The 122,238-nt window shown below is 43.1% G+C and overlaps 5 protein-coding genes across 8 annotated transcripts in view; 3 read left to right on the forward strand and 2 right to left on the reverse strand.

Annotated features, from left to right (window-relative positions):
- SYN3 (synapsin III) overlaps window positions 1-20,003 on the forward strand; it is a 199,213-nt gene extending 179,210 nt beyond the window's left edge. For both annotated transcript variants that reach the window (XM_054813139.1, XM_054813140.1), the window contains 6 exons: window positions 1,764-1,838; window positions 5,244-5,346; window positions 10,927-11,061; window positions 16,072-16,156; window positions 17,647-17,944; window positions 19,435-20,003. In XM_054813139.1, the coding sequence (XP_054669114.1) occupies window positions 1,764-1,838; window positions 5,244-5,346; window positions 10,927-11,061; window positions 16,072-16,156; window positions 17,647-17,944; window positions 19,435-19,567 (829 nt within the window). In that variant the 3' untranslated portion in view covers window positions 19,568-20,003. The remainder of the gene's footprint in view (window positions 1-1,763; window positions 1,839-5,243; window positions 5,347-10,926; window positions 11,062-16,071; window positions 16,157-17,646; window positions 17,945-19,434) is intronic.
- A 2,231-nt stretch (window positions 20,004-22,234) lies between these two features.
- Window positions 22,235-36,568, reverse strand: FBXO7 (F-box protein 7). 3 transcript variants are annotated; one of them, XM_054813141.1, is made up of 10 exons: window positions 36,294-36,558; window positions 34,498-34,801; window positions 32,315-32,542; window positions 30,359-30,500; window positions 29,090-29,173; window positions 27,882-27,974; window positions 26,786-26,962; window positions 26,043-26,080; window positions 25,244-25,666; window positions 22,235-23,419 (listed from the first exon to the last, which is right to left on the reverse strand). In XM_054813141.1, exons 1-9 carry the CDS (start codon window positions 36,413-36,415, stop codon window positions 25,262-25,264), a joined length of 1,593 nt encoding a protein of 530 aa, XP_054669116.1. In that variant the 5' UTR covers window positions 36,416-36,558; the 3' UTR covers window positions 22,235-23,419; window positions 25,244-25,261. The 3 variants fall into 3 exon arrangements, with proteins under 3 accessions (XP_054669116.1, XP_054669117.1, XP_054669119.1); XM_054813142.1 differs by having other exon boundaries at window positions 22,235-25,666; window positions 36,294-36,568; XM_054813144.1 differs by lacking the exons at window positions 22,235-23,419; window positions 26,043-26,080 and having other exon boundaries at window positions 25,409-25,666; window positions 36,294-36,559.
- Window positions 36,569-56,245: 19,677 nt separating this feature from the next.
- BPIFC (BPI fold containing family C) lies at window positions 56,246-85,822 on the forward strand. Its single transcript, XM_054800985.1, has 17 exons — window positions 56,246-56,290; window positions 60,600-60,642; window positions 70,662-70,788; window positions 71,174-71,285; window positions 71,412-71,540; window positions 72,964-73,119; window positions 73,924-73,987; window positions 74,801-74,861; window positions 75,775-75,866; window positions 77,762-77,935; window positions 78,619-78,672; window positions 79,905-80,075; window positions 80,625-80,692; window positions 82,016-82,058; window positions 82,904-82,967; window positions 83,757-83,833; window positions 85,424-85,822. The coding sequence occupies exons 3-17, from the start codon at window positions 70,683-70,685 to the stop codon at window positions 85,463-85,465; spliced, it is 1,413 nt and encodes a 470-aa protein (XP_054656960.1). The 5' UTR covers window positions 56,246-56,290; window positions 60,600-60,642; window positions 70,662-70,682; the 3' UTR covers window positions 85,466-85,822.
- Window positions 85,823-87,346: 1,524 nt separating this feature from the next.
- Window positions 87,347-98,939, forward strand: RTCB (RNA 2',3'-cyclic phosphate and 5'-OH ligase). Its single transcript, XM_054805582.1, has 12 exons — window positions 87,347-87,590; window positions 87,710-87,788; window positions 88,489-88,556; window positions 90,282-90,381; window positions 91,625-91,781; window positions 92,396-92,552; window positions 93,799-93,958; window positions 94,274-94,449; window positions 95,051-95,239; window positions 95,859-95,969; window positions 96,663-96,782; window positions 97,859-98,939. Exons 1-12 carry the CDS (start codon window positions 87,498-87,500, stop codon window positions 97,964-97,966), a joined length of 1,518 nt encoding a protein of 505 aa, XP_054661557.1. The 5' UTR covers window positions 87,347-87,497; the 3' UTR covers window positions 97,967-98,939.
- Window positions 98,940-118,990: 20,051 nt separating this feature from the next.
- Window positions 118,991-119,896, reverse strand: ASCL4 (achaete-scute family bHLH transcription factor 4). Its single transcript, XM_054810041.1, has one exon. The coding sequence runs from the start codon at window positions 119,730-119,732 to the stop codon at window positions 119,166-119,168; it is 567 nt and encodes a 188-aa protein (XP_054666016.1). The 5' UTR covers window positions 119,733-119,896; the 3' UTR covers window positions 118,991-119,165.
- Between the last annotated feature and the right edge of the window lie 2,342 nt (window positions 119,897-122,238).

Raw genomic sequence — 122,238 nt, forward strand, 5'->3', positions numbered from 1 at the left:
ATTTAAAAACAAGAAAGTTCCCTAACAGGAAAGTTAGGGATACAGCTGAGAGAAATATTTTGTATCATGCCTAATATTTGCTGGAGATGGGTAGGCATAAACAAGTCAAACCAATCAGCCCAATGGTCAGAGCAGAGTTCCTGTTTTTGGCACTTTCCCGCATCAAATTTCCTTGTAAAACTGTGTAGCTGTGATTTGGTCTTCTTAGGGATGACACAGCTGCTTACATTTGGTATGCCAGGTACATTTTCTAAACACTGATATCCAGTCATCTTGTCAATAATCAGACTCTGGGAGTTCTCATCAGTACTAATGGGATTCTGGATGCCATCTGCCACTGCAGGGCAATTTTCTGAACTGAATGTTAATATAAGAGTGGTTCTTCTCATTGCAGAACTTAAAAACATAATCCTAAGAATCCCATGTCAAAAGAAAAAGAGAGGCTGAAGGTTGAACGCTGACCTTACAGGCCATCAAAGGGTTCATAACAATCAAAGTTTGAGGAGGAATCCATTCTTTTGCTTAGAAAGTAGGGCAGGAAGATGGATGTTGGGTGAAGGGGACAAGGGACAAGAGTCAACTATATGGAAATACAGTTATTCAACACAGTAATCATGTTCCTTTGGCTGCCCTCCCACTCCTTTAAATATGGGATACAAAGACCATTTAAATTTCACAGCAACTATACATACCACTTCAGAAGAGAAATGGAAAAAGGACATCAGGCTGTCCCTCACCAGAGTAAAGGGGTACCTTAGGCAGTCAGCTATAATGATCCAGGTTTACACTCTAGCAGGACATCAGTATTACCACTGCTTCACATAGTTTTGCAAGTTCAGAGTCTCTTTTCCACATCATGTTGAAAAGGTGAGAGAACTGGCAAGGAGGTTTCCCACAACCTCATGTTGAAGTGCTGGATCACACCTCATACTCCCCTCCTAAATCTCTACCTAAATCTCCTTCAACATGGAGGTGATCCCTGTATGTATCCTGTCAGCTTGCTGACTTGTCCTAGCTTGTACACTATGCCAGAGTTATCTGCACAGTGTTGTCACAGCAGGCTATCCGAGGTCTGCCTTGTGCCTAAGGTTAAGAAAAGGAAAATTTTCACCCTTTGATGGATGATGGTGAAACCAAGGATTTGCTAGCAACAGTAGCTTTTTTGGAAATTAACCATCAGTTGCAGCTAACAAGACTCCAACAATTTTGCAATTATAAATTCTCCAAGTCCAGAAACAGTGAGCCACAGACAGGTCAATGAAAAGTCAGTGAAAAGGGAGTATAATGATATATTCTATGACACAATACAATTGCAATCAAAATTAGGGAGACCCAGAATGTCAGAGTGACATTTATAAAGCTGCTCAGGGAGATGTTTGCCTGGAGAGTTGCTCTTCCATGGATGGAGGATGCTACCCATTGCAGAACACAAGGGTGATTATCCCAGAGATCTTCTACAGACATTTCAGCTCTCCTAGGCCTGATGTATAAAGAAAGAAAGTACTCACAGAGCTTGATGTGTGCTCAAGATTCCTTGGAGGTTTCCCTGTCTAACTCCTCATTCAGTTTTTCATGAGTCTGAACAACATGTCCTGTATGGAGTGTTGTTGAGGCAGGATTTGGAAAGGCTTCTGTGAGGAAGAACCTCGCCTCATCCTCTCCTGTACAAGCACTGAGTCAAGAATGAGGACTACAGTATGAGGGAGGATGGGGCAGGAGTGTATTTTCATGTTCAGGTTATGTTTTTTGGTTTGTTTTCCTAGGAGGACGTCCATCTCTGGCAACTGGAAGGCAAACACAGGTTCTGCGATGCTAGAACAGATTGCAATGACAGAGAGGTAAGGAAGAGGGTTTCAAGACAGTATTAGCTGTTCTTGGGTTAGAAGGGAGGAATTGTATTTCAGTCTTTGGTTAATTGAGAGAACTGGTAAGTGAGGTCTCCCGGGAGGCTGGATAAAGGAGTTTAAAAGACTGAGTGTTTCCTTAAAAAAATGCTAAGGGCACAAAGGCAAACTGTCCTATTTTGGAGAACAGACTGGAAGTACAGCTAGAGACCAACATTGCTAAATCATTAGATCTTTAGTGAATGTAGCCACAGGAAACAAGACCAGCATGCTAAGGTCAAGCACATGAGCACAAACATGTAGGGATAAAATCAGAAAGGTCACAGCACAAAACAAGAAGTAACAAGAAGTTATTCTAAGTACATTACTAATGAGAGGCAGACACAGAAAAGTGTTTTTCTTCTGCTCAACACAGGGAAAAATCTGTCAGCTGAAGTGCTGAAAGCACTATTTTGCATTGGTCTCCCAAAAGTGGACACTGTTTTAGCTAAGGTCTTCTCGCTGCTGAACAGAGAAGAAGGAATTGCCTCACGCATCTTACAGATTAAAATTTGCAGATGGTACTACCGTATATTCAAATCACTGAGTTATTTGCTAATGTTGCAACTGCATGATATTGTTGACTCATGGTAACTTATGCTTTGCTGTAATTCTCAAACCCTATTCCGCAGAACTGCTACCAAGTCACTTGTTCTCCATCCTATTAAGTAGGTTATTCGTAGATTTACAGAATCTATAGGTTATGTGTAGGCATTCATCCCTAGTAAATCTAAGATTTTTTTTTCAGTTTATACCTCCAATTTGTCAGGATCATGATTAATTCTGACTCTGTCCAGGTTCGGGCACCACATTTGAAGAGAAATAGCAAGAAGCTGGAGAGAGCCCAAAGAACAATAAAGAGAACACTCAGAGAAAACATAACCAACCTATGAGAAAAGCATTCAACAATTGCTTATGTAGTTTTCCACCTTTTTCAGTCAGCAGTCCAATATTTTTCCAGTAGAGCTGTAGACTCATGCATAATGAATCTATGCCTGTAGTGTAGAGGTTCACTTTCTTTCATTAGCCGTCACAGAGTTGGAAGAAGTCAACCACAAACTGAACACCACTTCATCCTAAAGATGGAAAAACTTAAAGGGCACAATCTCTTCAAATATGTAAAAGGCTGCTAATAGGGCATTAGTCACTCTTTATATTACTAATATAATACTGTAAGAAATAACAGGCTTAAATTGTAGCAGAAAAGGTTCATTTGAACATTTCCTGTATTTCCTAACAGTAAGGATAGCATAGCACAGAAATGGATTGCGTGGAGGACATGGGGAATCTCCGTACTCTTTCAGATCAGATCAAAGAAACATCTCCTCTTTGGGGTACAAGAGTTGTGCAGGTGATCATCTACAGTCCTTTCTGCACTTTTAGTTCTGTGAAACAGGGAAGCCAAGCCAAGCCCCAAATCAGATGCTGAAGGTGACTCTGCAAGACCCTAATAGGACTGTGGGAACTGGACATTATTATGCATCCTGGTTGGTTGTAACACAGCTGAAGCTAGAGAGATGAAGGGTAGACATTCCGTCATTGCAGTGTTGTAGGACTAAAACCCAGATTCCTGCTAGCATGCTGCATATTGAAGGTTCATTTTATAGATGTAGTATAACAATTCACCACTCTAGCCTTATCCAGTCATAAATGCAACAAATCCCGTCAAAATCTGTGAGTCATCAGTGCATGCAACAGGGCAGGAATGTGCTGAAATGCTCTGATGAGTAGGAGCAACCTGAAGTATCTACTGTATTGAACAGTAGCCCAAAGGATTGACAGGTTCAGGTAATACTAGGCAAAATGGCAGTAAATCCTCTGCAAATGCTACCCCTGATGCATATGCATAAATACACTCTCCTGTCCCATAGCACTGCTATTCCACCCCAGCAGCCGTGATGCCTCCCAGTGCTCGCTCAGGGCTAGCAATGTTGAAGACATGTAGCTATCAGGGTCTCTGGCATGAGCAACAATTCCCTGAGCCTGGCTGCTGAACCCAGACACCTAGAGATGTCCCTCAGGAAGAGCGGTGGTTCCCACGATGGTGCCCCTGGGTGTGGGGCCACAGCAGTGCACAAGGAGGGCTTGCTGTGCCTCCTGCCCGGCTCATGGGGCCCATAGTTCTCCTCGTCCTTATGCTACTGACTCCTCCTCAGGTGCTGTCTTCCTCGGGGGGTTGAGGTGAATGTGCTTGGCCTCCTCATTAGGGATAAGAGAGCACCGATAATCATATAAGCCATATTCTTGCTTCTTCCCACAGACATTGTGTTCACACAAGCTGATCATTATATTGTCGAGCTATGGGGACTCTGGATGCCCTCAAGGACATAAATTTGTTCTTTGGCCAGAACAGCTCTTTTCCCAGTCCCTGTAGGGTCTGTAAAATGTCAGTGTTTTCATGAGACTGTGGCCTTCCCTCCCCTTCCCTCATCTTGTCGTAGTCCTGCTTACAGATCTGCTGTTCTGAGATTATTCTTTTTATTGAAATAGTCAGGACTGCAGCGCAGCTGCACAGGAAATAAAACCAGGCCGCCTCATTCCCTCCTTATTTCCACAGCGTGGGGATGCAGTCCCACCATAATATGCCTATTGTCATTCTCTCTTCTCATCTGACACCAGGACAGCTAAGGGGGCACCCGCCAGGCCTGGCCCCTGTTCATACCAGCTCACGTTCCCATTCTGGGATGGCTAGAGAAAAGGGATACAGCCTGTAGGTCTCCCTCTGATAAAGCAGTGCCTGGTCCGTGTGACAGGAGCGCCTGGCTAGGAGCAACGCCCAGGGGATAGAAGGGAGGCAGGACACTGTAAAAGGATGAAATTGAAAGAGTAAATTGTGAAAAGCAGGAGCCACAGGGTTACAGACCAGGAAGGGGATGGCTACTCCCTGCTAAACTCTGCACTCACTTTCCAATCCTATTCCAGCCCCATTGTGCAGGACATCTTATCAGGAGAAAGCTGCCTGCATAATGGAGGGCTTTCAGGCAAAGCCAATACAAACGCTAAGGGGCCAACACTACTGGGAGATTAAATGAGCTAAATATTTATAGCTTGGCTAAAGGACAACCAACTGGAGATTTGATGTAAATACCAAGGAAGGAAAGAAACATTTTAAGGTGGCTTTGAGGGCGGGATTGAAACAATCTGAAATGAAAGGAAACTTTAGGCAAGATTCTTCTTTTTTGCTCCATCTCCTGTGCAAGAGAGGCTGGCAATGACTCAGCAGAACATATGAAGTCTGCCTTATGATAAAAAGGGTTCCCGAATCTCTTTGCGCTCTTATGGGCAGAGGGACGGGTGGCTGTATTTGGTGAACTACCCAATGGCAGCTAATCCTTGGCCATGTCTCTGTGGTTTCTGCAGGTACAGACTCTGGGCGGACGCCTGTGCGGAAATGTTTGGAGGTCTTGACATCTGCGCTGTCAAAGCAGTCCACGGCAAAGATGGAAAAGACTATATCATTGAGGTGAGAGCATGGGGAACATGAATGCAAGTCTCGTTTGGGATGTGTATCTGCAAACACGCTCCCTCGGAGTTCATGTGCGCCAATGTGCTCGTTTACCCCTGTGTGCACGGTCCAGCAGTCACTGCTCCCTGGTGCCCACCTGTTTCCTCCAAGCTGTGGCCCACTGACACGCAAGAATGATTTAGAGTCCCAGCTAAACTGACAGATATGCACCAAGGTCTCAGGGTTGAAATACCTTTGCTTCTCAATGTGGACTGCGAAAGGAAATGGAGAGTCACAGACTGCTTGGCCACCCCAGCTTTCCAGCTGATAAATCCCCACAGTGTGGAAACTTACCAGCAAGGGACAGATGTGAAAGCTGCCTTCTTGTTGAGCACATAACAGCCTGCAAGTGCTGCTGGAAGCATCTAAAGTTTGGCATACCTCTGCACCAGTGCCCCAGTACCATCCTTTCTACTCTGAGCACTTGCAAAGCCAGTGTATCTCTCCTAGCTGCTAGTAGGGCTCGACAGCATCATGGACAAACATGCCTATATTCAGCCCAACCTGAATTCAGGTGCTAGATGATGTTAGCATATTAGTCATGTTAACCTCCCCACATTGCCCATGCAGAGGTCCAGCAGGTGATTGGGACCATTAAAAAAAAATCTCAGTTTCTATCTGAATGAACCTATCTTTCTCCAATCACTTTAAAGAGAACCTCAATAATAAAAATCCTAGTTGCACCTTATTTAAAACAGCAGAATAAATGATGAGAGGGTAGCAAAAAGGTCCGTAAGTAGCAGGAACAATTTAATTAAAAAAACAGGTGTATTTGCTAAAATCTTTTGCCTGGACCAGCAAGACAAAGTACCACAGAGTTACTATGGGCAGTGCGGACTACAAACTTTTGTGTTCAGAGCCCCATTAGCTGGACAGATTGTGGCTCTGAGAGCTAAAGTTTGACATGTTCCTTGCCAGGTCAGGAGGCAGACATGGGAGTGGGATGGATAGCACACTCAGGTCATCCTAACAGGGCAGAGAAGGAAAAGCTGGCCAGAAAATCAAAGTGGAAACTTAAGAAACACTCTGGGGGAGAGAAAATCTGGCAAGTAAGCAAGTGCCTCTGTCACTATGTGACTCAAGGAGGCACAGCATCTGACCTGCTGTAAACTCCACCACCCCAGGCCAGCTGAGGAAGATGAGCAGAGCCAGCCTATGGCTTCATGCAGGGGTGCTGACACACTGGAAAGCTATGTGTGGGAGAGCAGTCCCACCCGCTGAGGGTTGGGATGCTGATGAGAACCACATGAGCCCTCCAGCGACTATGCATTCCTGCATTATGTATCTGCTCTCCGGGGAGCAGTGACCTGTCAAAGGCCATGTGATATAAGCGCGCTGCCAGCAACGAAACACTGGCGAGCCTCTGTCTTTCCTGAAGTGATGGGGCCGCGGCTGATGGGTCTGCTCCTGTATGCAATACATCAGCACCTAGAGGAGCATCCCCCAGAGCAGGCTGTCTCCTTGCTACACACTTTTATACCTCTATGCACATGTAGCTGAGAAAGGAAGAGCAAGAAAGCAGTCTTGCTAGAGACGACTGTAAGGGCATTTGGACTGTGTCCATACATGGTCAGATGTGAGATGTGAATTTCAAATCCCTGCATCTATTTTTGCATATAGGCCTATGTACGTGCACACATGGCTAATTCTGTGCTTAAGGATTATATGCCTCTGTCTGGGTATACCTCTGGGTTTTCACATCTGCTCCTGTGTGTGACTGACTGGATGAAAAGCACATCCATACACCAACAGCCATCATCAGCTTGCACACAGAGAGAGAAATGCATGCTGATACTCCTCTCTCCCAAGGTAAACAGCAATGGATCTGATATGATACAAATCAGAAGAAACACATCAGCCTCAGATGGGTCATGCTGAATTATCCCAGCAGAGAACCTGATTGAGCAGGCCTGATGTACCAACATCTAGCAGGCATTCAGATGCCAGGCTGATGGACATTGTCGGGAAGGGAGTAGAGTAGTGCAATACAAAGGGCAGAACAAAGCCAAACAGGCACCTTTTCTACATTATGCAGATCTGAGGGAAATGCTGACAAGTAATTAATTGCCTCCAGCCTACTTCCTGGGGTACTTTTCTTGGTTTGAAACTGATCCTTTATTTTGCTTATTTCTTTTGATAGTGGGAGAAAAAAGTTATTTGACAGTGCGACAGTTGTATTTTTCTTGGTGAGAAGGAACAGTGTGCTGTGACATTTTACAAGAAAGCGCGCCTAAATGGGCTGAACAAATAAGGAATTTGCACAATGCAATTGCAGGCAGTAATTAATTTTCACAGTGCAAAGCAGTTGTCTAGGAAAGATTCGCAGAGGTAGTGATGGCCAGTTCTATAAACTAAGATTTATCACAGTGGTTTGTTGCAAACAGAATCAGATTAAGACAGACGAGTTATCAGCACAGCACAAGAGTAATCTTGCACCCATGGTACCTGCTGTTACTTGAACTTCACCTTCTTTTCTTTTCCCATGGCAAACAGCAGAATCTAGTACACTTCTGCCTTTCAAAGCACTAGCACACTTAAGCACCATTTTCATGACTCATATTGAAAACTTTGAAGAAATCGTTAGATTTCTTCAAAGGTTCATTCTATTAAAACAGCTGTGAATTTAACGGTAAATTCTGGTATTTCTTTTTCCTCTGCTTTAAAGAACTTTGTCACCCTAAGGGAATATTCAGCATAAATAGTCAACACTTGATCAGATAGGCCAGATCCTCTAAATAGCACAAGTTCAGTACCACTGTTAACAGCCAGATTCTCAAAAGAGCTCATCAGTATGTATGGTTTAATAATCCCCTCTCCCTCTATTTGGCAATCTAACCCTTTTCCACATCTCTGCTATGCTGACATATATGGAGCAAATGGAGGATGATCCATGGGATTTATTCTTCCCCCTGGATCATCTAGGCGCTACCTGCCATACAGCTAACCTGTGTTACTAGACATGCTCCTTGCTGCCCTGCAAGAAGCCCTGCCCATCCCTTCAGCACTGCTATATCATTTCTTTTGATATGTCTGATCATGTTTCCTTCCTTCCTTCCTTAAAAATCACCTAACACCCCGCTCTTCCACATCAGAGCATGGAATAACAAGTCCAGCCTTCAGGCCTCAGCATCAGATAAGCGCGGGGGGGAGGAGCGGGATGGGGTTTTCCTGATTCTCTTCTCTGCCCAGCTGCTCTCCACTCCCCCCTCATACACCTTATCAGGCAACAGCAGCTGTGTCAGGAGCAGCCACTGACCTTGGCCAGCTACAAAAGCCGGGTCCATATGTGCCGACCCTTCTTGTCTTGCCCAGCTGTTCTGTGATCTCCCCAGGATGAGATGAGTGCAATCAGTCTGTGATTCACGTATTCTTTCCAGCTGTTTGATTTATTTCAGCATTAGCATTCGTATCTGCCCAGTTCCAGAGCAATTCACCTGTCCCAGAGGACAGACAAGGTGACATTTCATGTTCCTTTTCAGTTCAGTGGCAATCAGCTATGTCATTTTGCCCACAGAAATCACTGCCATTTTCAAAGACCTTCCCTTATTCATGTGACTGTTCATTCCCGTGTTTGCAATCTCCCACAGCTCACGTTCCCCTGCCAGACACTACACAGCAGGACAGCAGATACCCTCATCCCTGGTGCACCTTCACTGGTTCAGGTGGAACCTGCTCCAGGGTTCATTCCCTCTGGTGCCTCAAAAAGCATCTCCCCCTTCCTCTCCACCCACTGCTGCCACAGAAATAGTGAAAAGCCGTTCTTAAGGTGGGGATATGAAGGATTTGGGGTGTTTTGCCCAGAGCTTGATCCCAGTTACTCACGGGAGGGTTAGGGAGTGAGGAGCTAGGCGTCGCTGGCCGGGCTGTTAGCAAGGTAATGGCATCATCTAGTGGTCACACAGGTCCCTCGCACCGTGCGTTGCAGAGAGCTGGGGCCTCTTTCCTCACGCGTGAACTGGAATTGCCAAATGAAATGGGAATTCTTTTAAGGTGGGAGAGGAGGGGAGGGAAACCCGCGCAGGAACCTGCTGGGGAGCCCCCAGGACCCCTGGGTGGCGACACACAGACGGGAACTGGCCGTTCCCCAACACTGCTAGGAAACATCTCCTTTCCCCACATCAGATTTTAAACAGAGAAACTGCAAAATGGACAGTGGAATGAAAAGCTGCTTTGTGTATTTAGCTGAGCACTGCCATCTAATTTTCTAACCTCCTTTCGCCCCCTGGGTCAAGTAGGCCATGGATATAAACACCAACTTGCTCTACAGGCGAACCTCAGTTAAAACTTCCTAGGCAGCTTCTCTAGTGTTTGTATGAGACACCTATAGAAATTAATCCAAATTAATAGTTATTCTGCAAGAAAAGACTAGAATACAAACTTGATGATCCCACCTCACTGATTTCCCCTACTTTAAATCTTAAAAAAAAGGGCACAAAACTGTCCATTTCACTCCAAGAAGGGACTCTTGCAGCCTTGCCAGGGTGGAGCGCGCTTCCGATTTTTATCTGAGCCTGCGTCAGTGCCTTTCTTGAGCAATGCAACCTTTAACTCTGCATTTCCAGGGGTTTTAATGTTTGGTTTAAAAATAAAAGCAAAATAAAAAAAGCTCTTCCAACCCTGATATTTTGGTACAATTATATTTACTCCAGCTGAATCTTAACTTCATCATAGCGCAGTTCTTCCTGTGGGATTTAGCCAATGTTTGCAAAGCACTTGATTTATGATGAACTGTTGAAAATTATGTTTAGGGCTGCTATACAGCTGAGGGTCTGCTGTGCCTTCATTATTATTGTTGTTGTCAGACCATTTCTTACCTCAAAGACCCTTTGACAGTTCTCCTTCCCCACAGTCTTGCTTCCCAGCTTTCCCCAGTACAGTCATAGTACTTGCTTGGGAAGCAGTCATATCGTGACAATAGCAAGAAGACAAGCAGAGAATAAGTTTACTTTCCTGCATTGGGTGCTGTTGGTTTGGTGACATCCTATTCATTACACAATTGTGGTGTTTATTTCCCCTCTCAGGGTGCAGTGCTTTGCATTGATTAATTCCAAATGTTTCCTGGTTTCCTCCAGTCCCTGTTGCTCTCATCTCCTCAGGCTTCAGTACATGTTGTTTCCCTTCTCCTGTGGCCCTTTCTGCTGCAATGTCACCCCCAAATGCTGTGGGACAATGCCAGAAAGACCTCATCCATCACAGGCATCTCCTCAGGACATATGAAGAAGGAAGTTTGCATTTAATTGATTTAGAAAGCCTCCAGCAACCAGAAAGCGTGGCTTGGCTTCCAAGTTGTGAAGGGAAGGAAGATGGGGAGTGGGGGGGAAGTACATGCCATTTCCACAGAAAAAAAAAAAACACACCACCTAAGTGAAATCCCACACCTAGAAAGTCAAGCGCATTTCAGCATGGAGGGCAATGGTGACTGGAGGTGTTGGCAAGGATGTGGAGACACAAATCAGGTTAGTGTGAAAGGTGAGTTGAAAGAGGCATCTGCCACCAGGAAACCTCCTTACTAACTGTTGGTTTTCCCTCCTGTGGCAGGTGATGGACAGCTCAATGCCCCTGATTGGGGAGCATGTGGAAGAGGATAGACAGCTTATAGCCGATCTAGTTGTTTCCAAAATGACTCAGCTTGTCATCACTGCTGGATCTACGCCGTCACCGCTGAGGCCTTGGGTATGAGCAAATAGAGAACTTATGGCTAAGTTGTTTTCCTGAACTTCTTTTCTCTCTCTCCTCCCTGTGGGTGTCAGGCAGTCAGACATCTCAGAGAGCTGAACAGTCTCATATGGGGGTGTATTGGATAGATTGACTCCTGGTCTTCCAGAGAAGTCTCTCGTAGACTTTTTGCAGTGGGTGCCCCTAAGAACCACCTCTCTCTCCCTTCCTCTCCTTCCATATAACTGTGGCGTCACACCAGTAGTGTGGTCCATGCATCTAGACATTCTGGCTTGCTAAATTCATAGATTCATATTGAAGACAGCCATTTTTAGAAGTGCTTGTAACGCCCGACTTCATCTCCATCTAACACCATCCCTCAGGATAGGTTTCATTCCAGTTTTTGCATCCCTGATGAAAATCTGTGTTTCCCAGAACAGAAAGTGGGAATCTCCACCAAGAGTTGTTCCATTCCTTACTGCAGCCTTTCTTCTTTGGAGATGCCCTTTACCCCCTTCATCAGGAGGAGGCTTGACTAATGCTGAATTTATGTAAGAATCTGTCATTTTTGCCCTTAGTGCTTCTCATGTACATTCATTTTGAGTATCAAATCCTTCTAATCTTAGTGCCACATTTCCCAGTAGCAGTTCTGTATAAATTAAACACACCAGAACATAATCTGTGTCTCCAGGTATATGTGCTACACCTCTTCCAGGATCTAGCAGGGAGCCAAGCATGAAGGTTTAAGGACAACAAATTTGTACAAAAGAAAGGACAGCAGAGTAAAAAGGCTGAAGGATAATACCGACTGCAATGCACTGGAACACTTTCCACTTGAGACAAAAAAATGGGAGAAAAGACTTTATGGCTCTCTGCCTTTGTCGTAGGACAACCCACTCCTGCTAAACCAGGTCCCGAGCATGAAGGGTATTCAGGGTAACTCCAAACCAAGTTTTAGCTACAGCGAGGGGGTAAACATGTAATAGACACTAAAATTGCTTTGAGGCAGGGAAAGCGATACAGAAGGGATAGGATTTACTCTGGCCAAAGTGAAATCAACAACTGCCATATGAAATAACCAAGATATAGAGTTTATAAACTAAGACCAAAGGGGAAGCCAACAGAAACTGAGAACATGGACAGATCCATCTGTTGTCTATGTAATACACTGGTAGAGGATTGAATTACAACAGACCTAAAATAGAACCAAAATAAGAACAAAATAAATTGTCTTGGAGCAATAGGTTGTCAAATAGAAGAGTTAAATAAGAAAAGGGTCTTCGTCACGAATACAACCTAGAAATATCTGTATACAAAATCAAGAAAATTAAAATCACAAACATGTTAACTGAAGTGTTTTGCTATAGAGAAAGATCTTGGTACAACAAGCACTGCAGAAACCACACAAGCTACAATTAACATAATGCTGTAACACCTAGTTCCAAATGGGCAGAGAGAAGTAATTACATGAGGCTAGCGAGATGCAGAACTAGAGCTACAGGTGAAAACTTCACAGAACAAAGAAAAATATCAATTCTGAATAGAAGGACAGCAGTATTGAATACATAGAAATATGAATCCTTGGATATTCTATGGGTATGCATAGAATATCTATACATATTTTTGGAGCTCTCTATACTAGTCTCTGGATCAAGAAAAACTGAGAAGTTATGAAACTGAGTGCACAGCATTGACCGAGGTGGAAGAAGCAACAAGTCATAATAATGTGAAACTACAGCTATGAAGAAGCAAGTCAAACAGCACAGTGGGACAGCAATTCAGAGAGAGTTCCCCATCTCTGTCAATGTCTGCTTCCTGGAACTGCAATATCCAAGTGCAATAGGAAAAAACACCTTGACCTAGCCTTAAGAAACACCAGGTACAAATTCAGAAAGTTAATATATGCTATTAGGTTTGATGTCCAAGGGACAGATGTGATATCAAAAAGTAACAGTATGACACAAGCAGTTAGAAAGGATGATTTTAATAAAATGAGAAAATTAATTAACTCCCTAGCATTAGAAGTAAAGCTGTATGGACGTTATTTGAGAGACCAGTGTTTTCCAGAATGCATACATACATTTCTGATCTGCTCCTGAACCAGGAATGCAAGAAATAAACTTCTGGAGTTAAGTGGTAAAGTGATAGAGGACATTCAAGACATATTAAAAAAAAAAAAAAAATCTTCCAAATTTGGAAATCGAACATTTAAGAAGACCTTTATGCATCACCATGCAAGTAATAAAAGGAAACATAAAAAGAATAGGAATTGATTTTGAAGAACAGAGAGAGGGAAGAATTAAACAAATTCTTTGAGTTCATCAAAAGATGGAACCCTACCAAACAATTGGTGGGCTCTATGGATCAGCCAAAGTTAAGGGAGAAAAGGAAGACAACAGGGACAATGTTGTGACTCTATTAAATTTAATTGCTGAAAGTGGGAAAGTTTTTAAACTAGATATAGTTTTTCCTGGTAAGAGACAGAAGTGAGAGCAAAAACAGTGATTAAATCAGTGATGACTGTTATTTTAAAAAATTACTAAGCCCCCAGACCCAGGTGGCTACATCCAATGAACTGAATTTAGGAAGTGACAAAGCTGCCAAGAAAAAAATGTGCAATTTCATTAGAAACAGTTTTGCTCTAGAGGATTGGTGTACAACAAATACAAAATATGTTTTTAAAAAGTTGTAAGAGTCATGGACCTTATGAATTATCTCAGACAATAATTTAAAAAATAATACGGAAGACCAACAGAACCATGGCTTAAGATCATCTACCACGTTTTTCTTTTTAAGAGAAATGTCCCATTAATTTCCTTTTGATTCTTCTCCCATCATTGCTTTGAGAATTCTTTCATAAAGTGGTAGATAACAGGCAATCAGTCAAAATAATGAAATAATGTAGCTAGACTGTCAAAAAGCCTTAGGCAAGGTAACAGACAAGTACTATTAAAGAAATCAAACAGGGAGGAGCTAAAAGGCAAAGTTTCATTGTGGAGCCGAAGCTGGCCTCAGATAAAGACATAGATATGAGAGATTTTAATTCTTGCAAACAGTTAGCAGAGGGGATACGTAAAGGATGCTAGGCCTGGTCACGTTGATAATTGGGTTAGTTGAGCCCAGGACAGGTTAAGATGTTAATGACAACCTTTTTTTCATGGCTACAACATGAAACCTGGTTTTATGGTTACAGCTGTGGTTCTCTCCTTATCTCTCTGCCCTGCCTCCATCTCTTCCCATCACTGTTTCCCTTCAAAAAGCAGAAGACCTTGGGCTGGCCCTCACCCCTTCATCTCTGAGCCTCAAAATCCTGTTTTGCCTTCATCTCTGAGAAGCCTTGGGTTGGCTGTATACAAAGCCCGTAAAGGCGAACATGAAGATCTGATCCCCTTTCTTTGGTTGGTCTAATCAGGATGTCTCACAGCATTAGGACAGTAAATTTCCACCAGCACAAAGGAAAGGTTTAGTGTCCCACGCTATGTAGGACTGGAAGCCATGAATGGAAAATTCCCATGTTTTCCTCCCTGTCCATTTAGCAAGTCCCAGGAAAAAAAGTGTAAAAGATGGTCTGGCAACCTCATCATGTATATGGTAGTCAGTTGAAACTTGTTTCAATATTTCCAACATTTTTTCCCATTTCCAGAATCACTGAGTTCATTCTCCTGACCTTTCAGGAGCCTTGAAGACCCTTTTATCACTGTGTTCTCCATGTAAATAATCCAGCACATACCAGCCTATCTGTCTCCAGCTTCCTCTGCTTTCATAAACAATTTTGTACAATAGGCTTACTCAGACTTTTGTTAACCTTGGAGCAGCCCTTTGTGCAACAGTTCTGCATTGCTTAATCTGTTTATTAAAATATCTGTCAAAAAGAGTAAACAGTGAGAGAGAAGAAAGTGCAGATGGCACCAACTCATTTGTGTTAGTCAGGACCAGGGATGGCAGTGAAGAACATCTGGCAGAGCTATGTATGTTAAGTCACCACAACAGCAAATGAAATTCCATATGGAAGACTGGAAGGTAAGCTAAGCTGAGGGTAGAGAGATGGAGAACATAAACAATCTGTAGACCTTGCAAGTGGCACTAGCCATGCCCCTTGAGAAAGACATCGTCGCATACAGGTTAATGAAAACCATTGCTCAGCCTATGGTTGTGTTGACAAGGGAGAAGCAGGAAATTAGGATGCAGGAGAAATGAGCTGGTGATGTATACAGAGAACCCAGATACTGCTGCATCTGGAATAACACAAGCAGACCTGCCTCTGGCATCTGCAGAAGGAATCACAAAGCTGGGAAAGAGAAGTGGGTGATGAAAATAATTAAGGGCCTGGAAACATTCCCATGGAAGGACCAAAGGGATTCAGTCTCTTGGCTTTAGAAAGGAGGTGAATGAGAGAGAGGGCAGTAAAGGTTTGCAAAATAATGAACGGTCTAGCAAGGGCAGGTTGTGAGAACTATTCTCAAAACTCAGAACAAAGCAATGGAGCTAAGAAATAGGAAAAGCAGTGAGGCTGAGAGCTGAGCAAGACTCAAAGGGTCTGGGTGTAAATATCAACCCAAAATATCTGAACTGTTGCAAAGATTTTGTGGAGCAGATAGTAAGCTTCAAGTTTCAGGGTTTAAGCTGGCCCTTGTCTATTAACAATTAAGAGGAAACCCCTTAGGGTAAAGAGACAATTACTCCATAGATGTTTCCATGGTTCATCCCTCCTTCCTTTGAAACATCTGGTGCTGGCAACTGTCCAAAATGGGAGATCAGACTAAGAGATCCCCTTAGGCCTGATACATTTGGTAATTCCTGATTGCCTAAAAAACATTCTAAGTTGTAACTTCATTGTTATTCCCTGTGAGCAAACAACTTCTGTGCTCTTTATTACTCAGCTCTCCATTTTAGTCTCATGAGATTTAACCAGCCAGATGCTGCGTGTGTGTATATTTAAGGAACACTTCATGACTCCGCAGTTCCTATATTACCTCAAGGCTTCTCTTTGGGGACTCTGTATTAACTGGAATGCCTTTTTTCCTCTAGCCTCTACAAGTTCAGCCTGCATCAATGAAATCTCAGACTGGACCTCAGCTTGGACAACTGTCCCAACCACGGCCTCCTCCCCAAGGTACAGTTCTTGTGGCCCCATGACAGTTTGGACTGAGACATATCAGTTTTCCTTCTAAATGAAAGCTATCAGGATAAAGGTTTCACTCATTGTTCCAATTCGCTGACAAGCAGGCAGCAAATCCAGTGTGCTGTTAAAGCAGCTGTTACCATATTCCACAGCAGCTCAGAAAGTGGGGTGAAACTTTGGTACAGACCCAGTTGACACAGCTGGTAGGACTTGGCTCAGCAAAGTGAGGCCACTTGAATTAACACTAGAGCAGAGTTCTGGGCACAGAGTGTATTTGCGTTTGCACAAAGCTGTAGTGGCCACAAGCGTTAAGTGATGGGAAGATGCTGGTGCTGTCAGGCTTGGAACAGACACCAACATGGTGATGCTAGGATCCTTGATCCATCCGTCCAGGTGTTCCCCTGTCAGCAAGAGCACACCCCTACCTCCTCCTGACAGCAGAAGCAGGTTTGACTTATGTGCCTGGTCAAAACAACAGATTTGATTTATTGTCTTGACTTATGCTGAGGTAATGAAGCACAGGACTGCTCTATGGGTTCCTAGACCACACCAACCACTCAATTCACATAACCAATTAGACCCTCCTTTTTGCCACCTTTGTCCTTTCATTTCTCCACCCCAATCTCCTACCAAATTAACACCCACCTCTAATTACCTTTTCCTCATTGGTCACAGCTTTGCTGTATCCAAAATCTGGTATTTCTGATACCAAAGACATCTAATGTAATCTTGGCATTATACGCTACAACTGATATGTTGACCTAGGAATTGCTGGCCTTGCAGGATACCACTTCCCCATCTGTCTCCAGTACTTCCCTTAAATTCTCTGTGAAGTTTTTTCTCACATAACTCCCCCTTGATCACCTGTGAAATCCAGCCAGCCCTCACAACGCTGTCAGCTGTTTTTGTCAGCTTCTCACACTGTTACCTGTCACGTCCAGCAATTTCTCATGTCACATCCAATTATTTTCCACATCCTCTTCAGTTTTGAGAATCTTCTACCAATATGGCTGAAGCCACCTGCTGATAATGCTGGAACAGATGTATGGATAGCGATAGGATGCACAGTCTCACATCAAACTGCTGGGCCCACAAAGGGACTGCTGGCCCAAACCAGCAGATTCAGCTTGCATTTCCTGCAGCGTTGGTTCTCCAGTGACTCTTCCTTCCCAACACAGGAAGTGCTTGCCAAGGATAAGAAATATTAGTTCCCTGAAAGAGTACAGCACACTGAAGTGACTCTCTTTGGGGAGAGTGGCAGACTTCAGTGCTGAAGGAGGTAGAGAAATGGACCACAACTCTAGAGATGTGGGCACGACACCAGTGTTAGGCTGATAGAAGAAGTTTTCCCTTATCCTTCTGCATGAAGCTACTCTGAGAATAGTCTCCTCCCCTAGCAAAACCCATTCTTCCATATAGATGGCTCCTTGCTTGTTGTCTACCACATGCACTTCCTCATGTTTATGCCTACACATCTACAGGTGGACCACGCCAGCCCCAGGGATCTCAGCCTCCACGGACAAATGCACCTCCGCAGCAGCGGCTCTCCCCTCAAGGACAGCAGCCCCAGAGTCCCCAGTCCACTTCACCTCAGCAGCAAAGGTCACCTGGATCTCCACAGCAAGTCCGATCAGCAACTGGGTCCTCTCCAGTCCAGGCCTCCAAGGCAGGCGTGTTCCCTCCACAGCAGCCTAGACCTCCCGCTCAAGGCCGGGCTCCTAGCCAGCCAAGCCCCACTGAAACGTCCAAGCAGCAAACCACCCCACACCCGCATCTGAAGTAGGTGCTCTGTTAAACTGCTAATAGCTGTAGATAATAGAATAAGGCTGTTAAAAAAGTACCCTGAGCGGGTATGAAGAACCTATCAGTTGTTGTCAGGCAGTAGTCCCCAGGGACAAAGGCCTGGGCAACTGTGTGTGACAGCAGAGGTACATACGCCTGGACGTAACAGGCCACCATTGAACCACTGTCAGGAAGAACAAATTCTACTTGACATCTCTAAGATTTCACATTTTTCCTCTTGCTCACGTGCTCATAGTTAATCACGTGCTCTACCCCAGCCATATCAACACAGCTACTACCTTCCCAGCAGGGTGTATACTTACAGGCTGTATCTGCGCATTATTGGCCAGAAAGCCTAACAAGAGCCATTCCTTCACTATTTCCTGAATGCGGGGGCCACACAAGGTTCTTCATCAGGCATTTTTCTGCAACTGGTAGCAAAAAAAAAGAAAAAAAAAAAAAAAAAAGGAGGGGGGAAGTGGCGATACTCATATATATATAAGACTCCAGATGGTGACTGTACGTTTAAGTGGTCTTCTGGAGCAGAGCGCAGCACTGAATTTGTGTGGCTCTTTGGTAGCAGCCTTTGCTGCCACCATTCATGGAGCATATCTGGCCAGCACCATATTTGGTGTTGACAAAAAGTTGACACAAGAGCAAACTGGTATGAAGAGACCAGACCAAACTATAGGCTAAGCAATGAGAAGACAGTTTCTAGACAGCAGAGGAGTGATGTTCTGGAGCAGGCTTTCAGTGATGATGTCTACATTAGCAAGGCAAACCAAGACCAGCGGACTTAAGGATCAAAATATTGGTGCTAAGGATGCAGTCTCCACACTACACATATTTCAGGTACTCTGGTCTTGTGCTGAATGCTTTACTGACCAGGAGAAACCACTCAGTGACAAAGCATGGTAAGTGGGGAAAACTGGGAGATTTACTTCAAAAGCACGGTCCTGATCTGAACATCACACTAGCACATACACACCCAGCAGGAGCAGAGTGGCCAACCAGAAGGCCTGCATACCGCAGCTGACAGTCACAGCAGACACAACAGGGAGGGCAGGCAACAGCACGCATTGCACAGGACACGGCTACCAACTTGCCCAACCCCTCGTGCTCTCACATTTGAAAGGACAGGACCACCATTAATGGTGTGGCCGATGAGGTGACCCTCAGTATGAATCCATTCTTCGGTATTAGTAGTGAACTTAGTTAACTGTTCCTCACAACGGTTGCAATTGCATGGTTTTAGTCAGATGTTTTCATAAACATTTACTAGTCTGGACTGTGATATTGGAGCCACCTGCTCGTGCCCCAGCCTCTCCCCTCCCCTCATTCCTGGCTGTCTTAGCATGTGGAGTTTCTCCTTGCTTACCTCTCCTTTTATCCTTGAATTTGCCTGTGTGATGGAACACAAAGCATCAGTAGCCAGCTTTGAACTACCACCTTCTCCTGCTGAGTCTGAACACTGTTTTCCATTTCAGCAAATCGCAGTCCCTGACAAACACCTTCAGCATATCTGAATCATCTCAGCGGGGAAATGCCAATGAAGACGAAGCAAAAGCTGAGACCATCCGCAACCTGAGGAAGTCATTTGCTAGCCTGTTTTCCGACTAACAGCCCTGCAGCTGGATCTGTGCTTTTGTCAGCCCTCACTCTTCATATCAGCATACCTGATGTCATCCTGCAATACACTCAGTGGTACCCAGCAATTTACAACTAACATCTGGGTAAAAGGAATTTAGAAAACTATAATTGTTTTAATACAAAGAAAATATTATAATAACAGTCTGAAAAGTGTCTGTATAGAAGTGGCACTATTTCATTGTTTTTTGTGCATAATCAGAATCACATCTGTTCAAATGACTGAATTGTAAAGCAAATTTTACTCTTGCTAACCCATGTGGAGTCAACAGTTATGACAGTGCAAACTAGATTTTATTTTTATTTGTATATAGTCAATACAATTGCTAACTTCCAATTACTGAATCCTTGCTGAGGTTGAGCTAAAAAAAAAAAAAACTTATTTCAGAAACAGATGTGCAAAAACAAAGTCAAGAGTAAGTATTCATTGACTGATAAAGCGAGCATGCTTGCGCATGGAAACACAGTGAACTGTGGAACTTCATGATACCAACTTTATAAAAAGTCACTTTTCAGAGCAAAACTACATTCAAGTTAAATATGGTACCAGACATCAGTAAGCACCAAAGATCACATGAGCAGGTCATCCAGATGGACTGCTGGTTTGTTCCAGATCAGTCTGCTCATAGCAGATAAAACATCTCTGTTCCATACTTTGCATTTATGTCCCCTGCATGTGATTCCTGAGTTCTGAGAGAAAAATGTCATGTTCTAACCCTGTAGCCTTAGCTCAAAAATAACCTGAGAAATGGGCCTTCTACACAAAAAACAACTTCTTCCCCTGCCCCTGGAAACACCAGAGTTCATGTTCAGAGTTCACATAAATTCCAGACAAAACCCAGCTAAACTCCAAGCACTTTGGTGACTTGGTCACATCTGGCTAAGTATGTCCCCCAGGAACATGCTTAATTAATAGCAGAGCTGATGAAGTGCACATACTTGTGTGCTGAGTGTTCCATAATACCGAATGGATGGTGAGATGGAGTGAAATCCTGTCTCCCTCCTTGAACTCCCATTGACTTCACTAGGGTGAGTGCAAAATGAATGCAAGGTGACAAACCTGCATTAGAACAGGAAAACTATCCTTTACAAATAAGATGAGCTGGGGTCCGTGCAGACACCAAGCCGTGAGAGGGCACATATGGGATTGCCCCAAGCAGGGAATGATCAGTATTAGTCCTTCCCGACCACTCCCCAGGAATTATTCTTCCAGAGAAGACAAGAGATGGATCTTTGCCAGGCATGCTTTTCCTCTAAGCTGGCAACACAGAATGAAGCCATCTATGAGCACATACACTAGAACTGGGACGTGGCAAAAACCAGGAGTGACACATGCTACATTCACAGTTGAAAAAAACCCCACCCTGGGTAAACCAATGTCTCTATGGCTATTTCTACCAGCTGAGAACTGACCCCCTGCACCATGCTAGTTCTACTTTAACACACCTAATGCAGGCGCCAGTCCCCATCCCACACCCTCGACTTTTCTTCAAGTTTTGTCAAGTACTTTAGTCACAAACTGTGCATACAGCTTCAAAGCCAGACCTTAGGCTTGTGCATCCCTCAGCAACTTGACCTTGATGACACATAGGAACGTCCAGGGAGGCAGAGAGGTCAGTAAGTTAAAAACATTTGAGCCAATGGCACAGATCTTTGCTGTCACTTAAACAGGGAGATCCGCAAAGCATCAAAAGCAACAGCAGCATTTGCCATCTGGATCTTAGGATACACTGGCGGGAATAAAGCCAAACAAGCAATTCCCTCCTGCGTAGCACCTGTAATGAACATCTAAATCCAATGCAGTCATCTGGATCTTGTACGACCTACCCCTGAGCAGGCCTTTACACATATAATGGCTTTTGTGACCTCTGCACTTTCAGGCAAGTAACAGCATAGCTTTTCCAGGTTGGAAGGCTCTCGAGAGACTCATCTGGATTAATGATTTATACCTCAAGTTCAGTATTATAGAATCACCCTACTCCCTGATGATTTATCTTCTCCCTCCCACCCCCCTCAGTTCTGTGTTGTCCTTCCAGGTTTGCTAAGCAGTTTACAATGTAGCATCATAAATACATGTCATTGTCTGAGGGAAAAAAAAAAACCAGACCCTGCTGTTTTGCGGTCTCCAGGAGCAATAAACGAGTGACAAATGGCCTTGAGCGATCACTGTCCCACTGGCAAGAACAATAGCAGATTAACAGGCTCCACTATATGGAGAGCAGGTAATACAACACTGGTGGGAGAGGATTTCCTTCTGTAACACTTCCCTCAGCATGGTTTATGCCTTTTCCTACTAAATGGTCACCAGAGATGAAAAGGCAGAAGTTTATTGCCAGAATCCTCAATTGCTCTATCCCCTGAATCTTTATATGTCTTACTGGCACGACCTATACAAAAAATAACTAACTAGTGACTAGTATGGCATGACCCCATAAATCGACCTCAGTTCATCACTGAAACCACAACGGTTGGATCATTTGCTGATGCTGCATTTGAACACAGCAGGGCTGTCCTCCAACAGAGCACAGTAACAGAACAGCACTGGTGACTTGATACCCAGCAGTGACTCAGATCTCATTTGCCCACAGCTATATATAATGGCTGGGGTTAGGGGCAGTAAGAAGGCAACAGAAGAGTTGGTCAACAGAAGTTACATTTAAGTCACAGGGCAGACATGCCCTGCAGCATGCCTTGGGATCTTTCTCACACAGCTGTGAAAACCGAGCACCCGTCAGAGCTTCCCTTTCATCCTGCATACTTTAACTTTCTTCACAAGGAAGCCAGGAAACATGAATAGATTTGCACGTTTGGATCCAGCCCAAGGAGGAGCTGGGATGCAGCTATGACACCCACTCACATCCACCACCTGGAAAACTGGTTTACATTTTGCTGTTTAGATATAGACCAAGAAACATCTTGACTTTCTTGTAAAGGTGTGGTATTTCAAGAGGAATGTCACTTATGTTCCCATGCAACTCAAAGTCTTGTATAAAGCTAAGGTTCAGAAGAAAAGCAGTCCTGCTTGTAACTGCAGTGGTATTTTCTTCTCTTTCACTAATCACAGGCAGGTACAGAAGACCTTACACCCTGCATATGACCCAGTTACTTCATCTGGTTGATTTAATTTTCACAAATAAGATAAAACAGTAAGTAGAAAAGCCAAGGACAACAGTTCCTCATTTCCAAGTGACTGTTAGTAGCAACCCTCACAGTGCTGGGTACAGATAAGAAATGCCCATCTTCAGGCATTTCATCCTCTGTGATGTCTCTTCTATGAGTTCGCAAACGACGATACACATACCTGACTTAGGAGCTGATGAGTAAACAAAACAAACAGCTAGTTTTCAAGTATTTCCTCTGGTTTATCTTGTAATTTTACACTGTTTGTCCCAAGACATGCACTTTATATTTCATATCCTGTTTTATGAATAAAGGGAACTCCTCTTTAGGAACTTGACAGTTGAAGGTAAGTCAGGTTCCTTTATCTTTGGCTCAAAATACCTTTACTACGTTGTGAAGGAACAGTGAAGAAAGGGAAGGAATCTCTTCAGGTCACTTAGTGATGTATATGTAAAAAGGCTGAGTTCATTTCTTCAAAACCAAACATTCCAATGACAAAATCCAGGACAAACAACCTGTGGAACCAGCCTGGCAGGAGCATGAGGAGGTTGTCTTCATGTCAGAGAGGGCCCAACTCCAGAGCAGCATGGGGCACATCAGCAGAGCAAGCAACAGGGCTGTCATCAAGGCACGGGTAACGCAAGTATCATTGGCACCACAAAATTAACATCTCACACACATAGAAATCATTGTTCCCAGAAATAGCTTTAAAAAAAAAAAAAAGTGGAAAGTTACAAATTATTTTATCAGTTAAAGCTGCATAACCTTATCTGAGTATTATGCATGCATTTCTGAAGCACTCATCACAAGGGCAAAATGGTGCAAGACCAACACAGTGTAGATTTCCCTTCTCCTTTTCATAGCCAGTGGATTCGAAAGAATCACTGCAAGCTTTAAGAGGCCAGACTATACACTTCAGTGAGAATTCTGTTGGAACGAGGCAATTCAACCACTGGAGGCGAATGTTAAAAATTAAGGCTACTCTTGGTATTGAAGGGAAGCCAACGTTCCCAGACTCTACGAAGACACGCTCTTAGGTGTTTAATTATGGCAGGATTTGCACTGGTATGCCATTGCTGTGAAGTAGAAAAGGGAAGAAAGAAGCCATACAACTTCTGACAGCAAAATAAAGTATTATATTTTACTTCCACTGGAGTTAATGGCAAAGCTTCGTGACCCTACTTGAAGTCAGCTGATTTTATACAAAACAAGAAGATGAATCACTGAAATATCACCTGAAAAAGCACATAAGTATTACTGATTAACTAGCTTGTATTTAACAGGAAATGTCATTCCATTTCCACAGTTGGAATTTCAGAAAGATTTTAGAAAATAGTATCAGCTGTCACAACAGTCATCAGTACCATGTACATTTATAGAAACACTAAGATCAATCCATCTTAAAAAAATACGTAAGAAACAAAATGTTCTAGCAAAGTGTAGTCATTCCAGTCTTCCTTTAATTGAGCTCCAGCATCAGCCTGCAGATCTCATCAGGAGACTTTAACAGTGGTCTTGTGAGTTGCTCATTAGTTAGTAAGACAAGACTTGAAAGGTGCTCATAACATGCTACAACACATTTCCTCTTGGCAAGATATATTTTGATACTGAAGTAATGGAATTAAATGGAGCTTACTGCAGTAAAGGGAGAACTCATTCTGCTTCTCCTACTGTGATCCCATTTCCACTGCAATCAGGTTAACCTATTTAATTCCTTAAGTAAGTTAGGCAAGAGGAAATGTTTATTTTTGCACCAGCTTTAGTTCACACACAGTAAACGCAGCCATGTACTACAGCTCCTTATTTCTAAAGTCAAGGAGAAAGACAAAAGTTTTGCTGCTGGTTCTTTGTAAAATTGCTCTGCTTCTGTTCAGACTTGCACTGTAGCATGACTTTACTCAGTTGTTTGTAAAACAAAATTGTGTTCTAATATTTCCATTGTAAAGAAAATCCCTTCCCTGTATTCTTTGTGTATTAAGTAACAATACAAAAATGCTTTTTACCTAATAAAACATTAAAGGGAAAAGGAAATGTCATCTTTGAAAATTTCCATGAACGCACGTCTACCATAACAGCGGTAGTACCCTGTTCTATGTGGAACACGGTAGATTTTTTTGTTAATAAAGATTAGTAGCCAGGTAGATTTTAAACAACATCATTTTTCCTGGCAATTCAATAAAATCTTCAAATAAGACAGACAAGTATATGGTTTGTATTTAAAGTGCTCTTTATCTGATGCAGCAAATATTTGGCCTGTATCCTTCTGGTCTCTAAGTAGCACTTCACAGATGATTAAGAGCAAAGCGGGGGAAGAAGAACAAACTGTCCTAAGTTGTAGCTCTTCATGAAGTAGACCTTAGTGTCAGGTGGTACAGTACTACCAGAGCATAAACTAAACCCAACCTTTGTGGTTGAAGCATTACCATGCACACACGTTCTTGCCACAATCTGAAGAGAAGGCAGATGTTAGTGCCTGGGATTTGCAATCTCCTGCAGTTAGAAAGCAAGCTCGGGGACTAGAAAACTCACTGAAGGAAAAAGCAGCAATCAAATGAACGCACGGCGAATGTCCATGGGGCGGCCCCGGCTGGGTCTAGGTGGAAACCTGTCATTGGGACCAGCTCGTCCTGGAAGCGTTGGGTTTGCTCCAGGCAAGGAACCAATTGGGTCAAAGTGTGGTCTGAATGGAGGAAACTGGCCTGGTGCTTCTCCTGGGCCAGGAATGAGTGAGTTAATTGGGTCTCCAACATATGGAAGTGCTGGTCTCTCATCATATTCTCCACCAATAATCATTGGGGGATAGATTGGGTTTGATGGGAATGGGTTGGGAGGAAAGGGATTAGGATAGAATGGGTTGGGATGAAAGGGGATTGGATGAGGTGTAGGGGGCAGAAACATCATGTGTCTCCATCGTAGGGCCTCCTTCTTCTGTTTCAACTTTTTCTTGTATAGCTGCAAACAGAAACAAAGGCATTTTAAAGCTCTAAGTGCTTTGTGTTCCACCTTCAGTAACTGCATTCAGTTCTGCAGTACTTCGCAGAAAAGCACTCCTCACCAGCCTCAAAACCCAGAACAGCAACTCCGCTGCCTACCAAAGACCAAACGCAGCACCCCTCAAAGACCTCTAACCCATGATTTGGGCATGTACCGTGTAACTTGTTGATGCTGTTTTCTCTTAATCTGACCAAACTCAACATGTGTACACGGAACACCACACTTCTAAACTAAAGTGTAACTCAGAAGTTACCGCTTCCCAAAGTCTATGTTTTATTCTCAAATTAGCATGTGGAGAATAATCTCAGAGAGATTACATAAAAAAGCCACCTACTTCTTTCCAGTCCGTGTCACGAGGCCTTGCAATAGGATCTACAAAGAGAAGCAAAAAAACCTAAGAGCAGCAATCTATTTTAAGTAGCATTCATGCCACAGATGTCCACAGTTTTGTCAGAACTGCAGAACAATCAAGAGATGCAAAAAACACTTTTCATCAGTACATTTTTAATAAAGATAATGCATCTTAAAAAATATAAAGCTCCAGGGCCATTCAATAGGTAATCTACCTGCAGACCCATTCTACATAAAGCATCATCTCCAAAAGTTACTGTAATAAGTATAGTGGGGATATAAGGATAAGTAGGGAAATCCCACAAATAGTCCCCATCTGACTCCTGACAGCACTTCCCTTGATCACCTTATTTCTTCAATCTCTTGTGAGAAATTAATAGCAGGAATATCTCTTCCCTCCGCTTCCTAATATCTGCAATAGCTAGTACACCGAGGTAGCCAGAAAAACAGACGAAAACAAGGGAAGTCTGCACCACACAATGGGAAGAACTATGTGGTCCATCAGTAATGGCTCCACAGATTGTCATCAGTTTTCCTGGCAGAAAACTGCACATCCACCTGAATTACACCTGACCAACTGCACTGGTTAGCATCACAAATGACTGCATTTACTCAGTGTTTAAAAATTGAAAGTGATTGCCTGAGGAGCCTCTTATCAAAATCTGTCAGACTAATCGCTCTGTTCACATGAGAATGTAATTAGAAAAACATGTGCCTCGACATTACCTCGGAAATCTCGCAGATACATAAACCTCCACAGAAGCTGGTCATTGGAAGCCGTGTAAAGATCACGGCAAACAGCAGAAAGAGAGATGAGTGAACGGACATCCAGAAGTCTGAAAATCCGAAGCTTGAGCTCAAGAGGAAGGACCACTAACCCAAACACGTCTGGCAAGTTCAGAGCTACAAAGTGGAGAAAATAGAAGCATTACTTAAGTGGTGCAGAGTTTAGTCTATCTCTAAAGACCCTAAAAGAAAGAAAGGACATTATAATCTTTCCCTTAAATCATTTCCCTTTGATGCCTGAGTTACACCACTTTTCTCGGAAAGTACTGTGACGTGACTTCTTATAAAACAGATCTCTTGCAACTCCAAGTACACTTACAGAGTGCACAAAATAGGGCAAATGGCACTTTATACTGACCACTATTGACCACTAAGCCTAAAAAACATTCCACACACCTATGTCTATAGGCTACAGAACAAAGGAATAGGTAAAGAAAAAAGACCTGCCCAATTTAAAAAATAAAAACCACATTAAATACAGAGCACATGCCTCACATAAAACCTTCCCACACTGAAGTCTAGAGGGAATTCCATTGAATAGTCTTCAGAATACAAAGCTGAGACCTTTTACGGCAATACCTATACAGAGAAAGCCTGGCTTCCTACTGCTCCACAAACACCAGCTTGGGTTACTTCCTACCATCCTTTCCAAGCCCTGAGAAGATCATTCCTGGGGTAAGACTTCCAAATATGATGCTATATAAATTTTTCTGCTTTGACAAAGAAATGGACTAAAACTACTGTGGTATGATTTTCTCATTGCTAAATGTGGAAAACACCCACTCCAGTCTCTTAAGTGAGACTAGAACAATCAAAAATTAAACCCAGGAAACTATCATTATATTAACATTTTCTGAGATACAAAGATTAATATAATAATTTCTTTAGAATGTATAAATTACTTTGTGCTTACTCTTTATATACCCATCACTGAACAGCTGTTTCTAACACTTTTTCTTCAAGGCTTTAGATAAACCCCCTTCCTTCCATCCTCAAAAATGAAGTATCATCTCTAATTGTAAATGTTTTCTCTCACCTTGTCGGGCAGCAGCCAGAAGAGAGTAAACCAGCTGGTCTTTAAAGAGACGGGATAATTTCTGAAGGTCTTTGTAAACACCTGCAACCTTTTCTATCAAAGAAGAGAGGTAAAAAGCTTAACTTCAGGAGGTTATAATGCAAAAGTTATTTAAGAGTGGAAGAATTATGGTTTTCTTATAAGCAGAACTGTAATCTGCTTGTAATTTTGATGGGAGCAGTTAGAGTGTAACAGTCATGCAAAAAGTAATTCATTGACAAACTACAGACCAGTTCCATGGTCAGGCTAGGCCCTCCTTTGGCCTTACAAAGCACCATTAAGAGAAATACTAGAGTTCTTCAGAAACGAACTGACTCTCATGCTGTCAAGAGTTTCTTTTGTCAGATTTCAAAGCTCACGTCTAACATGCACCTATGTTGTAAATGCCTGCAATATTCTTTTTTTTTTTTTTTTTTTTTTTTACAAGAATGTTTTTCCATTCCATTCTCTGAATAAAGAGGAGCCAGAAGACTCTACAGTTATACCGGACACATTTCGGTGCTCAGTTTCTCTTCTAAAGCCTTTTGACTAGACTTGTACATCAGCAGCTGGAGCTACCCAGTACACAGCGTAGGACACGGCCAGCCTCAACTGCCAACAAAGCAGTTCATATGCTTCAGAGAACAAAAGGCTAGTCAGGTCTGTGCTCACAAGGATCCACATCTATCTGCCCTTCTCTCCTCCCCCATCTTTGTTTTCCCTCGAATTTTGGCATTCTGGAGAGAGCTATGTGGTCAGCACATGTTTTCTGACAAAAAAGAATGTAACAGTTACAGTGCCACAACAAGAGTGTAGGTACCATCAGCCTCTGAAGTCCCGAACTGCCAGGCAGAAAGGGGGTATAATCCAGCATCACTGCCCCAGAGATTCACACATATGCTTAGGATCCCAGGCATATGGGCCAGAAGATGACTCAGGCTTTACAAGGTTCTTTCCTTACACAGTTAATCCAATAAATTCAAATTGTTTCAACAACAAAACGTGTGTAAATGGCTATACTCTGAATTCCTTTTACCACAAAGCTATGACTTGCCTAAATGGTAACCACATTTTTATTCTTTTTTTGCTATTCTTTACCTATTTGGTCCTCTACTGAAGTATATCCTTCCTCAACGTGTGACTTCCTTACTTTTCAGTTTACTACTATGAATATCATAGTTCAGTAGTACCTGGCTCCTGAAAGCAAATGAAGGATGCTGGCAATAGTTGTATTCTCTTCACACCTTTAATCTCTTTGTTGATTTTTAATGTTGCTGCAAATATAAGAAAAAAAAAAATCAAAATTTAAAACACATTGAGAGATGACAAAGATAACTTAATTACTGCCTTATCCCTCAGAAGAGTTTTACTTTCCTCCCTTACCAGATTTCCTCAAGGAAAATACCCAACTACAGCAAGCAGCTAGACAAATAAAAATTTCAGAAAAATGAAATGGAACTGAAAATAGCAGGGAATAAACAAAGATCTTGGTGACAGAAACCAAGCATTGCCTTCAACAGTTCAATCACATGGAAAGAGATCTAACACAGCTAAAAGAAGTAAACTGCAAACCATTATTATAACCCAGTCATTAAAGAAATATTAACAAGAGAAAGACTCAACAAGCTTATTATACGAACACTATTTGCATGGTAGTTATAACACTGGCATAAATCTAACCTTAACCTGAATTGGTTAAAACTTTTGATCCAAGAAAACGTATGTGCTTATACAAATTGGCGTAATCAGTTACAAGTTTTACAAATAAACATAAAAATTTTAATCAAAGATATTTTGACATTAGAATCAAGTCCCAGTTTAATATTGGTTCTGCAAAAATGTGGAATTGCTCAAATGCTAAGTAAAATATGAAAAAGGAAGAAAAAAAACCACCACAAAAAGACAAACAAAAGAATTCCAAAAAACCACCAAGTGATATGGAAGTTGCTTCAAAAAAATAAGACTTCCCTAAATCTTCTGGATTGAATAGCTTAAACTAAACACAATTTTTGAGAACACAGTTAAACTGTTAGTGTGCTACAGGAACAATTATACATTAAAACTAAAGAATACATAGCCTGGAAGTTGTTTATAAGTCTTGCAAAGAACATGAGACAAGACAAAAACATTGTAGCTGGAGCAAATCTACTCTCTTTTAATGTTTGGCAACGTATACCAAAGTTCCTAGGAAATGAGACAAGAAACAGATTTCTACAACATTGCAATGAAAAGGCCAGCTGAATCCCCTAAGGACTGACCTGTTATGGTTAAAGGGAGGGAAACGTTTAACACAGACACAGGAAATGCCAAGAATATCCAGCATCTCTTGCACCTCAGAAACCTGGATAATCAAGGTGCAGTTCTAAACAGAGTGCACAAGAGCAAATTTAAGTTTTCTCTTGCTAAACAACTGTAATATTTAGCAATGCCCATCCAGGATAAAAACTTGGCTAACTTACCATTAATAGCAACAAGATCTCCCAAAGGCACACAAGTCAAACCAGCACAACCTTCTTCACAAAGGGGATGTGTGTACTGTAGCTTATAAACACCATTCCCTCTCCATTTCTCTGGCATAGACACTGCCTTGGCTTCTGTCCCCTAGAAATAAAGAGATAACACTGCCATACTTTAGCAATGTACCAAGACTAAGAGGTGAAAAAAGAGAAATAAAAGTTAGGAACTGCCAGAATGCTGCTTGCAATTCAAATCTTAGTTTAGTCCCAATGCGCATTATGACACAGACTATAATTGCACGATTATATACTATTTTCCCCAGGACTAACAGCAAATCTAAGGAGAAGTTTAGTAATTTTCTGTCCTGTCCCAGTTTCTGACAGCGAAGGTTGTTCGGTGAGCAGACTCGCACCTATTTCTTTAAGACATGTACTTCATTCTGTCATTTATTCCAGCACTCTGACAACTGCTGTATGTACGTTAACTTACTTCATGAAAAACATGTTATTGCACCTTTTCTGTGAAGTTATGAGGTCTGACAGGGCTTGAAGAATCACAGCTTAAAATCCATTAAAAATAAATCTGAGTGGACTAACAGTGTTTCTTTTCAATTCAGTATGAAAATACGGTGTCCTGGTTTTTTGCTATGATAGAGTTAATTTTCACAAGAAGCTGGTAGGCGACACAGCCAGGACACCTGACCCAAACTGGCCAAAGGGATATTCCATACCATATGATGTCATGCTCAGTATATAAGCGCGGAGCTGGCCAGGGAGGAGGGACTGTGGCTCAGGGACAGGCTGAGTATCAGGTTCTGATTGGTGAGCAAATTGCATTGCGTATCACCAGCTTTGTATACTCTTTTATTAGCACTGTTGTTGTTACTTTCCTCTTCCTTTGCTGTCCCATGAAACTGTCCTTATCCCAACCCATGAGTTTTATTTTTTTTTCTTCAAATTCTCCTCTCCATCCCACTGGACAGGCAGGGGAGGAAGGAGTGAGTGGGCAGCTGTGTGGTGTTGCCACGTGGGTGTGCTTAGTTGCCAGCTGGGGTTCAACCAGACAGATGGAATCCCAGAGGGGGACACAACATAATCCTAAGTACAAGTAGACCCTCTCTTTCCCCTTAAATCTGCACAGCAATCATCTTCCCTACTTCCAAGCCTACTGACTGACATAAACAAACTTTCTTCCCAGTTGCCAATGTATTCTTCAGATAGTATTTCAGGCTACAGAAATGCAATTAACTTAAATTTATTAAACTGCTATTGGTCAACCAGACACCTAAACTGATCCCTCACTGCAGTAAAAAACATGATAATTTAAACACCTTCCCTGAGACCAAATCTTTTTTTTTTTTCATGTCTAGCCATGTATGAGTAAACATACAATGCAAATCTGAAAATCTAAAGGAAAAAGGCGAATTCATACATTGTACAGAGGTACTGCCATAGGTGCTCGACTACAAGTTAAGATACCTCTGTAGGTTAGTGGAGCCAAAGCCTAAATTAACTCAGCTGAAATGAATACGGAATTGGAAACAACATTTTGTCAGACCTAGGCCTTGTTAACCACCATTTGAACAGGATACCACTGAGGTGATACTGACGCTTAAGGTAGCTCTTCGAGGAAGTGCTACAGTCTAAGCACAACTACACAAGCTCAACAGTACAAAGCAGAAACAGGAGGTTACCAGCTGGGTCCTAGTGAGGCTGAGGACTGAAAGAAATATGGGGACAGGCCACTTCTCTCACACCTAAAATCTGCTCTATTCTCTAGCCTTAAGGCTTCCTGGTCAGGCAAATTAAAGAAGCTGATACTTCAGCAGCCCCTGCTGCTGACAGACACGTACAAAGCCAGAAGTGGATCCTGAGATGCATCTTATATCACACATTCCCATGATATTACACAGCTTTATCATACTGACCAAGAAATCTCCTGATTGGTTGTGCACCTACCTGAGGTACATAGCCTGTCTCCATCATGAGAAGGTGTACTAGAACAATCAAGGCATCAGTGGCACTGGTACACTCAGCAGAAAGGTAGAGCATCTCTAAGGAATGTGGTATTTCACCATCAGCAGCTTCACTGCACAGCATGGGTTCAGAGGGATAGGAACCTGTTCCTTCTTCCAGGTCAACATGTTCTGGGACTAATTCAGAAGGAAATTCTAGGCTGGATCCTGCCTTCAAGGGAAAGTAAAATACACCTTCATTCAGAAAATTACACTTTGTGTGTATATATATATATAAAAAAAAAAAATATTACTTGTCTGCTTATTCCAGCCCTCACAGGCACCAAGTCTACTCAACTGATTTCTCATGCAAGTTTTACACATTCATTACATTTCCATTTTCTAGCATCCCAGCTGGAGACTGGGATTATACACATAGCCTCCATATTTTTTTATATTTATAATGCAAGTCCTTCATAAAAGGGTCATCTGATCATATATACTACTTGAAATCAAAGTGATAATATACTAAACTTTCTTCAGAATTTTTGCAACATACAAAGGTATAATTTACTCACTGTAGTACCACCGTTTATTTAAATATAGCCAACATGCATGGCAAGTAACCAAAAAATGGTAACTTGGTCTGCTTAGAAACACAATAGGCCTAAATAGGTGGAAAAAAAACCCTCATCAATGGAATATATCTGCTGACACTTGAGAGGCACTGTGGTTTTTTTGTGGCTTCCTTTCTTCTACCAAAATCACACCATATTATTATGTTAACTGATAAAACAACCCACAGACACATTAAAAAAAAAAGTAGCTAATGAAAACTATAAGCAGATTCACCTAAGGGAAAGGTCAGGAAGGGGGGGGGGGAAGAGTCTAAAGGAGCTGTAGCTACTTCTCCCCCACATCCATGCCCAATGGCACAAGACACCTGTATGTTTGTACGAGTTCCACCCATGGAACTTCCCTTCTCTCATTAACAGCAACGGACACGGCCCCAGTTAAACATAGATTTTCAGCCTTCTAGAGCTCTTCTACAACGACACTTAGTTGCTTAGAAATCTTCTTGTCATCTCCCACCACAATTTTGGAGGAAGATGTGAGAATCTTTCAGCTTGCTTTCATATATTAAATAAACATGAAACATATACTTCTGCACACCTTACTATGGTCTGACTGACACACATAAGGAGCTTGCATGCCCACAGCACCATGTAAGGACTATTGCTGACAAGAATCAATGGGACAACAGTCCGACTACATTTTCTTTCATTACTTACAATTATTTGTATCCTAAATCTTAATCTTCATACATAAAACAGTATTTTAAAAGACCCCATACAAAGGCTGTATTAAGAGACATTTTGTATTTGAAATTCATTCCAAAATAAAAAAACTACTTGCTTTGAAAGAATGTTGGAAGACAATTTCCTCCCACCTTCTCAAGATTTGGCCTAAACCAGACAGGACCATATAACAAGACAGGCCATGGCACTAGGCTGTACCTGCAGAGCCTGCTCTAGGGAGGATCCATTCACTACAGGACCCAGCAGGTGGCAGGAACTGTTATCTGCTTAACTATTGTATGTACTGTCAGAGAAATAAACCACTGAGTAATATGAAAAAATATGCCTATTAGCTGCACAAAACATATGGGGTCATTCAGATGTAGACCTACGAAGCATGAGGCAGGAGCTATCTCAGCAACACAGCCTTCACACACAAGACAGACAGGTCTCACTCTGTGGCAGGCCGCCTGAACCACAGGGAAGTGTTACAACCCAGTAGAAAGGAATTGTGAGCTCATCTTGTGAGCGGCGTTTCCGACAGGCAGTGCCTGTTGCATTTGTTTGGTACCTAGAATCAGTTTCCTCGAGAAGGCAGCACTGAGGCAGGTAAGAAACACACTCCTAACATACTTATGGAAAGTGCATGTTTCAGCAAAAACATTCAATCCTGTAAAAATGTCAGAGCTGAAACACCTCAGGGTCGCTGAACTAGCTTCTGTGTCACAGCTAATTATACAATGGAGACAATTTGCCATCCAAATAACTGGCTATATATCAAACAAGTATTAGGAGCCAAATATTCTGTAGAGATATAATATAGCAACTGACATAACAAGATACCTTCATTTTTACCTTGTGTTGTACAGGGCAATTCTCATGTACTTACCCTCTCATCACTCTTTTGAACTTCCAGCTGAGCTTTCTGGTTGTCAGATTGCTCATTCTGCCCTTCTTCTTTCAGTCTGTGGGCCTGACTTTTGTTGGGGATCAAGGTGGACGGCTCATGACCATTCTCAAGTGGGGGAGGAGTAGAAGGCGGAGGAGGAGGAGGTAGGCTGGGTTGTCCATCTGCTTCTTCTAGTAATAAGCATATCAAATCACCAGAAACAATCCCATATGAAGCTAAGGTCTTCTGATCTTCTGTGAGAGCATCTTTTCTGTTCAATGTTATTGAAAACTTGGTATCAGAACTGCAAAATAGAGAAAAAAAAAAAAGAGGAAACACAGTTGGCTGCACCTGGGTAACTGCACACAGAGATATAGTTAGAAATGCATACTGCATACTACAATAGTACTATGCCCTGGGGTTTAATCCATTATCAATTAGCTATATTTTAAAGGAAGAGTGAGGAAAAAATATGGTATGAAATTATTTCCCCCACTTTTATCTCCAAGTACATTTTAAGTAGCTGCAGCTGCCTGGTAGGTGTAACTTCATTTACAGTAATTGCTCATAAAACAGTTATGAAGGAAACCAGACAAGTGCCCTCCAAATTAGAAGACATCAGACTTAGCAAAACAAGTTTTAAATAAGCTATTGGCTGAGATTATTTAAAAACAAGATAGTCTTGCAGCACACTCGTTGCAAATGAGGGTAATAAGTAAAGATGCTTAAAAAACCCACCAAATAGAAATGTAACTGGTTAGCACGGAAGCAGCTATGCAGTATCAGCTACAAAACACACCCACTGTGGCAAGACAAGCTGCAACTTCAGATGTGTCCTGCCCACGCTGCTATGCAGCACAGTGCAGTGCTATCAAACATGTGTTTCACCAGTGAAAAACTAGTACATCACACCTAATTAAAGGTTTGTGAATACAAACCCTTTAGCCACCATTAGAAAACGAGCCCCTTCTTGTAGGAATTTCTTAAACTGATTTTGCAGACTTTACTCTCCTATAAAGACTGCCATGAGTTCTTTATAGGTAAAACATTTATGAAATTTAAACCCAGAGCTTCTCTAAGAAGCCTGCAAAACTATAAAACTGACACTCTACAACAATTTTTGTGACGTAAAGGCCACACGGAACTTTAAGTCGGCTCTGACTGAGCTGCAATCCGTATTTCACAGCAAAGCGTTTCCCGAACTTTTACTTTCCTCTTCTGCAGCCAAGGGCCGGGAAGCAAACCGCGGCCGAAGCGGAAGGGACCCGCGGCCCTACCCCCGGTGCTGCGGCAGATCCGCGGGACGGCGCTCACCAGCGGGCGTTACCAAGCCCTGCACCAGCCCTGGCACCGTGCCCTCCCGAGCCGGGCAAAACCTCCAAGCCGCCGATCTTTTAACACACACCCCCTTCCCACCCGGTGGTGTGGTGCCCGGCCCCCGGGCGGAGCCTCGGCGTCCCCCCCGCACACGGGCCTACCAACCGCCTGGCCTTCACACCGCGGGCCTTCCCCCGGAGCCGGCAGCGTCCCGGCCGCTCTGCCCCCTCCTCTCGGCGCCCCTCACGCTCGGCCAGAGGAGGAACCGCACGCCTCACGGCCGCAGAGGACCACCAGCACCCGCCACCCGCCCCGCAGGGGGCGCCAGAGCCGCCGCGGGCGGCTGGGGAGATAGGCCGGGCCGCCCCACCCCTCTCCCCGCACCGTGTGGTACGGCCCCGCCGGCCCAAGCCCCGCGTGCGCGCGGCCGCCACCCCAACACCCCCCGCACACGCACGATGGTTCGCTCCGCACGCTACCTGTACCCCCAGGCGGGCAGCAGGGCCCGGCGCAGCTGCGCGCGCAGCTCCCCCAGCGTTGGCTCCGCCCCTTGCACCTCCAGCGGAGCCGTTCGCTTCTGCACCCGCACGCGAAGCTTCATGGCGGCGGTGGCGGCGGGTCTCCGTGCCCGCTTCGCGCCCCGAGCGGGCCCCGCCGGGTGGCGGCGATGGTGATGGTGGCGGCCGGGAGCGGGCGCAAGGGCTGCCGGGGCGTGTCGTTGTTTTGGTTGGCGCGGCACCGCCTAAGCCCGCCCGGCACCGCCCCCGCTCGGCACCGCCCCCGGGGCCTGAGGCGTTTCCACAGCGCGCCGCCGGCCGCGCGCCTGATCGGTGCCTCGGCGTGCCACGCCATGGCCTGCGCGGTCGCGATCGATGATTGGGCATTCGGACTGAACCTCCGCGTGCGCGGAAAGAGTCACACCACCGCCGTCCGCGTGCCGGGAGTTGTCGGTTGGGAGGAGGCCCCGGCGCCCGTTGCTCGTCTTCGCCTCCGTTATTCGTGGTGCTGTGCTGCTGTTCCGCAGTGGCTCGTCCCCTAAAATGGTTTATTCTCGCCGTGCCTAGAAGGAGATGAGATACTGGCGGGAGTGATTTCAGCACACTCGCTGCCAGCTGCCGTGTGGAGTAGTTTGGTTGGGCGGCTTTTCTCTCCTCTCCTCTTCAGTGTATTACCGGTTTAGATGTTATTCGAAAAACAAAAATGCCAAGGACAGCCTATTGCTGCCTGGGCGTTAAACTCGTTGGCAAAATTCAGGGAAACAGGTGCTAGGGGAAGGGCTGACAGAGTTTGCCGCTCTCAAGAGCATTTAGTTTTATAAGTGAACGTGGTTTTTCAAGGCAGACTACTGAATTGTCGTCACGGAGGTAATATTTTAACACCTGCAGTCAAATAGTCTCCCCCAAAATACAAAGTGTCAAACTTCATTTTACTGTCTTTAGTTCCCCTATATCTGTCATACTTGGAAAAAAGGTTCTTTCCCACGCCTTAGATCTTCTCAAAAAGTATACCTGGCTTCATCTAGAACTACACACTTTGTAGGAGTGTGATGTCAGTGGGGGAAAAATGTAAAAGGCACAATTCAAGTTTTAACTTGCTTAATGAATTACATTAAATTTCAGAGAACAGTGAGTTCAGAGGTAACTTTTGAACAATGCTTATTCTCAGATTATCTTATTTTTCTTTCTAACAATACAATTTACTTGACTCACATTTCTCCACACAGAGAATAATAGGAGAAATATGAGGCAGGAAAATTGGGGTCCTTTTTAGGAATATAATACTAAAATAACAGTAGGTAAAGAACTTGGACAACCTAGCTTGCGCAGCTGCCACCAAGTACAACTGCTTATTATGGCACTATTCACATTGCTTGACCCTACATCTATAGGAACAGCCCTGTCTGCGTTCTGGTACTTACAGGGCAAGTCAGAAAAAGGAGACTGAAACCAAAAATTCTGTTCTGGGCTCTGGGTTAAATCTCCTTTAGTGCCATTTGAACATTGTCATCCAAGCCAGGCAAACGTGGTTGCTAAATTTCACTTCACTTTACAGTTTGCTGTCAAATACATCTAAAGCTCAAGGGCAACCACCCTCTGTATTCAACATGTCAATAAATTTCTCAGTGGAAAGGAGAGGCTTGTATTGCTGAAGGTGATAAAAGGAAAGGCAAAGAGACTACTGAAATGGAAGAATACCACTCATGGAACAATCAAAGAGCTGATGCTCATGACAGTCAGCTTGGCATTACATACTGGGCCCTCAGCCGTGAGCATTAAAACGAGTGAGAGGCTTGCTGCGCCCTTTGCCACTGCCCCAGTTTGAGAAGTGCTTATGCTGTTGTCATCAAATGGGGCCACATCCTGGATAATGGGATATGTTGTCATCAAATGGGGCCACTTCCTGGATAAATCCAGAAGGGCGGGCTGCTGTGCCAGTGGGGGATGAGAGTGAAAGGAACACCTGAGGAGGGATCAAGAGCACCACACCTGTCAGAAACTCTGCTTTCCTCTGTCTTGAAGAGGGTGGAATACAAAGCGAGTCCTGCTGCTGCCTCAACATCATGAGCATTTTCCATTGGCCGTGGACGTCCTGCTCCATTCTTTCAGTTTTGTCCCTGTCCCTAAGGGCAGCTTAGTCCGTGCTCTTCAGAAGGAGAGGAAGAGGCTTCCCTAGTATGACAAATGTTCATGTCTACAGTTGTGATGTTTCCAGCAGAAGCATCATTTCAGCAGCTTGCACAAGCTAAAGTAATTGTGTGACGTAAGATGGTTCAGTTTCTCAGGAGCTAGCTGTAGTACTCATTAGGTAACGAGCCACACCAGTTATAAATGAGCATTTCTGCTGGCATTCTGCTAAATTTTCCTTTGAATTTTATGAGTCATGCCACAGTGTAAGTTTTAGAAACATTTTCTACAGAGCAGTATTAAACAGGAAAAGCTTTTAAGAAACAATTGTGATGAACGGCCAAAACATTTTTCACAGCGTTCAAGTTCGTTTGTGAAAATTTCAGATGACCCAAACCCACCATCATTTTTCCCTCACACATCACATCTTTCCAAAAGGGCTGTTATTTGATGAGTAATATTTTTCTCCACCATTTTCATTTTGTCTCAGTCTGCAGTCAGGAGACTTCCAGTGGCCACGTATGAAGTTGATCTCAGGTTGGGAAGGGCACTGTCTCAAAATAGTACAGGAAGCCTGTGTGCTTACAGAATTCCAGTGGCAGGGGTTGGAAGGGACCTCTGGAGATCATCTAGTCCAACCCCCCTGCTAAAGCAGGATCACCCAGAGCAGGTTGCACAGGATCGCATCCAGGCGGGTTTTGAATACCTCCAGAGAATTATCTCCACCTCTCTGGGCAGCCTGTTCCAAGCTTGGAGAAATGGTTGTATACAGAAGAATTTTAACTTTCAACATAGTTCACCCTTTTCAGAAATGGTGATTTTTTTTTTTAAGTCTAATTCATTAAAATAATATACAATATGGTGACAAAAGAGAGCTCTTTATTGATAGCTCAGAGTGGTTTCTCAATTCAAAGTACCTTATTCAGGGCTTTTTCTCCCCCACACGGTCAGTGTAAAATAAGCAATAGAACCTGTTCCACCAAAGAAGTAAAACCCTCTTGAGAGCCTTAGTGGTTTCTCTTGAGAAATTTGAAACTTAATATAGTTGTAGTCCTGTTGACCTGCAGTCAACTTCCCATGGCAGAGAAGAACTATAAAAAGTAAAGGTCTCTGGTTCAGTTACGTACCTCATGGAATTATTTTTTTCTTCCTGAAAACTGAGTCTAGTAATAAAGCTGTGAGCCAGTGGGCCTTTTCAATTTTTTTTTTTCTGTATTTGCCACTACAAAGAGTATATATAATATGTATAAATAAATATATACATGTGTATATATTAACCCTTATGATACTGATATGTTGAATGACTGGGGTCACAGTGAAAGGTGTGAGAGACAGTGGAATGAGAAGGAGAAGAGTATGAAGGCTGGAGTATCATCAGGAGATCTGTGAAAGGCTGAAGTACCATTTTAAGTGTGCCAGTGGGGGAGGAGGTTCAAGTCAAAGCCAGTGGAAAGAACCTCCTAACTTCTTGCAGCTTCATGGTGGTGAACTTCACTCCTAAAAGGTATTTTAAAGCCCTTTATGCTAGTGCTCTGTAGCTAATACATTTAGTGGAGCTCTGCTTTACACCATCTCAGGTTGGCTGTCTATAGATGACCCTTGAACAGTGTCTGAAGTTTGCTCACGTGGCTCTTAACATCTCTGTTTCTCATAACAATCTTGGTCATACGGAGCAAAGGATTTTTCAGTGGGTTTTCTGGGGATTGCCAGATTAATTCAGACCTTTTCAGTACCACCATGTTTTCTTGGATTTATATACTTCTTTACAGTATTGAATTGCTGAGAGTTGTGTGCAAAGCAAAAATCTTTGAAGTGGCACCTCAAAGACAGTCTATTTTGCATTTGCAGACCAAAATCGCATTTCTCAGGATAGTAAAAAGAGGCTCTACCCATGGAGGAAGATTTTGTCTGTCTTCTGATGAACCAAAGAGGTCAGGTTTTTCTTAGTGAGATTACTGCATCCACCTTGTAGGAATCTGTGGTGACTGCTTACAGGACTGCAATTTAGATGAAACAAGGGTAGGGGCGGCATAGGTTGAGAGAGTGCCTCATCCTGCCGTCAGCTCCATGAGTGGTTGTACGAGAGACAAATGAGTGAGCCAAACAACTGGAAGAAAAGCAGAGAAGAAAGCTTAGAGCAGGCCTACACAAATGAGGGACTCAGGTTTGAATCTGGGCAGATCGCAGACAAATAATGCCTGCTGCATTCCTGTTCAAGATCTCAATATTTCTTACTCTTTCCCTGTCTCTTGGGGACCAGCTTAAGAGCACCCTTACAGTTCTTAGCTGTGAGGGCAGTATGCAGTGCAGAGCTAGAACAAACATGCTGATTTTTTTTTTTTTTCTTTTTTTTTTTTTAATGCTAAATGGGCTTTGGTAAAAATGAACCTAGTAGTCCTGGCTCAGGTGCTAGGATAGGGCAGTTACAGAGGTCAGCAATGTGAACTCAGTGGATCCAACCAGTGGAAAGTGCTTGTTTTCCATCAGCTCATCAGACAACTGCCTCCCAACACAGTTATCGATTGTTAACAGATTCTTTGTAGGCATTGCAGCTACATTATTTATTTTGCAGCCTGGCACAGATTAATAGCTCTCTGGCAGCTCTGCTCCAAGGCTTTGAAAGCCTTTATGAAGGGCATCAGTAGGCAAGCCACACTCAGAGAAAGCTGTGGTAACCCAGTGCCTTTGCAAAGCCTTTGAAAGATTGGGGGTGGGGGGTCCCAGACCTACTCACAAATATAACCTGTGGGGGCAGGGGTGGCCATTGCCTCCCATGGATTCTGTTTGAAGATTTCATTGAGCTAGATCGCCTGCTGTCTCGTGAATTGGGAAGTGGATAGCATTGCTTTCCACACTGAATGGAGGAAACCATAAGCAGGATCTTACTGGAGTTTTTCTTTTTCCATGGGTATTTCCAGTGGTTGTGGAGAGGTGGAGATGACCTGCTTCTATGTCATTTAGCAGACTCCTGTCTGTATCATTTGCTGGTTTCTTTAAGCATTCCTGCTAATATATCTCTCCTGTCCACAATATAAATTTTCCCTCAGAGGTGGTTTTCTATATGGAATGTCAGTGCATAGGAAGGGTTAAAATCTTGAAGCTATTGAGTCCTTTTTGATTTGACATTGTTGAGCGAGCTGCAGAAAGTCTACCTGTTCTTGAGCATGCTGCAGAGTCACTAGAAGCAATGGAGCAAGGGAGAAACTGAGAAAGCCAATGCCAGTTCTGTGCTAACAGCAGAGATACTTGCGAAACTAAAGTGCTCTTTCTGGACTTCAGGTTGGGTAGACACTATATTTGCTATTACGTTTGAGAACTGTGTCTCTTGAGTTTGTTAACTATTGAGGTTTCTTTTCTGAATTTTTGGAAGTGAAAGAAGTTCTTCTGTGGGCTGCAACTGGAGAGTTTTGTGCAGGATCAAGGCGAGACACGGACAAAATTCTTTTTCAGAGATAGGCTGTTCTATTTCGGAGGTTGGTCAGTTTAAGATAGTGTGTTTTTATGGCTGAGTTAAACCTGTACAAGACAATGATAGTAACTTGTGTGTGTGTGTGTCAGAAGCTTTCTTAGTTCTTAGGCAGATTGCATCTGTAATCTTTATTGCAAGTTTTAATTAAAGTTTTTTCAGGCTGTTCACAAAGGAGAAACCAAATGTATCTACAGACTGGTATGTAGAGTACTTCATTAGGGTGAGATAGGTACACAGACTGAAACAAAGGAGTTTTTAATCTTTTTCCTCTGTTTAACTTACTTGAATACACTATCTCTAAGAAGACAAAAGAAGAGAATGATTTACATCAAGGAATTGATCCATACCTGCTCAGTTACTGAAGATAAAAATCAGAGCAATTTGTCTGCCATCTATTGTCATCGACAATGCAATTGGCAGGTCTAATTTAGACTATCAGGCAGCTGACAATTTCCATCTCCTTAGCTCTGTCTGTCTCAGTCATCTGACTAACCTTGTACAATCAATCTGGCAGAGGCTTGGGGCTTTGGTGGAACCAAGAAATATCAGCCTTGGAGTGCAAAAGTAAAGCTTGTTGGTTTGAGAATCAATATGAAAAGATACCGTCTTTTATTGCCATGGAAGTTCAGTTGTTTGTTCTGTCAGATTCTCACCTGGCATACATTTAACAGCCAAACAGGAACATATTAACTACAAAGCGCAGTAATGACTAAGATTGCTGTTCCTCAATGGGAATGAAATTTAATGAGAATGAGGTACCTCACCTACATCAATGCTTCCAGCAATCCTGCTAGGTAAATATCTAGTAAATATCTATACGTTAATCATAGAAAAATCTGTCTTTCTGGTTTTATATTGATTTTTAATTGACCTTAGTAATCAGTGTAGAAAGTGGCATGTTTGCACGAAAAGCTAGGACACTTTTTGGAAGAAGTTTAAGATTTGTAACTGCAACTGTCTGTTCTGCATTACATAGTATTGCTTCCCTAAAGTAATTCTTTATTTTGAGTTGCTTAAAATACAGAAAACAAAGAAAACCCAACAAACACATAAGACCTAGAGCTGGAAAGACCAATTAAGGAGGAGATTTTCAAAATTTGTCACAACGTGGATTATGTTTTCAGAATGTTTTTTCCCTGAAATCACTTTTTCTTGCATAGTATCTTGGCGTATCTGTAAGGATTCCCTCAGAGAAATGATATCAGGGCAATAGCCTGTCTTACAGTTCAGAAATCCACTGAAGAGCAGTATTTTGTGAGGTACTGGGTAGATCTTGGATTTGCAACTGTTTAGAGTGTGACCTGATCATATTAATTCCAATACAGAAGTAAGATTACCAAAGGGGTTTTTTGTTGGATTTTCATTTGTTTATTTTAATGCATTTGTATGTTTTCTGGCAGATAATAGAATAAATTGGCAGAATTTTGAAAGATAATATGGTACTTATTAGAAATCCAGGAATGATCGTTATAGGCTGGAATATCTTGGAAACTAGCTAGACTTTTTTGCTACTTATTAATTAGCATGGTTTTGTACATTGTCAGGTAGCAGTATCAAATCAGACATGTTAGAAAAGGGTGTACCACTCTCCTCAGTGGGAAGGCCGGAGTAAAGTTCCTATAGGCCTCTAATAAACAATTTCGTAATGCAGGTCTGGGAAGGCTTGAAATTGTCTTGAGAAACAGAATTGTCATTTCTAGGAAACTGAGCAGTGGCTGTCATTGGTAGTGAAAATTGGGATGAATGCAAGAATTTTGAACAAAGAAACCTTACTTTTGTACTAGGATAGTGTAACAGAAAGAAATAATTTGTCATAGCTGTTGTGAAGCTGTGTCGTGTGGTTACATCCCACCGCACAGTGGCTCACAGTCTCACTTTGCACACAGACACTGTGCTGCAGGCTCATGCCAGGACACCCTGCCCTATTCCTGGGTGACTACCATCCAATTCTCACATGCACTTTGAATTTACCCTTGCCTTGCCTTCTCACGTACCCTGATTTGGTCAATCTCATGTATCAGTGTTTGGATTAAGTCAGAGATTTGCGGGTAACAGAGAGGCAAGTTTTGTACAGAGACCTACTGTATTTTATTAGACCAACTGATTTAGTCGACAAACCTTTGGACTCACAAATCCAGTATATCCTAGGGGGAACGTATATAAAAAGGGTGTTGTTCTATAGGAGGACAGATGTGCTCTTCCTTGGCTGGGATTGCTTTGTCATGATGACTCTGCAGGAGGTAGGACAGATGGTAAAATAAGCCAGCCAAGACATGGGTGTGGGGAAAGCACGTAGTGGAGCAGAACCATTCAGTCCCACGAGCAGCTAATGCCTGCGAAAGTGCTATCCGAGTAATTAGAAATCTGTGTCTGCTCCCACACTGACTGCTTTGTGCAGTAAAATCATTGGCTAAACCTCTCTCAACTGTCTGCTCTTGTCCCAGTTTCATTGAGGGAAGTAACGGATACAGATTTTTTGCAGCTCATGGTATGCATCATTTATGATCATGTTTGCATCATAAATGTTAACAGGTCCCTGTGACAAAGGTGAGAAGATGCTAAAGACATGGTGTTCTTTCCTGCTGTGTTGGCTGTCCTTGCGGCTTGAGGCTAATCCTGGTCTTAAAGTGAGGATTACTCAGAAGGGGCTGGACTATGGTATGTCTAACATTGCCAGAAGTTAATTTATGATAAATACTCCGTGCACAGAATATAGTTCCTTAATAAAGACGCAATGTAGAAACAAGCTCCTTAAATATTGAAGTAGAATAAAATCCTTTTGTAATCTCACACCAGAAACACCCTTTGTCTCTTCTCTCACTCATTTCCTTCCTTTTTGTGCACCCCAGGTGCGAATTTATCCTTGCCTTGGTGGTTGCATTCTCCTACAGTCCAACCGTGTTTCTACAACATTCCTCATATCGATCTACTTTCTTAGAACCAGAATGACATGGTCATAAAGTTGCTCCTTTTTTTAAAGTGTGAAAAGCCTGATTGAAAGTGCAATATTTAATTGAAGATAATAAGGCATAATTGGAAAAAAAAGCTTACAGTTTTGGAACAGCCATATAGCTGCACATCTTTAACCTCATTCCTCCATTTGGTGTGGGGTAGCATCTGCATGTGCCATTCTTTCAACAAAATCTAGTAACTGTCCGCCATAATTCTGCCACTTAACCAAATATCAGCAATTTCCACAATATATTTTCATCACTCTTTCTATTCATGCTAAATTTCACTGTCTCTTACCTAAGACTTCCTCTATGCATATGGAGGGCACGCAGTAGAATTTCAATTGTTTACAGAATTAATATTAATAATAAAGGTTAACAAGACACACATTCAACAAAAGCTGGGTCATGCTAAGGATTAATCGTCATTTATGTACTGAACATGCTGACAGGTAAACAATGGACTTGTGAGATGAAAAATAGAAGCTCAGGGTTTATGCCTTCGAGATGAAAGCACGGATCAGGTCCACTTATTTCTCTGTATAAGCATTGTTTTAAAGGCTTTTGAGGAGTTGACAAGTGCAGGGCAAACATCAGTCACCCAAACCAGAACTGATCTCCTTATCTTTTTATGACACACAGGAGAAAGCACTCCCTAGGGATCTCTCATGCCTTTAGAAATGAGAATTCAACCTGGCATTTCTTAGTGTGAGCCCAGCAGTTTTTGTGACATTCAGCATGGCCTTCAAGTGCTGAACGAACGAAGTTTGCACACGCCTGCGTTAGCAGTAAGAACAGACATTAACAGTGCGCCTCCCAAAGGTATTTCTCGTATTTGAAGAACGTGGTGCCTGTCCTGTCTTTTCCCTTAATACGAGATTTGAAGGCTGAGGCAATAGATCCTGCCTGCACGCTCCTTACCTGCTGCAAGAACCTTGAGAGAAATTCCACCTGGGATCACTGGCTGCCTTTGCTGACAGTCATAAGAGAGCTCTAAGTTATTTCACTCGGAGCCCGTATTTTGCTTTGGAGGCAGGAATTCACAGGGAATCATAACTTACCTCTCCTTCACAAAAGATGCATTTTATATAAAGGTATTCCAGTGTTGAGTTATCATTGATCTCAATTCTTTGCTTTTTTAATACACTGAAGTCTGGGGGAGAAAAAAAATAGTTATTTTGTATTCAGCAACAGTGAGGCCAAAAGCTAAAGAAACTCATGCTCAAAATATCTGAAAGCAGGACAGCATTCAGTATTAAAGTTTTAGCAGTGTCTTCATCAAAGATGAGCAAAAAGAAGGAAGACACAAGGAATTTGGGATTTAAAGATGTTCTGTTTGTTGATGATAGGGTCCATGTGTATTATCAGTGCACAGGTAGCGTTGAAGAATTCAAGAAAGCAGGGATTCCTTAAAGCAAGGAGAGAAGGTAGGGATATGAGTCAGAGATCTGCTGCATGCTGTAATGGATAAGGCGCAGTGGCAAAATGTATGTACTCTGAAAGAAACGGGAAGAAAACATTTAAAAGAATTGTCTTTAAACTTCAAACAACTTGTACACAAACAACAATCCAGATAGCTCCACATTTGACATACCAGCACTTCAGGTGCATATATCACACTTTTTCCATCAGTCGACACTACATATAGAAGTCATCTTCTTACTTCTTAACTGGCTTTTTCATTCAACAGGTATGAGACAATCCGAGATAAAGGTCATGACCAAGTGTTTCCCAAGGCTATCCACATTGTGAGTGAAGTGAAGGAAGTATAACAGTTTCAGAAACCTGACAAGAATATAAGATACAATTCAACGACAAGATGATCCTAACAGCTGGTCTTGATCTTGGGTTAAATCATTTGTATGTGAGGCTAACAGAAGTTGTAAATGGGTATATAAGGAGTTGGAAGGAGGTCTAGGCAAGGATCATAGAGTCAGAGCGTTTCAAGAACTATGTTAAAAGTGATGCTTTTAGGCAGTGTATCTGGACCTTTGGGTGCCTGAATCCAATCTGCAAGGCATGTGCTTTCCTCTGTCCCCTTGTAGGCAGGAGGACTGGGATGGAGCTCTTGAAGCAAGCAGTATTGAAAGAGACCTTCCCAAGCTGGAGTGGGCAAGAAAGTTTCTCAATTGTTAAGGTCAATTATGTCATTTCAAGGTAAGTAAAGGAAATACATTTCAAAGTTTTAAGATGAAACAGGCTATTATTACCACATAGTAATAATTATGGACCCATTTTTTTGTTCAGTGTAAAATTTTAATGGTTCATCTAACTCTGCTCCCACTGCCTAAACACTGATTTGTTTTATAAGGACTTCCTTCTACCACACTCAGAGATGAGCTTTAGAAAGCTTCTGCAGGAGCACCTTCGCTGTTTTTTTACTTGGTTTGTATCAGAGTTTGGAGCAAGGCAGGTGTAAGCATGGCTGTGATACAGCAGGGGAAATGGGTGGGAAGGAGAACAGAATTGGTGTTACGAACAGTCTGCTACTATGAAGGATCTGTAGCAGTGAAAATAATTTGTGTTTGATGAGAAAAAGCCGACAAAGGGCTAAGATGAAAATGTGTGCAGGGGAATGGTGTCTTTGGGCTGACATTGCAGGAAGCTGATTTTTGCAGAATCTTTTTGGATGGATTTACAATGGTAAAGCAGCATTTTGATTGGATAGGGCTCAACACCTATTTCCTGCTGAGGAAAATCATTGTACCATGAGCAGCCAGTAGAAAAACAGTTTTATAGAGCTTCCTACAATTTCTCCAACTAAGGAGACTAATATAAAAGCAGGTTTTTCTACAGCATTCAATCCCATCTTCCAATAGGCTACAAATAGAAATACAAAATTCTGGTCTTTTGATATTACTATCAAGCCAAGCTCTGCTGCTCAGTAGCATTTTCCTTCCTTTTCTTTATAAATTACCCAGAGCAAGAAATACCATTCTGGGAGACTTCATGTACTTTTTGCTGGGTAGGGCCTGCATCCTTTATTTATACCTAATATTTTCCTAATAGCCTGCTTTCTGGCAGGCTTCACTGTATTATACCGTCCTTGCGACTTTAATCGCCGCACATCTGAGAGCTGTGTTTGGACAGGCTGGAGAAGAAGAAATTACGGGGGTGGAAGTGTGTGTATCTTATTGCAGGTCTTCCACTGTCTACTGGGTGGTGATTATAGAGAATATGGAGCCAGATTCTTCCTGGAGGTACACAGTGAAAGGATGATGGGCAACAGATGTAAATTACATCAAGAAAAGTTCCAGTTAGAAGTTAGGAAAAATGCTAGGGAGCACCAGAACAAGGGCCCAAAGAGGTTGGGAAATCTCCATCCTTGGAGGTGGTCAAGACTCAAGTGGACAGGGCCCCTGAGTTGGTCTGGCTTTCAGTAGGGGGTTGAACCAGAAAATCTCATGAGGTCCCATTCCAACCAAAATTATTATATAATCTTCAAACCCCCAATTCATTTTCCCAACCATAGTTCTTGAAACTGGCCAGCTTCCCAGTAAATAATCTGATTTTAGCTCACTGCAAACAAGATTACTAAAGGCAGCCTTACTGCTGTCCAAGATGTTATTGGAAAATTATGGTCATTTTAACTAAAAGTAAGTAGCTGGTGCCTTCTGCCCCACGGAAAGTAGATTAAAGGCAGTTGTTTCAGAGATCTCTGCCAGATATCAGGAAACAATGAGGAATGTATACTATATGATAAGATTACAGCTGATATCTTTACAATGTTCAGCTCAATTCAACACGCCCATTTGCAAGACAATATCCTTGAGTATCAGAAACATTTGTTTTGGCAAGGAAATCTTCAAGATTTGTTTAGAAAAATAGGTCATCTCCAGAGCCCTTTGCGAGGCAAGGGAGGGGATACAGAATGGGGAAAGAGAAACTTTGATGTTCTTCAGCAAATGCTAGCATCCAGGCAATCTGGATTTATTTATAGATGTAGCATCTGGGTTTAACACACAGATTTATTTTTCCCCAGTGAGCACGTTTCACTTTAAGGAGTTTGTTTTTCTCCCAAGGGGAGGTTTTTTGTTTGGCCAGGCATCCTTTTTTCCCTGGGCAGATATCAAGGATTCTTTTTCCAAGGATGCTACTAAGTGTGATGGTACAAGTGTCTGTCTTTCCTAAAATATACAAGGGTCAGTCATTTCTGAGAAATTATTTTACTGAAGCATAGAGTTTGCCTTTTATAGAAGGGTTTTCAGTGATCAGAAGTCCTTTTTACTCTTTTAACATGCAGTCTAATATCTCCTTTTCTGTATTCTGTAGGATCAGAATTAATGCTGTAGATTTCCCAGAAACTTCTGCTTCCTTTATTCCTGGCACTGGCATTAGTCTGTCAGTGGCACATGCTTCTGCTACGATCAGTGCAGACTGGAGAATGAACACGTGGCTGCTGTAAGTATTGTACAGTGCGATGCAGATGCAAGGCGCAGTTCTGGGAGAAGGATTGCAAAAGAACTTCAGAAATCTAGTTGGTAATTATTATTTTTCAGGTCAGATATGCTTTATCATTTAACAACAAACTATTCAAATAAACTTCTCAAGAAGAAAACATCCCCTGCCAACTAGTGCTTTTTGCCTTTTTTTTTTTTTTTTTTTTTGTAAGTATTCTACCCCATAGGTTGTGTCTTTGGGAAATACCAGGTCAGACATCTGTTAGCATGCTCAGTTTGCCCAGACTGGATATTACGTGGTATTACATGAATATTCAGAGCCACAGAGTTTATGATGGCCACATTTGTTACTTTCTTTGTACAGTATAACTGGAAGGTTGACTCTATAGCTAATTATCTATTTGCTGGTACAGTGCATATTGTCTTCCAAAGCGCTCCTGTTAAAGGAAAGGCACTGTCACAATGCCAAACATTCAGAACTTTGGAAACTCCAGAATTTGGGCCGCCATGGAAAACCGACAGCTTCATGAGCCTGTGCAGCATGAGATTGTCTTTAATATTAGACATGATTGCATACTGATTTTTCCACTTTTTTATCTCAGCATTTTTGCTATAGAATTTTAATATTATATTCTAGATTTTCTTGGGGTGGGGGGAGGGCTAAAACTTCTGGGTTATCAGAAAAGTTTGCAAGGTGCTAATCTCTACAATTTGGGTTAATGGAGTAACTGGTAACAGCAGTAGGCTGTTGCTCTATTTGCAAGCCAGATAGTACAGCAAGATGGATCACCAGGCTGCAAGTTTCACAGCATGTCCTGATTTCAAAGGAGCATGGCCATGCAGTTCTGCATTCAGTTTCAGTACTGGTGGCTGGAAACTGCTGTCACTGTGCCCCCAACCTGTCTGTCATTCCTCCTGTCATACCAGTATTGTGAGGAAAAGGGTGCTGTGTTCAGCAGGGCAAATCAGCTGTTCCCAGACACGAAGCCACCTCTCCCTCTTGCTGAAGGATAAGGACCTGAGCATAATCTGGAGACACCCCAGATGTATAAAACTCCAAAGACTTCACAGACAGCAAGGGAGGCAGGGAGCTGGTGTGCAGGATTTGGCAGAGCAGATCGTTGTGAAGGTGATCGAAGCCAGCAGAAACAGAGAACCTAAGTAGCTGGGCTTCTCCCCATCTCACAAGCAGCCCAAAATGAGAGGAGGAGGGCTGAGATCCTTTTGTGATGGTACATGCCGCTGATGTATGGGTAAATCTTGTTTGGAAGGATCTCCTGGAGTCATTTTGTCCAGCCTCCTGCTCAAAACAGAGCGGTCACCAGACTAATCAGATCAGCTGTCTAGTGGTGGTGTTCAGCCAAGGATTGTGGTGCCACAACCTCTCCAAGTACCCCATCCCAATGCTGCACAACCCTCCTCGGGAAAATGTTTTTCCTGGTAGCTTATTGGATGGGGTTTGCTCATGGACTGGAAAATGACGGTCTGAAGAGCAGTGCTTCATCTAGATAGCAACATAATGCACATACGTAATGCACTGAAAGGTGGGGTTGAAAATGGTGGTAGTGGTAGGAGGGACTCTGTCACTGGTAATACTACTCACTGGTTTGGTCAGGGTAGTCTATGGTTTGAGGCTATTGGGATTACAACCTCTTTCCCCAGAATTTTTGCTTAGCCTCAAAAATAAAGAGGAAAGCTGAGAGACTTGTGGTTTAAGCTTAATATTGGGCTGGGCTTCTTTTTTTGTTTGGTTTTTTTGTTTTGTTTTGGGGTTTTTTTGGTTTTTTTCTATAGTATGGCGCGGCCACTGTAGTAATGCCTGGGAAAAGAAAACTTGAATAATCAGGATGAAGGTGTGAAAAGTGATACTTTCGGTGCCAGTTCTGTTATGGTAAATGAGGTTTTTATGAGGCTGTTCTAACATCCATTCATCTCTCTGTATCCTGCTTGGTTGGCCTACAGCTTCTACAACTCCTAGCCATAGTTGTAATACCTAAATTTGCTGGAATTTAGGTATAAGGATATTTTTGTTATGGTCTTAGAAGGGATTTTTACAGAAAGGAGACAGAATGAATGGATTTGGGGCAGGACGAAGAACGGAGGAATGTATGCATTTTAAAGGGTTATTGAAAATTATTACAGGAAAGAGGAAAATGGAACAATGGCAAAGTTAAGAACCACTGGGTTATATATTTATTAGCTAACTGGGTTCTGCTGCTGCTGCAGTCCCAGAAGCGTTCAGGGTGATCCGTCATGAAGGACTGGAATGGCTTGTGCTGCTGCGAAACTGTCACATTTTTGCAAACTTGTCAAATCCTGCACAACACTGGAAAATTCACGTCCTGGTAACTCATGCATATAGTCTGTTTTTGAATACCATGCATGTCCCCAATCTACTTTAATCCCTAGAAAAACCATTCTTCATTCTAGATGACTGAAGCAAAAAGTCCTTTCAAACTTGATTTACAGGTAGTTTCTTAAATTGTTCCCTTAAAGCAGATGTTTCCTTGACTGAGTTCGTTCTTTTTTCTCCAAGCAGCAAAGACCAAGGAGGAATTACTGTGTCCCTCTCAGGACTGTTTATTGTGGTTATCTTCAAAGTGTCAAGGGATGGCACAGGCCACTTGTCCATGTTGCTACACAATTGCCAGCTGAGCATTAACAGTGTAAAAGTCAAGTTAAATGAAGGATCTAGGTATGTACAGTAGATTTTCTAATTACTCTGTGGGAAGTAGCAAGGTTTGTAGCGTAAGGGCCACTTTTCAAATTTTTACTTTTAGGGATCCAGTTACAGGATACGACTAACTATTGAAGGCTATGAAAATAGATTTTTAAAGGTCTATTTTCAAAACCAGCCTCCTTTCTGTGTGTGTGAAGTGCGGTTAATCTACGCTTCTTTGTGCGTGTCCCAACAAATGAGGTGACTAAACATACTGCATATGACAAAAAATGCCATTTGGGCATATTAATGAATACAAGATTGCAAATGGAGGTTTGCAGATATGTAGGTTGTCTAGACTGATTATGCCTTTTGACAAGCTGACCTACAATTTCAGAATAAAACTTTCAAAAGATAATATGAAACAATGCTTGTAGTTCTCCTCATTTTGATTTTCTAAAAATTTTTTTTTGTCTTACTCAAACACAAAATGTGGCTAATTGAGTATTGTTTATCAACACATTAACATGAACATTCATACTTTGTAGGTTGCCTTCTAAATAGCTCTTATGAGACTGAGAACCCCTAGCATTTGTCTGAGACTCACAAATTAATAAAGTCAGCTGCACAGTCTACCAATATCGCTGTCACGTCTCATTAATATAAATGACATTGGCGCCCTAGTCTGCCGTATTTTATATTTCAAAGATTTCAATCCATGCTAAAAAGTCATTGTGTTCATTTCCTTTCCTCCAGCTGGATCTACAGCTTTCTAAGTGGTTATCTTGAGAAGCCCATTCACACCAAATTAGATAAAAATGTAAGTTTGCAAAGACGGTTTCAGCTAGTGAAGGGAGGAGTTGAAATACAGCTCTTACATCACTGACTTGTCTCTCATTTCATATAGCTATGCCTAAATATCAAACACAAAATCCAGATGATGGATGCACAGCTAAGAAAGCATACAGGTGAGTTCTTGATAACAGCTTTTTGTTAAGTAATTTTCATAGTGCTCAAATTGTAGCCTTTTTTATTAGATGTCAAACCATTCCTGTGTTCATGGTACAAAAAAAGTGAAGGAAGAAAAATACAGACATAGTTCTGTACCTTAACCTATTCCAGAGTCCACCCTAGAAATCTCTTGCATGCATCTTGTATACAATATTCAGATTTCTTCTGTGGCCGTAGCAGGTCACCTGTAATCTTTCAGTCTGTTGTAGCTGACCTGTGTTATTTCCTTAGATTTTTGAGATGAACATTTTCATGCTGATCCTTTTGCTCTTGGTACTGTGGACATAAGAAAACCTAAGTTAAAGGTAATCCACTAAAGAGCTAGCTAACATCCCTGTAAGATCTCATACAATTAGCACATCTTGTTTTGAACTTGAGTTCAGTGAGGTAACAAGATGCTGCTGAAGACAGCATCACACTAAGCGTGCTTCTCCACACCAGTGACAATTTCCCTGTCATTCTTGCAGAGACATGAAGACAATAGATATTTGTATCTGAAAAGAATATATATATATAAGATTTTCACTTCTATAATAAATCCTACAGCTCTTTTGTTTGTTTGTTTGTTTTGGTTTTTTCCAAGACTATTTGTAGTTTTCGCCAATTCAAATTCATTTAATTCACCTAAGTCGTATAACTCAGGTCAGAGAGTTTGTTCTCACTCTTCATTTTGCATTGTGGATATTCCTCTTACCTGCTCTGCTATTCAGAAGCAGAGTAAGTAGACTTTTATTTTTCCTAAAATGGTCTATATTCACCATATGCCAAGTAGAAGTAAATATTACTGAAAATCATGGTCATCAAGAACATTTTCTTATGCAGCACATACCTAAACACTTCAGGCTCAAGGGCACTCCAAGCTGTGCTGTCATATTGAGGAGTTCATAATCTCTGTGTGAATTCACCATTTCTCTTTAAGCCCATCTGATTTTTATACAGTATGAACAGACCTTACAGTCCAATCAAAAATAACAGTCAGACTGAAGTTGCACGTGAGTGCCTTTCAGAAAAGGTCTTCAATCATACTGTCTGATAAAGTGCCCTCTATTGTTGCGAACAAACATCCCTTGTCTTCAACGCTGATATGCATAAAACACGCTAATGTCATCTTCCAAAGTATTTAGTAGTATTTACCAGTATTTCACTAACCATATAGGAGAGTTTAGTTCTCTTGTGCAAACACATACCAAAAAAGGGGAAACTCTGCGGTGGATACTCCTTTCACTGCATGGGAGAGATTTCTGAGGAGTGTATTCAGTTGTGAACAAAAGGAGAACAAGGCCTAAACCAGGAGGAATCAGTAACTTCTCCAGAGGGAATACTCTCACTTTTTCCCTTATAACAAGTTTTTTTTAATTTTCTTCTTCCTTCTCCAACCATTATTCTTCTTCAGATTCATCATTTCTATAATACTTCTGCCTTTAACTAAACAGTAATGGGTTTTGATGTGGTTTTGTAATAATGGCTGTTTTGTTTTTGTCCACCATTCTTCTAGTGTTAAGCCAGATTGATGCCTTTGCACAGATAGACTATTCCCTAGTTAGTTCTCCAGCAGTCTTCAAATCACATATTAACTTGGATTTGAAGGTAATTTTTCTTTAATATCACTGTGCTTTTTAAGACTTTTCTGATTTTCTTTTGTGTTGATGCATTTTCTTCCACTACAGTCTTACTCAGCCTTTCCAGTATTTAATTAGAAAAGCACTAACTCATTTGGACATTTTGGTGAAGAGCTATTTTGGAAACCAGATATGATTATTTAATAAATTAACTACATTTGTTAATTAACCGAAGCTATCATTTAGAATTAAATTATTTCAGAGTTGAAACCTTTCAGAGGTGCTTTATAAACAGCATAAAAGTGTTCTTTAGATACACGGCTCTTCCACTGCTGCTTGGTCTTCGCCTGTTACCAGTGATACATAACCTGTGATGGCTACTGATGTGATTGCAATCCAAAGCATTTGTTTCGAGATGACTCAACATCTTGTATATGTACAGGTCACACCCAAAACCAAGACTTCTCACAGACAGTCCTTCAGCAGCACACAGCAGTTCCTTTCTTATCTATTTTTCACCTTTGTTGGCAAGAGATATCTCGGCAACACCCAGCTTTTCCGGCAGCTTCAACAGTCCTCGTAATTCAGAGCATCTCCATGGCTGTCAGACCTGACTTCAGTTAAGAAAGTTGTGCTAGAGCTGTGGTTGAAACTCATCCTCTTGGTTATTTTGTTCAAGCAACTTTTACCACCCACAAAAAACACTCTGCAAGCAGGATAGACATAGCTTAAAGGTACTAGGCAATAATTTGTCAGCTACTATAGCTAACTAGAATTTACAGGCTAAGCTTTAGCATGCCGACACCCTGATGGGATACCGGATGAGTCTTTGTAAGTCAGTTATTAATCAGTTAAGGAAGTTACTGGTCTTCAGTGCTCCTTGGAACAGGCTGATTCTTGATGGTTATGAGTTGCCATCTTCCAACTCTCAACTTCTTTCTTAGGGTTTTATACCTTTCCATGTCAGTATTTTTCCTGTTGAATCTTTCAGCTACTAACCATTACAGTGTCAGTAATTACACTGCTTATTGTCTGTTCTGACTTCTCTTGTCTTACATGGCCTGAGCTCACATGCCTTCTCACATTTTAAGAATTATTTTCTTAGTATAACTGAACCAAGGTCCCACACCTGTGCAGCACCCAAACTAGATCTTGGAGGACTGGCAGCTGGACCAGGGCTAAGAGTTAGGTGGTATAAAAGGCTCCTTAGTGTCCCTGTCCCAAGCAGCCTCCAGTGCTTTTGGGGTGTGCCTGAAGATCTTCTTGAAATGTCACCCTTAGAGTTAAATTAATAAATGTGTCTTTCCCACAGGAGAAAGAAAACTGTGGTCCAGATGATTTTTTTTTGGTCTCTCATAGCTGCAGTTCAGAATACGCACATGAATGCTCAAATTCAAACTTTGAAAGGATAGAGGCCAGTTATTCTCTGTGATTCCTGTATTTTTCCAAAAGAGCCTGAATATTCTGATTTTCAGGGCATATCACAAACTTATTTGCTTACTTCAGGTTTTCTTTAGTGTCAAGCTTTTCTTCAGATTAGGAAGAATTCTTTCTCTTCAACCACTGCTAATGCATTGTAACAGATACAAATGTTTACAACTAGCAATGCTTGATAATGATTCTTTGCAGGGCACAGTCTATCCAGTAGGAAATCACACAGACCCTCCCTTTGTGCCAGCTCCGTTTGCCCTCCCAAACCAGGGTGGTTCCATGATATACCTGGGAGTCTCCAGTTATTTTGTTAAGTCTGCTTCACTGGCTTACTACAGAGCAGGGGCCTTTAACATCACCATCTCCAAAGAGGTGAGTATAATTTGCATGTAATAGAATTACAAATATCAGCAGTATGGATAGTCAGCAAAGGAGACTAACACATTATGTTTGCCATTTCACACGGATTTGGGTCACACTTCTAGCACTTGTAGGAGGGATTCATGACATTCATTCTGTATGACATCATTTAAAATAGTCAAAGTGTCTCTCAGACCCGAGTCTGGACTTCTTGGCAGCTCCAGGCAAGGAATGACAGATGAACATCACAGCCTTGGTGTGCAAGGAGTGGCAGAAAGAACCAAAAAAAAGCTTTTCTCTGCATGGATTCCACATAGGAAAGGAAAGGGCAAGACAGGTAAAAGTGTACTGAAGCCAGAGTCTGCTGCATAGAGGCCCACAACAAATGTATTGGCTGTGTTGAGAGCTAGAATAAACTCTCAGATTTAACAGAGCCACAAAATGAGGCAAGAAACAGGTACAAGGAAACTAAGCTTTCAGCTGTGGGTGAAGAACATGTGAGACTTCTCTCAGAAATGCTATTTCCACATTGGCATTAGTGGTCAGAGTTTCCAAGAAATTTGGCTAACTGAGACAGTGCTGAGAGGCTCTTCATAAAAATTGGTGTCACAAATGGCAGTGACAAACATCATCACAGTGGTCAGCAGCAAAAGGCCAACTGAGATTTTGAGTCCTGCCTCTGACAGAGTCAGTATATTTCACCTAAGGAAGTCCCAAAGGCAGGAAGTAAGCAGGATGCCACGTCTGTTCTTTCAAAGAATAATGGTTGTTCACTGGTATGTGCTCCTGAAATATGTCCATGAGAAATCTGTCTCTCTTCTGTACCACAGAGCACTGCGGATTCCCTAGGAATCATTCTGGGGCAAGGAAATACTAAATCAAAACATGGATTATCTTAAACTAAAGTAAACAGGATATGGGTTTTTTCCCAAGGAGAACCTCATTTTCAAGCTGATATAATGATCTCATTTATTTCATTTGTTTACAGCTTGCTACTGCTTTTAACCTAAATACTGCCTTATTCAAAGATTTTGTTTCCGAGGTGGGTACTTTTACTTGTACAGACCTTTTAAGAAAGAGCAGTAGCTAATGTTTCTTATGGATATTATTTGTGTATTAGCTCATTTGCAAAAGTTTGGAGGAGACAAGGTAACTGAGCTGGTTTATGATTAGTGCAAGATTCAAACATACATGTCTACCCCATCATAACTCTATGCTCTTCCTAACTGTATCACACTACTCTTTATTTATTTTCTACCCATCTAAGTGCTGCATTTGCTCTCAGTCTCTGAAACTATAAAGACTAAGTGGCAGACATCTGTGAGATCAGTCTCCTTTTATTCCTGTTCAAGATAATGGTATCTCTGCTATTGGTTGCCTGACTTCTCTATGCAAAGATACCTGATTTACGACTACTGAAGATTATATACAAATAGGAGGTAATAGTCATGAGTAGCTAAGTTTATAAATGTGATGCAAGAAATTAAGATACTATGACATGCTTTACAGATCCCTAATATGGCAACGTTTACTGTAAAATTATGAAATTTGGAACCCGTGGCATTGCAAACTAAAGTTTTGTCCTCTAGGAGTGTCTCTGTTTTTGGAATAGAGATTGGCTCTTTTGGAAGGCTGCCTCTTTTCCTAATTCTTTATATTGTCAGGGTCATTTTTTTTTTTTCTGGAATCCCTCACTCCCAACATTTCTTTAACATGCTGTGCTAATCCCCTTCTCTTGAAATACATTTTTCAGGAACAACCTTTAAATTATTTCTCTATATACGTTCAGTATCGGTGGGTCTAAAACTTTATAATTTGTTTTACTGTCTCTGAAACCCAGAGTATATGCAATGCTAATTTCATCATTTCAGTTGGTGTAATTAAAATGAATTATTTTTAATATAGATTAATTAACAAGAGAATTGGTATATAGCACCTGATTATGATGCAGCCACAGAAACAGTAGCTTAAGAAAAACTTAACTCTTCATTCAACATTTTTTTTCCTCTTTGAAATTCCACAGATTGCTCTGTGTCACGTAACAGCATGCCCAGTGCTGCTGAAGCTGATGGCTACATCACCACCTGTGGTCAGTTTAAATGCAGACAGATGCATCCTGCAGATAACTGGCTGTGTAGAAGTATTTGTTGTTCTGCCAAATTCAACCACCCAGAACATCTTTACAGGGAATCTAGTAAGTAACATGAGCTAGAAGATAACATTCAGTGCTAGGGCTGAAGAAACCACACAGTAATCATCTAGATCCTTTGAAAATCATAGAGATGAGCATAAAATAGCCTATACTGGTCTGCCACAAATATGCATACTGTTCTGTTGCATTTCACAGGGAGGAAAGATGCACCACGTACTGTAGAATTTAATAGGCAGGTGCAGAGAGCTACTTATGAAAGCCCTTTTTTCCATGTGGGAGGTTGAGTGATAATTCAAGAATAGATTGTAATATATAAAAATGTAATTGTCTGATGCCCAGTCTTCCTAACTTGTTTGTTATAAAATAGTTCAGTGTGTCCCAAGACATCTTTTCCTTAGGTTGAAAGTGAACCAATTATGTCAGTCACGCAAGGACTTAAATGATCCTAATGATAAGGAGGCAATCAGGGCAATGTTAGCACTTCACTCACACAATCTCAGTTGCTGGCAGAAAGCGGCAAATTCACAAATTATTTCACTATCTACATGTATTGACCAAATAAAAAGTTTAGACATTGTGTTTCCAATCACAAAAGTGATTGCATTTGTGCCTGTATCTAAGACAGTATTTATCTGTGTATACAGTCACAGAAGACTGTTTTGTTTTTTTCCCTGCAGACAGCCAGTACCAGAGCCAATTTGACAATAACCAAACAGAAGTTGATTATCTCATTACTTCTGAAGAGGTAACCAAGGAATATTCAGAAAGCAACAGTAACGATCCCAACATCAGGACACAACAGAACTTCATTGTGTCAGCCTGACAGTGGTTGTTTCACCATGACAAAAAGAAAATTAATTACCTTCTTTCTCACAGGGGCTTTAAGATACTTTTGACTGGTTGGTCGAAATCTTGCAGATGAAATATAATAATATTGTGGAACAACCATGTCTCTTGTGCAACGTGATACTACCCCTTTCTGTAGGTTAAATACCTTTCCAGATGACAATGTTCAATATATTGGTTATCTTAAAAGCATCTGTTTCAGTCTGTGCTGATGTTGGATAATGAAGTTCAGTAGTTTATTCGAAACACTCTAAATGTTGCTGCCATGCCATGTCTGAGCATCATAAACAGAACTGCCAGAGTGCACACACTGCACTGGACCACTGTAACCAGCCATCTGTACACCTTCACATGACGGGAAGGGAAAAGTGAGGCCGCGTAGCACATATTGCCACAGCAGACCACCATGCCATCAAACAAATGAGACTAGTTTGAAGCAAAGCTCAGCTTTTTACATTTTGCTTAGATCTTGCTGGTTTTGCGGTTACTTACAGTTACGGATATTCTCAGCTGTCTTACAACAAATTTCATTCACACTTCAAGCTGGGCTGTGTTCACAGCCCCTTTCTCCCTAAATGCACCAGGTGGGTAGAAGCAAGTAGCCCACATCAGTGTTTCTTCTTGTTAGCTCTGTACTCCGAGTTGGGGCAGAATACCACAATATATGATATTTTTTAACTTCTTACATTTTCATTAATGTAATAATTATTAATTTCATAAATTAAAATGAGCAGCCTTTTCTTAGTTTTGGTCACTAGACCTTGTTAATAGGAAAAGAGGACTTAGAGTGATCAGAGGCTGTCAGTATAAGTTTAAGAAGTAATGGTGCTACTCACTTAGAGCTTTTGACACAGGAATGTGTTCTTCTGTTCTTCAAAATGTTGGTTTTCCCCAGATTATATTTACAGTGATCTGAGGATGCATTACAGGCATCAGTGGAAAAAGTTAGGAAATTGTAATGGTTAGGAATGGATATGAGTTTTATTTCAATCATAATGAACATTTAAGGAATGTGTAGTTCAGCCATTGCAGGAAATGGCAATTCCAGAAAAATTTTATTTCCCAAGTCTTACAGTCACAGCCCAGGACTACACATGACTGCAGGAGATTAGTATCAGAAAGATTCCAGGGATTCTAGAACTCATTTGTAGTTGTGCCAGTTTTGATTGAAAGCTGTTGGGAATCAAAGAGTCTTTGGCGAAACTAAATGTGTGAATTGGCAGGAAATCAGTCTGAAATTCCACAAATGAATCTTAAGCAGTGTGCATAACTTGCGCCTTCATCCTTTCTAGTGAATCCTCTTCTTTTACCTCTTTTCCTCAGGCTCCAGTTCTCCCTGCTGCACTCCACTCTTGGCATCTCTGAGGTAAGTTGATGGTTTCAGTGCCTAGGAAAGGTAGCTGAGCCCTTCGGAGATAAAAGAAATTCATCTGAAGTTGTTGCTGGACAATTCTTGCTCTGTCTTAGGGATATCATCTGCCACTGCTCTTTCTTCTTGGAAATAGTATATTCTCTGCTTGTCTTTTTCTCTCCGGTAAGAGGAAATATGTCTTGGAGTGGGTTTTTTGTTTGTTTCTTTGTTTCTTTGTTTTCTCATCAGAGGCTCCAAATGTTATGGAGTTATTACCGTGCAACATTAATTGAAAAAAAGATAAATGTCTGCCTGGGTCTGCATGACCTAGCAAGCTGTCATAGTTGATTCTGCTCACTTCTATATCCAGCAGCACAAAGGCAGGCATGGGGCTAGCACCTCTTCTAGCTGTTTCTGACAGCCAGCCTGAATTCACAGCTGGATTGAGTGGGCATAGCAGTTGGAGTGAATCCAAAGTCAGGCTTAAGTTCACTTTCAGGAATTATCTTGAATCACTTCAACCAAATATCATAAAAAGGGGAGTCAAAAATAGGGAATAAAGGAAACACCACACCACTGCTTAGATCATTCACTGTAGACTGAGAAATGGTCAGTGTGACTCTGCAGCAGCTCAGCCCAACCTACATCTTGAAGTGAAGGGAGGAGGACACTAATCACCGTGGCATAAGACAGAGCACCAGGACAGGGCAGTTCTTGGCACCCAGACAGCAGTTCACTTCTGAGAACCGAGTCCTGGCAGCGGAAATGGGGTTGAACAGATTTCATTCCTAAAGTTAAGGTTCAACCCAGATACTTAACATACAGGGGAAAAAAAAAAAAGACTTCAGTTTAACTTATTGCAAGAAAAATGGACACCTCCTTGCCATGTATATTTTATATTGTTCAGCTGCAACTTAAAACAAAAAAGATCTTTTTTACCTGAGATTTTCTCTGCCAAGCTCTGTTCTGATCTTTTTGCATGTGACTCCAGTTCCAACCCTCCACCTTCCCCAACAAGCTGCAATCCCATAGGCATCAGGCAATAATCACCAAATGTGTTTTCCCCCCCACAGCAGATGTCACTGGTGGAGAATTTTCTGTCTTATGCTTTGCGAACTGCAGTGGTCCCAATAATCAATGGTAAGGATTGTGGCCAGTTGCCGAGCGCAGTTGGTGGGAAAGCAAGACTGAAACCATAAGAGGGAGTGCTCAGCTTTAAAGACTGTGTTATGGAAGGTTTTCTGTCTGTTTGGCCACACCTAGACAGGTCTACTCTGTGCTGGACTTCAGTCCTGGTCCCTCAGTCACCCAGATCAGGGGCTGGGACAGAGCAAGTCTGGGCTCCCTTCCAAACACTGGGCTTGGGTTTCCTTTTCACTGGATGCAGCAGAGCTGAGACATGCTTGAGTCTTGTCCTGACACAGAGTCAAGCCGTGACCACAGCGTGGCCCAGACTGGGGAAGCGCAGAAGCACACTTGCATCCTGGAGTTTTGGGGTAGCATCTCTAACTTTATCACCTCCCTCTGCCTTAGCGCTTCACCTGCTGCCGCAGGCAGGTCAAAGTAGAAAATCAGCTCAGTGGGATGCAGAGAGTGAGGGATGATGAAGAAAGAGGTGAATGTGGAAAGAAGCAGGTGGAAGAGTACAGAAGGTACCTGTGGGGTAAACAGAGGTGAGGAGACTGCTGAGGAAGGGAGCTATTGATGAGGAGAAAGGAAAGAGAATGAAGGCAGAGGGGATGCAAAAGTCAGATGTTTGGAAAAGCAAATAGGAATTGAGCTGGGGCTTGATGCAGGGAAGTAGGGATACATGAGAATAAGAAGGACCAACAGGATTAGAGGATCGGGTAGAAAAGAAAATGAAAGGAAGGTGGAGAATAAGAGTGGGAAACAGCAGAAACCAGATCTTGTGGGGCAGATACCTGGAGAGCAGCAAAGGCAGTCAGATCCCAGTGTCAGACAGTGGAGAGGTTTGTGTGCAACTTTTTCACAGTATGTTTTGCTTTTTAGCAAATATGAGTAATAGCTCCCATGAGAGGCACAAGGACAGCTGATTAAAGGGAAATTGCAAACCAAATTGAGTTCCTACTGAAAGATGCTTCTGAAGTGCATTTTATTATTACATACAAATGTATTTATATTTGTCCTTTCCTAAGAAAAACTAGGAAAAGGATTTCCTCTTCTTAACTTGGCCCACACTACCTTGACTGGACCTGTAATAAAAATTAATCAGGTGAGAAGCCAAATTTCTTGTTGAAAAATATTGCTGCTTTTTCAGGCCTGTGCATTTGTGTGTGTTCCTGTCTTGGGTAGTTCTAAATGTTGCTAATAGTAAAGCTTTAACTATACACTAGATATAAAATCCAAACTCTGGATCAAAAAATGAGCCCTAAACCCCCCACCCCGGTGATTCAAGCACTTGTAGGTTATAAAGGGTCTACTAGCTCTTTGGGGAATGCCAGGACAGGGCCACTGCAGGGACAGCTCGACAGCTCTGCTATCCCCAGCAGGGCTTAGGAGCAACGAGCGCGTGAGTCCTCACTACTCTGTTCTCTAGAGGAGGAAAGCTCAGAGGCAACCTAAGTGTCTCTGTGGTGTTACCCGGCCTTCTGGAGGGTTGTGTTAACTTACATCAGAGCCCATTCCTATCCTAAAGTCAATGAATGGTCAGGAGGCAAGAAGCTGCCCTTGTCTCCTGGCCTGCTGTGGGGCTTGCTGTGGGATCTAGCCCCAGAGTACTGACCCTGAATATGTCCGCTGAAATTTAAGGTAATTTTACATGTTCTTTTTTCCTCAGGGCCATCTGGTGCTTTCCACTGATGTTCACTACAAACATGAGGAAGGGGGAGATGAGGACCTTCACAGTCACTCCTAATATCCCTTCACTTTTAAACAATAATAAGAGAAAAATGATGTCTTCCTTCTGTTGGCTTGTAGGGAGTAGATGCTGTAGCATTAGTAGCATGGCTTTTGGTCACTATTTTTAATGTTTTAGTAAAACTTCTTAATCACTTTTCACAAATCTGTTTGTTTCTAGTAAGTGGGTGTAGCTGATTGTAATTGCTGGTAGAGAAAACTTGTTGCAGCCTGATGAGGAGTAATTGGTTCTTTTCACTAGACTTACAGACACCACATTTTATTAATATTGGGAACCAGTTCTTGCATTATTCAATTTATCTCCAGTAGTGTTAGCAAAACTTTATGTATGGAGTGAGACCTTATTCTTTGTAAGAATTTCACAGTTTGTCCCTTTGTAATTGGATACCAAGAGTGGGAACAAATTTATAAAATCCAGTGAATTATCATAGAATTATAGAATCATATCATCTAGTCCAGACTCTGTCTCAAAACAGGACTGATGAGGTCAGGTTGCTGAGGGCTGTGTCCAGTCGAGTCCTGAACCTCTCCAAGGATGGAGATTCCACAACCTCTCCAGGCAACCTGTTGCACTATTTAACTACCTTCAGAGTAGAAAAAAAATTCCTAATATCTAATCAGTATTTTGCATGTTCCAACTTGTTCTGTTGCCTTTTGTCCCATCACCACACAATTCCAAGAAGAGTCTGGCTCCATTTTCTCTGTATTCTCTGATCAAAAAGTTGTAGATAACAAAAAGATCTTTCAAGCCCTCTGTTCTCCAAGCTGAACAGGCCTCATTTCTCAGACTCTGCTTGTAGGTCATCTTCTCCAGCCCCCTTGGTAGCACCTGCTGGACTTGATCCAGGATGTCAATATCCTTCTTGTACCGGGGAGCCCAAACTGGACACAGTACTCGAAATGCAAGTGTCAAATTGAGAGGAAGGATCACTTACCTGGACCTGCAGACTTATGTTCAATTTGTTGTCCATTAGGACTCCCAGATCCTTTTCTGCAGAGCTGCTTTCTAAACAGCCACCAGTCTGTACTGCTGCAGGGAATTATTCCCTCCCAGATGCAAGACCTCACACTTGCTCTTGTTAACTTTATGTGATTCCTGTCAGCTCATTTCTCCAGGTTTCTCTGAATAGAAGCCCTGCCCTCCAGCACGTTGACTGCTGCTCCCCCCAGTGTCATTCACAAACTTGCCAAGAGTGCACCCTGTCCCATCATCCAGGTGGCATTAAGCAGTATCGGTCACAGTACTGATTCCTGTGGGACCTCCACTAGTTACTGGTCAACAGCTGGACTTTGCAGATCACAGTTCTTTGATTCTGGAAGTCCAGCCAATTTTCCACGTACCTTCTCCAGTCCATACATCACCAACTTGGTATGAGACTAAGGGAGACTGTCAAAGGCCTTGCTGAAATTAAGGTATAGATCATCCAGTGCCCTTCCCTTGTCCACAGTACCAGTCAGCTCATCACAGAAAGCAATGAGGTTGGTCAGGAATGGTCTGCCCTTGGAAAACCCATACTGGCTTATCCTTCATGTGCTTTAAAAATGTCTTCTAAGATATCTCGCTCCATAACCTTCCCAGGGACTGAGGCAAGACTGACTTCTCTGGATCATCCTCCTTGACCTTCTTGAAGACAGGTGTGATGTCTGCCTTTTTCCAGTCATGATGAACCTCTCTCAAGTGCCATGGCTTTTTGAAGGTGATAGACAGCAGCTTCACAATGAGATCAGCCAGGCAGAACCTTCAGCACCTCCAGATGCATCCTGTCTGGTCCCATGGATTTGTGTATGTCCATCCTGAACTCTGTCGTCTTCTGCTGTGGCTGCTACCTCACTCCCACAGACTGCTAGGAGCTCAGTGACCTGGGAGGCCAGAGGACAAGTCTTGCTAGTAAAATCTGCCTTTTCTGGTGTCTCTTGTCACTAGTCCCCCGGACTACTGAGCAATAAACCCACATTCTCCTTAGCTTTTGCTATCAATGTATTTACAGAAACTTTTCCTGTTGCCTTTCACCTCCCAAACTAATTTCAGCTCCAACTGAACTTTGGCTTTCCTGACTTTGTTCCTACATGTGCAAGCAATATCTTTGTGTTCCTTCCAAGTAGCTGGTCTCAGTTTCCATCTTCTGTATGCTTCCTTTTTGTGTTTGAGTTCACTCAGGAGCTCCATGTTCATCCATGCTGGCCTTCTGCCACAGTTGCTCAACTGTCTGAACATTGTAATAGACCGTTCTTATGCTCTGAGGCAGCTGCCCTTGAAGATTAGCCAGCTCTTCTGGGCCTCTGCTCTCCAGGGCAATTTCCCACAGATTCTGCCAAGCAGGTCCCTGAAATCTGCTCATCTGAAGTCTATGGCTGTAATTCTGTTCTTTGTCTTGCTCGCTCCTCCCAGGATCTGATACTCCACAGTCTCATGCTCACTGCAGCCAGGGCTGCCCTTGGCCTTTATATCATCCAGCAGTTCTTCCTTGTTTGTCAGTAGCTGCAGCTCTTCGAGGGTATCAGTCTCCAAATAATTCTGTATCATATTGGTAAAATGGAGCTGAAAGCTTTCTTTTGTCTTATGTCAGTGTCACCAGAGACATTCAACCAGGAGATATGAAAAGTGTATGGAAAGGAAAACTAGTCTACATAGGTCACACTACAGAAAGTTCAGTTCCAACTTGGGACAGAAATGTGGCTTGCGTTTGATTTTTAGCTGAATCAGTTTATCTAGCTGGCTGCTACAGTTTTTTACTAAAAAAAAAAAGCATCCTGAAACCAAACAGCAGTAAATCACGGCAGGGCTTCCAATTCATTATATTCTGGGATAGGTGAAGAGTGACTAGAAAAAGAATGGTAGAAGAACTCAAAAGAAATGGAGATTTTTAAATAGTTTGGTGTCCTGCATTGATAACACTTCAGACACTTTCTTCTGCCTGTTTGGGGGAGAATTTATGAGATGGGGGAAAAGAGAACTAAAGCCCTGATGCTCCTGTCTTCTCCATTCTGATGGGACATGTGCTCCAGGACTGACTGACCAGTGCTACGGGCCTTTTCAAAACCAGAGCCAGGGCTTAGCACAACACTGCCTCTTAAGCTCTCATCCTCTGGCTCTTGTTCACAAACAAAGCAATTGTTTCTCCTAGGACTAAAGAGGATGCTGTATACATGAACAGTTCCTCTGTATCATTCTATACTTACCTACTGGTCAGTATACCATTTTTGATCTGGCATTGTTTCCCGATTGACAGAACAGTGGAAATGATGGGTGTCCGTCAGTGTGCCGCAGGCTAAAGCGCATGGAGAAAGGGGAGGACTGGGGAGGCCCAGAATTGGGGAGGTGGGGAAAGGGGACCCCTAGAGCACTGAGCCAGAGGCAACAACTGGAATCAGCAATGCCAAAGTGATCTGCGGAGATGCAGCAACAAGTCTCCATTGATTCCCAGACTGATAAACTCATTGGTTTTCTCGTATATTGGGTAAAAAGGATCGCAATCTATATCCCCTTTAGCATATAGATTGAAGCAAATGCTTGGTGGCTCAACAGAGAAAACTGAAATAAATCATTCCTTTCAGAGGCTCTTTGTAACACCTTGAAAGGTGGAAAGTTTGGGTGTAGAAACTATTTATAGCATATTTGAATGTGCTATCTGAATGTGTCTGCAAGCAGATATTTGGCTTGTACTGCTGTATTTGTAGAAAGAAATGATGAAACTGTTCTGGAAGCCTTAGTCTGTCTTTGTTAACTTCTGATGAAAGTTTTATCTAAACTGGGTGGTACTCCATTAGAAGAACCATAAAATGGTAAAAGGATATGATGAGGATAAGCTGAGATATTTTTCAGACAATTCAGTTGTTTGTAAATCTTGGGAGATCTGTATGGACGGAAACAGTGGAGCTTTTTGCTTTGAAGGAACTGCAGAACTTGTGCAAAAAATTTAAAGGAGAGGTTTATGTAACTGATGGTGATTTGTATTCATCCTCAGTTGCCAGAGATATAAATAATGAAATTATTACGCATATGACTCCCTGTGGTGAATGTTAAATCTGTGTAAAGTAGGAGCATTTGTTGACTGACTGACAAATGTCTCTACCCTTTTTTATTCATGACTTGCACAATGAAGTGACTCAGACTGTCCAGCAAAGTGCTCCATGCCTGAGGGAATTTGCTTGGTTTACAGGCAAGCTAATTGATTAAATCACCTCTTTGACAAGCCAAGTAGTACTGGTTAGCTAAAGTACTGGTTAACTGGATAAGCAAGCAGAAGAAATAGAAAATATTGACTGCAAGGACTTGATACTATATATTTTCGCCATATACACACTATGGTATATCTATATTATAATATAAATACTATATAATTTATGGTTTTCTGTATCCTGAGCAATTTTAGAACAGATGGTCCTAGATAGTTGTTTTCCATCTGTTCTTCCTAGCAGTGGCACATTCATTTCTGTCTTTCACAATGCAGACCTGGCTATGAGTATCAGTCCTGTGGAACTAGTGGTATAGTCTCCACTGCGTTTTCCTCTGAGGTCCATCTGAAAAGTCAGTGCTGAAACGGCACGCCACAAAGGCAGCATGCCACCCTGAGCTCAGCATCCCCGTGCCTGAGCACCCCCACCCAACAGCGTACGCTGCCCTCTGCTTAGTCTCTAAATGAAATTAGAGTGATAGATTTAACCTGTGACACCCAAAATAGTTTGGGATGTGATTACCGGAGAGGCCACTCCCTGCGTGATACCGCTGAAGGTGGCAGCAATTGGCTCACTTCCAGCTCACGGCTCTTTCCTTTAAAAGAGGGTTTCCCCTGCAGCATCCTCAGCCCTGTGGTCTGGTACAGCAAGGGTCTTCTCTTTGGCCTTCGAAGGAGAGGTATGGTAACAAATACGTTGTGATTATTCTTTGTCGTGGAGTGTCTTTGTTGGGAAGAGATAGATGTAGCTAAATCTGGCTAAATTTTGAGGTTTTAAGTTATGCGAACTATGCCTATGTCAAAGACACATTTCCTTCCAGTACTTCGTTTTTGTTCTATGCATGAAGTGTGTTTCTTTCACCTCTCGATTTCTATCAGTTTAAAAAGAAAATATTAGCCTTTTTAAAAGGCAAGGGTGTTCTGTGGGATTACTTGAAACTGTTAGACAAAAATTAAGTCAATGTCATCTCATAATTTTGCAGTTTGCTTAAACTGTGGTCATGACTGAAAATATTTTAGAGGTTTGAGGTGTATTATTACCTCTGATAATGAAAGAGCTAGTGAAAGATGCAGCAACATCAAAACAATTTTTCAGCTATTAGGAGGGGGGCAATTGTCTGTTTCTAGATGCTTTCATCCCAGCTCTGCAACAGCCTTGTGGTAACTGAAGAATTTTTTTACGTAAACATAATGGTAGAAAAGACACTCTCATGTATTTTCAGCTGTCCGTAATGCAGTGTAGTAGCTGGCAATAAGGAAAACCCTAACAATGTGACCTGTTTGCCATTCACACTGTCAACCTCAGATGACAGATAACTCCACAGAGGATTGTTCCCAGCTCTGGGGGAAAAAAAGAAAAAAAAAATTCTCTGATTTTGTCCAGCTTGTTTTTAAAATTCTCCATCAAGGTGGCTTCTCCCGTTCTCCCTGGGAGACCTTGCTGGCAGCAACCGCTTCCGACTTTCACACTACATGCAGCCCGTGGTTCACACAGCATAGCTCCATCTCAATTCAAATCCAGTCACAGAAGCCCCTGGGATGGGAATTTGCTTCACTCATTCACTACCTCTGCGGTAAATCCTGTAGAGCCACCGAGGACTGTCGTGTGACGTGCATGAGAAGGCAGGGAGAGCCGAGTGATCATCCACTGCAGAGCTGGTCAGCAGAGCCACCCATGCCTTTTCTTTATTGTGGGCTTCTGCTTGTTTTCTGGGTATACATACACAACCATACAGTGATTGGTCACCACTGGCACATAATATATATATAACCGGTATAGGTTCAACTTACCTACCTTGACCCATCTCAGACATAGACATTGAATTCTGTAGTTACAGGAGGAAGATGAGCGTTCCCCACAGGGCAATTTGGTTTAAGATAGGTGGGATGTATCCCTCTCCACTATAAAGATGACTGTCTTAGATGAGAGACCTAACTTTTAAATGGCTCTAATTAAATAAAAACAGTCCCACCCAAGTATTATCAGGGAAGGGCAACCTTCTGTGAATGAGAAATGATTTTTTTTTTTTTTGTCCTGGACATTACGTCACTGTCTCAGGCTAAGAATATCCCCTTAAAATTTTCTGAGAGGAGATGATAAAAGAGTAGAGTCCATTGATGATGAGGCCAAACAAGTTAAGGGAAACAAGAGACTAGCAATAATATGTAAATTATTATTAAAGGCACTTATGTTGTCTTTGTTAGTTTGTTTGTGTAATATACTTTGAACACTGAAATCCCTATGTGTGGGGATCATGGGCAAAAAGGGGTTTAATGGGAATGAAAAAAGCAAAAATAAACATCCATTTGACTATGAAGTTTGTAAGGAGAGTTTCTGGATAAAACGTAATGTATTTATTAACATGCAGACTAGGGATATGAAAACATCGTCTGCTGGCACAAAATTATTTTCTTTTGTTGACTGCTGGGAGGGAACATAAAGGGCTTCTCAAAGTTGTAGCTAAGGTCTTAATAAGTGGTTCCTAAAGTGGGGGTACCTATGTCTATAACTAAATGAGCTGATCAGGTTTTCCAAAGTGCTAAGACCCAGTGATGTCTGTTGAATCACCAGGAGGCATAGAGAGCTCCATACATTTTGGGAAAAATAAGCTACTTATTTCACTAACTAGAGGGAAAAAAAAATTCCAGCCTAAACATTCAGTGCCACTTCCCTTTCAACGGGGTTTGTCCAGGAGGATGAATCCCAAGAGCTTTCTCCTCTCCCTGTGACAGTGAATAGGCTGACTTTTCTCCCGTACCCCAAGGAGCTGTGTTTCTCTAACAGTCTGTGCAGAACAGGTCCTCTCTTCCACGGTTGCTGGGCATTCCACTTTATCCATTCTGGAGGGAAAACTGGTGTCAGAACAGCTCACTCCAGGGAGGGAAAAGGAAGGACAGCCACCACGTGACATAGCATGAACTTCTACTATCATTATAAATATTATTAACATCATTATAATCATTATAAATATTTATTAACAGGTCCTGTAAAAACCAACAAAGATGGTGAAGATTTGCTGTTCTCTGCTCCTCTTAAGTTTACTCAGTGCGCAACTCAATGCCAACCCTGGTCTCAAAGTGAGGATCACCCAGAAGGGGTTGGAATATGGTACGTGTGATGTGTTCACGATCTGCTGGTGTTACTGCATTAAATCCAGGTATGACAGATATAGGGAAGTGAAGGCAGTGGGAAGAAATTACCTGATCACAGGCAATAAAGAAAAGTTTAAGAGCACAATATAGCAGATAGAGTAAGCTGCTTGACAGCATTGTACATCATTGTATATCATATAATTTGATTACAGATATTGAATCAGTAAGTTCAACTGTTGCCGTGACTAGGAGTGAAATCTGAAATAGCACTGCTGGGTGTCAAATGAGATACCTTCTTCTTTCTGACTCTGTGTCCATCCTATCTCCTAAGCCAGAAGCACATAATTATAAACTCCCAGGCAGTATCAAAGGCAACTGAACTGATCACTGTTTTCCTGTAGCCAAAGAAGTTGGGCTGGAAATCCTGAAGCAAAATATGGGGAAGGAGCATTTCCCCGATTTGAGTGGCTATGAGAAATTTGGGCTTGGTAATGTCAAATACAACATCTCAAGGTAAGTATTTTTTCTGGGGGAAATTTGTGTTTGACTGAAATTTGAATCTTGTTTTGTTTTCACCCAGACTTGTGAAATACAACCTTTTCCTTTTCTTTTCTCCCCCTTATCTCCCTCATGCTCTAGAATACACGTCACCGCTGTTGAATTCCCCAATGCTTCCATCTCCCTCATACCTGGGACTGGGATCAAACTGGTGATTGAAAATGCTTCTCTAACCGTTGATATGAACTGGAACATAAGGACCTGGATGTTGTACGTACAGCCTCATGTGTCCCGGGACTTTTCTTGGTGGAGAATATAAAGATAAAAATGCAAAGCTTAGTTTTTCTTGTGACGTGTTCATGGCAAAGGTGCTCTCTAACAGCTAGTAGCAGTAACCCAGGAGTTACTGGTCTTTCTCAGCAGGTCTTCTGATGGGAGGCAGCCCCCAGCCCCTCAGCCAGGAGCACTGATAAAGAGCCCATAGCTGAGAAGCAGCTCTGTGAATAGTAAAGGAAGGATTGATGCTCTAGCTGAATGCTGTCGTCGTCCAGCCTGGCAGCTAATGACACATTTAGAAAAATTGTAGTACGGTGAATCACAGTCCAGTGTAACAAACCCTCCCAGTGCAGCTACAATGTTAGAAACCCTGTGCTATGCTTTCAAGAGATAAAGTTCAAAAGCTGATGGACAAGCAAATGGCAATATCCTTAGAGCAGCCTCCACACCTTTGTAGTCCCAGGCTGTTTCAGAGGAAAGGAATCCCTCCTCCTCTTCCCCACAACTCACATTACCTACGTTGCTAAACTGACTGAATTACAGCAGTCTCTGATCTGCACTTCTGGGCTGCTGCTGACAGACAGCAGGGCTGGCTGCTTGCAAGGGGAGGGTACCCGGGAGCTGAGGGTGATGGCATGGCAGCAGGGGCAGAGCCCTTACTGGCATGTACTCAAGACAGACAAGCAGTGCAGGTTGGTGGCAGTGACCAGGACCAGCCACCAGTCCAGACTGCCAGGTAAGTCCATAGTGAAGAGGCAGGTCTGAGGCAAAGCCAGGAAAGATTAACTAAGTACAAGGTGACACACAGGCGTACCTACAACATAGCTCGAGCAAAGACCTGAGCTCCAACGCAGCTCATAAACCAAGGGTAGAGACCAACGAGGCTTTTCACAGCTCTTTCTCACAACCAAGCTATCAACAACCTGATCCAAAATAACACAGCTTCACCATACTGGAGCTTGTCTTTGGGCCGCCAAACCCCTGGGAGGCGTGCAGAAGAGGGCGCGGAGCCCTTTGGGGCACCCCAGGCCCTCATGTGGGTTTGTGTGGACCCTCCTCAGACACCAATAGATTAGATCCCAGTACAGCTCTCTTGCCCTGTCTTATATAAGGCATTTCCCAGTTCCCTCTGCTGTGGGTGCAGGTCTGGTAATTGGAACAAAATACTTTACAATAGTGAATTATCTACTTTCCCAAATCCATCATTTTCTAAAACTCCTAGCTGAAAATCTGTGTGGAATACGTGATCCTTTGCAGACATATTAGAATCTATTTTCATTATAAGCAATGCAATAAAAAGTATTCAAATAAACAGCTTCATCTTCGGTGAACAGAAAAGAGTCCATTTAAGAATTAATTGAGTCTTGAACATTCATTAAAAATAGTATTTTCAGTTATTTATTTTTACTTTATGCAGCAAAGACAGCGGAAGAAGCACAGTGTACATTTCAAAGGTGTTTGTTACTGCAATCTTTTCAATACCCCTGGATAATATGGGTCATACATCAATATCACTTACCAGCTGCCGGACAACTTCTGGAGATATAGACATCAAGTTGAATGGAAAAAGTGGGTAAGTGGAAGAGATCTGCGTATAGTCTGGGAGAAAATAACTATCAACGAATGGCACAAAGACAACTTCACAAAATAGGTCACCTATTTTGGCATCCGTAGGCACCACAAGTGAGAATTAGGGCCCTAATCCAGTGTTAAAATGGCCAAATTTGACCATTGTCCTTGTATTTGTGCACACTGTCCCTTGAGTAGAGGATTAATACAGCAGTTCTAGTCAGATCAAACAATCCCTTGTGCTTCTTCAGCACCCACTTCTTTCCAAATACTGCTCTGCTCTTCAGCTCTGGGTAGAAGTTACATGCTTGTACTATGCTTTAAGTACTCCTTGTCACAGTGCTATCAAAACTGAACAGACCCTGATTGCTGTCTGTTGCCTCTGGTTACAGCCCCCGCAAAGTTATTTCATTGTTTTCTTGTACTTCTCTCACTGTCTGAATACAACTTGTGTCACCTGGTTTTAGGTTTGGGTTTTTGTTTGTTTGCTTGGTTTTACTTGTATTGGAAGTTCCTGGTGCAGAGACTACTTATTTGTTACGTGTTTGTAGATACGTGATGGTGGTAATATGAAGAATTCCTTATTCATAAAGATGAATCTACCCAAGCTAATTGCTGAGATGCCTAGTGGTGAAATGATCTCCTTTTAAATGGTGGCTTTCTGATAGTTGTTACATTTCAGAAAGCTCCCTTGTGTACTAGAATATCACGCTCAGAGGCCATTAAATTAATGTTCTGTGGAGATACCTGATTTCTTGTTAATGACCATAGTACTTGACCCACGAATTGCTCTCTTCTTTTCCTCTAGCTTCCTGCATAACTTCTTTATCAAGTATCTGAAGAAACCCATTCACAGGAGCTTGGTCACTAACGTAAGCCTTTCAAATTGTGTAGGGGAGGTGTTTAAGGAATATGACTTTCACAAGTCAGCACTGTGCACTTGGCAGAGGAGGAGCTAGAAAAATAATACAGTCCTATTCTGGTCTGATCAGCACAGTCACCATTTTGCCAGCCAGAAGTGCTTCCAGATAAAGTGCCACATTCATGGCCAAGATATTGACTAGTCCACAGCTAAGTTCAACCAAGGCAGCAGTAGGGATGGAAAACGTAGTTGTTTTCCCATTCCAATGCAAAATAAGTCTCTGCTTATGTACCTACGGGCATCCTGGGTTTGGGGTAATTTTTATACTCAGCAGACAAAACATATATCGGGTGATGCACAGAGAAGTTGTAGTACATCACCTAATAGTATGGCATATTTACATTTCATCCTATCAAAGAGATGAGTAGTTCTGATGACAACCTGCCCAGGGCCTCTGAGAGGAGACAGAGCTTGAGGTGGCTGGCAGTGATTCTGCCCCAGGACAGGGATCTCTCCGGTGAGACCAACGTGAGATCTCTGTCTCCTTGCGCTATCAAGGCTGTGGTTTTGTCACCCCCATCAGGCTGCCTTTGGCAACTTCTCACTTTGTTGCCTAAAGGCAACTCTGACATGGCACACGCTTACATTGCACCAAGTAGAAACCTTGGGGAATCAGATGGCTGAAGAAAAGCTAGTTTAGGTGTTTTGACAAACAAATGCTGCAATGTGTGTCACATCAGCAGACAGATTTGCTAGCACACAGGTAAGAGGTACTTACAGGTCCACGCTAATCAGGCCATAACTTGAGTGTGCTTTTATACAGTCATGTCCCAACATCAGATCTGGGATCCAGTTGATAGACGAAGACCTCCAATCACTGAATGGTGAGTCACTATTAATATCTTTTCCTTTTGCTTTCTTTCTCTTGTTCAGTGAAATTCTGCAGTTTCCTTAATAGCAGCTGGTCAGCAAAGCCTCCAGGAGAGATGTCAGACCCCTTGCGTACCTGACCACAGTTAAATAAAGGGAGTGGTACTTGGACAAGCAAAGGATATTTCTGAGAAGCCAAGGACTTGGGCACAATTCTCAACTTGTGAATGTGGCAACGGGCACCCCTGTTGCCAGAAATGCCACTTCAACACCACACAGCACTGATGCGAAGGCATTTTTCCCTTCCCTCCCATGCTCTGAGTCCTCCTGAACACACAGCACTTTACAAGCTGAAGCCTGTTCCCCTAGCCTGCCTGGAAACTTAAGTCTTGCCAATTTTTCAGACTTGCCCAAGGCAAAATTAAATAGCTCCTTTGTAAAAAAGCTTTTCACTTTAACTATTCTGGGTTAGATTTGCAAGAGTTTAAGGCACCTAAAGTGTTGGGAGATACCATGTGCAAAACACAAGTGCCTAAGCAGATCAGGCACCCGCCTTTTCTGGGAAAGTATGTGCAAGTTAGACACACTTTGGATGCTCTCAGAACTGCTTGACAAGAAATCCCAATGCCTCCTTATGCCCTGAAGCACTGGTATGGCCATTTCCTTTTTTTGTTAGACCAAATGTACTTTTCCTCAATGAGAAAACATCAGACAAACTAAAGAAGGTGCTTTAAAGAAGGCGCCAGTAGAAACATCAAGCCTTAGGTCAGAGTGCATGTTAGGAGGTTCATGGTTGTGTTTTTCCCTACCCTTTGGAACAACTTGTGTCATTCTCCTTCAGGTACTGACTTAGTTTTAAGTGTGCATAAAATTCTTTCTGTGCTTTTTGTAATACTGGGTATTTTGCTTTATCTATCACCCTTACAGTCCTAATGCCAATTGATGATTTGGCCAAAGTAGACTACTCCTTAAACAGCTCGCCAGCAGTATTCCGACCGTTCATTGACCTGGACTTAAAGGTAATTGCCTGTATTGCTATTTGCCAAGATTGCTGTGTTTTTTATTATTGTATGGCCCACTTTCTAAGACGAACATGATTGCTCTTCTAAACATCAGGACTCAGTATCTGAGAATACAGACATTTCAAAGCACTGTTGCATTTGTTATTGTAATAGTTTTTTAACAATCCTGTTGTAAAATGAATTATTTAAAAGCCACATCTTTTTTTTTAACTGCTGTTGAGTTGGTTACAGGAAATAGAGAGCAGTAAAAGTTGACTGAGCTAGTTAGAATTAAAAAGAGAAAGGGAAAGGAGAGAAAGGTATTCAACTTCATCCTTCTGTTGCTGTGGATTAATATCTGCGACTTCTTTGTTCAGTCAGTCAGGGGAAGATTTCCACACATTGCACTAAGTAGATGCATCTGCTCTCAGATGACAGAGGGAAAGAAAGAGCAAGACTGTAGGAGCAAGAATTAAGCCTCTGGCACCTTGTTTGGGAAGACAGATGACCCTTGAAAAAGCATAGGAGCCTGAGGAGTGCTGCTGAGTTTGAAGGCCTGAAAGTTTCTTTCAAATAAAGGAAAAAAATCTCCTTATGTATTGAAACTAAAATCAGACTAGTTCCTAATTCTAAAATGACTTGATTGTCCTTCTGTGTAAGGTGATTTGGTTGAGGGTACTTATCATCATCATCATAGTATCTAAGATCCTTAATTAAGTTTAAGATGCCTTGCGCTAGGTGCTCTACAAAGGAAGAATGCAAAGACAGTCTTGTCACAAAGATCTTATAAATTAAGTATAAAGAAGAGACAACAAGGAAATAAGAGAGGCAGAACACAAAGTAACAATAAGCCAGTATCAGTCCGTATGGTAGACACTGGTCTCAGCACACCAGCTCCGCAGCTGCTGTCAAGCTCTTCTGGGTATTGTGGCAACTAGATTTTAAGCGGGGACTTGAGGGAGACTAAAGAGGTAATGTCTTGGCTGTTTACAAGAGCTGCTCTCCCACAGAAGATGCAACGGGGGGGGAAAAAAGCGAGTGACCGTTATTGAATGGGGAGGTCATCGGCAAAGTGACTCAGCACTTTGTAAGCGTTTTGATAGTCCTTAAAAGGCAACACGAAATTTAGAGATAGAGGGGAGGAGTTGAGAAAATAAAGACAGACGGAATACATTTGAGATGAAACATGAAGGGGAAACTAATAAAAGGGATTTCAAAAATCTTAACCTCTGAGTAGCTTCCTCACTTTAAATCAGTTTTACCTTTTCGCTTAATCTGGATGTATTTGGAAGTATTAGATCTACAGGTCTTGGCTAATATCATGGGTAAGGCAAAAGACTACACAGGTGTTTTTAGGAGTGTCTGACATCATAACTTTCTTTTCTCTCATAAGCATTTTTTTGTCTGCACAAGTTACCAACTTGCTTCTGGGTAGAATAAGGTGCTGGGTTTGACCTAGAAAGACCTCTAGTTTTAGAGATCCATTTTGTAATTGAGACCATTGAATAGCTCTAGGCAGCAGTTTTCAGATTTAAATTCCTGGAGATGGGGAAAGGAGAAAGTAAGGCTTTTAAATAAGGACCCTTAGTCATACTCTTCATGCAATATGTAGACCCTTAATTTAGAGGCTTTTTTTTTCTGAGGTGGTAGACTGTCTTCAGTAGGTGATGACCATCTCGAAAGACAGATCTCAGGTGCCATCTGTGAAGGTGTCTAATCTCTGGAACTTGTCTTCACCACCTGCTTGAAAGCACCAAGGCTTCAGAGTGTACTACAAAGCCATGTACTCATTTATACACCAAATGAATAGCCTGAGTAAGGTAAAGGAAAGTGGGATTAATTGTCTGCACTCATGCTGCAGTCATCTTTTGACTCTGGGTTTTTGTTTTTTTATCTCTGCCAATACTTTTCAGGGGATAGTCTATCCAGCTGGAAACCATACTGGCCCTCCCTATGTGGCAGCTCCCTTCACTGTCCCAGACCAAAGCGACTCCATGCTCTACCTTGCCTTCTCTGAGTATTTCTTTCAGACCTCCTCATTTGCTTACTACACTGCAAGGGCCTTCGACATCACCATTGCAGAGGAGGTGAGTAGGACACAGAGGAATGGGGTCAGAGTGGCTCAGGTCATCCAAGATGGGGATTTGACCTGCCAGTTGTCAGTATGTAGCCGTATAAAGCTGCGAATTGACCTGCAAAGTGCTGGGACAGTAGGTCATAAATACTAGGGTATTGTTATGCTCTTTTATTTATGCTCTATATATAGATGCCTCAGGCCACAGCCAGGGGTGCCAAGTTCCACTGAGCAAGGTAGGGTTTTGTAAACCTAAGGCATAGACTTTTCTGACATGGACAAAGGATCTATTCTGGGGAATTCAGCAGCCTCAGTGGCTGTTTTCTGAGGGGTCTTCACAGACTGAAAGGACTACAGGGGCCATGGAAGCAAAGCATATGTGAAAGCACAGCACCTGTGGCCTGGAAGCTGGCAGACTTGGCTAGCCTGTCTCCAAGGAGGTTCAGTAAGTCCCAAAACCTATAGATTGCAGCCCAAACTATAATGATATTAAGCATTCACTTTCCCAGGAAGTATTTTGGCATATATTATTGGGAATCAGCTTTAAGTATACTGAGTCCCTTAAGAATATTTCTGAGAGGTACAAAATCAAAGATTCATTGAAATGACAGTAATAATGCATTTAGAGAAAAGCTGATCATGAAGGTCAAATCTGGTAAACTCATTTGTTTTCTCCTTTTTTTTTTTTTCCTCCAGACTTGTAGCTATTTTAATATAAGCACAGAGATATTTGGCAGCATCATCCCTGAGGTGAGTATCATTACTTCCACAAACTCTTAGGAAACCACCCGGTGTGGGTGTCAGACACCTCACTACTGGTGCATCCCAAAGGCTTGTAGTGCCAGCAGGGCTCCCGCGCTAGAGAAGCGGGCACACGTATGCCTCATAACACCAGAGCAGATGGGCTTTATCACCTCAATCTTTTCTCTGGGCACTGTGCCCAAGCCACAGCTGTTCCCACCTAAAACCAGCCCTAGGCAGGAAAAAGCTTCCAGTCACAAGTCCTGCTTTGAAAGGGCCTCAGAAATAACACCTTTCTCCTACCCAAACCTGCATAATCGTCTTTGCTTCACTGCTAGCCTGTGACTGACTAGCAGAAAGGAATCCAGTAAAGACCTGGGAGGGGACTATAGTGGCCATGTGCAGAAAAGTGAGCTAACAGATGGGCAGGAAACATTACATCTATGGAACAAACAAGGCAGATGCACAGGATTTCCATTTCTTTTAGGTGAAGATGACTATAACAGGACAGAGAATATGAGCATGCATGGCTTCCACCAGCCTTCTCAGACAGAATGAGAAACAAAAAATGAGCATAAGAGACCCTAGGCAATGAATACTGGGGTTGGATGAAATTGGAGTCGAAGTTCAAAGAACTTCACATCCTTGTTTGCTTCCCAAATGATATTAAGTTCCTTCCTCAGAAATCTAAGAATGCTCCAAGGGCAGTCATCATATGGTCTTCTCCATAAAATGCCATGAGCATTGATGCTAATACTCCACCCCCTCTGTTCTAAGGAATGAACTTCGTGAGCCTGCTCGTTCTTCAGGCAGTGGACAGAGTGAGGCTCCTCTGAGGACAGTCCAGAGCAGGAACCTGTCTCATGAGATGAGTGAATCTCAAAGTGAATGACTCCTTTATTGTGTGACTTAAACGTCACATTCATGTTCTATTCCTTTCCTATGTCCAGAAATGAGTATTTAACTTCTCTCAAAGTGGTATAGAAGAAATGATATTTCTAGAATGGAAGGAACTTTCCACTGCATTGCTGTTGTGACCAAGACTGTTAACTTATCATCACAGAAAACTTCTACATCCTGCTTGCTTGAAAGAATCTTATGTTAGCAACTATCCTTAACCTCATCTTAAGGAACTACTTCACAATGATTGCTTCAAGAATGAGAAAATGCAGTATTCTGATCTGTTCCACAAGACAAGTGGTTTTCTGTCTTTTTTTTTTTTTTGTCTTGGAACCTTACAGGTAGCCAAATATTCAGTTACACCCTACCCAGTGATGTTGAAGCTAATGGCTACTGAAATACCTGTCATCAGCTTAGAGCAGGATTCCTTCACAGTAGAGATTCAAGGCTCCATGGAGGTGTTTGCTGTTCTACCAGACTCAACCACCCAGTCGTTGTTCACAATGAATGTAGTAAGTACAACGAACAAGGTGATGTTTAACTCAGGGTTAAATATGTTTGTTCATTCCTTCTGTTAAAACTGTACAAGAAACAAAGTGCCAGATTTCTAGTACTTAAACATGCAAATTCCCCTTAGTCACAAGTGGTGTCTATGTGGCCTCACTTAACCTATAGGACATTTCCATGGTGAAGAACATTTTCCTATAGATGGACAAAAATCCAAACGTACAGCGACTCTGATTAACCAAAGTTTTGTTCTCTGGAATGACAGTTCTGCAGGCATGAGTCATGCCTCTTGGCAACTTATTCATTTAACTGAAAATGTCTTTGATTAGTGAAATCTCGTTACCCACATTTCAGCTCTTGTCAGTGCCATTCAGATCAGCAGACATTTACTGTGTGCAGCCTTGCATGGGCCATGGGTTAGGGAGAAAGTTGCATCTATATGAAACAGCTTTCAGATGTAACAGAGAAGATGGTACTTCTGTATTTGTGACTAATTCACAGCAAGGGTCCTGCGGTTTTTGTGTCTGGTAACCCATGGATTCTTTCTTCCACAGGCAGCCAACACCAGCATTGCTCTGAATATATTTGACCAGAAATTGATGGGCTCACTATGTTTGAACAGGTAATTCAACCTGGGATGGAAAGGATTTCCAGCTGTTTGGAAGTGTAAGCAACCCCAGCATTAGCAGTTTAGGCACATGATCAGATAACCATAATTTAATGAGTGTATTTCCCCGGTGAATTCATCTGCATTAGATTCTCTAATTCTCTATGTGGCTGTACTTGTGCAGTTTAGAGAAGTCAGGAAGCTTCTCTGTGACAACTGCCACAGTCCCAGGGGACTGCCCACCAGCTGTGGATTGCTGCAGGGCAGCAGTCTCATTGGGATTATTTGCTCGTGACGTCTACTCTCCCCCTGAGCTAGATAAATGAAGTGTGCAGGGCAGTTATGATGACTATGAATCCTCTGAGAGCTTCCCTCATGCCTTTCCAGCTGGCAAGATGCAACTGCTTTCTAGCCCACCCATGCCACTAGGAAAGTACAGAGCGGTCCAGGATACGGTAAAGAATCTGGACCCCTGCAGTACTCCTGTGCTGATATTCTTCTAGCAGACATTCCCCAGCTAAGGCACTGCAACTTGCAAGGGTCAGAAAGCTGAAGACCAGAGGCTTGGGCATTTAGACATCTAGCATGTCACGTTTTATAGAGAGAAGCTCTGTATACCAGGACTTCACAGCTGGGAATTGGGACCCTGATTTCACAAAAGTCCCTTGGGAAGACAGTCATAGGGTTAAGAATATGCAGAGTTTGTCAGGGCACACAGATATTAGGAATTTAAGGAGGACAGTGCTGTTAGCATTTTTTGTAGCAACATTCAGAGAGAAAAATCTAGAGTGTGCTGACAGCTGGGATGCTGGTTCTGTGGAAACTCAGAAATCATGTTTTGACATGTTTGGATACTTGAATATGTACTGAGTAAGTATTTGAATTTGAAAACAGAGACATTAGTAACACAACAGCAGCAGCAGCAGTGCCATATGACAAACAGAATTTTTCTTCCCACCCAGGTAAGGCTCACATCAAAGCATTATGTAGAGGTACCAAAATCCTTGCAAAGTATCAGAGAGCCTGCAAGTCCTTGATACTAGCCCTAGTAAAGTCAATCAGTAGGATTTCCAAAATACAGCACAGAGGGAGAAGTGCACTCACATTGCTAGCTACAGCCCTTCTAACATACTCTTTTGCATGCATGCTCAGCAACGCCCTAAGAAAACCACCTCTTCCTCTATGAGGCAGTACGCATTGTGTAAAATATACTGCTTCCAAAGTCTCTCTACAGATGTTTCTTAAGGCCTGGAGCTCTGCAGCAGTGACTGCACATGACTAGAATAGCGTGTGTTTATCCTTTCTAGTGAGTGATCTTGTTTCATTTTTTTCCCTCAGGCTCCAGTTCTCCCTAGCCCACTCCAATGTTGGCTTTTTTGAGGTAAGCGGATAGTTTGAGCATATAGGAAATGCAAACCAGAAATATCAGTGATATCAAGGCTAAAGAAAAAGTGGCTAAATTTTATTTGTATTTCTAAATCATTTGGCTTCATTCCTGCATGGCTCTTTTCCTGTCTTCTGGCAGCCGCCTCTCTGCGTGGACTTAAAAGTATATTCTTTGGGGCAAGTTAGTACTCTGAAAATGAGATATTCTGTAGTTTCCCTGACCGGTGAATCATATTTCATCAGTAAGCAGAGAGATCTCTCAATGGTGAAACACACAGTGGTAATCTGAACTGTAGCAGCAGACGGAGCAGCGTGCTGCCTAAGTGATCACACGCACGACTGAGGCAGAAGCACCCGTGTGGGGCAGTGGCGCTCATCACAGATGCTCAGAATTACAGCAGGGGATGGGAGCCAAAATACTACTCTCAGATGCCTGAAATAGTGCAGTTGTAGGCTTACAGGGGAAAACCCTGCCTCCGCAGAGAGTCATTTAATTCTGAGTACAATCCATCGGTTCTGAGCAGCTGAGGAGAAAGGATTAAAACAGTTGCAGTCCTGCTTTGCTATTGGTGATAAATGATCCCACAAATAAAGGAGATAGACTGTTTCAAATGAAAATGTTGTCCAAGCATGATGAAAGCCATTTGCATTTTGCATCTGACTTCCTTTGCACCATTCCAAAGACTTAATATCCAAAGTTCACTTGAGCTTATGACTCTTTTGGGCCAAATGAGAGCTGAAAGTTGAACATGAGCCCAGTAATTCCATCCAGGATTAGGGCATGACAGTTCTACCACCGTCAGGAAGTGATGGCTAACTCAGTTTTCTTGTCTGTGGCAGATCTCACTTCTGGAGAACATCCTGTCTTACATTTTACAGACTGAAGTCATTCCATCAGCTAATGGTAAGGCTGTTTCTAAGCTAAAATCTTCCAGCAGAGTGGGTGATTCTAGGAACTTCTACTGACTTTCTGCTTAAGTTTCCAGTTCCCACTAAGTTGAGTGGAAAATGACCACCACCTAGTAAGCAGTGGAAGGGGGAGATTGATTTGTAGGGGTGTAAGTGTGTCCTCTCACTGGCACTGTTCTGCAAAAAGGGCAAAAAGGGCTTGGAAACTCGTAATTCATCTGCCTTTGCCTCACTCAAGGTGGCCCTGATGCATCAGTCAGAAGTGTGTCTCTCTAGTCTGCACACCTGCCTGAGGCCACTGTGTGTGAAATGTATTCCTCTTTATTAGACCAGCACAGGGCTTTCGCCTCTCATAAATCTCATAAAAATTTAAGGCCCTGGAGGGAGAGGCAGCTTTGTGCCAACCCTCTAGACTGGGATGCACTTCACCTACCTTAATTAACGGGGACAAATGGTTCTAATGATACTAGAGCTGTATTAACAATCCCCCAGGTCACTGTATTAACAATCCCCCAGGGACAAATCACTGAGTATGTAACGTGTTGCACATGAAATACCTTGCTTTGGCTGTAACACTGCCAAGAGAAAAGCACCTGTAATTCTTTTCCCCATTGGTAAATGGGCATTGTATCTACCTCCCAGGGTTGCTTGTGAAGACTAAGAGGCTAATTGTTGTGAATGACCTAGAAATCTCTGGACAAACAGGGTTGATGAAGGGCAGGTATTTATTATCTTTCCAATGCATAACTAAATCACTTTGTTTGTCTTTTTTTTTTTTTTTAAGCTAAATTGTCAAAAGGATTCCCTCTTCCCAATTTGGCCAATGTTACCTTGACGAGACCTCACATTACAATTGTACAGGTGAGATTTTGACACTATCATGAAAAGGTTATTGCTCTTTGGGGTTTTTTTTGGCTAGGCATTTATTCACCTTCTGTCTGTACAAGAAACTTGCTGGATTTGAGCTTGTTAAGCAATAAAAAGCTCTGGGTTTAAAATGAGATCTGTAATAATGGTAAAATCCTGTTAGAAATAAATGTATCTTCCTTTCAGAGGAAAAGCTGCATTAAATACATAACCACAGAGTGATCAGATGCACAGCTTGCTCAGCCTTTCAAGTTGCAATTGAGTGTGTGAAAACAAGTTTACCTTTAACATATCATTCAAATTTGGCCAGTCAAATCAAATTAGAGCTATCGCTATCCATGCAGTCCTGCTGAATTTAACAGGAATAGTTGAAATATGAGAGGGGGGTGAATACAATTTTGTGCACCTAGGATGACTGGACTTTGTTAATAACCGGTAATAATGGCTGAGGCTATTAGTCAAAAGTAGTTAGTGAGCTCACAGAAAATATTCTTTGCCTTCTGGTTACTCTTCTCCAAATCACACCTCTCGCCTCTCACAACACGCTCTTAGCCCTTAGTTTGAATATACAGAATGTTGCTCGACAGTGAATCAGTACAAGGGCATTGCTGACAGATAAACTCCCAGAAAATGGGTAAGCCAGTTACATTTCTCCACTTGTTTACCAACTTCTCAGTGATTTTCAGCTCTGCAGAGACAGTCTCAAATCCTTGTTTGTGGTTAAGGCATAAAGCACCACTCAGGAAAGAAACACAAAGGGTTTTTTAGTCTTTCTTTGCATTCCACATACCTGGCAGCAGCCAGCTCTGCAGCCCCTACAAAATATAATTGCTTGGAGACTGCTTTCAGTGGCACTAGTTGCCAACAACCTTACAGGCTAATTACGGATGAAGGATTTTAGTAGTTCTGTGGGGCCCATTCCCCACCTCACTTTCTCTTACCAGTCTCTTCCTCAGTAAATAGGAATGAGAGGACAGAGGAGAATTGCTATACCCTATCAAGATGAATGGGATTCCAATTTAAAAGCTAGTTTTACAGTCTCCACTTCCAGTCCCAGTTTGTTGACTGTGGTCACTGGGAAGAAAGACAACTATTCCCAGTTTTCACAGAGAAGCGTGTTAGACTGTGATGGGCTGCTCTCTGCAGGTTCCTTGCTCTGTATGCACTGACAATGGGGGAAGCCTTAAGGATTAAGTTTAGATTAGATGGCTAATTCTTAAGTGGCTCAAATTAGGTAAAAAATAATCCCACCTTGTGATGATTGCCTAGTTGCCTCGAGGCTCAGATGAACTTTCCTGTGTAGGCCATATGATCTTTAGATGTCCCTTCTGTTGCTAGCATAGTGCAAAGGGATAGCACACAGGGAAAGATGGGGCTCTTTTGCAAAGTTCAAAGGATAGAGTTTAATAAAACTTGTTACTTCCAAGGCTCAGCTGTTTTCAGTAGAAGTTATGACCTTTAACACCAGGATTGTGATGAAATTAAAAAAAAAAAAGCAAAACACAACAGTACCAACCAAACAAAAAAAAATAAAACTTCATTTTGTAATTCATAGCACTTCAGTGACTGTTCTTCTCCCCACAGGGATACCTGTTGATTTCTACTGATGTCCACTACAAACACTAAAGGCGAAGAGGGACCACTTGTTAAGCATGAACTTCAAATCAATAATGTGACTCTGAAGGTTAAACACTGTCCAGTTCTGCTGAAATGTGTAACTTGAGCTCTGACAAGGGTGATGTCATCCTGGTTGGGGGCGAGGGGCGATGCGAGGAGGCAAAGCAAGCTGATGGAATGGTTAGGCTGTACAGTGGTGGGAACAAGCAGACCCAGAGGAGAACGTGTGACGCATGCTTGGCATTATTTATTCTGGAGTTTAAATGATATAAAAATGTTTTTAAGATTAATGCCTCTCTTGAAATACAGTTTTGTCTATACTCTTCCAGAAAGGTACTGCAGTCTCTCAAAAGAAGGAAAAGTACATTGTCAAAACAGTCATAGGGCAGACATACCTGCTAATCTGTTTCTGCTGTCATGATCTTAAATAACTTCCTTCTGAACGTGACACATTAAGTATGAAGTCAGCCCTCTCCAGAACCACATCAGACTGGGAACTGTCCCAATTACAGTAGGAACTAAAATCTTAGCAGTGTCTTAACTAAATTCTTAACATAAATCTTAACAAAGATGCAGAAGCAGTTCAGGAAGAGAGATAAAGTGGCACTGCTACTGCCTTTGATAGTCCCTCTATGCCTGTGATTCTTCAAATCCTTGTGTCTGTCATGTCCCCTGTTTAGCATTGCTTAGCCAGGTTAGATATATTTAACTATTGAATGTTTCTGTTGTGTCTTGCAAGTCTAATCCTCCAACATCTTTGTCAATGTTTCTCTGGATTGAAATAGTTACAGATATTTTACTTCCTACTTCATTTTGGTATGTTGTCTTGCCTTCTTTCTTTCTCTCCTTTCTTTTTCAATACTTTATTAAGCGTGCAAATCTGAAAACAGTTCTGCAGAGGGACGTGCCTGCCCTGCAACGCTTAAGTGCTTGCTCTTTGGCCTAACCTGGATGGGAAGCTGATTCAGGCCTCCCAAACTAGCACCAACAGAGGAGAAACAAAGGTTGGGACACTACAGCCTGCTCTGTTCTGCTTCCGTGAGCCCCAAACCACCCCCGTGCAAAGCCCCATCCACCTGGTGTGATGCCCAGACCCCAGCCATCCCCATGCTTCTCACTCCTCAACAGGAGCCCTTTTCAAGCCCAGACTGAACTTCAAAAAGCCTGGTTTTGAGGAAAACTGTTTTCCTCGTGCTGAGAGACGCAATTGATGACGGGGCGCAGGCAGCTTTTGCCTGACTGGTGTAGCTGAGCAAACTCTACCCATCCACCTACAGGGGAGTGGTACCTCAACACCCTGCAGGCCGAAACTGCCCTGCCCCAGGGGGATGGCACGCACAGTCACACAGCTTTTGTTAGCCACAGGCACGCGAAACCACTTGTTTCTTCTGCAAAGCCAGCCCAGAAGCTCTATGTGGTGTGAGGGAGGAGGCAGCCAGGCACAGACCCGGGTTCCTTCACCCCAGCACGGCCCAGGCCTGCGCTCCCCTTCACACCCTCGCCCCATGGGTACCGAGCGCCTCGCCCAGGCTGCCTCAGCCACTCCACTGCTGTGGGCAACGGCCCTGGCACAGGGCTTAACCGCGGGCCAGCCGGGGAGCACGACTCCGCATCTCCGCCAGGCTGGAGCGTCTCCAGGCCTCATGGCACCATGGCCTGCGCGGCCTGACGTAGGGGTGAGGGTGCGACAGGGCGTAAGCAAGCCGAGTGGGAAGCGAGGGCCTCTGAGCAGCGTCGGAGCTGAAGGAAGCAAGCAGCCTCCGCTCACGCGTCGGCCGCAGCCAGGCCGCCAGCAGCCAGGGGCTGCCGCAGCGCCTCTCCCGAGTAAAGGCCGCCCCGCGGCGGGACGCCAGGGGGCGCCGGCAGTCGCCAGCTCCCCGCCCCGCAGCTCCGCGGATGAAGTTTGACCCTCGGCGGCTCCTGTCGGCTGCCTGCCGCGGCTGAATCAGCGTGACCCTCGGCGACCGCCGTCTGTTCCTGCCGTTGGCCGGGTGTTGGTGGCCGCGCTGACGCGGAGCCGCCGACCGGGAGCGCCGCCGCCATGAGCCGCAGCTACAACGATGAGCTGCAGTACCTGGACAAGATCGACAAGAACTGCTGGCGGATCAAGAAGGGCTTCGTGCCGAACATGCACGTGCGTGGGGGGAGAGGGGGGGCTGGGCTCAACTAGGAGCCCTTGGGTGCCCGGGGGCTGAGGGGCGGCCCACCCTGGGGCCCGGTGCCGGCCGTCCTCCCTGACAGCTCTTCCCGCAGGTGGAGGGCGTTTTCTACGTGAACGACCCGCTGGAGAAGCTGATGTTTGAGGAGCTGCGCAACGCCTGCCGCGGCGGAGGTGCGTGCGGTGGGGAGGAGCGGGGTGGGGGCCCTCTGATCCGGGGGTGTCCTCGCACGCTCCTTGCCGTGATCTCGAAGCCCTCACTGAGCCCCTGGGTACACACCACGGTGTCCGTGGGCCCTGAAGGGATCCGGGTGTAGCAGGGACAGTGGGGGCAGGCCCGGTGCGTGGCCCGGCTGGCGGGTCTGGAGAGGCAGCAAACGAGTTTTCTCGCCTTGCCACCCGCTGCGGCCTGGTGAGCAGCACAGCGGTGTCCCCTGTAGCTGTAGCATGTCCTGTGCCCAGATGTGATGGGTGGGCACAGCCTTGCCGCTGCCCTCCGGACCATTCCCTGGATGCCTGCTCTCAGAGTTTACTTTGGTGGGGGCTGTAGCCCAGGCTTGTCTGTTCTGTGTGGGGCTGGAGCACAGGGCTGGATCCAGATCTGACAGCTGGGCTGGTGGCAACACTCTTCCTTTGTTAGCGTAGATCGGTCTGCGTTGGTACTAACACAGCAGAAGGAAGACTTTAGCATAATACGTCATTTAATGAAACTGCAGATTGTGCATAATGCTAGGTGTTTTATACCAGATTAGAATACTCGTTGGTGACTGACTTCTGATTTGCCAGTGTTTAGAGCAACCTCTTTAGAAAGTGCTTTATTGTGATTACTGTGGTAAATTATCAGCTTGCTTAATTTTTTTTTTCTCTTTTTCAGGTGCAGGTGGTTTTTTGCCTGCTATGAAACAGATTGGGAATGTGGCTGCATTACCTGGCATCGTTCATGTGAGTAATTCCTATAAAAAATAGCTCTTTTTTCTCTTCCTGTTTGCCAGTTATTATTGCCATCCAAATGAGAACTTCTTTGTGAGAAGGGGTATGGACCAAAGTTGTAGGCCGTAAAACTAAATTGTCAGAAAGGGAAGTATCCACTTACTTCATTGACTGCGTTTGACATGAAGCTTTTTTAGCATTGTTTTATGCTGTTTGAGTTTGCTTGAGCCACCTTTCCCCTGCTGCTTACATTGTCTCTTTGTTGTTTATTGAGTTGCCTCTGCTGACCTGGAATGCATGGAGAAGTGAGGAGAGAGCAGGAGGCGGTATTGTTGTCTGTATTATTGTTGCTGCTCTAATGCTGGTAGCGAGCCTTCCCATGCATTCAACACTTCTTTCTCTCGCCCTTTGCATTTTTGGAAGCAAAGCATCAGATATGATGATGCAGGAGAAAAATACTAGACTAAGTCACTTTTCAAGAAGCTCCGAGTATAATGTGGAAATGATCTTTTTCATGTTTAATATTTTATATATTAATAAGTAATGGAATTGTCCTTTTTTAATTGTTTGTCGTGGTGACTTGGCAAGAGTTTTGAATTTCTGGCTGCAGTAAAAGGTAGCCCATCATGCTGTTAAAATGCCTTAATGATCAACCAAAAAGGGAGTAAGGTAGAATAGTAGCAGCCTGTTAAAATGGCAATTTTGGCTGGTAGTTCATAGGAGTGATGTTATAATCATCTATCTATTCAAATCTTCACTATTTTTTTTTCCCCCAAACCAAGATATTTCTTGGTGTTGGCAGGTGGAGGCAGAAGCAACGCACAGTCCCACTGAAAACTACTGTTCTTTTTAATGTGTGATAACAGTTTAACACACGCTGTCTGATTTCTGACAGTTTTCTGGGTGTTTGGGGCTTGCTTTTTTGGTTAAGTAGATTATGGTGGTGTCCTAATATAAACTTGCCAGACTAAATATACCTTGAATTTGTGGAGCTGTGTAAAAGCACATACTTGCTTTCTTTAAATAGTAGTAATATAAAAAGTTTCAATAAAAGATATTATTTTATAAATTAAAATGAGACAGCTCTTATCCTATCAGGTTATCATCCTAAAAGGATGACTTTTTCCTGCCTACAGGGTGCAATCTTTGGTCAGTGTTTGATGACACAGCTAAGAAGAGAAAATTCTTGCTGTTTTATGATTCCATTCTGTAGCACTGAACTCTTCCCTTGTTACATTTACAGTATTTAAGTATTGCAGATGTTCCTAGATGGAACTTGGTAAAGATGAACTCATCTTCACTCTTATGTCTCTGCTTTACCCTGCTCATAAGCTATTGCCTGCCTAAGTTTTGAATGCAAGGACTTGAGTCCAAGTAAAAGCTAGATTAGAATTGAGTTTGACATCACAATTCCTACATTTAGCTGTTTAAGCTCCTCTTAAGTTTTCTTGAGATGTGGTCAATCGAGCCAAGAGGGCTACTCAGCTGCATAACCAATGGGCATTTGCTTCAGATTGAGATCAGCTGTTCTGTGCTTTCTTTGATTGCCACTCCAGTGGCTATAGGAGTTTACCTGAATTGATATGTGTACTCCATTTTCATCTGAACATCCATTCTTTTTTTGGTATATTTGTTTGTAAGTGTGACTACTGCTGCCACAAGGCAAAGCGTAACCAAGGTGACTCTGTGCAGCACAGAGTTTCATAAAACTTTAAAATTTCCTTTGTTCTCTTTCAGAGATCAATAGGCCTTCCAGATGTCCATTCTGGCTATGGGTTTGCCATTGGCAACATGGCTGCCTTTGATATGAATGATCCTGAAGCAGTGGTGTCACCAGGTAAGGGTACTTTGTGACTGACTTAACCTGCCCTGAGAAATGTTCATGGTGGCATAAAAACACTTTTTGAAATGGCAGGTCTTTACAGTACTTTATATGCAGAACCAAAGCAAAAAATATGTGAATTATAGGGAGTTAAAAGGTGCTTAATTCTTGCACTCAGAATCATTATTCTTTATGGAGCAGGTGGTTACACTGAAAACATCTAAACAGTACAGAGAGAATTGCACTTGTGTTTTTGACTTGGGCTTGTGATATCCGTCGGTTTTGAAGGGAGAGCGCAAGACTTTGAACTTGGGTTTTGCCAGGCTGATAAAGAATTGACTGTTTTCTTTGAGCAATGTTTGAAAACATCTTTTGAGACTCTTCCTATACTTTATTAAAAATGTGACCTTAAATTATTTCTGTCTTTTAAATAAACACCTGGGTCTTTACTTACCGAGGTGTGGAGAAGCTTTTGTGGTTGTACCTGTTATTCATGTTTCAGGTTTTCTGTAGGCAGTTCTACTGATTGATTGACTCTAGATGTCTTGGTCTGGTATCCCCCCTCTGACACTAGTTAATACCAGAACCTTCACTAGTAAAGGGCTTTCACACTGGGCCTTGCCCTGCAACATTTATTTTTATGAAATATTAAGAGTTAAGTGAAACATTCAGCACTGAAGTTTAATATTCCTTATAAGTATTTATCACGTGCTATAACCAGTTATTATTTATTCCAGTGTGGATTCAAAAAGGACCTGGTTTCAGGGACTTGCTTTTAAGAACATCTTAGATCAGGGAGCCATGCTAAGATCTGTCACTTTTCTTCTGACCTTAGGCAGAAGAACAGGAACATCCTCTCTACTTTCTGTGGACAGTATATTTTGGACAGTTTGGCTGGAGCAACTTTGTAAACACAGAGCTCTCTATGCAATCGTACAGCTATGTCTGTAGAGCATATGTTCAAGACTGAAAACCTGTTTGTTTGGCTTTTTTTTTAAGAATTTTCAAGTTTTTCTCTGCAAGACTACATTTTTGGCTGTCTTGAAATCTGAGACTTCATGTAAAGCTATTAAAATGAAACTTAATGCAGTTCTGCTTTTTTTCCAGTATTGAGTCGGAAAGAAGGCGTAAGATGACAGCATTTAGTCTGTACTCCCTGTCAGCAGGGACACCGATTTAAGATGAATATTCAGAAAGTGCTCACCATCAGCTCAGCACGCTTTCTTTATTAACTCTACGGCTTTTTTTACACTTCTAGGTGGTGTCGGATTTGATATCAACTGTGGTGTCCGCTTACTACGTACAAATTTGGATGAAAGTGATGTGCAGCCTGTGAAGGAGCAGCTCGCCCAGGCTATGTTTGACCACATTCCTGTTGGTGTCGGCTCCAAAGGTGTCATCCCCATGAGTGCCAAGTAAGAGACTTTGTGCAGACATCACTAGAGGGGACATCTCTGGTGTTTATTTGGATGAAAGATTCATCAGTGAGAGACTTTAAGAGAGAAAAAGTAATTCTAAACCTCTTTCCGTCTTTTCTGCATATGTGCTTCACCAGGAGAACTGGCATAATCATAAATGCACAAAGTCAGCTGTTTCTTCCCCCATTTAAAACCCTGAAATAACTAAAAGTTCTTGGAAGGTTCTCATTTGTTCTGATAGAAAACCTCCATGAACATAAGGGTATTTTTTTGGAAGGGATGAGAGAGAAAATAGGATATTCCCCACAGAACAAAGAGGAAAAAGTACTGACCTATCTAAAGTTCATATATTTGTAGAGCTTGATTTTCATGAAGTATTAAGAAGTTGGACTCCTTGTTAGGGGAGTTGGGGGCCGATCATAAAATCGTAGAATAACATAGGTTGGATTGGATCTCTTGAGGTCATCTCGTCGAACTCCTTGCATGAAGGAGGGCTAACTCTGAAGGTAGGTCTAACAACAAAGTTATATCAGGTTGCTCACGGCCATATCCAGTGGAGTTACAAGTATTTCCAAGGATAATCACCTTATGTAGGTGTTTGATAATTGCAGGGATTTGGAAGAGGCACTAGAGATGGGTGTGGACTGGTCTCTCCGGGAAGGCTATGCCTGGGCAGAGGACAAGGAGCACTGTGAGGAATATGGAAGAATGCTGCAGGCTGACCCCAACAAGGTTTCCTCAAGAGCAAAGAAGAGGGGCCTGCCTCAGGTAATGTTATGTGTCAGGAGGGCTGAGAGTGCTCCTAGGGTTCGAATGTAACAGTTAGCGGGTAGTTCTCTAATTTTGTGTCTTGTCTTGAAACTCTGCCTTGCATTTCTGGGCAGGGGGAATGGTGAAATGGTGGGGCTGTTTCTGAATAATTTCTGTAACAGAGGGAAAGATACTGGGCATACCCAAGGTCCCTAGGGCCATCAGTTTTTCATCAATTAACACCTGGTACTGGAATTCATGTTTGGTGGCATTTCCCCATCCAGATGTGGTTTTGTTTTTAAGAGACAGGCAAGTTATTCTGCAGCTTTTCTCCTTGTTTGCTTATCAAATTAATAGCAGGGCAGGGAAGGATATCATAGTAAATAAACTGGCTCATAACTTTCAAGGATTGGACTTAATTTCTATACATAGTATCTCATTGCTCTGGGTGGAACACTTGTGAGATGGCTATGCTAATACTACCATTTGTCAAGCTCTCTTTTATATGACTTCTATGAATTGTGGTGCTGCAAGATTATAGCATTTTAACCTCATAATAATCTTATGTCCTCAATTTTCACATTTGCCTTGCAAATAAGCGATCACCTGTTTTGGAATTGAAACAATTTGGGCTTGGAAATGGAATATCTTGCTTTAGTCTACTGAAAGGTTCGAAGTACTTAATTAACAGGATGTTGTAACTTCCTTGTGGAGTTACAACCAAGTATAAGACTGTATATCTCTTCCCTTCCCTGGAAGCGTTTAAGGCCAGGTTGGATGGGGCTTTGGGCAACCTGGTCTAATGGAGGGTGTCCCTGCCCATGGCAGGGGGGTTGGAACTAGATGATCTTTAAGGTCCCTTCCAACCCAAACCATTCTATGATTCTATGTCTGCTTTGCCTGTACAAATGGAAGATGAATTTTCAATAGTCTGTACTCTTCCCATGCTTCAACTAGGCCAAAGTAAGTTGGAAAAAAGTGGCAGCAGAGTCTGTAGATCCTGATCCTTTTGTTTAATTGCAGTCTTGTTCCAACAGTAAAAATAATTATAAATCTGAACAAAGAGGACAGCGATGATGCTACTGTGTTCTACTTCCTTTCAGTTTATATGGTTTTGTGGGGTTTTTTTCCTCTGGAAAAGCTTTTCTAAAACCGAAACTGTGCTCCAGCAATTCTCTCTGCTGCCCGTATTCCCATAGCTCTCCCCTGTGCTCCCAGAGGCTGGTTTATTAGCACTGTCTGATCAGTGTGTTGTGATTGGCAGCTGGGGACCCTGGGAGCCGGAAATCATTACGCCGAGATCCAGGTTGTGGATGACATTTACAACGAATATGCTGCCAGGAAGATGGGCATTGACCACAAAGGGCAGGTGTGCGTGATGATCCACAGTGGCAGCAGAGGCCTGGGCCACCAGGTTGCCACAGGTATGATCTGACTGACATAGGTACCTGGAGCGAAGCAAACTCCTCAGTATGGTCTTGTTATTGACAGTAAACTCCAGCACCAATGAGCATTTCTTGCAGCACAATTGCTGAGTCTGTTCTGAGTTGCCTTGGCAGGGGTTGTCTGTTTGCAAACAGTTGATAATGTTCTGCCACAGATTTGCTTTTGCATTTGAGAAGAAGCCATAGGTTTGACCACTGGACAGATGAGTTCACAATATAAATTATAGACTCCCATGTTAATATCACAGAATGAAAAAAAATTAAGAAGTCAGCCTTACTGTTTTTATTTCCCAGATGCATTGGTGGCTATGGAAAAAGCTATGAAAAGGGACAAAATCATAGTGAATGATCGCCAGCTGGCTTGTGCCAGGATTGCCTCTGCAGAGGGACAGGATTACTTGAAGGGAATGGCAGCTGCTGGAAACTATGCATGGGTCAACCGCTCTTCTATGACTTTTCTAACAAGACAGGTAGGAGCAGAGTTGTCTCTGATGCAAATATTTTGGTACGCATCTCCAGCTTTATCCCAGACACGTGGAACACAGAGTAGCTGCACTATTTAGCATAACTTTCTTTTTTGGTGCTTCTTAAACTGTTTTCTGGAGAGACTTACACAAAGCTGCAGTCATGGCAATCCATCTAAAACCTCACAACGTCACTGGATTGTACTTGGAGAAGCCACTCTAGGCAATATTTTTGAAAATGCATTGAATCGGAAGAAGTGTATACAGGAAAATTGTTTTTACACTGCTGAAGCCATCTTTTCAGAGTTGCAAGAATTTGCCTAGCTGATGTCTGACTGAATTCCAGCATTAAAGCTGCCAATGGGCAGATAAACAATCTAGACAGTCCAATTCTGTCACACCCAGAGCTGTTTTATTCAATTCCATTGTGCGTGAATTTGACTGAAGTTTCTTACCTGCCATGCCAAGCACTTAGGTCACTGACTTACCAGTAGGAAACACTTTCAAGCAAATTTGTTCCTTTTAATTCCTAAAAAGATTTTAAATCTCCCACACATACACAGCGTTACCTTCTTATATTTAACATTCTGATTTGCTGTCTTTTTAGGCCTTTGCCAAAGTCTTCAACACAACCCCAGATGACCTTGATATGCACGTTATCTATGATGTGTCTCACAACATTGCCAAAGTGGAGCAACATGTAGTGGACGGAAAGGAGCGGACTCTGCTGGTGCACAGAAAGGGATCAACCAGGGCCTTCCCTCCTCATCATCCTCTTATCGCTGTCGATTATCAAGTAAGTTTATCTGTGGGAGAAGGAAATCAGAAGACAATTCTGGATGAATTAGACAATTTTAGGGTGATCAGAGATCTAAATGCTGTGAGTTTCTTTTTTGAGCTAACAGCACTGGAACCCTAGTGGGATGGCAATATGCAGCTTGTCTGTGTGTTATATCTTTGGGACACTGAGCTCCCTCTTCTGCTCCACACCCACAATGGTTGGAAGATCAAGTGTTTCATACCTAGGACAGGCTTCAGTGATTTGCTTTGTCTGCCTGTTGGACACAAGTCTTTTGATCTGCTGGTCTGCATCTTTCAGTGCAGTTAGTTCTCCAGTGGATGCCCTCTTCCTGGAAGTGTTCAAGGCCAGGTTGGATGGGGCTTTGGGCAACCTGGTCTAGTGGAGGGTGTCCCTGCCCATGGCAGGGGGGTTGGAACTAGATGATCTTTGAGGTCCCTCCCAACCCAAACCATTCTATGGTTCTATGATTCCACCAGGCACCCGAGGCAAGCAGGGATGCTCTGAGAGAATGTGAACTTGACCTCCTTTTCTGGAGATAATGGTTCCTCTCAGACTTTTATTAAGAATGAGTGTTTTAGGCTTTTCCTTGTGAATTAATACTTTGCATCCACAGCTGACTGGACAGCCCGTTTTGATCGGTGGGACTATGGGCACCTGTAGCTACGTTCTTACTGGCACAGAGCAAGGCATGACTGAGACCTTTGGAACTACTTGCCATGGAGCTGTAAGTTAAAAAGTTATTTCAGGAAGGGATTGGAATGGGACTGTCATCCAGAGAACAAAGTTGTTCAAGGGTCATCCAGTGTGTGATTCATCTGTTGGTCATACAAGTAGAGAGTAGCCTTGCCACAGTAGTCCCAGCCCAGGAGGACTGCAGGCTGGAAGTCCTCTTTGTCCCTTACTGAATAGTTTTCACTACTCCTGCAGAAAATTTAGGGGGTGCTGCTTTTACAAGGCAAATGTTAGGATGAAGATGTGGAGAATGAGCTCCTTTTACCAAATTCAGATATCTCTGAGCTAACAAGAAAGATTAACTGTGCTAAGGCTGTCCATATAAAACTCCTCAGGAGTTAGAAGTTATTTCCTCCCATTATTTACCATGTGAGACAGGATGACTGAGGAAGATAAATAGCTTCTAGCAAAACTCTGACTCCTGAACACTGTCTGACACGTGGTTTTGGTAAAAAGACACTTACAGACTAGTATGTTATACACGTGGAACTTTCCTAACCGTCATACCAGATGTGTGATTTTTGCAGGAGCCCATCTAAATTAATTTCTCGTTTTGTGGCTTAGTGTGGTCTCTGCTCTCAGCCATTCTGTGTTTACTTATAATGTAATGTTTTTCTTTAATAAGAAAGAATTCTGTTTTTCCAAACTGCTACAAAAAAATAAAACTAATAAAACTGCTGTCTAGGGTCGTGCACTGTCTCGAGCCAAATCTCGACGTAACTTGGACTTCCAGGATGTATTGGACAAGCTGGCTGACATGGGCATTGCCATCCGTGTTGCTTCTCCCAAACTGGTCATGGAAGAAGTGAGTTTAATACTTCATTATCTGAGAGGGGAAAAGGGAGTCCTGCACTTTGGCTGAATGACCCTCCCTGACTTGATTTTTTTTGCAGTACTAAGTGATCGCTAGTACTGTAAACATACAGCTTGTGCGATTTCTGATAGAGCTATCCAATTTTTTTGGAAATTAATGTGAAGTCTTTCCTGTCCCTAAAACCCTGCTGAAAGGGGAGATGCCTGTTTGACAGGTTTTGGGGGGTATGGTTTTTTCCTCTTCAGCCTGGTGACAGGGATGAATACTATCAACCCTGAGAAGTCTGTGTGAACATCACAAAAGTAGTTATTTTTTATGGTTTCTCTTCTTGAATTACGTTCTCCCTGCTTTAAACTTACTTTACACTGCAGCTGTCATGTAGATTATTAGCAGTGTATGATAGATCCGCCTCTTTTAAGATGAGTTCCTATATTTGCTCAAGAAGAAGAGAACTCTGAATGTCTAGAAAACATTGAGTATTACGACTTCCAGTTCCTCTGCATTAACATGATAGAATGTTTTTTTATGTTCACAGCCTCACTCATAGAAGCATGTTAATTATTTGGAAGTACGCTGTTATGGGTGTTAGTGTTGTACAAACATGGTGATGGCATTAAAATCTCTATTTAAGAGCAGCTTCCCTGTCAGAATGCTGGAGGGGGAAGCTCTAGATTTCGACCCTGATTCCTGTCACTAAGTGGCAGTGAAGACAAATCTTAAAGGCTGTAAGGAGGAAGTTGGAATGACTTCCTGCCAGATAATGAGGCTTGACATTCTCACGTGCTGGGGGACTGGATTATCTGAGAATATAGGGAAAACCAAACCAAAATAGCTAGTATTTCATCTGAAATACAGTGAGAGCTTATTTGGAAAGGTGAGCGTCTCATGGATTTCTTAGATATGTAAGGTGGCCAGATTGTCAATATGTTCACCTACTTCTACTCCCTCAATTCATATGATTGTATTTTTGCGAAGAGAAGAGGGGATATCAAAAGCCTACATCTAACTTCCTGTGACTTTGGGTTGTTTATAGTTTTGTCTTTTTTTTTTTTCTCTTCCCCCTCCAGGCACCAGAGTCTTACAAGAATGTGACAGATGTGGTTAACACCTGCCATGCAGCTGGCATCAGCAAGAAAGCCATTAAACTGAGACCTATTGCTGTTATAAAAGGCTAGGAACTGACAGGGCAGCAGAAATTCACCAACATCTCCAAGCCCTACACAAAACTGACTAGAACCATCATCTTCCCACACTGCTTGGACTCTGTAGGATGTTCAGATATCACATCCCTGTTCTGGAAACACAACAGTTGAGGATACCCCTATTTTTAACCACTCCTAGGCATAATTAATGCCTCCCCTCCCCCCGGTGTTCTTTTCTTGTGAGGAAAGGGCAAAGAAATAAGTAAGTCTTGGTTTTTATATGCAGTCTCTCACAAGTTGCCTGATGATTCCACAGGCAGGACTTCAGACTTGCCTGAGTTGTCACTAATTGCTGTGCTGCAAGACCACCTCCATCAGCGAAGATGGTGTATGAACTAGACCTGCTGTCTCCACACCTGAGTGCCTGGAGCTCTTTCTGCATATAGAAGTACTCCGATAGGGTATAGCGCTTCTGGGCAGGGAGAGACTGCTCTGTTTGCAGATACCTTTATGCATAGTCTATATTGTTGCATGTTTTGTGGCAATTGGGTAAGAAATCTGGAGTTGGGAGTGGTTTCCCTCTTGGGTTGAGAAGAACTAGCTAAGCTTTAGGCACAGTCCTCCCTCTTCCCCCACCCTCTCCCATTTAACACAGCACCTGGTGTACTTGGCTCAGTACACATAGGTTTTCCACGATCTTCTGGAAATGCTAGTAGGACTGAGTATGTTGCTTTGAAAGGTTTCATTTGCCCAGTAAAAGTTGTGACTTAACAACTTATAGATGTGCTAATCCAACATTTTGCAAAGTCCTGAGCATGTCAGAGTTGGATTGGATAATATTGCTCGCTGTGTCCTGCAGCTCTGATTTAAGGGAGCCCAACTGCAGGGTCAGACCCAGTACAATGTGACTTCTGCTGTTTCTTTTACATTAACCAAGATTGGAGGGGAAGGTGACCGTCCCCACTGGATCATTTTGGGGATCACAAATAAACCAGGAAGATGGACACTGCAGTGTGTCTGTGTCATGTTTATTCTGTGGTTAAAATGTCTGTTGTCCACTTCAAAGTACATACACGAGCTTGAAACCCATCATGTTTTGTGACTTCAGTTGATGGATCTTGCAAAGAAATGTGCAGCTGGCAGAATTTCTTGCAGGGTCCAAGAGAAGGGCAATGCAGTGCTGTTTTCTCAACTTGGTTATGACAAGAGTATGATAACTACGATTTGTCTTTCTCAGAGCCTGCTGGGTCCACCTCACTCACAGCTTGCTTGTAAGCCTGTATGCAGACACAAGAGGGCGGCTGGAGGAAAATAAAACTTCAAAGCAGGAGTGGAGCCCTGCCAGGGACTCGTGTAAAAGGAGCAGATTGTGATTGATGGACTCGAGTGCCTTTTGATGAAACATCTCTTTAAGTTTAGGATCTTGGCTGAAAAATGTTCATCTCAGGAGGCATAATGGCATTCTACTGTTTTAATCACTTTGTGCTTATTGGTTTCTCTAAAGTTCAAATACTCTTCTTGCTGCGGGTTCAGAAGCAGCACATGCAGTAATAGTCACTGCTGTGAGTCCTTGTGGCTCTGACTTTACAGACAGTTTCTTGTTTTCCCCTGCTTTCTCCTGTGGAATTGTTCCAGATATCCATCTCTCAGGTCCGAGACACACTTGCTGAATTTCAAACAAAAACCATTTCACTTAGAAACGTGAATTAGCCTCCAGTGACTGAAAGACAAATTGTTGGTCTCAAATCTTCTGCCGAAGTGCATGTTCCATGCAGAGGTTTCTGTCTATAAATATTTCAGACTCTCTGATGTGGAATGCAAGGGAACCCTTAAAACATTCATCTTTAGAAATAAATAAGCATTTCTCAAACACAGTTCTCCTTTCAACTTTTACCTACCATTGCCTTTGAGACAAATTTCAGTTTTTTACAACAAGCAGAAATTGTGTACCATGGCTCTCACGTGTATGCCTTAACTCTTTTGATCATCGGCGTTTATGTATTAACATTCAAGAATGCAAGAAGTGCTGTCAGTTTTGGTTTCCTGTTGCAAAACTAGTGCTAGTTTTGGTTATATGTTGTGCTGTATGGAGGAGAGTGCTGGTTTCCTAACCACCTAAAAAAGTAAGAGTAAAGATGTAGTATGTCTCCCAGTTTTTGTTTAAACCTGGATGTTTTTCTAATTCAAGTCTGTCTTTTTTCTCCAAATAGGGCTGTCCACTAGCTTTTTTTAATCCGCATTTTAAAAAATAAATTTAAAAACTGACAGGTAGGGAAGGCATACAATATTAAAATCATACAGGTGGATCTGCAGAAGCATTTTGGCAACACCAAAAAGGCAATGTGTTTATTGAACCATCTCTCTGCTTCCATGGAAGGTTACTGAGAACTCAGAAATATCTATTAATGTATGATGTACTTCCCTCCCTTCCCCAAAAGACTGAAAAAGCTTTGGCGACTGATTGTTAGGGTCCTTTTTTCTTTTTTTTTGGTGGGAAACCACAGGCAGGAGATCCAGGTCTGCAACACACCCCTGGAGCTGTTGCACATCTCTGTCCGACAGCAGGGACTCATCTGTTCCCTGCCTAACTGTAGTCAATTCAGTCATCTGGATGATGACCTGCAGCAGAAGGTTTGCTGGCCTTGGGGCTTGCACGGGGTGTCTGCATTGAGTCTGTCTTCAGCCGGTGCAATAAACCCAGTCCTTGGATGCAGGCTTCTTTTTAGTGAGAAATAGCTCACTGCATTAATCTTACTCTCTGATTAAGAACAAGATGGTTTAACTTACAGATTGGACCTGCCAAAACAGAGCTACTGCCTCTGGGAAGTCAAAGCTACCATCTCTGGTGGTGCCTTCAGTGGCACCTTCCTTCTCTCTGTGCTCGCAGGGCTTGCTGCAGGGACGTACTGTGCAGGGACGTGCTGCGCAGCGACGGCGAGCGCTTCCTTTCTTGCCAGGAACTGAGTGTTGGCGGTGCGCTTGGGCTCGTGCAGGTGCTGTTCCCATCACGGTTAGCATAGCACTAAATAGCAAACAGAAAAAACACTTTGGTTTTTTGTTGCTGGTGGGTGACTCAGAGAGTCCTCTAAGTGCGTCCCCTGAGCTGTGAGGTGCTGTCTGCTGGGGTGCAGTGCAGGGCGGAAGGGGCAGCACCCAGCCCCTGGGCTGTGAGAGCCCTGGGGAAGGCAGTTCCTCCCGGCAGTGTGGCAAACGGGGGCACCCGTGCTTCATTTGCCATAACAGGCGGCAGAGCTGGAGTGCAGCTGATGGCCTCCTCCTCTTTGACTTGGTTAAACTTTATGTACTCCAGGGTTCCCTAAGTTCCCTAACTCAGCCTCCCCCAAGGGAAACCAGGACCCAGCAAGGTACACACTTGCAGCGTTTTCTGCTGTGGTATATTTGCACTGTATTGCACACCCTGCTAGCTGGGAGCCCCGTGTCTAACCTGTGTCACGTTTATCACCATACCTGTGTCATGTTTATCACCATCCTAAGTCTCTTGGGAGGTTTTTTTTTCTCTGCTCTATCTTTCCTCTCCCAGCTTTAAACACAGTTCCGCACACACACCGTTTCCTCCTCCGCTGGTGGTCCCAGGCTGGTGTTCTGGCCCAGGAGGAACAAGTGATCTCTGACACATCTCTGGCGCAGGCACCCCCCGGCCTCTCCTCCGCTCTCCTTTGTTCCTTTCAAACATAAACACACTTAACTGGCCTTTTCTCTTCTCCCTCCGCCCCCCAGTCTTCAAAGCGATCAGACAAAGCAATATCCCTCCCACAGCATGTGCCAACACGCTCCCTTCCTTGCAGAAGGAAGGCTTCAATTAAGCAGCCGGCCCTGCCCGTACCTGGCATTTGCTTTGCCCTCTTGAGCCCTGGCCTGGCGTGAGGGCTTTGGTCACCAGCGCTTCTGGTTTTCTGCCTGCAGAGGTGGCAGTGGGACGCGAGCGGCAGAAAAGTGGGAGCTCTGCACCTCCCCAGCCAGGGCAATACCTGGCACAGGTGCTTTGTCCCCTGCGCTGTGGGAGGGAGAGGAAGATGGTAACCTCCTGGCACCCACAAAACACAAATAATTATGCAGTTTCTGGTGGGTTTTTTTAATTGCAATATGTGACAGGAGGGTGCAGGTCATTCCCTGCAGCAGGGGGAGTGCCGAGCGGTGTGTGAGGTGGGAGAGCAGAGGACACAGAAGAGCCTCTGATCTCCCCAGGCAGATGTGCACCTCAGCCTCCTTGGGCACCGACCAAGCAACCCCCAGCCCAAGCTGCTGCTGCTGCTGCTGCTGCTGCTGACTTTCATGGTGCTGAGCACATCCTCATCTTACTGCACCCTCATTCCCAAAACCCAGGAGACTGCTTCAGGTCACATTGTATATAAAGTTCAGAAACCAAAATAATCACTAGTCTTAATTGCAGAGATTAGGACCAGGAAAGGGAAATGGAGTCATCTGCCAGCACTTAATCTAACATTTACTAGCTTAGCAAAAGACACACAGGGGCTGGGCTGCCCTCACATACTGAGGTGTTTGAGTCAGCCTTGTGGTGGAGCCTGATCCTAAAAAGAGGTGCCAGGGGCAGCCTGGATTGTTATTCCCCACCATTCCCCCACCCTAGCCGAACTACAGCCAGCACTCTGCTTTTCGCTTAGGCTCAGTTTTGCCAAGCAGGTGCTTGGAAGTGGGGAAGCATTTTCCTCCTTTCTCTTCTCTCTCACTGCCTGGGGAAACTGAGGCATCAACCCCATTTTTCCCCTGTGCAAATTGTGCCTTGTGTCCAGGAGGTGAAGTGGGTGCCCGGGCTCTTCCCCTCTCTGTTCTCAGCACCAGCGAGCCGGTGTGGGGTGGGAAGGCAGGTAGGTTGGGCTTTCTGCTCTTCCCTGTGAAGTAGAAACCCAGGGAACCTGTTCCCCTGCCATGTGTCAGGAAGGGAAGGAGAAATAGATGGGGAGGTGACTCCTGTGCATGCCCAAGGGGAGGGAGGGATGCAGCTAACGCAGAGGAAGATGAGATGCTGGGGGGTGCGTGATAAGGTCCAAGCCCTGATGCGTTACAGCAGCAGTTCATTACCTGAGTCAATTAAGCAGTAGATTATCAAACCTGGGCATGCTCATAGGGAAGAGCCATCCAGGGAGAACAACAGCCTGCTGACAGTTGTGAACATACACACTCAAGGACAAGACATTAGGGTTTTATGACAAAGTTTATGGGGGAAAGGTGGGAGATGAAAAGCAAGCAAATACAGTACTTGGAATAATGAAGGAGGATCTGGATCTCTGAGCCCTGCCTAGCCTGCACCATATGAGGGATTCTGTAAAGCTTGGCCTTGGCTCTTCTATGTCAGTGCGAGCACCCAGGCGTGCTTCTGCCCCAAATTGTTGCTCTTTGCCCCCCAGGGCAGAGGGAAGACAGAACAGCCACCAAACCCCCCCCCCCCCGGACCCTGTGGGCAGCAGCATCCCCTGTGGCAAAGCAACCATGAGCCTCTTGGGTTACAGCAGTTGGGTCTCAGGGGACCAGAGCCACTCTTTGTTTCTGTTTCAGTCCTCAGGTAGCAGGGTCCAGGTTGTACTGCCAAAAAATAATAAAATTCCATAACTTTTTATTACCCTTTTTGCAGTTTCAGGCAGAAGGAAAAGGTGGGTTTTCCAACTGGAGGAATGCCTTGCCAATAAATCACCTGGTTACCCAGCTTTTGGCTTTTAAGAGTTGTAACCTGTTTGTGCTTTTAATCTTAAAAAAAGAAAAGCAAGCTGGTTATTTTATTTTTGACTAACGCTAATTAATGGTGGGCTATAAATTTGTGGCATTCACAGACAAGTTATCAAGGTTTAAAATCATAGGTAGGCTGATCAGTTCCTCCACTGTTTCCCTGCCAAATCCTTAACCACTTCTTGGATGAGGAAGAAAAAAGTATCACCATAAATTATTTTTTCCCTGGAGGGTGTTTATACTATCGCTGCTGCTAAAGGGATTTTCTCCATTCACCGCTCATAGGAGTGGTTTTTTTACCAGGCAGATACAGAAAGGACTGTGACGAGCACTTTCTTCTCCATTTTTAATTTTTTTTTTTGAGTATTCTGAGTATTTTCTTCTCCATTTTGAGTAGTTTGAGTATCTGTGTATTTTGAGTCTAACACAGAAAGGACTTCGTCTGGCTCCTTCCTGATATAAGCCTGTGTGTGTCTGCAGGGCCGAAGCCCCTCTGTGGTGGGGGCACAGAGCCCTGGGGTGGAAGGGAAATCCCTCCACCCGTGGAAACCTCTTTGCCAAGCCCAAGACATGGGGCTGTGCGGGCAGGAAAGTGCCTTTGGGTGCAGGCAGGGCTGTGCAGGCAGTGCTGGGTGCTCTCCTCCCCTAAGAGCCCACAAAGCTGGTGGGCATCTCCATAGCACAGAACCCCCCCCCCCAGGGAAGGTGTCTCGAGGCCAGGGGAGCTCCAGCACCTGCAGGGAGGGGTGAGCAGGGAGGGAGAGAGATACTCTCTCACAGGCACGTGGCACGCCAGGAGCTGTGCGCTGCTCTGGAGAGGGCTTGTCCCTCCTGGTCCCCCCATCCCTCCCCACCTCAGTTCCAGGGCTGCAGATGACCCAGGCAAGACCTCCAAAAATCCCATTGGTTCAGGAAACATGCAGACTTCTGGCTGCTTTTCCTGCCAGACCCTGTGAGCTCTTCCATTAATGGTCAGTGGATGAGGCAAAAGTTTTATCTTGACTAAGAAACCTGAAGCCTTGTTTGTGAGACAAATATTCATTTGTTTCATTGTCTCTCAGGCAGGAATTCAAACTATTTGATGATAGTCAATAGCAGCCAAGAGCACCATTGCTATCTCCTTTTCTCCCAGTTCCTCTGGCAGAAAGTGAATCCTCTGCCACAGACTGGTTCCTGGAGAGAAAAGTTAAGTGTAAGGCTGAGGCATTCAGGTACATCTCTGGAGAGCAGCTTTCAGTGCTCTAATCCACCACGGACTTGTCCAGCCTAAACCAAGTAATTTCCTCTTCCTATGTCCTGATGCCCTATCTGCAAACAGGGATAAAAAATCAGTTCCTTTACTCTCACTTTTTGTGGGTCTTTCCTATTTAAATACTGAGCTCTGATTGAGGTATCATCTCCTTCAGCACCTATGAGTGCTGCTGAGCATGGCAGTACCTCTCTGCAGAGCCCAGCCAGGTTATCCCATGCTCAGTGCCAGCCCTGCAGGCGTGCAGCAGCCCTGCGTGCCTGTCTTCTTCTGCAGTTTCTGGCACTGCTGGAGGGATGGATTCATTCCTGTCACAATCTAAACTGAAAGCAGAAGAGCTTGTAAGTTGTTCAGAGTTTCAAGTAGTCACTGCAAGACTTAGAAAAGTTTTTTGTAGTCCTCTGGCTACAAAGCAGAGCCTCTGAGCTAGATCCTCACCGTGAGTTCACTGCCAATGAGGTACCTAAATTCCTCTGTGCTTTGAGGATATAGGACCTTGACTTGTTCGTGAAGTGCTACATGTGCCACCTCGCTTTTGCCACCTGCATGCCTTCATGTGCTAAGGGACGAGCTGAGAGAGCATCAGGCTGCTCATAGGAATGTTTGAGTCCCACTGTCTCCATCACGAGGAGGATGAAGACACAACCTCTCGTTCCCAGCTTACAAAACCCCACTGAGTGACTCTGTCTAGGTGCAGCCTTAACTTCTCTTTGCAAGAGGAGACGACAACATGAGAGCAGGCTGAAGGTAGCAGAGGGGTGAGACATGGACAAGAAGTGCCGGGAGGGCAGCCTGGGAGACCAGAATTGTCCTCTGCAACCAGCAGCACACCCCATGCAATGCCCAGGAGCTGACCAAGCTGCTGGGGAAAGTCACTGTCACTCAAGGAAGTGCCCTGCTGAGCATCCAGGCTGTGCTGCTGCCCAGAGAACCAACCATGAAGCAAGTAGATCAGTGAGGGAGAAATGGGAGCTCGTAGCTGACTTAGTCCTAATATTAATGCCAACTGTAGAGGCAGAGGAGTCTTCTAGGGATCTTTCCACTATACTTCTACAAGCCTGTCTCAGCAGACATTAGCGTCTCTTGGAGCAGGAGATTCAGGAAGAGGGGCTGGGGCAATCCTGGAGGATTTGAGTCCTCCTTTATCTAGACTCTGGACAAGTTCTGGGTGTGAGGCAAGTTAATTAAGTTTTCAGATATCTTCAGTTCTGCAGACAGCCAGCAAAGGCTCTTGGAGGACTTCTGAATGTCCCAGTGTGAGGTCAGAACTACCCCATCTCCCTGACCTGCAAGGGGGGTTACGTTATCCAGTGCGGAGGAGTGGTGGCTGGGTTGGATGCTGAGGTTTAAAACTATAATGTGATGCAATAAAAAAACCATACACTTTAAGAGAAAATAAATCTGTGGCAGCTCCTGGCTGGCTCCAGCTCTCTCTGCAAAAAAGGGATTTAAGCTGTGCACAAGGCAGCCTTAAGCAGAGAGGTTTCCACCAATGGCCCAAACCAGCTCCCCCTGGCTGCCCTCACAGTGAAGGCAGCTTTCCAGGGCAAGAGGGGATGCCACGAGGTGGTTTTCCTCCAGCAGATTTTTTTTTTTTCCCCGATAAAGCATATTTGACTCATCTAGACTTCGTCAAATTCAGGGGGTTTAGTTGGGAAGGTGGGAAAGGAGGATGGAATGGGGAAAGGCACAGCGTTTGACTGACATTTTCAGTGGGAAACATTTCATCAATGCATCTCAGCACATGGGGTTTTGTTTCGCTTTACTTTGTGAAGGACTTCAAAAAATCCAGAGATCAAACCAAAACGCTGCACTTTGGGGGAAGAAAACATTTAAGCGTGGCCTTTGATTCCAGCAGGAAAACAAAACAAAAGCAAAACCTTTGTGGATCAACTGGAAATTATTTTATTTTTCAGCTACTCCTGTTTGCCAGGGAAACGAGAACTGAATATTGCGCTGTAAGGAGTTAAGAGCCCTGAGGCTTCCCTGTCCCCGAGTCAGCCACCGTGTGAGGGCAAGAAGCCACCTCCACCATCTTGGCAGCAGGCAAGGCCCCTCACACAGTGTCCCCTTAGCTCTGCCCTCGTCGCCTGCGGCCTGCGGCCACCTCCCTCCCAGCGCGGGGGAAGGCCTGGCCTCCATGGCACTGCCGGGGATGAAAGGCTGGATTCAGTTTGTTTTGTGTTCAACTCGCCTTTCACAACGCCGGCAGACCCATCTCCCCCCGCCCCGTCTTTGGTGACTCATCCAAAGAATTTTAATCTCCGTGGTCTGTCTGTAGTTGTAAAATATAATACCAATGGAGTTGGGCTTGTTTATCCCGAAGCCATGAAACTGTTGTCAGAAGAAATTGATACACACTACTGAGGGGAAAAAAGTGCTGCTGCTGGGGAGGATTTGACTAGAAGACGACACTTCAAATGGAAATTTCCCTGTTTGAAGTGGATACGTTTTTCATCTCTATGCCTTTCTGTTCTTTTACACTGCAGGAGTGAGGACTCACAGGGTCTGTTTGCGGGAGGATTAGCTCCTCTTGTCTGCAGGTTTGACCATGGGGTTGCAGGTGCCCTCACCGCTCACGGCAGCTCTGGAGAAATGGGGGCTTGGGGTGAAGGAGGTCATGAGGCCCGGCTTGGGAAGCACCTCAGCCCCTGCCCTCCCACCCCACATCTGCAAGCCAGGAGCCCTCCACATCTGACCAGCACTGGGCACAGGGGATCTGCCCGTGTAAACATCGAGCGTGTCCTAGGCACTCCAGATCAAATCACAAGGTCTTCCCCTTCCTTCAAAGACATCTGAAGCCTAAAAGAAGCAGATCAAACATGTAAATTTGAACTGAGATTAATTATACATTTGCAACTGGAGGGGGAAAAAAAAACAGTCATTAAAGTTTGTCTGCATTAACTATGCCCGTGGGGGTGTTTCTTTGTCTTTGCATGTGATGATACTTCATGAGATACCAGGTCTGGTTCCACCAGATTTCTGGAAAAGCCTTAGAGGCTTCAGGAAACTCTGCAAATGCGTTTCAGCAGGAGGCAGACAAGGAGAAGGGAAGTGTCGGCTCTGCTTCCTCGGAGCACTGGAGCAGCCTTTGTTGAGTGGCTGGAGGCTACTTCTCAGCTCCCGGATTTCAAACAGGTATAATTATCACTTGGATAGGGTTCAGGACTCAGAGGGAGCTGCCAGATCTTTCATGAGTTTGTCCCACTGAATCTAGGATAGGGAAAAAAAAAAAAAGAAAGGAGTGATATGATTTAACCATGTAGGTGGTGTCTCACATCCATATATGCCAGGTAGAATATACTCCTAGTACTGTCCAATAGCCTGTCTTATATATGCTTTTTTTGGAGCATCCCTATTGTAGTATTTATATATATATAACCTGGCTGAAACAAAGAGGTACTGGAAATTTCTCTATAAAACCTATTCTCCAAAGAGCTCCAACCCAAGGAGTCTCAGAAAAAGTAGCATCTGATCTTCAAGGGATCTCACTGACTCTCCAAAGCTTTTGAGCTATATTAGTCTGCCTTACTAACAGCCTTTCCTTAAACCTCTCCAAATAAATTCTAAGTGCAATGGATTTCCATTCACACTTTTCATGGTGTGAATGCCTTAAACCTTCAGATCTGCCAAGTTGCTTTCCTAATCGTTGCAATCAAGTCACTGTCAATATTTGAGCATGAGCTTGTGGACTTTGTTCTCAAGTATTAAAAGTTAGGGCTAGCTGAAAAGAGGGGAATGCTTTCAGGAAAATATAAAATCAAAGCTGCCTCCATTTTGCAGGCATGGTTCAATACAAATACATTTTTACAGTATTTTCAACTGTATCCTTTCAAACTGAAAATGGCCTTCAGAATTATTTACAGAATAAACATTACCTTATCTGTAAAATTTATTTCAGGTATAAAATAAAATACATCATCCTGATGATTCCTGGATGCAGGTTGCTGCTGCCATTGTCACACTGGAGTGACACATTGTACCGGGCACTTACAGCAGATGCCTCTCTGCCCTGCCCCATGCTCCAAGCGCCCAGTCCCCAAACCTTGGCACCTGCTGTAGTAGGTGCTCTGTGGCATTTGGCCCACGCACGTCTGTGCCCACACTTGTGCGCTGGACTTGATTACTAAACTCTTATTTTATCTCTTGCAATTAAGAACGGTGAAGAAAACTCACCAGTGACTTTCTCAGAGGTGTTCTTCTTACCCTGTGTTTCAGCCACAGAAAGTCTGGTCAGAGACCTCACTTTAGACTTCCTTCTTGGGGAAAAAAACCCTGAGACTGTGAATGTGCTCTTAGTGTCACCTTCCTAGTAGGCCCACGTGGACAAAACCTTGGGATCCTTTCCCAACATGCCCAACAGGCATCTCCTTTAACTCAGTTGAAACTCTTTTTTGCCAACCATTCCTGTCCAGCTGCTCTCTGCAAATGCCTGTTCTGCATGATGCCACACTGGCTGTGTTGCTCTCACCTAATCCTCACTCTGCATGACCATCTCCTGCCCAGCCACAGCTTCTGATGCCCATCACTCCACATATGCAATAACTTTATTAGTTTTTGTGGCAATTACTAGGTAATGAAATGACCTAAACTATGACATTTTTCACCAAAGATGCGAATATGAAATGTGCTCTTTAAGACAATGACCTCAGTAAAATTCTAGTAAAGTTTCCAGACAATAACCAATGCTAAAAAAGTTTTACTAAAAATAAATTTTAAAACATTTAAACGCAACAATTTTTCAGTCACAAACCCAACATATTTCATCCATCTCTGAAAACACTGACCATCACAACTACAGAGTAATTCAGCCATTGCATGATGATGGCATCACCGCTGTTTTTCTTGCCCTTTCAACACAAGCTCCCATAGCACATGCAGATACAGCTTGGCGCCCTTATGAAACTTGCTTTTAGCAAAAATCAAACCAGCTGGTAACTGAAAGAGCTTCTCAGACAGGGTACTATAAACAACATTTAATAACCTTATGCTTTATGGGCTTGTTAACATAAATGGAACTTTTGAAGCTTTCATAGTGCTGCAAAATGCAAAGCTACAGAGCACACCACACATAAACAGAGGCAAATGCCTTGCATTTGTACAGCATGTCACACTGATGTGCTGTAGGCGCTTGGCTTTGATCCGTCCTACAGGCCCCTCGGGATGTGCCACCACCGCTGCAATGGGGCATCACCCCTGCAGGTTGCAGCACTACCCAGCCATGTTGGGAGCGTATTGCTGGGGCTGGGGCGCTGAGGGAGGCGATAGTGGAACTGGGCAGGGCTTTTCATGGCCTTTTGCCTGGCTTCAGCAATGGTTTGTGTTAGCCAGCAATAGGGTGCTGATGGCAAGGAGGATGCGACGGCATCTTTGGCACAACAGACTGGCAGAGATTTCTTTGTCCCCGTCACCCTCGCTATACCTGTAATATATGGGAATAGAATAGAATAGAATAGAATAGAATAGAATAGAATAGAATAGAATAGAATAAATATAGGTGCCAGCTCTGCAATACCAGAGCTGGGTAATGTGCAAGGGCAGATTCATCCATCAGCGCAGGGGACTCAGACGCTTCCACTCACACATGGGACAAGCAGCCCAGCGAGCTTCTAATAGCACCACAGCTGCAACCAGCTCCTGGTAAAGTGGTACAGAGGCAGCTTGGTGATATTTCCCAATGAGATGGGGCAGGATGTCCTGGTGTTCCCAGCACAGAGGCAAGAGGAGGGCCACACTGTTGTTGAAACAGAGGTAAAACCTGGGGCTGAAGTAATCTGGGTTTATCACTCGGCTCCTGATAGCAGGTGGGCTGAGCTCTGTAATCATCCCCTCTGCTCCCCAGCTAGAGCACAGCCTGCTCACAACTGCTCAGCACTTTGATAAGAAATATGCTTGGAGGTATTTTGCAGTGATAAACAAGAAAAGATGAATGAGAAGTGATTGTAGGCAGATAAACATGTGTCTGAGGTGCAGGCAGACAGACTCACCATCATGCAAATGCTGTGGTCTCAGCCATTTTTGCACAATGGATGGTGGTAAAATCATATTGCTGCTTTTTCTCTGATAGGGTTGGGTTTTGTTTGTTGGGGTTTTTTTTTAATTTTGCTTATTAAAGAGCTCCCTGCCTGTCTCCCACCCAGCTGCTGCAAGGCACGTCCATCTTCATCAAGGGCCACACATAGTGTGATCAGCAGAGAGGTGTTAGCAAGAAGGGATGCTAAAATCAGGCTGCTGTATGAGAAGGACACCAAATAAACAGCCAGGACATGCCCCTATACCCTTGCCCCAATAGCAATAGCCAGGGCTACAGGGGCAGACAGGAGGGAGGAGAGGAAAATTACAGGGATCGATGGTGAATGGCAAAATGTACAGCAAGTGGGCATTATGACTATGATGCAAATCTATACCCACCCTCTGAAAAACACTAGCAGCAGGGAACGGCCCTTCATATAGTCCTGAGTTTGACAAAGCTTTCCAGCAGGACCAGCAGAGCATGCCTAGCCTGCAGCTCTCTGATTCCTTTCTCTAACAGAAGTGTTACTGCATCGGGTCAGGTGTTCACGCTACAGAATTTTCCCGTCTCCTCATCCTCGTTCACAGAGCCAGTGCTCTCCCTTTCCCCTGTGATTCCCAGTGCAATGTCACCATGGTTTCCAGCAGCACTCCTGATTCCCAGCATGGGGGACAGAGGAGGAAGAGTGGTGCGAATGGTGCAACTCCTCATTTAAGAGAGATGCCTCCTGTGCTTGACTTTTGTCCATGCTGCAGACTCCTCATCCCAGCTCTCATCATGGTGCTGGGCTCCTCTTACTCACCCCGCTATTCTGTTTTGTTCCTTCAGGATTAAGGCCCACCTGGTAGCTCAGCCCCCACCTCTCATTCCTACCTCCTGACAGAGAAAGCAGATGCAGCTGATCGTGGTCAAGCTTGCAAGGGATGCCTGAAATGAGCAAAGCCTCAAGAGGCAAAGCTGAGTCCTTCCTAAACTCGTGGCACCCCTGAGCTAAAAATGCAAAGCCAGCCCTCAGGGTGGGGTGGAGAGGTAGGAGCAGTCCACCCTCCAAGTGGAGAAGTATGCTGGGGGGAAGGAGGAAAGCACTCTAAATGGTGGAAAACACCGACACTGGCTGGCAGCGGGGCCAGGGAGGGAGTCATGCCTCTCTCCAGCCCTGCCTATGGCTCCCTCTAAGTCCTGGTCCATACGAGTCGCTGCTTTGCTTGCTCTCATTAGCATTTCTGCTATGCAAAATCTCACAGTCTTTTTATATCTCCACAGAGTTTGCCTGCAAATATATTATCTTTAAGTATTTTTTTCCCCAGGAATTAATCCTGTCATATCTCATTTGTTCCTATTTCCCTTGTTTCAGCCATGCAGCCAATTTGACTTCAAGTGACGTGCCACTTTCTTTTTTCTCTCCCCTTTGCCATCCTTCCTCCTTTTCCCATGCACAAACACCACCACACACACGCTTGTGTTTGTCCATCTGGCTTCATTTATACATTACACAGTTTATTATCGGTTTCATTCATTAAGCACCAGTGAGCTTTAACACCTCTGGGTGTGGGGATGCACACATCACCTCTGCATGAATGTTCCCCTTGGATAAACCCTCTGCAGCTGAGCCTGAGACTTCTTCGGTGGTTCTTAAATTTAAAAAAGCAACATCTAGAGAGCAGCCAAATACAGCATAATGCAGGCAGTAAAGTAAATAGATTAAAAGACGTGAAGATTCCATTTATTTGTAACTACTTGTTCTCTTTGTGATCTCAGTGCAGATGGAAGAGATTGGTTAGGATTCAGTGCTGATGGCTGACAGCCCTGGAACACAAAAATCTGCCATACACGCCCAGAACCACATAAAATCATGGGGACAAGCAAGGTGCTTCATGAGCAGCACAGCAAATGCAGCTTGGCTTGGATTTGTGTTATATGCTCCCAGGATTCACTGCCCACTACCTTCCCCATATTTTTAACCCTTCACCCTCTCAGAGTCCATTCACTCAGCTTCCCTCTCCCAAATCCAAAACTCCCTCAAAATACTCATATTTTCATCCCTTGGCCCCAGGAGAATGGGCAAGAGGCAACGTTATGCTAGTGCAAAGCACGTGTGCCTCCTGATGGCTGGCTGGTGCCCATGGGTTGGCTGACCATCAAGCGAGTCAAACTGAAAAGACAACTCAGTGTTAGCTTTCCCCTCTGTAAAGACTCTAATTTGATGTGTCTTTCTACTCTGATGCAACCAGCATTCATGGACTGTGTAGGAATGTCATGTCTTTAAGACCTCTATCTCCAGTTGTATCTGAAGTGAGCCAAGGGGTCTCCAAAATTTTCAAGGGAGAAACTGGGAGAGAGATGTATGGACTCCTTTTTAGGGCTTCTATTAGTGTGGCTAAAACCCGTGATCCATACCAATTTATCTTTTCATTTCCTGCACTTGCAAAAACATAATCAATAAAACCTGAGGTCCACAGTAACATAGACTCAACTCTTGGTGCTTCAGCAAATGCAGGCTCCTTCCTGAATGACAGCGAGTCCCACAAACCTGGCTTCAAAGCCTTTAAAAAAGGGTGAGGGATCTCCGAGTGAAATACAGGCTTCCTGGCTGCTCCCCACCACTGTAACCCACAGTTTTGGGGGTATTGGCCCCTTCAGACATATCTAAAGACAGTGGTGGTAATGAATCAGAGTCTTCAGCCACCCAGCTTCACAGGTGGGTGTTTTGACCTTGACAAATGCCTTCACTTTACATGAATACACCAAGTTATGACTTGAGGTGGCTGAGGAGCAGACCTACTGCCTGTTCTCTGTGTCTGCCCCAGGGGCTGTGGCTCCTGCAGTTGAGTGGCATGGCAATCTGACCCAGCATGAAGCACCACAGCTCATCACCCAGAGCCATAAGCCCTAAACTGAGCTCCCCGCCTCTACCCAACTCCTATTTTGAAAAAAAAAAAAAAAATTAAAAATTGAGAAATTTGATTTGCCTTTTGAGACTCTCTTCCCATGGGTGTTGGCTGAAAATAACCAAGCATAGGTGTGCCACTAGGTGACTTTCACACAGGGCTTTATCCAGCCAGAAAAGCTCATTTCATTTCTGTGAGAGACTTGCTCCTGGGGAGCCCCTGTGGGAAGCCCCCAGTGGATCTGAGTGCTACAGCACTGCAAATAGCACCTCGTGTGTTTTCCCAGGCTCACTTTTTGACTTGGCTTTTTAAATGAGAATTTTTTTGAGTGATACAAGAGGGCAAGGCTACTGAAGTGTGGATGCAAAAACAAGACCTGCTGAATCCCACTCTTAGAGAGTGGTAGGTTTCACCTGAACACCCACCTAGGCAAGTATCTCCCTCCCAGAGTGAACCAACAGTCCTTCTCCCACCTGCCATCATCTGCCTCTCCAGAACCCCACAACCACCCAAGCACAGCTGGATGCTGGGTCCCTGACCCACTGCCTATCTCTGCCAGCTATCAGACCTGAGGGTCAGAGGAATAATTTTGCAATGTGGATATGAGTAGGGGAAAGGACACTCTGATGACAAAAAAAAGGTGGCCCTTTCACTCTTTAAAAGCCTTACCGATCTCATGCACAGCACACTACATGAACTTGTTGGTTCCTATTGAGTTTCCAGGGTCTTGGATCAGGGTAGCTGACTCATAACATTTTCAGCCAGCTCTGGGGCATCTTCTGAGCAGTGCCACCTTGCCAGACTGTTCTAAATTCCAAACAAATGTTCTTGGCAGTCTGTGCTCATTTCACCGAGCACCCGAGCCTGACTCCTCTCTGTATTTAGTCCACTGTTGACTGTATGGAGAGTCACTGATATATGGGGAGAGACACCTACCTTTAGCAACACCTTCACACCTCTAGTTTGTTCTCCCAGTGAGGGCAACTTGGAGAACTTTTCCATCACACTGTCAGTGGACATATTCACAGTGAGGTAGAAAAAAATGTGTAAAAATCATGTGGGGAATACATGAGTGAGCATTTATAGCATATTTTCACCTCCAAGCACACCTTCAGGTTGATAGAAAATGATGCTCGTCTTGTGTTTTCAGGGTTTCCAGATCTACAGCTGGACAGACAGGTGCTGTCTTACCATTTTGCTGCCCCCTGTTTGTCTAGAACAAATTTACCTCTTACTCTGTAGCCATTTATCTATACGCTGAGGATCATTACTGATGAGTACCTTCTGAGATGATATTTGCTTAGACTATTTTGGAGATACTTACTGAGACCATCCTCAACTATAGCTGTTGACCTCAGCTAACTTCAGCAGGGCTCTCTCATTGGTACCAACTAAGAGTCTCTCTTCAAAACGTTTTGGATCTTGTTTTGCCTCCTTCCCAAGTATGCTGGTGACAAATGTTTTCAAACATTCTTTATTTTCATGTGGATGTTCCCTGTTCATTTATTCCAGTGAGATAAATCAGGCCCGATTGCTTTACTGTCTGAACATGACTTTTCTACAGTGCCTTCTGGTTTTCTTTAGCCATATTATTGACACTGGGTAATATAACATGAAAGGAGTGTGGATGGGCTTTTACAAAGAAATCAGCTAAATAGCTATTAGAGGATTAAAAGCAATCCCATGGCCAGGATTACACATCTTTAAAATGCTGATAATATCAAGCAGCAAATGGATTTGTAATTTAATGACAGAAGAGGGAAGACTTCAGATGTGTGTTTTTTTCACATTTGATAGAAAGATTAAAGTGTCTGCATTTGGCGTGCAGGAGTTTGATAAAGCTGTAGCACGGTTGCCTAGGGATATCAGTGTTCGCCTTTATTGTAAATAGTAATTGCGCCACATGGAGAGAATTCTTCTGGTCAACGTTTTTATTATAACTTTAATTCTCAGGGTGACAAGTTGCATCATTGTCTGCTTTCAAAGTCTGATAGTGATACACTTTAGAAGCTTTGAAGAAAACCTTTGTCTAGACAGAAGCAGCTTAGGAAAGCTTTTGAAATGTAGCATTTACTTGAAAACTTTGTGAATGCCTGTAGGAAGCACTGATCCATATTTGGGAAATCTTGAGCTGTTTTCTACTTCCTTGTGCTAAACATGTGCAAGAGGTTTGCATGACAACAGGAACTGTGAGAAATAAAAATGTATAACTTTCCTAAGTGTGGTTCAACCTGTGACAGATTTGTTTTCCACAGAAGGAATTTCCTTTTCATCCAGAAATTAATTTTACTTTACAATTAAATTAAGTTACATGTGACATTCTGGCTTTTGCTTCTTCATCACTGAGACTGTATTGGGAGGTATCTTAAGGACATCTCCAGCGCTGTTAAAGATTTATAACCTAAAAGAAAAATAGCTACAGTTTTATTGACATGTAGACTTTTAACCAGTCTCCTTGCCTTGAAGTCCACGGGGCTTTTCCAGAATATTATTTCACATAATCCGGGTTTGGTTCTGACTGCAGAGTACAAGGATATGCAACAAATAAAACAGTCCCATCTAGACGTGCAGCAGATCAGCCTGCATCTTACATGGGAAGAGACACCCTAGAGCGGTGATAGCCAAGCACAGGCCCGGGGTGTGATGCTCTCCACTTGGTTACACTCCTGTGTAGGAACATCCCACGTGAGATGAAGCTGAAAGGGAGCACAGCCACGACCCGGTCTGCTTCTCCAGCCAGCCTAACTAGCTGATCACGGAGAACATGGCACGCTGCACCGTCTCTCTAGGATATGGAAATCAGAGGATTATGGCACCTGGATATACCTCTGTAGGGGTGAAACCTCTGTGATAACCATCTGACCTAAAAATTTATTTGGGGCATTATCTGAGGCCTCCTACCCAGGAAGTAACAGCCATTCTGGGCATTTTTTATTTTTAGCAGTTTGGTTTAATTTGGCTATTTATTGTGATTATATATCTATTAACTGATTTTCATCTTCTGAGTGCTTTACAAACAACTGTATGTTTCACAGAATTTGTCTCAGGTCCTCTGAGGAAGTGTATGTTTTTCACAGACAACAAAGATTTAATCTCTGCTTTGAGGGAGAAATGCAATTCAGGCTTACTGACAGAGTTACCAGCAGCACTACTATATTTCCAGAAATCTCAAAACTGAGGCAGAGAGAGAGGTTGAATGTCTTGTCAGACACCACAAAGGGAAGGAAAAAAGCTAAAAAATAGTGGATCCCAATCAAACATTCAAACCACTACCTTGCCCTTCTCCCCTTTCTTGGATAACAAATATAAACACTTATGCACCCAAAAATGAGTGCTTCAGCTCTGGATCCTTAGACAAAACTGTCCAGGTAACTAGATTTCTACTTTTTGGGTCTGGGAAACAGACCCTGCAAAAGTAACAGCCCTTAGAAAAACAAAATAGTCGTTAGAAAAGGAAGCTGGCTACCACGTGAAGAATAAAGAATGAAGTCTCTGACTGCCATTGACATTTTTAACAGTGCTGCTTCAGTACAGTCAGGCTGAGTGAATAATTTGCAGCAAGATGTTTGGACAACTCATTTAGGCTTTTTCCATTTCTGAACTGCGTGGGATTGGCCTAAATGTGTTTGGTTTTCTAGGTTGTTGACTGTAATTTAAGAAAAAGTAATCGGGTTCAGAACTCCAGCAATAGCTAGACCCAGACTTGGACTGCAAGTACTTGAAGGCAGGCACCCAGTAGCTAAAAGTGTACAAATACTCAGAGTTGTCTGCTAGAAATCAGCAGGCTATTTTTATACCAAATAATTTTGATTAGATGCCCACAGCACAAACCTGCTCCTTATCTAGATTTAAAAATCTAAATTAAAAATTTAGTTTCATGGGTACCAGTTCATATTTACTTCCTATCCATTTTCTTTATTCTTTCCTGAAAATTCATTACTCCTGCAAACAGCGCTGTCCCATTTGTTAGCAACTGAAAGTGGAAAAAAACCCACAGCCAGGATTAATTAATTTTTTTATTCAAATGAAATTTATGGACACATTTTGAGGTATTTGATCAACATTTGTTCTTACTTGTACATGAGTATTTTTTCAGGCATTCAGTCATCATGACATGAAGGAAAGACAAAAAGATACAAAACCATTTCACCAACGTAAGGCCAAAAAAGCAAAAGTCTGAAAGATCTGTGGAAGGTGTACGGGTAAGAAGGAGTTTTACTCTATATTCAGAGTGGGATTTAAGCACATAGCTAAATGCTATTTAAATCTGGCCTTGGAGAAAAGAAGATTTTAGAGCAATTTGGAGACAAATTCTCATTTTAAGTAGACATGGTCCAAATTAAAGGTATTCCACAGATTTTGAGAATCTAATTTTAAAAGGTGTAATCTTTGAAAAAGTAATACAATATTCTAAACAAAAGGAGAAATACCTACATTTTCATGCAGATGTAACCTGATATATTTAATGTTACCCTTTTTGCACACAACAGTATCTAACCACTACAGGAACATATTTCTAAACATATAATCTGCCCTGTCAAAAAGGCACAATCAAGAATATTTTGTCCAGAAACTCAGTTTTCAGAAAAGAAGGAAAAAGTCTGGAAACATTTTTTCAGTATCATGAGTGGAGCTTTGCTTTTGAAGGTGCAGTTTTACAAAACTCTGTTTCCCTCTTCCTAACATTGATTAGAATGAAAGTGTCAGATTTTCTTTTCCTGAAAATTATCCTTCGAATAATCACCAAATAGCCAGTGTCCAATGTATGAGTTGCTTCTTTCACTTTAGAAGATGTCGTAAAAGACATTTATTCCCAAATATAGCCTTACTTATATTTTTAAAATTGTCTTTTCAAAAATACAAGTATTTCTGTGAGATTTCTAAAAATTTTAGGGAAAGACATTTTATCTAAATCTCACCTTTCCCAGTCCAAGTGTTTGCAACCCAGTGCATCTCAGGTTAGCAGTCAGGAAAAATAGACAATAAAACTTACAAGAGGAAGCAGGAGAAAGGGGAGGGGAGTTTCCCGAAGTGGATTTACATGGTTTTGCTGTCTCATAGAGTGAAAGGCAACAGAAAATAGACAAACAGAATAAAAGTTGAATGAAAAGTAGAATGCCAACGTTGCTTCAGTTTTAACAATCCAAAGGAAGTTTAGTAACATAGCTGAAGCAACCTGAGAGATAGCTCTTTGCTTACAAATAATCTTTAGGTTTTGTACAGAAAACGTTTAAAGTCCTTTGACAGATTGAAAATACCTTTTGTTTTTCCTAGCTGCTTTCCCTTTTCCTGGTATTCATTTCCATCTGTAGAAAAATCCCCAGGGTTTTAGATTTGGGTTTCAAACTTGAAGGCTTCTGTCTCCAGAGAGGCTGTTTCCTAGCTGCCTGTCTCCTCAAATTCACTGTAGGGGGATGAAGCTGAAGAGGTTTTAGACTCCCCATCACTGTTGCACTCCCGTGGGGGACCAGGACTGGGAGCTTCCGGGAGCTCCTTGGCAGAGAGCGTTTCCTTACTGTTGGACCCTAAGGGATGGCAGTCCAGCAAGCTCTGCAGGTGTTTGATGTAGCTTATTGCAGCTCTCAGGGTCTCCACTTTGCTGAGGCGCTTGTCAGCAAATTCCTTGGGCAGGTGCTCTCTCAGGCGTGTGTAGCCCTCGTTCACGCAGCGCACCCGCTGCCTTTCCCTCTCGTTCCTCTTTCGAATGAAGGCAGGCTCAAAGGAATAGTCATAGACACCCACGAAACCAGGGAATGGGATGTAGGAGATGCGACCTGCGTGCCCGCCATAGGCTTGCTCCCAGTAAGACGGGTCCAGATGGAAGGGAACCCCAAAGGGCTCTCTCAGGGGGACCCCATGGGGATGCGCATGGCTGTTAGCCAGGGACATAGCTCCTGGAAATGCAATCCTGTTCAATAGTCCATCATCATCTTTATTGCTGTCCATGCTGCTTTTTTTTTTTTTCTCACCGGTGGAATGTCAGTTCCTGAATTTGGCTTCCAAATCTTGTATCAGTCCAAGCAAGGAGGAAACATTTGTATAGGTACTCTGCCCTGCAGGCTGCAATTTCCTCCTGCGGTGTATAAAAATTCAGATCTCAAAGCACTGCGAACGACTCATCAGGTCCACTCTGTGCCTGGAAATCAGCTCTAAGCTTTGTTGTTTTTATAGATGTAGGATGCCAGCTAATTTACAGACAGGTTTTGAGGACCATCACTCCACACTTTAAACCCTTCTTTTCCTCTGATCTTCATATTTCAAAAGATAATAAGAGGGTTCTTGTGTATTCCTTTTCTCCCCGCTTGAAATTATGACCATAAGAGTTAATGCCAAACATAAATAATCTTCCAGGCTCTAAACACTTCTCATGTATTGTAATCCATGATATCGTTTGATATAATTGTCTCCAAAAGATGGGTAATTTGCAAAGTTTACAGGGATCTTCAAAGTTTTGGCAGAACTCCTCCCTTTCAGGAACCAAGGATCTTCTGTCATCTGAAAACTACCCAAAGGCTTTTCACAATGAAATCCAAAAGACAACTGCAAGCTTTGTTGTTTCGGCTGCTCTGGTCTAACTGAAACAGCTCACAAGCAGTTTGCAAAACTTATATGGCATGTCTCTAGCTTTCTGGGGAAGCTGAGAAATCTTCAAAGGAAAGAGTGCTCTCTTGTGGTTGCAAGTCATGTCAGATCAAGAATGCATACGTGCGAGCATAGGAGGAAAACTGCTTTCTTCACCCAGAGAGAGACTTTTTCAAGAAGTGTGAGTTTCAGAACATGAGCATTTTCAAAAATTTTCAACATTTTGCATGTTTCTGCTCATTGCAGGAATGTTCTGGTCATCACTATGAACACCTGCCTCAGATAAACAAATACAAAGGTGATGCCCTGATTGCCCTGTGTAGCTATTACTAGATGTTTACATAGATATTGGCTTACCTGATGGACTCTACACACTGCTTTAGTTGGGGAGCTGAAAAATCCCTCTTGTCTGTGCCAGATCTGTGCTGCATCCTCCAGTTTGCCTGCAGCTTGCCAAGGTGAAGAGGCAGACAAAAGACAACGACTTTTAGCAGCGTTACGGCCATAATGTCCTCATCCGTGCCTTTCCTCTAAAATATCCTGTTGCGTTAGGATCTTCTTCTGCAGCAACTGGAGGGTCTTTGACTTTTCCCACGTTGTTGTTCAAGAGCTCCATAGTTATTTTTTTTTTCTGAAAACACATCTTCACAGTTAACTGAATTTCCTTTTTTTTGCCACTAACAGTATGGGGAGTTCAATGTTTGGTCTGGGAGGGCTGTGGGAAGGCACAGACGTGAAAAGGTACAGGCGTGTAGGCTCTATTAAAACTGTTCTTTTGCTCAAAGTGAAAGTTTCCATCCTGTTCAGTCTTTCATGCCAAACTGCCTCAGAAGCGTAAGTAACTGAAACAACATCCTCCACTCTGAGAAACACATCTATGTCTCTGCTGAGTCAGAAACCAGCAGCAATGATGTCAGCATGCATTTTCAAGTTAGCCTTTGTATCTTTGCTGGCCTATTCTGCAGCTTCAGAAAACAATGGTAATCTTCAAAGTATGACGAGCGTACAGGCAGACCATTCCTGACAGACGAGAGAGAACAATCCTGGACTCTGGTTTATGCCAGGGGCAGGATCAGCACCAAAAGGGCTCAAAATCCAGGGCAACTATCCACCTACTTTCGCCTCCATCACTAACGTTGCCAAGCAAGAGCTGGTGTTTGAAGCTGAAGGTTTTGTAGCATTACCTAAGAGTTAGCTAATGCATTTCATGAGGGGTTGAGATCTTTTCCATTCACAACTAAATGTCTTTCTAAAATATGTGCCATAGCTCAGATGGAAGGTATGGGTGTGAGGCAAGAATTACTGGGGAATGCCCCATGGTATGTATGACTCATTTCAGATCAAATAATCAAGAGAGCTTTTCTGCCTTTAAAAAATCTTTGGAAACAGTTGAACAGTATGGGCTTTTCAGTATCACTTGCACTATAAACTTTGCTGTCAGAAATGCCTCCAAGTAGAAATGTTTTCAGAAATGAATGCTTAAACAAAAATAGCTCATTCACTGTGGCACTGAGGTAGGCAAAGACTTAGAGTTTTCTTAAAACAAAGAGGATGTTGGCCTCTAAGCAAATATCTGAAGTAGGAAAAGGACATTTGATTTGTGTCATCATTAGATTTAAAACTCTGTTCTGTGGCAGTATCCCTGTAAGGAAATGAAAGCATCCCTCTTGGGGGGTCTCAGGTGCCAGAATGTTTCACGGTTCTCCATGATCTTGCCAGAAGTCTAGCCACGTTCAAAAAGGTAGGGTTACATTTCAGTCCTGTCATGCAAATGCACCATTCCCTGCTGCTAGACCTCTTTTCTGTGTTTACTGTAAATGCAGGTCACCGGCACTTCCCAGAATGTCAGAATTGCACCTGTGCCAAACAG

The sequence above is a fragment of the Grus americana genome, chromosome 1, assembly GCF_028858705.1.
Source record: "Grus americana isolate bGruAme1 chromosome 1, bGruAme1.mat, whole genome shotgun sequence".
Classification (NCBI taxonomy): domain Eukaryota; kingdom Metazoa; phylum Chordata; class Aves; order Gruiformes; family Gruidae; genus Grus; species Grus americana.

What these genes read in the sequence shown, in the direction of transcription:
- FBXO7 (XM_054813142.1), bottom strand. Translation starts at nt 36,415, where the DNA reads ATGAAGCTTCGCGTGCGGGTGCAGAAGCGAACGGCTCCGCTGGAGGTG. An exon ending in CTGCCCGCCTGGGGGTACAG is followed by an intron (nt 34,802 to 36,293) that starts GTAGCGTGCGGA and finishes TCTATTTTGCAG; the next exon opens with TTCTGATACCAAGTTTTCAA. An exon ending in GTGACACGGACTGGAAAGAA is followed by an intron (nt 25,667 to 26,042) that starts GTAGGTGGCTTT and finishes TTCTGTTTGCAG; the next exon opens with CTATACAAGAAAAAGTTGAA.
- BPIFC (XM_054800985.1), top strand. Translation starts at nt 70,683, where the DNA reads ATGGTGAAGATTTGCTGTTCTCTGCTCCTCTTAAGTTTACTCAGTGCG. An exon ending in TCATTGACCTGGACTTAAAG is followed by an intron (nt 75,867 to 77,761) that starts GTAATTGCCTGT and finishes AATACTTTTCAG; the next exon opens with GGGATAGTCTATCCAGCTGG. An exon ending in GGCTCACTATGTTTGAACAG is followed by an intron (nt 80,693 to 82,015) that starts GTAATTCAACCT and finishes TTTTTCCCTCAG; the next exon opens with GCTCCAGTTCTCCCTAGCCC.
- RTCB (XM_054805582.1), top strand. Translation starts at nt 87,498, where the DNA reads ATGAGCCGCAGCTACAACGATGAGCTGCAGTACCTGGACAAGATCGAC. An exon ending in GGGCCACCAGGTTGCCACAG is followed by an intron (nt 93,959 to 94,273) that starts GTATGATCTGAC and finishes TTTATTTCCCAG; the next exon opens with ATGCATTGGTGGCTATGGAA. An exon ending in GAACTACTTGCCATGGAGCT is followed by an intron (nt 95,970 to 96,662) that starts GTAAGTTAAAAA and finishes ACTGCTGTCTAG; the next exon opens with GGTCGTGCACTGTCTCGAGC.
- ASCL4 (XM_054810041.1), bottom strand. Translation starts at nt 119,732, where the DNA reads ATGGACAGCAATAAAGATGATGATGGACTATTGAACAGGATTGCATTT.